The sequence below is a fragment of the Xenopus laevis genome, chromosome 7L (genome assembly GCF_017654675.1).
Source record: "Xenopus laevis strain J_2021 chromosome 7L, Xenopus_laevis_v10.1, whole genome shotgun sequence".
In the NCBI taxonomy this organism is placed as follows: domain Eukaryota; kingdom Metazoa; phylum Chordata; class Amphibia; order Anura; family Pipidae; genus Xenopus; species Xenopus laevis.
Genome location: NC_054383.1, coordinates 90,329,521 through 90,473,699, shown reverse-complemented (window position 1 = coordinate 90,473,699; position 144,179 = coordinate 90,329,521). Strand labels below are relative to the sequence as shown.

Genomic DNA, 144,179 nt, shown 5'->3' with positions numbered 1-144,179 from the left:
GCTTACAGACAGCATGCAGGAACTACATAACCCACAATGCATTGCACTGTGATATTCTGTTCCTTATTGAAATCAAATGTGCAGGGAATTGTGGGGTATGGAGGATACAGGCTGGCGACAGATGACTCTTGATACAAATTAACAGTAGTCAGCCAGCTCAGCAAAGTACGGTAGTCAGACATATTAGCAGGAGAGCAGGGGGCTAGGCCTAGGCAACTTTTTCAACCCATTAAAAATCATGAAAAGTCTGCATATATTGTAATTGATGTATATTGCAAAGTTGCTTGAAATTATGTTTACTTTTTGAAAAGCTTGTTATGTTTGTGTGGAGTTCCCCTTTAAATATTAATATCAGCTTATCATGTTTACTGCAGTTTTAACGTGTTCATTAAAAAACGAATAATATGTTTCTGAGATAAAATATGCTGCGTTTGCAATCTTTAAATTTTATACTTTTATCCCCCAACCATCGTTTTTTATTGGCCAATTTCATTTCTGTGCTCAAAGTTAGTTAGCACTGTGTTATTTTATCACATAAGAGTGGCCATCTGGCTGGATATCTTGCTTTAACCTGCTGATTTATTGCTCTCTTGGGAAGGCTGCAGAGCACAGGCAAAATAAATTGAGAATAAGAGTTGCCAGTTATGGATACAGCAAGAAAATAGCACCATAAATTAACATGATTCAAGTAAGAACTGCACGGGGCTTCAGGCCCACTTGCTGACTTCGGCTGTTGAAACAATACCCGTCCTCCTCAGACTCCCTCCTTATCTTTTTTGAACTTCTGGAAATTCTGCTCTTAAAGTTTCCAGAGGAGATATGGTCCCTCCTGAGTCAAAGCCAGCTTAGAGGGATGCAGATTTAATACTTTCATTAAATGGGTTCTCACTGTTAAAGAAATGTAGATCATAATAATATCAATGCTACCCCCAAATGCTATTCTGCAAAGCTGCCCGATTCCCTTATTTGATTGGACAATACGGTTAAAATGAGCCGTTCTGCCTGAGCAAATCTACCCATGTATATCAGATGTATTGGCAGCTGTACCATGATATATAAAGGTCAGCATTATCAGTGGGATTGTATAACAGGAATTTTATTTCACTGTGATTCCGAAGCAGGAAAATAATATTAAAGATTAAACGACCTTTTGCATATTTGTATGTAATGTTATAATGTAACCTAAAGAAGATATACTGGATACACGATACAATATTCCATGCTGTGACACGTTACAGGTCATTGAGACGTTAGTTTACCCTAGTTCCAATCGAAATTGTTTGAGTGGTTCTGAGCATTGGTGCCTACTCGTGTTGCTTCATGTCATGACAAGTTTGCATGATGCCTGCCATGTTCTGGGCATCTGCAACACAGGGGATTTCCCTTAATCACGCCACAAACTGACACGCATGCCACTAATATAACTCACTTTCTGTATAATGAACAGTAGCCACGGCACTACCAATGGCCAAACTTTTTTAGGGGGTGCTAACAGTTAGAAAGGGTTAAAGGTTTTAGAGCCCTGGTTTATGTATGTTATTCCTGTCCTGTGGCCCTTCTCCAATATCAGCCCTGAAATGATATAGAGCAATAATAAAGTCCATAATGTCATTTTATTTCTTTTCTTTTAATGTTTTCTTCTTCAGATTCAGAGTATTAGCATTTCATTTGCAAATATAGCTTGTGTTTGGCAAGTTTATAGATGACCTAGTCTAACAGAGACTAACGGGGGAATGTAATAATAGTCAGTAACGGAAAAACTATTTGCACTGCGAAAAGTTTTGCCTTTGTGCGAACAAATTTTGCTTTGTGTGAATTTAATATAGCTTTTGCGAACCCGAAAACTGCTTAGCGACCTCTTCCGACAGTTGAATTTGTTGGAGTTTGTAAATTTAATAGTTTGCGCCAATGCGCAGTAATGTAATAAAACTTCTTACTGAAAAAGTCGTTGTTTGCTCCAAAAGATTACGACACCTTCAAGCACTTTTTAAGAGTGCGCAATTAAAATCCAACAATGCAATAACAGTTTAAGGAACAATATTACATTGCGAGATGTGGATTTTTATTCCTATTGGTGCAAATTGTTGTTCTCTTTGTGACTTTTATTACATTTCCCCCTAAGGAGGTTATTTATCAAAGTCCAAATGCCAAAAAATGCCAAAAACTTGAAACATTTGAGGGTTTTTTTATGCTAAAAAATCCGAATTTTCAGTGGATAAAATTTATTTTAATTTATTAAACCCCAAGGGGGTTAAATGTCCATATAAACAAGTACTCCAACTCAGTTCATGTAGAAGTCAAGGGGAGAAATCCAGAAAATATCCTGATCTGCGCTGGGTTACAGCAATAATCTGAAGATTTTGTGGTTTTCGGGGAAAAAATTGATAAAATCGGAGTTTTCAGCTGCTAAAATCTGAAAAATTTGTATAATCTAATTTCTTTTTAGGATTTTTTCCCCACGCAGGAAATTTTCAGAAAAATGAATTGATAGATAAGGGGGAAAAATCTGTGCGAATTTAGCTAACTATTTTAGCGAAAATTTTCAGATTTTGATAAATAACCCCCCCCCCAAGTTAATGTTGTAGTGTGCTTTTCATTCAATAAGCAAATGTGTTAACTACATTAAGGAAGCAGGCCCTTGATGAACAGTACTGTCAATCCACATGCAGATCCGGGAGAGAATATAAATGGGTTCTCCAGATATCCCTTTAGATATACTGCAGTTTCTTTCTATATAGTGAATGTCTCTGTTCATGTTCTCCACTGCCGCCTGATTCCTTTGATGGTCTTCAAATAGAGGTTTTATTATTATCCACCTGCCCTTGTTACATGCTGAATAAACATAAAGGGATAAGAGGGAAAAAAGGTTATGTCAAAGCTCTCTGCATATATTAAAGCTCTTATTAATCTCAGGCCGCTTTATTATTACACAGTAAGTACAGATTTTAATAATGAACGTAGCACTGTCATTTCTTTGGTCTGTCTCTTTGAAATGCAGCACTTTTACATCACCCTCACATTTCTGGCTAATAAAGGAATGCGCTTATTATATATTGATCTGAACTTTTTTCTTTTTCTTCTGCTGGCAGGTGGAATAGAGAAGCTGAGTATGTCATACAAGCTGCCCAAAGCATACAGCACGGGTTTCATTGGCTGCATGAAGGATGTTCTAGTGGACCAACAAGAGCTGCACTTAGAGGAAGATGCATTGAATAAACCACCCATATTATACTGCTCAGCCAAATAATTGGGGACCTGTTACCCTTTCTCCTTCTCGCCTACCCCCCTTTCCCTCCTCTCCCCGCCCATTCACTGCTGTAATTATTTTCTATTTTTGTAAACTTATTGCTTTTTATATTTTGCGTGTGGGGGGGAGGAAGGAGAAGGCAGTGTGTGTATGTTCATGCGTGTGGGTGCTTCAATCATGCAACCAGACCAAAATCTCACCTAGGGGGTTATTTACCAAAATCCAAATTTAGCTCATTATTTTAAATCACATAGGTTATTTCCCCTTATTTATCAATACATTTTCCTGAAAAATTCCATTGCAGGGAAAAAACTCGAAAAAATCGTGAAAAACATACTAAAATTTGAACCGTCCGAAATCAGAAAACCACAAAATCTTTGGATTTTTTGCACGAAACCCAGCGCAGATCAGGATATCTTCGGCACTTTTCCGATTGATTCATATACAACCTCGGCAGGACTGAGATGCCGGATTTTCAGATTCTGAATTTTTCCATACTCGAGGTATAATTAATCACAATTGTTTAGACTGTTTGGCATTCGGACTTTAATAAATAACCCCCCTAGAGTTATGGATACAAAGGCATTTACGTTAGAGAGACATGACGCCATCCACAGGTACTGTCGATGGTAACCCAACAGGGAATACAAATCAGGGATTATCAGACATGTATTGAACATTCTGTGCAGAAGTTTTATTGTTTTCTAAGAAATAGGTAGCAGCATCTTTGCCCCCTATAGCGGTTGCACCTTCTATGTTGTGTGTGTGTGTGTGAGTGCATGCGTTTTACCCCTCGGCCTTTCTGACATGGAGCGTTGAGCCTAGGCCGTGCACTCTTCAATATTTCTTCAGACTGGGTATGAAGCCCTGCTGCCGGCTGCTTTGCATGTTGGAAATCTATTGGCTGTGCAAAGAGAAGGAGATAGGGATCCTGTTACTAAATTGTGGCCTTCTTGTTCTAATGAGCTTCTGTACTGGATCTTCCAAACCCATGTCCATTTGCCGACCTATCCGTCTTTGTATTCTAGTCTCTTCACTAGAACCCCTGAAGAGGTCTTCAATGCAAAGCCTTTTGTTTTTACATTCCTGTTCTGATCTCTAATGATTAATCAGAATCACCTTGTTTCGATAGAGAGAAAGGTAATGGGGTTTAGACCGATTAATGTAAATGGAAGGTAAAAGTTGGTTTATAATGATTCCAGTGAAGTCTTCTAGAAAATTCCTTGGTGCTCCTGAGATGTCTGGATCCAGGGAAAGACTTAATCCCTTCTAGGACAGGGTGTTTATTAAATGCTGGAAATAATGCTTTTTAAGTTTTCTTATGTTTTAGTTGTTTGCTGATTTAAAGCTGGGATTGTTCTTCCTAACCAGCTGCCTGCCAGCAAGGCTTACACTTGCTTAATAGACAGGTGCCCGGTGCTTGGTATATCCACTGCTGTTTACATTCTTTGAAAATCTAGATGTTTTACTTTATACTTGATGTCCACCAAGAGATCAGGGGAATAATAACTGGGGAAGCAAACCCTGCAACTGCAGCAGTCTGGAGATCCCAGTGGGGACTAATGAGCAGTTTCAGTATATATTTATATTTGTGCATAAATAAATCCTACCTGAAATAAATCTAGCCTTACAATAGTACAGTTGCCCCAGCGTAATGGTGGCCAGACTGCTTGAAACAAACAGGACCCAAAGGCCCATTTTGTTACCAGATCCAAAAACATACAAGGCAAATCTTATCTTATAAGGTGATCTTTTTTTTAAGGACTGCACATATGGGAATATTTATATGAAAGGTGCAATACTGCTTGCCAGAAATAAATAAACATCATCATATTAATCACCAGCTGACACAATGCCTTTGTCATAAATAATCAGAGAAGCCATTGTTTTGTTATGGCCTCATGCTATGCGAATTAGAGAACAAATTAAAGATAAACCCAGTTCTGATATCATTTCCACATATTGGTTTTTATTGGTCTCGACATTTAATGCATGCTTTATAATGGCCGCCTCCTTGTCTGCTAGCTGTGTCCTGGATCAGCTCACAGTGAATCTATTTAGTTAGAGAAGAAGAACCTGAAGCCAATTATTCTTTTGTACCCCAATGTGCTTCCGATAGTATAGGGCTCATTTACAAGTGCAATTTGCCATATTTTTTTTTTGTACTTATTCAGTGTTTTTTTCCCACAATTCAAGCATCATTGTGACCATGACAACCTTGGATTGCCACAGTTGTGTCTGATACATCGACATGAACACAACTGCAAGAGCCTTCGTTCAAGAATCAGGTGCAAGTTGCAGCTAAAATTTTCATAGCGGGGATGGCGTCCCTTTTGGTGTGTGCCATTAAAATTGTGTGTGCCGAAGGAACCCTGGGGATACCGCCTTGTTTAGGGTGGCGGGAGCAACCAGGGTTTCCAGTAGATGCGCTCGTGCACAATTCTTTGTAAGTGGTGGGCCGAACAGACTGCAACTATTCCGTTTTTATTCTTTAATGAAGGTCCACAATTCATGCAATGACTGCAGCCATCTTTACATGACCCCAACTGCAGTTGCGCTTTGTAAATGAGCCTTTATATGTTTAATCAGGTTCTATTATATTTGTGCTGGGGAAGTGAATAAGCCACCAGCTGTGTGAGAGCATAATGATTGTTGTAGTTGAGCAGTACAAGATGGATATCCTTGCTCTGGGCTCTTCAGCCTAAGACTGTGATGTTGACCTGTTCAGCTTTTGTTGAAAGCTTCCTTCGTCCGTATTCAGATGAAGGCGACACAATGTAGGAAACCCTGTGTTATTGCATTTGTAGACCACGAGAATGTGTTTTGCTTGCTGTTTGACCTTGTGCATGTGAAAATATATTACTGGGTCACAATCTGGTGATATGAGGTGTTGCCAACATGTTGACTAGAAGAAGAGTGTGTGTGCGGCACTGTCCCCCATCTCATTGGAGTCTAAGGCCGAGGTCATGTTGTAATGAAATCGATTCGCTGCTGTATATACACCTCTTTCTGTTTTCCTATGAAGAGGGGTGGGGTACTAGAATCTTGAGGTATGCATCTGTGTGTGTGTGCGACTTAATTGTGAGCCTGATCCTTCTCCCTGGTATGTCTGTAATTCTTACCCCCCAGTGACCCATTATGAAAATATATATATATTTATATGCAGTAAATTCCTCTTGTATGCACAGCATTTGAACTTTCTGGTGAAGACAGACTCTGCATACTTGCATTAATACACATTGTGTTTCTGATCTTCATTTTTTCCCCCTTTATTTCCCTACTGTGAAACTGTCTCTGTTTGATGCTCTGTGCGTAGAATGAATCGGATGGGCTACTAAAAGCAATAGCAAAGCACTGCGTCTCTCCAACCTTATGTTCTACTACATACATTTAGGATTCCTGTCTCCAAGCAGCTCTAGTCTGTGTCCTTATCACGGTGTCAGTATTGTCATAGTGGCTTGGGCTTTATCCTTCCATGCTTAGAACCTGTTGGTTCTTATTATTAAAGCTCAGAGGTAAAAAGGTCAGTCGGTGCTATTTATGTACATAAAATAGAGACCAAAACTATTTGAGGGTCCTGTGGAGAGGAGGTATAAGAGGACATTATAGCACAGACCAAATTCCATGGGGTGACAAGTACCCGTGTGCATACAAGTGGAATTGATTGTGTATGGAGGTAGTTTTTGTGTCCTGATGTGGACATTCCACTTTAGTCTAGGAATGGAGGGATGGGAGGGTTTCAGCTGTGTATTACTAAGGGCTTGGCTTATGTGAGGGTATCCTGGATGTGCCAGAGAACAAAATGGGGGCACGGTTGTGTCTCATCTTAATAGAGCATAGATTGTGCCCTTAAACACATGTCATTTTTAACAGTGCACACTTTGATTTCCCCATGTGACATCTTGGCAATTTTAATGGGCAGACTAGGCGGATCTCCTGGTTCTTTTTTTTATTAAAACTATATTTATCTTCCATTTTACAATCTCGGTCATTTATTTAGCTGTACAAATTAGAATCATTTTACTAATATTCACTCACCATCTTGTACTGGAGAAAGAAGGAGTTTAATCATTCACTACTGAACAGAAAGTATATGTGGTGTACAAGTCCTTAGAGCCATTTCATGGTATAACTGAGATTAGACACTGTTGGGTGTGGAGTTTTATATTCCCTGCCTGCTGACTACTGTAGCCTCCCTTCAGTATTATTATAGAGGTTTCCTCTCGCTCTTATAACCAGAGATCATGTTTTTCAGACAAATTTAGTTCATGTCTGCCCTGCCTTTCATGCAATTGGTCACCAACTGATCTGGCACATTCAAATGTTGTACACTTACATTTCAGCTTTATGGTTTGTACTAGCATTTATATTCACACTGTAAAACAAGAACAAACCTTTTTTCTATTTTAATTTATGTCTGTCATTACATCACAGTTTTAGGGTAGTAAATCCGCTGTGATCTGCTGTAGGAGTCTTGGAGGACTGTGCACAGTATACAGTACAGCATGTTATAACCATTACTAACTTTATTACTCGTCTTTTGTCCAATCACCACAAAATAAAGTCTGAATACTATTTAAAAGAACTGTTGTTTTGTTCTACTTGGGATCGTTTGTGCTTATCGTGGCTTAGTTCAAGGTAAATTGGAGCCAAAATTAAATAGGGAATATATGATTCTTTTTAATATTCACACGCACATGTAGTCCAGGTTGGTATAGCGCTCACCTTAGACATCACACCAGCATAAAATTTGGGTGATATCATTCAACTGAACTCTGGCTGAAAGCACAAAGAATTTAGCTAGTAATGGTTCTTCTGAACCAACAACACAGCCAACTTCCTGCTATGTACATAGATGAGTAAGGCTGTCTCACACAAGACATATCAGAAAGATCATCAGAGATTGGAAATGGATTATGAGCACATTAACCCCAAACATGGCAGTAAGATCACCGTAGAAAAGGACAATGAGCATATTAACCCAAGGCATGCCAGTGGGATCACTGTGTAAAGGACAATGAACTTTCTAACCTGGAGCTGGACTGGAGAAATGCAGAATGAGCATATTATCCCAAGACATGCCAGTATAACGACGGCAGAAATTGATTATGCGCACATGAATCCAAGGCATAACCGTTAGATCACTGCAAAAAATATACAATAAACACTTTAAAGGAAAGGTCAACCTATATGCAATGCTATTGAAAGCAGTGTTTGACTTTCCGTTTCAACTCTCTGCACTGGTTCATTTTTTTTGAAACCTTGACTCAACTCGTACCTGCTAACCACAATATGACCCACATGATCCTGCTACCCACGCTCGACACGTCACTAATCGGCCACTCACAGTTCATTTGCACGGCTACATGAACATCAGAAGGTAAGGCAAGAATTTTAAACACTGCTGCTGACTTCCTGCCCACAGAACCAGACCCTACCTGGGGGGCAGGGAGAATGGAGCATTTCACTGAAAAACCAAACCGCATTAAGGTGATGGTGCAACTTTCTGCCCACATTCCTGCCAGATGCCGGGCATTTCACAGGTACCTGACCTATTGAAGGACCTGGTGCTGGTGGTTTATACTATTGAATCAAGTTAAGACAAGCCAGCTGATTAACAGACTTCTGCAACATTGTTTAAAATAAACAAATGCTGCTTTCAATAGCAATGGTATATATAATAACTTTAAAAGCACTGAAAATTTTCAATTGGAAAGCTGCTCAGAATTATGTTGTTTTATTAGGCAAATATTTATTTTTGGGTTTACTTGCCCTTTAACTCTGAACATGCCAGTGAGATTAATGCAGAAAGGGGATAAATCAAAAACATTAACACCCACTCATGCACAAGAATTGTGAACACTGCACTGGCGCTGGGTGGGGGGTAAGGGCCCGGGCCCAGGGGGTTGGGTACAAGCCCTTGATGCTGCAGCCCAGATGGCACCCTCACTGCATTTCTGTTGCCTAATTATGTCCCAAGCTACTGGTAATATAAATACATAATACCTTACATAATAAAAATTATTATTAAGGATGCAGTGAATCCATAGTGTTTGGATTCAGCCACTTTCCAAACCCTCTTGGAAAAGTAGCGTAATATTGAACTCATTTGCATATTCCAGAAAATTGTCTTATCTGAAAGAAACAGTTGCATTTAGCATTCCAGCACTTTAAAGTCACATGACATTGATCATTCATTCTGGAGGAAGGTGCAGAGTTCGGCATCATCATCGCAGGGCAGCCATTTCCTTAATGCCAGTGTTTCCTAACTCTAAACTCTAAATCTGAATGACAAAGGTTAGGGGATGTGACACGATTCCTACAGTATGTGCCACTCCCCGTCTGCTCATCATGAATACAGCACTGCCAAACACAGACAGCACTGTATTCATTGGGGTAATGCAGGTCTTTGCTCAGTATTGGAGCATAGAAACCTCCAACAATATTTCTGTGTGTTTATTATACAGCACTGCAAAATTTTTTTGTTAATGTGTTAATATTAATATATCCTAGGTAAGGCAAAAAGGGCAAAATACATGGTACATTGAGCCCCTTTTCGGCACTTTGCACCCCCATAATTTAAAAACTAGCTTAGAGATTTACTCCTTGGTTTCAAGACTCCCCTTGGCACATACCTAGTTTACAAATAAATGAATGGAAAGATAATTGGTTAATCATTCCCCCTCCATGTCACTCGATTTTAATAGATCGCTATCACACCTCTTATGCCACACATGCTGATTCTTGGCTTGTGGATAAATGCAGGTCAAGAAATAGCCCTTCTGCTGGTATTTGCCTTCTCCTGTGACTTCCCCTGGAGCCAGTGCAACAGAATTTCAGCACAGAAATTCCTCCATTGGCCTGCACCAATAGACGCATTTTCTCCAGGGGCAGTAACAGGAGAAGGCTAATTCTAATTTATCCACAGGCCAGGAATTAGCCACGTCTGGCATTAACCTAAGGCCTATGCTGCACATACATTTGCTGACAGTAAAGTTTAGCCAGTGGAGAAATGTCCATACCTCTCCATGGCAACTGTCATTGAATGGAAAATGCCTGTCACTGTTCAGAACAGAGTGTTTTTGGGGCAAAACCCTTGTGTCAGTGTGGCACAGAGTGGTACTCCACCGGATAAAATGCATGCACTGTGAGCCATTGAACTAAAACAGGACCAACTGCATATTGTCTTAGAATACCATGTGTCACTGTATGCAACATGTGACATCATATAGAGCAGGTATCCACAACCTCTTTTACCCGTGAGCCACATTCAAATGTAAATAAATGTTGGAGAGCAACACAAAAATGCAAAAAGATCCTGCAGCTGCCAATTGTGGCCTGTGATTGGCTATTGTTGGCACCTATGTGGACTAGTAGCCTACAGGAGACTCTGTTCGGCAGTACAACTGGGTTTTATGCAACCAAAATTTGCCCCCAAGCCAGGAATTAAAAAATAAACTCCTGCTTTGAGGCCACTGGGAAAAACACCCATTGGTTAGTGAGCAACAGGTTGTTCACGAGCCACTGCTTGGGGATCACAGAGCAGAGTCCTATAAAACGTATTTTCTTCACAAGGAGAAACATGATTTTGGTAAACTTAACAATCCTTAAGGTGATTTAATAGTGATAAACAAAATTAGCTGCTGAACTCACCAGAGTCTTGATGAATAAAGGCTGCATAAGAGCAATTGTTCTCACCTTTCTGGGGTTTTATGTCCTTTACTGTAAAGTAATGTAATTGATAAACTTGAGGACATTTTTATAAGTTTGTGTATTTTTATGGTGGGTCACCACTAACTGAATTGCCTATGCACCATGTTCTTGGTTCTTATACACTTGCCCATCCTTGAAACCAGACCCAGTTTTCACAAGGACATCAGTTTCTAAAGGAAAACTTTACCCCTGATCAATATAGGTCTCTATTTTATAAAAAATCACAAAAAATTGCTCAACTGCTTCATCTAAATAATCTATTTTCATAAAAATATACCATTTTAGTAGTATGTGCCATTGGGTAATTCTAAACAGAAAATTGCCATTTTAAGTACTAAGGGTGGCCCCCCAGGGAACATACAATTCAGGGTGCACACAAACAAACCAAGGTCACACATACATGTGAGTTCACAGAAGCCAATCAATGGACACATTTCTGTCAATTGCTCCCACACTTCTTCCTGTTACAGACAGGCCCAGATCTGTGGCGCGGCCAAAAAGGCCCAGGCCTAGCGCGGCACAATATTAGGGGCAGCATGCCATCCAGATGCACAGCTCCCCGGCGATTCCGTCCTGGCACACATGTGCCTGAGTCAGTACCTGGGCCCACTGGGATTTTTTCCAGTATCCTGTAAAATCAGTCCATCCCCGCATAGACAAAGAGCACTGACTGCCCTGTGTGCAGCAATAAAACACTTACTTGTTTAGTAGGGTGCATTCAATTCCCCAACTGCCTCCAAGTCAAATTGCATCCAAACTATGTATAGGGAACACTGGCGTAACTAGGAATTACTGGGCCCCACAGCAAGTTATTTTTCAGGCCCCCAAAATGTCTACAGATTGACCTGTTTTATCAATATTTATTGAAATTGCATATAAATTAGGGCATCATGGGGCCCCTATACCTCCTGCCCCCCCTGCAGCCACAGGGTCTGCTTCCTCTATAGTTTAGCAGGGTGACAGCGAACTCAGATGGCCTTGGGAATGACTACATGATCTGTTGAGAGTAGTGGGAGGCCTATGTCAACAAAACTTGGGTGATCCACTGAGTATATTCACAATGTACAATACGTTGCCTGGGTCTAGTGACAGTTCCCAAGGTTGCACATCAGATTCCAGCTCCCTGCTATTACTATGAATTTTAAATACATGAGTAATTTAGGGACACAAACTCACCTGCCGGTGTCACTTGCAAGTGCATCCTATTGTTTAAACAAAAGTACATTGTGCCCATTGACGGAGGGTGCTGAGAAAACCTCGGAGCTACTGCCTGGTCCAGATGTGGCAGTAGCTCCAAGGTTAAGGAATCAGAAGAATCAGAAAATTCCATGTAATCTGCAGAGTGACCCACTCCCATGAGTGGGGCAGAACAAAGTGCTGAAGCAATACAATTAATTCATATTCTAACACCATGCCTTGATCACAAATTTGACAATGTCCAACAAACCATTAATACAACATTAAATGGAATACGGGATATCAGCCATTGCCTAAACGAGGCAGGACAGACATAGAAGAGCTAGCAGAAGGAAGAGCCGCATCAATGGGTAGTTCAGAAACCATTAAACAAACAGAATGATCTAAATACTTAGCAGTAGAAGCATGCCAAGCCCTGCTTCTCCAGCCTCTTCCATTATTAAAGAAAGAAAGTGCACATAGACCAGAAAGATAAAACTATGTCAAGAGACCTCCAACACTAATTGCCAAGTTTCTTACTCTTGACAGAAGGAACAAATGCTTCATAGAAAACAGAAAGAAAAAAATATAAATGCGCCAAAACTGTTAATCTTCCTCCTTTGCTAACTCAGAGGAGAGAATTCCTTACAGTCTGCAAATATCTTTGTGCACAAAATATAAGATTTGCATTACACTACCCAGTGAAATTATAAATCCCCTCATAGAACTCTTTGAAAAGCCCCAAGAGGCAAAAGTTAACTGAACTGAATTTGCATGATAGCTATGACAAATCAAACAAGACATGATCAATCTAATCATCCCATATGAGCCGCGTGGAATTTTGGTGGTTTTTGGTGACAATTTTGTACTTAAAGAAACATGGAGCCAATGGTAGATTTCTCATGCTAAATCATAAAGTAGATGGAGATATACTCTCCTAAATGTTTATGCACCTAATATTTCTAGTTATTCATTTTATGGTCAGCTTGTTTAATGGCCTTCTGACCATGCAATGGAATCTTTCAATGGTGTTCTTGACTTAAAGATAGTTAAATCATATATGGGACAAATCTATAGCAAACATTATATAGAAAGTGTCAATTATCTCTATTCACATTGGCCTCTAACTTATAAGGATATGTTACTCCATCCCACCACAAAGGACTACTGTCACGGACGGCTCCCTAAATTCAGAACAAGTTCTAAGATCCCAGTCATGGCTCGGTTCAAGGAATAGTGAGGCAGGCAAGGGTCAAAACCGGAATCAAACAAGACATCACCCAGATACTAACAAATTAGACCTAACAAAGGGCAATGAGTTTGAGCTCAAAGCCCCTTAAAATATTCTAATCTCGCACCACCCGGAGCAATGACGTCACACGCACGACACGTAAAACGCAGAAGTGCTCTCCATGCACACCATAGGAGAACCAGTGCTAAGAAGAGGAAGAAGCCTGAGGCGAGTGTCCCTGCCAGCCCACTGGACCACCAGGGTAAATCCTTACAACTATACATACATCTATCTTGTAATTAATACACATTATCATGATCTTGGGTTGTTCTGAGGAGCTTCCAAGGCAAGCATTGTGGGACAAATCATCTCCCACACATCCCTAAAATGGTGTAATTACTTGAAATATTATCATTATCTTTAAATAATCAAGCTACAACTTTGGTTCCAGCTCCAAATTTGGTTCCAGTACCATGTTTATGTCATAGACTTTCAATTAGTCCTCTGGTTCCCCTTAAAGGGGAATATTATTCTAAATCCTATATTATCACGTTAGTCAAAATAAACTTTAATTACACTATATAAATTATTTAAATCTTGTTTACTTCAGTCTGGGAATTCATAATTATAGCAAGCAGGCAGGAGCCATTTTGTGGACACTGTTATTAAGACAACCATTCATCTCAAAGTCTTGTTTGTGCATCAGAATGGGGGACCTGATGTCCATCCCCATGCCCTCGCTACACAATTAAATGGTGAAGAGAACGGGGGAATGTGGGGAGAGCAGTGATATCTAATAAGTGCTGAATGGAAAGTGAAAGTAATTGTGTAACGATCCGTTACCTGGGTTCCCGGAGGAGGACAGCTGGTCCTAGGCAGACAGATGGCAACTGGAATTCCTCTACGGCTCCGGTCTTCACCGACGCCCTTTTGGGGCCCCGGACTTTCTGCGGCGGAGTCAGCAAAGGAGCCAAGCGTGTTAGCCAAAAGCGAAGTATCCAGGGATCAGGCAAAGGCGTAGTCAATTACAGGCAGTGGTCGGTTTCAGGAAGCAGAGAAGCGAAGTACCAAGGGATAAGGCAAAAGCGTCGTCAGGTTCAAGCAGTGGTCGGTCCGGCAGCGAAGGTACAAGGTTGAATTAACAGGCCATGGGTCGAATAAACAGGAAAGCAGGCAAACAGGGCTTGAGCAGGAACTGTGGAAACAGAAGCCAGCTTGGGCAATGTGAGGAGGAAGAGGAAGGTATTTGAGGGGACAGGAGCAGGCTGAGGAAGACAGACAGATCAGGGACCAATAGGAAGCCAGGCGCCCAATTTAGAGGTCATAGCTCCTCAGTGTCAATTTTGGTGTGCACCGGTGTTTATGCGCCGGCGCCTAAGTTGACGCGCTCCAGCGTTTATGCGCTGGCACGCTGTCGGTCTTACAAATTGCCTGCCCTGCCTCTATGCCTAAGGCATAGAGGAGGGGCAGGCAATATTTGATTGACAACTGAGATTTTTAAATGAGCTTACAACAGCTATGAATGCTTTAATAAAAAAATAATCTGGATTTCAGGTTTAATTTGAAAAGGTCTCTTAGTATACAGCTTTTTATGTCTGGGTGACAGGTCTGCTTTAACAACAAAAAACTACCTCTACTCCAGGCTTATGACCATTAGATCCCCTTTCCAGACGGCCTTTAATAAATGGAAACTCTTGGTACCGATTCTGATGGCAAAAGACTGGGAGGAAAAGACCTACTCAAACTTGATATGAATAAGGGACAAACTGATACCTTAATATGATTAATATCTTTTATCAGATCAAGACTCCTGAAGTGTGCACTTAAGTACATCCTAATTTCCTTCAGACATTGCATTTAAATCACTAGGTGACAGCTGATAAAGTATAAATGATATATAATTGAAGTGTGTATAATTGTGGTCATATGGTTTGTGTTGTTTATATGTTATTTTTGAAAGAAAATCCTATAAATGTCCTATAAAAAAGTTAAAACCACCTATCAAAGGTCGAATATTAGAGTTTTTTATACCTCGAATGAACTTGAATGAACACAAATGGTTTCTTATTTGAGAAAAAAACAAATGAAAAAACTTGAATCAATGAGTTTGGGGTTAACAACCCGAAAACTCGAATTGATTGAGTTTTCGTTGAAAAAAAACCTCAAATCTCTTAAAGTGATTGATTTTTCGGTCAAAACCCTCCGGAAAGAACTCTAACATCATGAAGGGTAATAACATCGTCAAATGGTTCAAGGGTCCTCTGCCATTGACTCCTACGTGATCTCGACAGGTTTTAGATGTTATATTTTTGGATTCAAGCTATTTTCATTGTCGGGGTATAATAAATCTCAAAAAACTAGTTTTATTAAAAAATTTTTTGTAGAAAACAGAACTTGATTCTTAATAAATCTACCCCTGAATCTCTGCAATACCACAACACTGCATCAGAAAACAATTACAAAGCAGCACAGGAAGCTTTTTGGTCCATACATTTTTAAAGAATAAGTAAACCTTTAAAATAAGTAAATGTAACATTGATGATGGTGCTATTCTTAGCACTTTTGCAATGTACTTTCATTCATTATTTATTTATTTTTAATTCCAAGATATTAAGGGATACATGTACTGTTAATATGAATGAATTTTATTACAACAGCGCCACCTGCTGGTCATTTTCGGACCATTCTGACCACCAAGTAGTCAAGGAAGTTGCCAGGAGAAAGAAAGAGGTCTGATGTTCTTCTGGTTAGGAAAGATTTGGCAGAGGTTTCTACATTCACTTATATTAAAGGTTTACTTATACTTTAAAGCAAAAACAAATTATTTAGGTGGGCCGACAAGGCTGGTTGACGTCTGACAAAACTGGCTAAACCTGGAGGCCCTAAAAAATTCCTGGCTCTTATCGACTCATCCTACAGAACTACAACATCTCTTTTATAAATATTTTACTAAGATATATAACACAGCTCCTAACACACAAACACAAGCGTCTATTTACCTAAACAAAGCAAAACTTCCAAAACTCACTCATTAGCCAATTACAAAATCCACAAATTATGCAACAAGGGGTAAAGGATGTTTCCAAACATCTTCCTAATGCTAAATCTCCAGGAGTGTGAGGTTTCAGGAATGAATATTATAAAATGTTGATTATGCAAATTATGGCAATTTTAACTAATATAACAACAGTCAACAAGAGTCTACAATCCCCCCTCACTTTAACGTTGCTTTTTCTTTTCCAATTCATATTGACAGACCAATGAAAAATCCCCAAAATCTTACCTTCTGTAACCCCACTTTGTTTTTAAACTGCAACTGGCTAAAATTAAGGTACATTATCGTGCTGGAACTACTTACCAACATCAGCTAGGTCCTGGTCATGGTAGACATTCCATTAAAGGTTATAAACCAGCCATGGCAGCTACAACTGTAACAACATCTCTCCAAAACAGCAATTCCCAATCTTTTTTTTAACTGTGAGCCACATTCACATTTAAAAAGAGTTGGGGGGCAACACAAGTATGAAAAATGTTCCTGGTTGGTGCAAATAAGGACTGTGATTGGCTATTTGGTTGTCTCTATGTGGACTGGCAGCCTACAGGAGGTTCTGTTTGCCAATACACCTGGGTTTTATGCAATCAAAACTTGCCTCCAGCACAGAAATTGAAAAATACAGTAAGCACCTGGTTTGAGGCTATTATGAGCAACATCCAAGTGATTAGTGAGCAACATGTTACTCACGAGCCACTGGCTGGAAAGTCATCCTGACAACATTTTTCTGACAAAGTCCTCTGGTCAAATTAGTTCGGAAAATAGAGCATCGGAGAAGCGTTCTCAAAATATATAAAGGCCATATATACCAAACTACATACTAATCATCAATAACAATTATGTAACTGCTATTTTGAGTCAAGGTACATGTCAAGTATACCCTCCCCCCCCCCTTGCTGCCAATAGATAAACCCCTTAATTAGAATATTACAAGAAATGCTTCTTTTCCAAGGTGGGCAGACAGATGTGAAACTGGCTTCCTTTGCACATGATCTCCTCTTCTATATATCAAATCCAGAACAATCTCTTTTGAATATATTAGACATATTAAAACTCATCATGGATTAGGGTTGTCATCTGTCTGGTTTTCACCCGGACAGCCTGGTTTTTGAAAGGGCTGTCCAGTTGAAAACTGCCTGTCCAGATTTCCAAATTAGGAAATACGGACAGGACATTGAAGTTAAAGATATGGCGATCAGTCAATCCAGTGTGGGACTGGGCCAGCGGGACACCGGGAAAAAACCTGGTGGGCCTCGGCCCCCTTTCCCTGATCTCCGAGACCCCATATAAAATTAATTGCGGCGCTGTTAGCCAGCGCTCGCATATGCACGCCGGCGTCAGTGCTCGCATATGTGCATCGGCGCTCCCGTATGTGCAACGGCACTCGCGTATGTGTACCGGCGTCCTCGCTGACGTTCACACATGCACTCGGGGGGGGGCCCTGAGGATAGTTACCTGGTGGGCCCCCCCATGTCCAGTCCTATGCTGAGTCAATCGCTGATTGCCACTAAATCAGCCCCGCCCCGATGTCATCAGCTCGCCCCCAATTTTGCCAGCCCTCCCTCTGACATCACCAGCCATCCCACATCATCACCCTGCCCTGCTCTGACATCATCCGCCCCTCCCCCAATATAATCCGCCCCACTCCCTGCCCACATTAACCCAATTGAAAAGGTGGCAACTCTATCATGGATATATCTGGTCTTGCTATCAACCTAGCCAAATACAGTACATTGCTCTCCTCTAGGGATGGGAAAATTTGACCCGTTTCATTTTGCCAAAAATTCAACCAGGCAAAATGTCGCTGACGCCTATTAAAGTCTATGGGTGTCAAAAAAATGTTGTCGTGCGGCAAAATTTTTTTTGACGTGTGTCTTTTTTTTGGACTCACGACTCAATACAAGTCTATGGGTGTCATTTCCGTGGCAAAACAAGGTGTAAAAATTAGCCCATCCCTACTCTCCTTCTGAGCAATAACCAAATACTGAGCTGGAGCAAATCTTATCAATTAACCTAGTGTAGAGAATGTACAGGATACTGTATCAAGGGGTACATAACCCCTGAATATTTTATAAGCTTTATGACCTTAATATAAGACATACTATGTATATAGCAATTATCTCAGATGAACGTAAAAGCTGGAATCATCCCAACCTCTCCTACATACAGTAGGTAAGCAAATTCAATGAGAATGATAGCATTCCTTAAATGAATATACCCGCTACAAACCCTTCCATCCATGTTAAAACAAAACGACTTCAAAGAAATGATATCACTTTTCCATAACTTTATTTGGAATAACAAAAAGAAATCCTTGCATTAGCGTGATAAAACTGCACACAGGCCTGAACCTCCCGAACATGAAACAATATGACATAGCAGCACTAATGAGAATCCTGTTAGACTGGCTTCACTCCACATCACTCCAACACAACACAGGAAGTAAATGCATGCTTTATCTGTCCTTTACACTAAGGGGCCCATTTACTAACAATCCAATTTCGTTTTTTCCCACAAATCTTAAAAGATGTGTGGTTTTTCCTATTTTTTTTTTTAGAAAAGCTCTCAAATCTTTAGACATAAGTGTAAAAACCGCTAATACATAACTTTGCCAGGTAAAAGTTGTGGAGGTCCACAACTTTTATAGAAGACAATGGGAGCTGCACTGATCCTATTGGACCGTTTAAAATCAATTCAGACTTTTAGAGGTTTTTGGATTTTTTTTTCGGTAGGAATTGTCCGAAAAACTAGTAATTTTAGAAATTCATAGTTTTATAGTTTGTGAGTTTAGTAGTTTCAAAAACCTCTAAAACAACTAAATGATAAATAGGCCTTCACATATATGCACTTCATTTGCACAAACAGGAACTATCTTAGGATCTAAAAGGAAACCATTTAGGGGCACATTTATCAAGGGTCGAATTTCGAATTCATGTGAGTCGAATATTCAACTATTTATTAATAAAATCCAATATGTCAAACTCTGACTAATTTTACCGACTTGAAAATGACAAAACTCGATTTGAATTTTTTTCTTTGAAAAAAACTTGAATGTCAGGAAGGCTACCAACAACTCCAAATTGGTCACTGCATCTCTCCCATTGACTTGTACAGTAATTCGACAGGTGTAAGGTGGTGCATAGTCGAATTAGAATATGAAAAATCTCAAAATTTGAATAAAACTCGAATTGCGTTTGGATAATTCACAATTCGAATTTGAGAGTTTTGACCATAAAAAAAAAATCAAAAATTTGAATTTTCAATTCAACCCTTAAAGGAAAACTATACCCCCAAAATGAATACTTAAGCAACAGATAGTTTATATCAAATTGAATGACATATTAAAGAATCTTACCAAACTGGAATATATATTTACATAAATATTCCCCTTTTACATCTCTTGCCTTGAACCACCATTTCGTGACTCTATCTGTGCTGCCTCAGAGATCACCTGACCAGAAATACTACAACTCTAACTGTAACAGGAAGAAGTGTTGAAGCAAAAGGCAGAACTCTGTCTGTTAATTGGCTCATGTGACCTTACATGTGGTTTGTATGTGTGCACAGTGAATCTTACGATCTCAGGGGGCGGCCCTTATTTTTTAAAATGGCAATTTTCTATTTATGATTATCCAATGGCACATACTACTAAAAAGTATATTATTATGATAATGGTTCATTTACATGAAGCAGGGTTTTACACATGAGCTGTTTTACTCAGTATCTTTTAATAGAGACCTACATTGTTTTGGGGGTATAGTTTTCCTTTAATAAATCTGCCCTTTAATAATGCCCTCATGGCAAATATGGCAAATCTTACTATCAAAATATAACTTTTTTTATTCAATGAACGTAACTTTTTGAAAAAATGGAAATTGTCAGAAAGGCCAGGACAGTTATCCGTTTGCAAGATAGAAAGCTGAAGGTCTTGCAGCCATAAAACATACAGTTCATATTCAATTAAAGAGACCTTTCTGTAAGGGAAAGTTCCCAACACTTAGGGGCCGATTCACTAACTTCGAGTGAAGGATTCGAAGGTAAAAAACGTCAATTTTTTTTTTGGGCTACTTCGACCATCGAATGGTCTACTTCGACCTTCGACTACGACTACGACTTTGAATCGAAGGATTCGTAGTAAAAATCGTTCGACTATTCGGTAGTCGAAGTACTGTCTCTTTAAAAAAAACTTCGACCCCCTAGTTCGCCATCTAAAAGCTACCAAACTCAATGTTAGCCTATGGGGAAGGTCCCCATAGGCTTGGCTAACTTTTTTTTGATCGAAGTATATTCCTTCGATCGTTAGATTAAAATCATTCGATTCGAAGGATTTTATCGTTCGATTGAAGGAATTATCCTTCAATCGTTCCATCGAACTATCGAAGTCGAAGGATTTTAATTCCTAGTCGAATATCGAGGGTTAATTAACCCTCGATATTCGACCCTTAGTGAATCGGCCCCTTACCCTATAGGGCCAATTTACTAATGTTCCAATTTTTTTGTTTTTGTTTCCCAGATTCAACATTTTTAGGTCTAAAAATCCTGTATTTAACTAATTACACTAAACCATGAAAATTTTGATTTTTATTAAGTGTAAAAACCATGAAATACACTAATAAAAAAGTTCAACTAAAAGCTTCAGTCTCTTTGACACAAGCATGTAATCATGGTGCATGTGATTTGCTCTTTAAGGACACTGAGTTTCTCTGTTTGATGCATGGTGACATCCATGACATGTGAGACCTGCTTTGTATCTGATTATATGCAGCTGACTTTCTGCCTGACTTCTGACCCTTGAAACTCTGACCCTGTCTAAATGTGAAATGGCTTTTGTTGCTGATTTTATACCAGGTTTTTGGATTCTGTATGGCAGGCGCTATCAAAACATAATGCTCCTGCCACATATACTCTCAGTTCCTCCTCAACCTCAGGAGCTGTTCCTTGTGTGTGTGTGTAGGTAAGGTTGCCACAGTGTCGGACTGGCCCACAGGGATACCAGGAAAACTTCTGGTGGGCCCAGGGGTCAGTGGGCCTCTTGCTTCTAACCATTTGTCCAATTTCATGGTCATTCCCTATTTCTTAGGCTTAATAATGGAAGAATAAAGTATAGTAAGTAGATATAAAAGACTAGGAGAATATAAAGAGGTTATATGAGGAGAGGAGAAATAATAGTTTGAAAAGTGGGCCCTCAGCCTTGGGTTTTCTGGTGGGACCCTGGCATCCCAGTCCGACACTGGTTTGCCAACTGGCCAGTGTTTGATCAGCCTTTGCCAGCTAGGGCTGGGGCAATGTTCCCTCTAATTCATACTCGATTATGTGCGCACATTTTGAACTTGTGCGAGCGCTTTTAAAAACTGTGTGCCCAGGTCAGAGTAAATGCAAAATTTTGTGTTTTCTTTGTGCGTGCCACAATTTGTTGTGTGCGCTGGCCTCACAGTTTGTGTGCGTGTGCACAGCTTAGAGGGAAAATTGGTCTGGGACCAGAATTACACATTAACCGGCTAGGGATGGGTGAATTTAACCCGTTTCGCTGCCCCCAAAATTTGCCCCCTGCGAAAATTCACTGAAATGCATTACAGTCTATGAGCGACAAATTTATTTTGATGCGCAACATTTTTTTCTCCCAGAGAAGTCTATGAGCGGCATTTCCGAGGTAAAACCCGATGAAACAATGCGCTCATCCCTACAGCGGCAACGTACTTGCTGGTAAATTTGTAATACCCCACAAATCCCTCCCTTTACTGCCCCTCTTGTTGCCAGATTACTTCTTATAAGGAGAGGACCACATATGATCCACTTCTTTATTCCTCCCAGCCTGCCCATCCCATTCCCCCAACCCCGCCCCTTTCTCTGCCCACCCCACCCCCGAGTGACATCACCAACACCCCCAACCTTTTGTGTCAAAAAAAAGGGTGGCAACCCTAGAGAGGCTACACTTCAAATCCTGTGGTAGATAGACAGATCCTGTAAACAAAATACTCTGTGTTTTATGCATTTATAAAGCTTCCAGCAGTATGGTAATCCCACAAAAACACAGACAAAGCATCATAAATATAAATACCAAGGGCCTTCTAAATACTTTGATACCACATGTGCATATTATTACTAGGGATGCACTGAATCCCAGATTTTGTTCAGGGTTTGGCTGAAACCAGTCACTTTTTTTAAGATTTGGTCAGATTCGGGAAGGCCCATGTACTAAAGGTCAAATTTGAGTGGTATTGGAGGTTTTTGAAACCATGATTAAACTTGTGGAAAATTCTCTTAAATGACGAATGTCATGAAAGTTATTAAAAGCTCTGAATATAAAAAGCACAAGCTGAAAAAATGCTAAATGATCCAAAAAATGAATTTCTCTAAAACCTCTAAAATTTTTATTTTTTTGGATAATTACAAGCGGAAAAAAATATCTGAAAACAAAAAGTCTGAACAGCTAAAAAAATGTCCAGTAGGATCAGCGCAGCTCCCATTTACTTCTATGGGATCTTAACTGCTTTTATGTGGAGAGATTTTGTATTACAGTTTATCCTGGTTTTGAGTTTTAGGGGCAAATTTACTTAAGGTCGAATATCGAGGGTTAATTAACCCTTGATATTCGACTGTCGAAGTTAAATCCTTCGACTTTGAATATCGAAGTCGAAGGATTTAGCGTTATTCGTTTGATCGAATTAAAAAACCTTCCCCATAGGCTAACATTGACTTCGGTAGCTTTTAGGTGGCAAATTAGGGGGTCGAAGTTTTTTCTTAAAGAGACAGTACTTCGACTATCGAATAGTCGAACGATTTTTAGTTAGAATTGTTTGATTCGAAGTCGAAGGTCGAAGTAGCCCATTCAATGGTCGAAGTAGCCAAAAAAAACATTCGAAATTCGAAGTTTTTTTTCCTCTATTCCTTCACTTGAGTAAATGGGCCCCTTAGAGAAATTTTAAAAACCACTGATTTTTTTTTTTTAGAAAAAATACAATTTGTGAAAAAAAAGGAAATACAAATGTTAGTAAATAGGTCTCCTCGTTTTTATCTGAACTGAATCCGAACCCTTAAAGTCACATGACTATAAAACTCTGCACGACACAGGATGTCAATTTATTGTCAAAAGCTTATGTAAATATACAACTGGTTTTATTTTTAATATGCAAATAAGGGTTTGGATCTGGTAGGGTGTATTGCGAAAGTATTCTGAAACAATTAAGTATATCGAATGATTATCCAAACTAATTGTGAGACCCTAAGATATGAATAATACATATGAATTTTAATGGATTCAATTTTGGCCCCTGAAAACAAAAATGTTGCCTTTGTTTTTTAGTGTGCTAAAAGCCCATATATGCCATATAAGTACTTACCCCTATTTTCCTATCTCAGCTTTAGGGGGCAAATTTACTTAATAGCGAAGTGACTAATGCTGGCGAAAATCCACCAGCGTGACGTCATTTCGGTACTTTGTCGATTTACTAACGGTTGCTGGCGTAACTTCGCTAGTGAAGGAGATAGACTCTAGTGGTACTTTGCACCCTAACGCCTGACGAATTTGCACTCTGGCGAATGGACATAACTACGCAAATTCACTAAGATGAGGATTTTACTAAACGTTACCTCTTGCACCAGACTTGCCTTCGCCACCTCAGACCAGCGAAGTGCAATAGAGTAGATAGGAGTTCCTAAAAAAAATAGTTGAAAAATTTTCCAAGTCCCAAAAAACGCTAGCGTCTTTTCCTTTTTCAGGGTGATAGACTGAAAAATAGTGTAAATTTTTGTTGGGGTAACCGGCTTCCTCCCTACATTTCCTAACATATGGCACATAAACTATACAGTGGGCTCATGTGTAGGGCAATATAACAACTGTATTTTATTTTATTAAAGGGATACTGTCATGGGAAAAAAAATGTTTTCAAAATGAATCAGTTAATAGTGCTGCTCCAGCAGAATTCTGAATTGAAATCCATTTCTCAAAAGAGCAAACAGATTTTTTTTATATTCGATTTTGAAATCTGACATGGGGCTAGACATATTGTCAATTTTCCCGCTGCCCCAAGTCATGTGATTTATGCTCTGATAAACTTCAATCACTCTTTACTGCTGTACTGCAAGTTAGAGTGATATCACCCCCCTCCCTTTTCCCCCCAGCAGCCAAACAAAAGAACAATGGGAAGGTAACCAGATAGCAGCTCCCTAACACAAGGTAACAGCTGCCTGGTAGATCTAAGAACAGCACTCAATAGTAAAAACCCATGTCCCACTGAGACACATTCAGTTACATTGAGAAGGAAAAACAGCAGCCTGCCAGAAAGCATTTCTCTCCTAAAGTGCAGGCACAAGTCACATGACTGGGGGCAGCTGGGAAATTGACAAAATCTCTAGCCCCGTGTCAGATTTCAAAATTGAATATAAAAAAATCTATTTGCTCTTTTGAGAAATGGATTTCAGTGCAGAATTCTGCTGTAGTAGCACTATTAACTGATGCGTTTTGAAAAAAACATGTTTTCCAGATGACAGGATCCCTTTAAGGTTTCCCGGGCTTGTGTAGTGTAATGTATTGGCTGCAACATATACGTCCAATGTACTTTAACTTCCCGCCATATGCAAATTAGGCAACGTTAGTGCAACTTTGCTTCGGCGCCCTGGACGCAACTAAGGATTTTAGTGAATTAGCGTTGTCCTGGCAGATCTACACCTGGCGAAGTATTGCGCTGTGAATGAAGCCATCGCTGGCGAATTTTTGGAGGTTAGTGAATTTGCCACTAGGTTAATTAATTTCAAATTTTCATTTTCTACTGCTACTGAATGAAGGCTGGAATCTCTAAAATATTAGCAAGTATGGATTTAAAACATATTTCCTTTTTTTAAAGACAATATTGATAAAAAGTCCTCATTGTTGGAGTTAATGTGGAAACATATATGGAGGGATTTCAAAGAAAACACCAATAAGGAGTCATTATATCTTAGCTGGAATCAAGTACAATGTACTGTTTTATTACTATAGAGAAAAAGGAATCATGATTTGAAAGATTTTAAATTATTTGCTTGAAATAGAGTCTATGGGAGACGGCGTTCCCATAATTCGGAGCTTTGAGGATAATGGGTTTCTGGATAATGGATACCATACATGAAATAATATATATTTCTCTTAAACCCCATATTTTTCACTCAGTGCTTTTTTATAGAATAGTGTTGCTCTCTATTCAGATATTTATCTCCCAATACATTGTTAAAAAAAAGCCCATAATGCCACTGACACACAAGGTTTACTTGCCTTTTAATTAATCTCCTCTAGTCCAGGCAACTAATCTCCTCTAAATGCTTTCCATTTGCAATAATGTTAATTGCAGGTGGGAAAACATACTAGTCGCTTCAGGTTCCTGAAGTTGCCCAAAGTTTCATTAGTGTCAAGCCACACAGGGAGTTTTGGTCGCCTGGCGACTAATCGCCTTGTTTTCGCGCGACCAATATCCCCAAACGCCTTCCCTGAATATGCGCTGGCTAATCACACGTGGCAGTTCGTTTTCCGAAGTTGCCTCATGAGGAAACTTCGGAAAATGAATCGCCGCGTGTGATTAGTGCCGGCGGTTTTTCATTTTAGCCGACGCATATTCAGGGAAGGTGTTTGGGGAGATTGGTCGCCGCAAAAACGAGGCGATTAGTCGCCAGGCGACCAAATCTCCCCCAAAACGCCCTGTGTGGCCTGACCCTAAGGAAACTTTGGGCAACTTCAGGAACCTAAAGCGACTCGTATGTTTCTCCCCAAAACTCCCTGTGTGGACTTACCCTTAGGGCAGAGACACCTTCAGGTAACTTTGGAAAACACAGCGCTCTGATTGCCATCCTGCCGGCGATTTAGATTCTAGCCGGCAGGAAGGCAGTTCGAGGAGAATAGTCACCCGAAGAAGAGGTGATTTGTTACCGGGCGACTTAATCACCCCGAATCTCCACTTATGTCTCTGTCCTTATGAGGAAATGGAGCCACATTAAAAACAAAATCTAATCACCATTCACATTAGTCTTTGACTGCGAAGCAATTAGTTTCTCATTTTTTATTGTTACTTTCTTGGTGGGCAACATGGGGTAACCATTTTATCAAATTTCGAGATTGAGAAAAAAAAGTGATTGTGGAAATAAACCCCCCCAAAGCTTTTTTTAATACTTTTTAAAAATTCGAGCAGTAGCATTTTTTTTGTTGCAAAGTAAAATGCATCCATGCATGCAGCCGAAAATCACATTGCACCATTAATTTTAAATTATTTTAGAATTTTTTATATTTTAATAAATTGGAATATAAATCAAGATGTTTGAGGCTCATTGACTGCTATAGAAGCTTTCAATTTTAACTTGGCAAGTTTATGCTTGTTCTTTTTTATGTTTTTTTCTTTGCTAAATATTGACTACAGTAGAAGTGCTTTTACTTTTCTCAAGAAACTGAGCAAAATTAACTTAAAATCCATGAATAAACAGACGAAGCATACAAACACGGCCTGCAAATAAATGGTAAATAATCCAGGAAATCCTAAATTTGGAGTAAGAAAAATCTGGTTTCTACTGTTCTTGAGTTTCCGAAGAATTTTCTTGACTATACATGCATTCATGTTTTTTCTTGAATTGACAATAAATTCAAACTTGAATTTTGATAAATCGGCCCATTTGTGGTGCAGGTATATTTGTTTCTTTAAACCAAGGGGCATATTTATTAAAGTTTGAATGGTAAATTTGAACTCAAATTCAAAATTCGGAATTTTTTTTAAAGCACCAACTTGAATGTAAATTCGAGTGAGAAATTTATCACACCTTTACCATGGAAAGAGTTCTAATTCAAATACTCGCCACCTAAAAACTGCCAAGTTCAATGGCAGAGGTCTGTTGAACTATTTGAATATGTTAATTGCCTTCCTGGCATTCAAGTTTTTTTTTCAGAGGAAAACTCGATTCAAATTTGATTCATATTTTCTGGTCGGGACTATTCGATCGAATATAAGACATTCAAGTGTTTTTTTTCTAAAATAACCTCCCAGTCGAGTTGTGAGTAAAAACAATTCACATAAATTCGACCTTTGATAAATAATTTGAAATTCAACCTTTGATAAATAACTCCTAAAGTGTCTGTCGCCTTCGACTTACCACATGACCATATGATGCTTTTTATTAAGGGAATAAATTGTAAACAGGAATTATTTAATAATATTTCATTAATACTTTGGCCAGGGTAGAACAGGTAGAAAGATTTCTTTCTGGAGCAAGGGGATATTGTTTCAACATTACAATCATGAATAAGTCATTTCAGTGCATGGGGGTTACTGAAAAGACAAATATGATAAATAAAGCATAAGACAACTAAATCATAAGGCCTAATGGCAAAATAATCTATCATATGTTGACACAAGTCATTAGTCTGAAACATTTCAACAAAATGAATGTAAACAAATCTCCAAGGGCTAATGGAATGCAGTCTACATATCAGCTCTGTTACACTTCCCACTGGACGAACCGGTACTGACAATGGTGGATCAGGCCATTTGTTGGTGTGGATTATTGTGCTCGGGGCAAATTGTGGCCATTGCTAGTGATGGGCATGGATTCGCGGCAGTCCTGATTCTGCCAGGGGCGGCAAAACGAAGGCCGTCTCGGGAGGCAAAATGGGCACATAGTTTCACAAATTTCTCGGCGAACCAAAACAGGACAGATTTGCCCATCAATAGCCATTGACTAAAATGTGCTAATACAGTACATAATGTGGACATGAGATATAATATCTGGATGCTGATTTTGACTCCTGATGAATTCAGTCTGTATCCAGCAATATAAGCTGGGACAACTGCTTGGCCCCATCTCATAATAATGTGCGTAATGCTTGACTCCTACACATTTGTTATTGGAATCAGCAGAAGGAACTTGGATCTATGTAAGATGTTGTTTCTAATAACTTAATACTAATATAACGGGTGTGGGGGATTCAGATGATATCCCTTGTTTAATACAGCTGCTTACCAGTAGAACACTGTCACCTTACGAACATCTTTCTCAGCCAGGCCTGGATTTGTGATGCGGCACAAAGGCCTGGGCTTCGGGTGGCAAATTTTAGGGGAGGCATGCTGCCCAGCTGCATCCCTTAAGCTAGCCATAGACGCAAAGATCCGATCGTACGAATCGTGGATTCGTATGATATTCGGACCATGTGTGGAGATTCCCGACATTTTTCGTCCGTCGGAGATCGGTCGTTTGGTCGATCGGACAGGTTAGAAAATTTCTGTCGCCTGCCGATAATATCTCTCCGTGTATTGCCGATCGTACGATTTTCAGTGGGAGACTGTCACTAGTTTTGTCAGACATAAGTATCGTACGATTGCTGTCAGGGGCAGAACATTGGGTGATCTGTTCTTATTTGATCGGAATGGTAAAGACTTTGATCTGAATGGTTAGTGGAGGGTCGGGAGATGGGAAAGTCCGATTGTACGTTGATTCGTACGATCGGATCTTTGCGTCTATGGCCAGTTTAAGGAGCACTGGGGACTCAGAGCTCCCCAGTACTCCGCTGCTCAAAATCTCACGAGCGCACAGGGGGAAATTTCTGCCCCCTAAAAGCTGGCACTAGAACCATGTGGGCACAGGGGCGGGGGTGCGCACATTCACATTATGTGGACGTTTCAACTAAGCAGGAGGCAGAGCCGGGCAATCACCATGAGATCAATAAGAAAGAAGAAATGTTAATGACATTAATCCAAGTAATGCTTTCAATCTATCCATTATCGGCAGTGATCTTACTGTCTTGTCTGGAGTTAATGCGCTTATCATCCATTTTGTGCTGTAATCTTACTGGCAAGTCTGGATGGTTTTAATATGTTCGTAATCCATTTCTGCAGTGATCTTGCTGTCATGTTTGATGTTAATATGTTCATTATTCATTCTGTTGTAATCTTACTGCCAATGCAAATTAGGATTCGGTTCGGTATTCGGCTGAATCTTTCACTAAGGAATCCAAAAATAGTGGAATCCAAAATAGTGGATTCGGTGCATCCCTATCCGAAATGGAATATAAGCACACCCTAAGGCTGTCCCACTGGTACAAAATGCCTCATATAGTCTCTGCTCCAGGATTTCACTATGGTTGTTGGGCTCAAAGTTTGATATTGGGGTCTTATACTCCAGGCTCCCAGCACATCCACCCCTAGTTCTACATGGAGACCAAAGAAAGTGAAACATATATATAAATGTACTTATATAAATGAGGGGCAGTAATGGGTCACACTACCTCTGGGCCAATTGGGAAATCTCATTTGACAGAGAACAGGCCAATACGTTAACGTCCTTAGTTCATTCAAGTTCTCATCCATTTTTTATTTGGGATCACCGTCCATTGTCAGCGCATCATTATCACTGTCACCTTCATCTGCACTTTTTGCTGTCAGTATGATCACATTGTGAGGTTTATTTGGACAACTGATTTAATTGGTGCTTGCAAAGACTTTTATGATTTTTCAAATATTCAAATCATATGTGAATAGGCAAAAAAACCATTTTTGGCAAATACTGACAAATGGTTACTTTAGTAGACAAATACGACTTTCTGCGTAATGACCCATTTACTCACAGATCATTAATTAAGGCAAGTTAAATGTTTATAAAGGATAATAAAACTTTCCCGGATAAATATTTGTTTGCCACACTTCGGCAGGTGAAAATTCGCCAGGACAACGCTAATTCACTAAAATGCAAAATTACGATTTTTTGCAGCCTATCGCCCTCAAAAACTGAAAAGTCGCCAGCGTTTTTTGGGACTTAGAAAAATGTTAAAATGTTTTTTGAGGAACTCCTTTCTACTCTATTGCATTTCGCCTGGTCTGAGGTGTCATAGGGAAGTCTGGCGCAAGAGGTAACGTTCATTAAAAATCCGCTTCTTAGTGAATTTACGCCAGCACCTGTTAGTAAATCGGCGAAGTCCCGAAATGACGACACTCTGGCGAATTTTTGCCAGTGTTAGTCACTTCGCCCTTTAGTAAATTTACCCCCATGAATTTTAGCAAGGCTGCTGGTTTGGTCCCTGGTCAGTGAGAGCTACAGATCTTTACCTAAAGTCTTCAATATGGGGGTTGTTCACCTTCAAATTAACTTTTATCATGATGTAAACAGGGTAATTCGGAGACAATCTTCAATGGGTCTTTTTTGTATTATAAGTATTTTTTCAGTTATTTAGCTTTTAGTTCAACAGCTCCCCAGTGTGTAATTTCAGCAGCAATCTGGTTTCTAGGGGTCTTGTTTACCTTAGCAACCAGGCAGTGGTTTGAATGAGAGACTGGCATATGGATAGAAGAGGGTCTGACTAGAATCACTCGAAGAGTGATTGTGTTTTAGCTGCCGGGGTCAGTGACCCCCCATCAGGTCTGGACTGAGAATTAAAATAGGCCCTCCCATTTCAGGTACTCAGAGGACCAATCAGCCCACACAGAGGCCCAAACAGCCCTCACCAGCCCACTAAATACTGACTTTCTATGGGACTTTATAGGAGCCCCTCTGGCATTTTCCAGAACCCACAGATTGCCAGTCCGGGCCTGCCCCCCATTTAAAAGCTGGAATGATGTAGACGAGGAAGGCAAATAATTCATAAACGACAAGAAAGAAATAATGAAGACCAGTTGCAAAGTTGCTACAAATAGGTCATTCTATAACATAATAAAAGTTAACAACCACCTTCCTTGAAGGCCAAGAGAAGTCTGGAAAGCAGTCACTTAGAAGACACATTGTGGGTCCTAACACTGGGGTTATAATTCCTGCTCTATCCCTACAACAAGCAAGACTTTACCCAGAGAGTATTCAAGTCACGGTTTCAATGCAAAACAATAAAGCAGGAACCAGCAGGCTAATAATCCCATTATCTATTAGCTCTAATAATTGTCTATTAGAGCTCAGTCACATTACTCCGGGAACTACACAGGTGAAAATTCCAGTGGCCCTTTAACTGCCTCTCCCTTCAGGGACCGTGACTCCTGAGGGGGCGGGCACATGTCAGCATGACGTCAGGTGAGCGCTTTACCCAATAAATAGGCAGCGTTTTATAGCTGCAAGTCAGTCAGCGCTGCGATTGGTTAACCTGTCAGGGAAAGTCTTTTCTAGGAGGCGCCTTAGGCCGCAAATTGTGAAGCTGCCGTTTTGCTAGGAATGGTGGAAGTTGCAGTTCAGCAGCAAAAAGCGAGACAGAAGAGCCAGGTGTCTAATATTAACCTGTACTGGGCGCTGCGGTAATTATGGAATAGATGGGCGGACACCACGGCGCTATGTGGTCATTGTGGGCGTGTCGGTGGGCGTGCCCGGAGAATGTGAGCTGCAGGCGCACACAGGGGGTGACCGGATCTGTATGAAGCCGCGCTGCTTGGAGCCGGGAGTATCGGGAACAGCTGCTGGGAAACACCGACAGGGCAGCGGCTTCTCGCTGGACTCATTGGAGGCATCTCTCCCTCTGAAGAACGCGCATAGGCCTGACAGCTGACATGACGTCCCGCAGGTAAGAGCAGCGCGGCTCACACTCCGGCTTCTCCCGTCTTTAGGGGGCGGGAAGTGTCTCAGCCCCTCGCGCGGGTACAGCACCTTCAGCCCATTCATTTGTCTCCTACTGCCCATCTGAACTTGTGCCCCACTCCCACTTCTACTTCATCCCTTTGTGCCTCTACTTCTGCCCCTCACCCCATGCCAACTACTCATCAGGGCTACCCGCCTGTGCCATTAGCACTGTCTATTTACTGTGCCAGTCACTACCCACTAGTGTTTGTACCCACCAGTGTTTGTACCCACAGTCACTACCCACCAGTCTTTATACCCACCAGTCTTTATACCCACCAGTCTTTATACCCACAGTCACTACCCACCAGTGCTTATAACCACCAGTCACTTACCACCAACTAACATACCAGTCCTTCCTCCTGTGCCAGTGCTTCAAAACAGTGTCCTCCTCTTGTGCCAATTCTTTTGCTCATTATCCCCCCTCCTGTGCCAGAACTTCTACCCATCATTGTCCCCTTTTGTACCAAAGCTACAGACTATTAAATTTCAGCTCTTGCGGCAATACTTTTACCAACCATTCCCCCATCCTGTGCCAGTGCCTAAGTCCACCAGAGACCCCTTAGGTGCAAGTGCTTCATCCTATCAATGTCTGCCTCTTCTGACAATTATTTATCTCTCCAGTGCCCACTAATTTGCTAGTGCTTCAACCCATCAGTGCCCTTCTTGTGTGCAAATTTCTCAACTTATCTTGTGCCAATACTTTAACCCCCTTCTCCTGTGCTAGTGAATCTGTCAACCAGAGACCACTTATATGCCAATGCATTAATTGATTAAATGTTCACCTACACCAATGGTTTAACTAATCAGTGCCCTCCGGTGCCATTGCTTCATCTCATTCATGTCCCATTGCGGGTTAGTATCCTGTCTAATCCCTATACTTTGCCAATGCCTCAACTCAACAATTTTCTTTCCTGAACCAGGGCCTCAACCTATAAGTGTCCCCCTGATGTGCCAATGATTTAATGATTTTGTCAATGTCCCACGTTTCTAATGTTTCAACATCCATTGTCCCCTTAGGGTAGGACTACACGGACGTTTTCGGCGCGATCTGACGCGATGCGGCAAAATGCCTGCGTCAAATCGCATGCGACGGAAATAATGTAAGTGAATGCATTGTCGGATAAAGTCACAGCGTTGATCCTATGCTGCACGCTGCGTCTGCATCCGACAGTCGCGTCGGATCAACGCTGCAACTTCATCCAACAGTGCATTCACTTACTTTATTTCCGTCGCATGCATTTTGTCGCAGCACGTCGGATCGCACCGAAAACATCCGTGTAGTCCTACCCTTACATGTGGTGCCAGCATTTCAGAAGTGTTTCCCTGCAAATGATACATCAGTGTCTCCCGCCAGTCCTAGTGCTTTGGTAAATTTACTTCTGTTCATGTTTCAACTCTTGAATCTGCTTTATTTTGTACTGCCAGTAGACCATCTTTATTACCTTGTGGTATACCTTTAACTTACTTGGCCCCTTAGAAACATCTACTTTACACCTCCAAGTACCTTGGAGAAGCTTTTTTTTTTGCGGTTACCCCACACCAGACATCACATGCTGCATTATTTACATAAATAATTTATTTGCATTAACATTTGCTTTAAAAAATTGTTTGTATTGGTTGCCAAGGGCCCTTGTGCTGCAACACTTACTACACAGACTATATGGGGCCGATTCATCAAGCTCGAGTGAAGGATTCGAAGTAAAAAAACTTCGAATTTCGAAGTGTTTTTTGGGTTACTTCGACCTTCGACTACGACTACGAATCGAAGGATTCGAACTAAAAATCGTTCGACTATTCGACCATTCGATAGTCGGAGTACTGTCTCTTTAAAAAAAACTTCGACCCCCTAGTTCGGCAGCTAAAAGCTACCAAAGTCAATGTTAGTCTATGGGGAAGGTCCCCATAGGCTTGCCTAAGTTTTTTTTGATCGAAGGATATTCCTTCGATCGTTGGATTAAAATCCTTCGAATCGTTCGATTCGAAGGATTTAATCGTTCGATCGAAGGAATAATCCTTTGATCGTTCGATCGAAGGAATAATCCTTTGATCGTTCGATCGAATTTTCTGCGCTAAATCCTTCGACTTCGATATTCGAAGTGGAAGGATTTTAGTTCCTAGTCGAATATCGAGGGTTAATTAACCCTCGATATTCGACCCTTGATGAATCGGCCCCTATATGTCTCCCAATGGTTGTCGCCCTTTTCCTTGCTGTTAATTTTTTCCCCATTAATACTATTGCTGTACTATTGCTGTCGAGTATCATTTTGACCAGCCAGATTGAAACCAACTGTTTTGATGAGTATATATTCAAATTTCACATCAGCCTGGACCCGTCTGGGCTGATTCTCTAGTGTTATGTCTGTTCTTGCCTTGGATTGTGCTTGGTTTGTTTCTTGATGTCATGCATTATCTCCTTACAATATTTCTAGTCTTTCTTTCCTTTGTAATTCCTGTCACTGTGTCCTTTTTTATTTCCTCTTGATGCCCATTTTATTATGTGCTTGTACCCCTTTGTGTCTTTTTTTTTTCTTCCATGCCTCACCTTTCATTCCCTTTCTGTGCCTTATCCTTTTCACTGGGTCATTTGTTCTCTTTTCTCATTTTCCATTTTGATCTCTCTCTGTTGCTCCTCTATATTTGGGTCACCGTGTTCCTTATCCCTTTTACTTTTTAAGTTCATAGGTTCCTAGCCCTTCCTTTAAATCCATATATTTCTCATCTGTCCCTTTTCGAGACCTCTATGGTTCTCTTTTTGCTGCACATTCCTCCTCCCATGCTTTACACTCTTTGCTAGTACATCTCATCCCTTCCTCCTCCACTTAGGTTCCTGTGTGCAAATTTTGCCTCTTCCTGTGCCCCCTCTCTGCTTCCTCATGATAATACATTTCCTCTTCCTGTGAACCTTTGGGCTCCATCCCTGTCCACTGTATTTTCAGGCATCTATATAAAGACCTATGTATTGCTACGTGGTTTGATTTTACATATGACTAAATTGTCTGAGAGCACAAAACGCGTAAGGCAATAGAGATGTTCTTCAAATAAAGGTGGCCATAGATGCAAAGATCCGCTTGTTTGGCGATGTTGCCAAACGAGCGGATCTTTCCCCGATATGCCATTAACAGGCATGGCTATATCGGGGGTAATCTGATTGTTCGGCCATATGGCCGAACGATCAGATTACGATGTGCCATGAGCTCCGGCGGGATCGGTCGGGTCAAAATCAAATCTGACTGATCGACCAAACGACGATCTCCGCCGGGCGAAAGATGACGGCACACGCCACACACGATCCGAAAATCGTACAAATCCTCGATTCGTACGATCGGATCTGTGTGTCTATGGCCACCTTTAGGTTGTTCTTAACTTATTTTTTGGTGACCTTCATGGTTTTGAGTGCCTGAATCCCCATTTTGTGGTTGAAGTGTACTATGGTCATTGACCCTAGCAACAACGACATTAAAAGGAGAGGTTGAATCTGCTTTCTTGTATTTATTGGCTGTGGCAATCGAATAGCATTTTTAATTTAAAGGACATGGAAAGCTTTATTCACTGTGGGAGTTCCAAAACTGAATTCTTTAAGGGAAAAAAGCACACAGGTCTGCGAATGCTTTTGCCATGTATCTTACCATGCATCTTACATTTCCAGGAGTCCATTGCCAAGTCTTTTTTGTGCATCAGCAAGTATAAATTGTTGTTTCTGACCAGGTACACCTGGGTAAGGTAAGAAAGGTGGCAAAGTGGCATTTCTGTAGTAACGTCCAAAAAAAGAGCACTGGTCCAGGAAAAAACGTAATTTCAAATTCTCCCTTGAAAATCCATGTCACTTTAATAGGAAGGAAGTATAATTCCTGTAAAAAAAAAAATGATAACCGATCCCATACTGTCAAAGCTTATGATGCTTGTTCTTTTCAGGATAAGCATTTTAATTTTACATTGTCAGCAATTATCACCCATGAATCCCTCTGTTTTTTTTCCCAAGGAGGAACTGTCTTTTCAAGGGTCCCAAATACTGACGCAGTTTGCAGAGTTAAAATTCTGTTTCCTGCTCTGTTATCTGGCCCCGCAGTAATAATTAACAAGGGTTTTTGCTGGGTGAGCCCAGTCAGCCTGCTTCTATTGTGTCAGAGCCAGGAACTGAAGAGTCCTGCAGCTAAACACCAAGGGACCTATTTAACAGAGCAACATATTTCTGCAACATAGAATTTCTGCTAACTTCTCATATTTATGACCTGAAAAATGCTTAAACCCCAGAGTACTCTATGTGTGTGTATGTATGTGTGTGTGTGTATGTATGTGTGTATATATATATATATATATATATATATATATATATATCTCTATATATATATATATATATATATATATATATATATATATATATATCTCTATATATATCTCTATATATATATATATATATATATATGTATATGTGTGTGTGTATATGTGTATATATATATATATATATATGTATATATATGTGTATATATATATGTGTGTATATATATGTGTATATATATATGTGTATATATATATGTGTATATATATATATATATATGTATATATGTATATATATATATATATATATGTATATATATATATATATGTATATATATATATATATATATATATATATATATATATATATATATATATATATATATATATATATATATATATATATATATACTAGTTCTTGTGGACGCACACCTTCAGCCAGATCAGAACCCGGGTGCTAGTCAAGGTAGGTTAAATGTAGGTAAGCAAATAGACAGCACTCCAAGGAATATATTATATATACTATAATCTATTATTCCATCTATTTAGCCACTTTGTTCTCATTGAAATAGGGAATATCCATGAAATAGGCCAAATGTCTAGCAGCTCCCTGCACTCATAGGTCTTTTGTGATGAAAAAATGGGTTATTCAACGTTTCGGCTCTTAGACTCGAGCAGTAATATATTAGAACCCAAATTTTAAATTTTTCAGGGGACCAGAAAAAAATGATGTAAAACCCAGGAAAATGTAAAATCAGGGAAATGTATTATGCATAATATATAGGTGGGGCCACAAAACAACAATGTAAAATGAGGGAAAACGTAAAATCAGGGGATGTAAAATTGAGGTTCCACTGTATTTATATGTATATGTGCTATTTTGATTTGTGTTTTATTTTTATTATTAAGAGGGGTGTATTTTGTGGGGATGTGTGAGAGGATGTTTCAAGCATTGGACAGGTGGGAAAACAAAGGAAGGTTTTAGAGTGTGAGTTGGGGTAAAGGCTTATTTGTATGATTTGTGACTCTTTATGACTATGAATTAAATGTAAAACCAAGAAGTGTGAAAACTACTGGTCTAGAAAAAAATATTTATTTTGTTTGCATGTTCAGTGTAAGACCTATTTGGTGCATCCGGAACTTGTTCTACTTATGACGGGGAGTATGTGCTACTCGTACCTCCTCCCGATTGTCAGAAAAACCACTTCTAAAGAAGTATCACCTTAAGGGCAAAAGGAAATGTGGGCGTTTATTATGATGAGTTTTTGAAGCAAAATATCCAAAATCACCCTTCATTGGCTTCTCTGAGAATCAGAGGACAAAGGAAGTTGATCTGGAGGGGTTTGGCCTTTCTCTTTGCAACTAAAATACACAATGGGGAAAACACTTGTACTCTCCCTGTGTGCCAATGACCTAAACATTTTTTGGATTAACTGTGTTAATGGTATTTTTAGATGACCTCCAATTTGTTTTAACATCAGGATATTAAAATGTCCTAAAATTCTTACATATACTTACATATAATACTTCAGTCAGCAAAGAAATACTCAGGCTGGCTCTGTTCTCTGCTATTGACTTCAGTGCTTGCCTCCAGACACTGTCTATACTGGGTCTGAAAAAAGTGCCATGTATAATTTATGTTATGTATTGGTCAATAGAACACAGTAGACAGAGTGGAACTTTGTTCAGACACCAGATAAAAGGTAGCTGATGGCTAATATCAATTGTAATACAAAGCAGGATTTATTCTCTAAGAAAAGATTTTTACATGTACAGGCTAGAAATTAAAAGCATTTCTGGATAAATTCATAATATTCATTTTGTGAATGATTCATGAAGCACAGAATAAATTACGCATACTAATATAAGACCATTTGCTAAGTTATTTTTTTTCATGTGACTCCAACATACTGTAAGGTGAAAGTCCCCTTTAAACTATATTTATTTGTTCTTTTCAATTCCCATTCTTTTATCCAGTTTTAGACGCTTAAATTTGTCCGTGTTATTTCCAGGAGTCTGAGGTCAGTCACTAGAGTGTCTGTGACACAGCAGAATGCAGCTTTCTCTGGCAGGTCCATATATGGCAGTTGACCTTACCCCATGCATATGGCACTGGAAAATGGGCCAAATACTGAACCTGAACTATTCTGGGTAAAAGGAAGCCTTGTACGAATTGTCTATAGTAGCATAAATGTGTTTATTTATACAGTCTGTTTGGGAGAAAATCTATTGATCTATCGATCTGTTTGTCTATCTATCTATATCTGGGGAGAGAGAGCATTTGGGTGTATATTTAAAGTGGTGTTCTTTTAATTAGCTGTTAGTATGATGCAGACATTTATTATAAGACTATTTTCAATAGGTTTTCATTTGTTATTTTATGTGTTTTTTGTTTCATCATTTAGCTTTTTTGATCAGCAGCTCTGCGGTATGAAATTTCAGCAGGTATCTAGTTGCTAAGATCCAGTTACCTTAGTGACCAGGTAGTGGCTTAAATGAGAGACTAGAATATGAATAGTAGAGGGCCTGAATAGAAAGATAAGTAATAAAGACTAGCACTAACCGCAAAACAGCCTCACAGAGCAATCGTTTTTTGGCTGCTGGGATCAGTGACCCCCTTTGAACAGCTGGAAAGGGTTTGAAGATGAAGGCAACTCATTAAAATAACTATTAAAAATGACCAAATAAACAAATTTTAGATAGTAAAATCAAAAATAATAACACTTTTCTGTTGGTTTTCCTTTTTGAATGTTTTTGTAATTTAAGTTTAATTTTCATCTTTTCATGTCTCACTAAAGCAGCTGTTAGTCATGGCGGGGAAGCTCTATAAAATGTTCTAATTTGATACATTCGTTACATTGGTTGTTACATTTCTTTTATTTAGTCTTAAAGACCAAAATCCCTGAGTTTTATGGAAGTCATCAAATATAATTGATACAATAGTTGCCAGCATTTTACATGCCTTACTTATGTACCAACTAATGTAGCAAAATTGTAACAGTTTAGAGTCTGCGCCGGGATTACTGAGCTGCCAGGCTGAAACACCAGACAGAGACAGCAATATTTAAGCTTCAGTTCTAGTACAATAGTCAAAAGCAAAAAGAAAGCATTTGGGAAAAGTCTTTAGTTTTGGTGTGCTGTCTGATAACAGATCTGCAAAAAATGTGCTTGGAAGGTGAATAACCCCTTCCAAACACTTTTTTCAATTCAGTTGTTTTTAGATTGTTCCCCAGAAATAAAGATTTTGTATTTGAATGTTTGTGTCTCTGGTGTTTGAGCTCATTAATTCAGGTGCAGACTCTGAACTGTTACAATTTTGTAACATTTAGTTGATACATTTCTCAGCATCATCTTCGGAGTATTAGCAACTATTGTATAAATTCTAATAGCTGCCTGTAATGAAACCCAGAGATTCTGCTCAGCAGGGACAAAGATAAGAAATGTATCGACTAAATGTATCCATTTAGAATAGTTTACAGGGTCGGCGACCCCCTTTCCAGGGCTGCTTCAGAAGGTGCAAAAAGACACTTGAATTGGAAAAAGACATTATTTCTGGTGATCTATCTGAAAACAACTAGTTGAAGGTGAACCACCCATTTAAAGGATTAAGATTAGTGATGAGTTTCGCCATGAAAATGACACCCATAAGGGGTAAAAAAAAATGTGTTGCCCATAGACTTCAATGCATTTCGGCAAATTTTTTCCGTTTCATGAATTTTTGGTGAAGCAAAACGGGTCAGATTCGCCCATCACTAATTAAGATATATTGCTTCAAACAGATTAAAAAGAATAGGTATGTAGAATCCTGGTTACTATGATTATGAGCAAGCAAAAGAATCACTTATACCTCCCAATTGTTCCTCTTTTGGCAGGGCAGTGCCAGTCTAAATACCCGGAAGGGATGGGGATTGTTAAGGTGTCGATCACATCAATAGGGTTTAGGGGCATAATGTGGGCTGACTAAGGCTGAACAGGTAAAACATCTCTTTTTCAGTTCTGAAATGCTGGAAAATATGTTTAATGTGCATGGAACCTCCATAATTGAATGGTTTAAAAGGAATAAAAACCCTCCCAAAGAAGTTTAGTATGTATGTAAAATGTATTTGCAATTTACTTTACATTTTTCTAAAACTACTTGTTTTTTTGTTTTTTTTACACTGACAGCTGCTAAAGAGATTGAAGATCTCTGCAAGGCCATTGGTTCAGTGGTTAAATCCCAATGCTGAACGATACTCGTGACATAGGGTACCCTTTATCACTCTGCTGTCCTGTCACTGTTCTGGGTCCTAGAGGGAATCCACAGCTGCTAGTATTGCATCCCATTGAATTTACAATATGTGTAATAAGGAATATACGTAATATAGCCCCTGAGCAGCAGGACCCAGCTGTGGGATGAAGATGGAATGACTTATTAGAAGCTGATGAATGTCTTTATTATGTTAGATATTTTCATTAGATAAACCATATACAGTATACAGTCTATTTGCCTTTTCTGTAAAATTATTACTGCACCAGCCACAGTTTTAGGGCATCGGCACACAAGGCAAATTCAGGAGCTTTGACACCCACAATTAATAGGAGCTCAGGAGTCTGTTTCAGATTGGCCCACTCCATTTTCCAACACTCTCCAACAATTCCCCAAAAGCCATAGCAGAAATTGGAGATCATTTTGGGAACTTTGGTGCTGTCTCCTGTATCCATGTGCTATTTCCCTTCAGTTCATGGCCTAATTGTGCTGCCTATAATGGAAATCCACTTGGGGCACAGGAATATTTTCACCGAAAATACTCAATGAGAAATGTTTGTGTCAAAATCCATGTGTTGGGTATACTACGATTATAGTCAAGGACCAGTGGGGTGGCCAGTTTCAGGACTTTTTTCCGTTGCCTGAAAAACAGTAGCTGAGAAAATGGCATATTTGCCATATGCTGATAATAGCTGCCAACGTCACCTCTCCAGTCCAAACTGGCTGCTTAGCAGCCCATGTATTTGGCCAAACCAATATCGGACTAGTTATTGAGCCATTGAAAAAATTCCATATGGGAAAAAACGCTTTGGACTGCATATGATATTCTCCTGAATGGCCACCATAATCCCATTGGGGCCAAATTATTGTCTCAGCCTAATATTACCTCTGAGAAGTATCCACTGCTACACATGTTTCAAGAGTCAGAACCGGGAGTGAATGCAGAGAACAGAAAGGGATAAACAACTACTGCTGTAGCAAGTATAGCCATACATCATTTGCCTTGTTCAATATAACAGCCCTCAGTTTCTTGATCTGTCAGCAAAATGCTTTGCTTTTTTTTCATTGGGAATATGACTTAATGGAAGAAGAGAGAGCTATTTAGTGTCTGTATAATTGCAAATATTGATATGTATTTTAGTGGCTATTTATAGATATGAATTATGGAAGCAAATTCAGCTTTGTAATATAATTTATAATGGACTTTTCTTGTAACACCCTATTAAAATCATTTGTTTGTTGAAACCTATATATGCCTGGGTTAGAATTAAAATGCTAATGCATTGACAGGTTCTGTCTCAGTAAAACTGTATAAACAATCAAAGTATAATTTAAATCTTTATGCATCCACATTTTAGCTGACTCAGGGTATTTCAGTTGGTAAATTCATATAGCTTTCTTCCTCCCTGAAATGCCAGTGCAAATATAGTGGATATTTTTGTGCAAGAACGTGTGATCAAGATAAAGGGCTGGCAGGCTTTGTTGTTTTAATAACACAATAATCTGTACCATCCCTAAATGATACAGTGCATTTAAAGAAAGATTTAATTTTATGCATAATCCACTGTTCTTAATTCTTTCACATGTTGGTGAGGAGAGAAGACATTTAGGGGAATAGCATGATTGACACCAAAGGATGATGTTTTTTGAGCAGGTTTCATATGTAACAAAACTGGCTGCAGTATTTGGTATCATCTGCCAGAACTGTTTTTCTTTTCCTGGAAATCCCCAGTAAACTGCAGGACTTTTATTCTTTGAGAGCGGCAAAGGCACAGACTGAACTGAAAGATACCTTTAGAGCATTTGGGTGCTATTTGGCTTGTGTCTTGGATTAAAGAAGGAAACTGTGACCATAGTGAATACTAAATGTGTATATATTTATATAAAGTGCTACTGCTCCCAAATAATTCTCGTGTGGCTAGAGTTGCAGAAACTCCAAATGCTCTTCTCAATTTTCAGAGCATGCAGCCGTCCTGCTGTTGGCATGATGGTGCCAACTCCATCTCTGAGTATCTCTGTTTTATCTGGGTTCAGTTTCAGCCACCTGGTCTTTATTCACATATATATTATTAGTAGTGGAGGATGCTTGTTGCTTGCGTTCACTGGAGAAGTGCCTGAGGATCATCAAACTAGCTCTGATATAGCAGCATTGCTAAGTACTAAAAGGTTCAGTGCACGGATTCTTGCCAAATAATTCATTATTAAACCCAAAACTCCGCAAACAACTGCTGCTAACATTTTATTGGAGGGGTATTGCCAACCTATTCATTTAAAGTAATGCTGATATTTGCAGGGAAATCCACCCCAGTCCACTCTTTGCTTCCTGTTGAAAAGAAAGGGACTGCTTGCAAATGCTCAACCCCCAAAAAAAATCCTCTGTTTAGTCATCGAACTAGCTTCATAACCCAAATATGTTTTTATATGCCTTGTTTAATGGCTATTTTCTATTGCTGGGGGAAATTTCAGTGTGTCCAGGGAGATCTTGGAGACTCACCTTAATCAGAATAGAGACCCACAGGTTGTAAACTAAAAGATTTTGTAAAGGCAATGGACATTTCCAAGCCTCCCTCTCTCTGCTAAGACAAATAGAATGGCAGCCGCTTATCTGTTTAATGCAGACATACAGAGAATCAGTTTTCTCTACACACAATAAACCATGCCCCGATACGTTACCAACAACCAAAAGAGTATTAAATGTATTCTGAAACTAATAATTAAGGTTTGTTTCCCTTCAGGCTGAGTTATATTTTGGTATCCGTGCCAATTTGCACACACTTTTTCTTGCGTGTCTTTTTAATTGCTAGTTTTTGTTCAACTTGCAATAGGAGAAGCTGTTTATCTTCTTGTACACCATCATATGAAATGAGAAAACATTTTTTAACAGATGTATGTGAAGAAAAGAGCAATAATTTTACATTTCCAGTATTGCATTAGCTGTGTTTTTGCTAAACTGGCATCATATTTGTAGAAGGCATCTGAAAAGCAATTGAGTTAAAACTAGCGAGTGTTGCTAAGTGGACGTGACCTATATCTCCTTACAGGCACGTGTCCGCTCCATAACGAATTTAGATAACCTTCATCATCCTTCCAGTTAAACATTGATAGAATTGACACATTAATCTGAAAAATGTCTGGATTTGGGTTAACATTTACTGTATGCAGTGCAATTTGTGCAAAATGGCTAATATGTTGGTGATTAAACCCCCAAGCTACTTAGAAAGCAATGTTTTTTTTATATTAAATAAGGACCTTTTCCAGTTGCATCCTGTGTATGCTGTCCAGCAAGCATTCAACCACTAGGAAGTCCTCCTCCTTGTTCTAAATGCTTGTGCCAATTATTATTGACTTGCTCTTTGCTCATTTGGGCATTTCTTGATCATCAGTGAGTAGTTGCCTTTCCTTCAGTGTTCCACACAGTTTCTGCTGATTAATCTAAGAAAGGGGAGGTTACTATGTTTTTTCACAGATGATTACTTGGGTGGGAATGAACTTACCTTATATGACCAATCAGTGTCCTGCCCTGCACACATGTGGTAGGGTAAGCTAGTAATTAAGTTACAGCTGTTTGATTGTTGTCTCCATCGATTTATCCTCTGTTGATATTTTTGTATGTGCATTTTTATCTTACACTAATACACTTGCATTAATCATTGCTTAATTCTTACGTTTTATACACATTGTATTTTAATGTTTGTGTAAAATATTTAACTTCCCATGTTTTAAACACATTGAATTTTAATGAGATATATGGTTCATTTACCCTTTAAATGAAGGAGGTAACTGTTGCTATTTGACACTTATGATGCACACCAATCACAATTCGATATGTTAATCGAACACACTCACCTGTGTATTTAAATGCATTTTTTGCACACTTTCGTATGCTTGACAAAGGGGTATTGTTCCCCGAAACGTTGCATTGCACTCCGCTTGCACAATAAAATAATTGGAAGATTTCACCAGTCCTGTGTGCTATTGGTTCCTTTTCTACTAAGAAGTCTGTGAGGTTGCCGAGCCTCTACCTTTGTGCACCAGGCATCTCTGTTTGAATTGAAGGGTGTGCGTAGTCCTACATTGTTGTATCGAGGTTACTATGTGACCATAGTGGTTACATTTGTGCTTTCTGAAGGAGACTCTTGACACATTCCACCTTGGGGAGGCAGGACAAGCACAAGATATAGCAAGGAATTTTGTACTTTTTATTCTAAAGTCAGACATGCAGGGTATGGAGGAGGCCTCTATGTAGCCTGAATATTTGTTACTTGGCATAGAGAGGGCTGATGGGAAACGGCGTAGAGAAAAGTGATGCTTGCTGATCACTTCAAAACACTATGGTTGAACCAGAAGAACTGAGGCAGGGTTGATCCAATAGAAACTGCAGACCCAGTGGCTACTTGGCGTAGTATAGTGGATGTCCTAAATAATATACAATAATATACTAGTGTTTAAGAGGGGGGTTTGCAGATAACTTGAAAAAGGCAAGAACGTACATTTATGAAACTTATTTTGTTCTGGGCAAAATACAGCAAGTATCTTTTATTTGTTCCTTCCTCAGGCTTATTACCAGCAGTCAAATTTTTATGACTCTGTTACATAGCGCCGCTGAGTTTTAACTTTATAGCTCATTTGTATTTGAAAGGTTCATTAAACGAGTGATGAACTTTCAATTAATGCATTTACTTTTTGTCACTGTTTGAGTGTTTGAAAGACTACAAGGTCTAGATTCCTAGTGGTTAGGCTTGGAATGTGCTTTATGCCTGACGTCCAGGTTTCCTGCCCAAGTGGTCACTTATACAATGTTGTGGAGTAATTCAAAGATTGTTTTAATTTACAAGTAAAATATTACAGAAAAGAAAAAGAAGTGGTTCAACAATTTTTGTTTGTGCACAAGGAATGGTATTTTTTGGCTGTTTTTACTTCCTTTTCAAGAACATTGTTTTTTTGTACTTTACTGACCGCAAATGTCACACCCAGATTGGTCAGGCAGAACAGGTATGGGACCTGTTATCCAGAATGCTTGGATAAACCTTATGTCTACTAAAAATATAATTTAAACATTAAATAGAGGATTATTTTGCTTCCAATAAGGATTAATTATATCTTGGCTGGAATCAAGTGCAAAGTACTGATTTATTATTGCAGAGAAAATGGAAATAATTGTTTTCAAATTTTAATTTAAAATGCAGTCTATGGGAGAAGTCCATCCCATAGTTCAAAACTTTCTGGATAATGGGTTTCCAGATAACTAATTTCTATATGCTGACCATCAGAGCAAACATGTAACCCTCAGGGGGGGTTCATACATTCGTGAATGTTATTTTGTACCTTGTTTTTAAACGATTTTATATAAAATAGTTTATTATTGGGTATGTTTTAAAATGTTTATTTGGAGGTTCCACAGTGGTAGACAACATCATGGTCTGTTTATTATAACAATGTTAAGACGTCATTGTGAATGCTGCCTTTTTCTCAGCGAAAATGCAGATTTAAGGCATGGACATTGTTGTATTAGTATTTTGAGAAAGGCCGGGTTGGGCCGAAACGTCGGACTATAGTTCTAAAATAAAACATATTCTTTATTTATAAGTCCTGTGAGTGCAAATTCTTCCGGCGATATGGATATATATATATATATATATATATATATATATATATATATATATATATATATATATATATATATATATATATATATATATATATATATATATATATATATTACTGTATATTTACTGTTCTATGCTCTTTTCAGCAAATTTTTTCTGTAACAGAGCTTTTAAATAGACCTTTAAATAAGCTAGGGACAGCTATGCAACAGGAATTGTTATGCAGTGATCTTTAAAAGATCAACTAAACAAGAAAGCATTTGCCTAGCAATGCAGTGGTTAATGTATAGGGATTACAGACTTGCAGCTCAGATAATCCCTAGTGTTGGTGACACTACACATAATAAGTATGCTCTGGGGTGCTGTATGTTTACTGCACATATTTAAATGCACAACCTAGAAATGTCATTAAAGGGATGACTCACCTTAAATTATTTTTTAATTACTGTATTTCTACTCAATTTTCTATTTGGGATCTTTTTTCTAATACAAGTGTAAAATTGAATTTTCACATTTTTATGTGTTTCTAAAGTAGCTCTGGAAGTGGGGTCACTGACTATGTAACTGTTCTAAATTGATACATGAGCAGAATCCCTGAGTTTCATTAATGGGGTGGTTCACCTTTAAATTATCTTTTTAGTATGTTATAGAATGGCCAGTTCTAAGCAACATTTCAAGTGGTCTTCATTATTTATTTTTTTATAGGTTTTGTATTATTTGCCTTTCCAGCTAATTTTGAAATCTGATATAGGGCTAGACATATTGACAGTTTCCCAGCTGCCCCCAGTCATGTGACTTGGGCTCTAATAAACTTCAGTCACTCTTTACTGCAGTACTGCCAGTTGGAGTGATATCACCCCCCTCTACCACCCCCCAGCAGCCTATCAGCAGAACAATTGGAATGTAACCAGATAACAGCTCCCTAACACAAGATAACAGCTCCCTGGTAGATCTAAGAACAGCACTCAATAGTAAAATCCAGGTCCCACAGCATCACATTCAGTTACATTGAGTAGGTGAAACAACTGCCTGCCAGAAAGCAGTTCCATCCTAAAGTGCTGGCTCTTTCTGAAACCACATGACCAGGCAAAATGACTTGAGATGGCTGCCTACATACCAATATTACAACTAAAAAATTCAAACTTGCTGGTTCAGAAATGAAATTTTACATGGTGGAGTTAGTTAATTGCAGTGTAAACAGTGTAATTTAGAAATAAATCTACACCATAAAAATCATGACCGAATCCCTTTAAAGGGCAACTAAAGTCTAAAATAGAATAATGTTAGAAATGCTGTATTATGTATACTAAATATAAACATGAACTTACTGCACCAGCAGCCTAATAAGACAAATGATTTATGCTTTCAAAGTTGGCGCAGGGAGCTGTCATCTTGTAACTTTGTTAGACATTTCTGCAATATCAAGACTCGCACATGCTCAGTGTGGTCTGGGCTTCAGTTGGGAGGTTAAGCTTAGGGATCGTCATAAATTATCAAAACAGCACAAGTCAACTAATATTTGCCATAGAAGCCAATACAGCAAGGCTGATTAATAATCATAATATAGAGACTGCACTGCGTCTCTGGATACAAATCTCTACAGGGAATCCAACAATGCTGCTCGAGTTCTGGGAAGTAAGGTGGGGGGGCTCCCCCTGCCATTTGAAAGTATGATCGTTTACCTGCACAGCAGTTGGGGACCATCTGACAATTCCTATCCACAGCAGTAAAAGAAGGGGGAATTGCACTGCATACAGTCAGGTTTATGATAAAAACTGTAGACATCTTTTAATTAAAGTATATTGGAGATAGATTTCTTTTTCATTAAAGAAAGTAAAAATGGGATTTTATATTTTTGCCTTTACATGCCCTTTAAGGAAGCACTGCATTTATTTGCATGATATGACTATTGAGTATTCGGAAGTCCTAAGACATACCAAGTGATATTTAGTACTTTAATTTTTGAAAGCTATTGATTTTGTAACCCAACAGTTCAAAGATCCAAGTAATCATTACCTGCCCTTTCATTCTGTGTTTTAAGAAAAGGAAATTAGTATTTCTGTAACAGCATCTTTCAGGCAATGACAGTTAATATTGTGAGCTTTGGCCCAGTTATTGATCGAAATGTATTGAAGTAACTCTTTGTGGGTAGATTGATTACATTTAGATCAGTTCTGAATAAATCTTTCTGTATCCAACTAAGTGATTGGATACAATATCGGAGATGGTAAATTACAAATCCACTATGAATCGACTAGAAACCATCAATCCATAATGATTTTTCATAAATTAGCCACAGTCGGATATATAATATAGCTGCCATCCCAGACCTGCTCAGCAACGACTGTTAGGGTTTTTTTTTACTAAAACTCGAATTTATCTCATATTTTTATTAAACCAAGTTCGACCAAACTCCCATCCACAATTTTATCTTATTTATCATTCAAATAACTCAAAAAAGTCGGGTTGGGAAAAAACTTGATAAAATCGAGTGAAAACAGGAATTTTTTTGTCTTAACTCCCGAAACCCCAAATTTTTTGGATTATTGGATGAAATCCAGCTCAAACCACAATATCTTCAAAATGTAAAAGGGACATCTCCGATTGATTTCTACATGACCTAGGCATGTGTGAGATGGAGGATTTTCGGATTTTTTTTAGCTTCGGGCTATAATGAATCTCGAAAAATTCTAATTTTTTCCCCATGAAAATTTCCAGCTATTGCCCAATAAACCCCCAAATAGAAAAAAAACATGGTTTAGTAAATAACCTCCTTAAAAGAGAAGTAAACCTTATCAGAAAGGTCCACCTAAATATACCAGTAAACCCTCAAAGTAATGCTGCTCTGAGTCCCCTGTAAAAAGAAACACTGCATTTCTTTTCTTCTATTGTGTACACATGGGCTTCTGTATCATGCTTCCTGCCTTCATCTTAAACCTCCTTGCCCTGGTCGTGAGCATGCTCAGTTTGTTCCTCTTCCCCTCCCCTTCTCTGCTGTAATCTGAGCCCAGAGCTATAAGTGAGCAGGGAGAGACTCAGGCAGGAAGTGATGTCACATCAAGCTAATACTGCAGCTGCTATCCTAAACAAACAGAGCTTCTAGAGCTTTTTACTTCGGTATGGTAAAACATTCTACAGAATAAATATAGCATTCTAGCTTGCACTAATGCAGCTAATCTATTGGCAATAAAATGCCTCTGTAGCTTTCCTTCTCCTTTAAACTTGTTCATACTCCCTGTGTCTCCTGATTTGAAACTCCCATCATCTGGAAACAGCAGTAGAATATAGTGTTATTTGCACTTTAACAGAAAGCAAAGTGTTATAATTCACAGTGAAACAATGTGTTCATTTATTCTCTCTCACCTGCTTGTCTGATTTCCCAATACTTTGCTATGGTTGCATGTAGTTTTATCTACTGCTACAATAAAGCACCGGCACTGGCAGGGAATTAATGCTTCTCTTGTGTTAGAGTAACCCACAAACTTGCCACCTGATTACCTAATTCACAGCTACACCACAGGTGAAGAGTTGCCTCCTCTCTTCATGAGAAATAAGTAATTTGCCAGTGCATAATTTGTACATTGTGGCCTTCTTTTGATTGGCGGTGAAACAGTATAACCACTATCACATAAGCCTTATGGGATCACATGACATTTTAAAGGGCCCCCAACTCAGAGCAACTTCCACAAATGCAAACCATCCATTTATTCATTTGTTTCCTTGTAAAAAAACGACTTTTACAAAACAGACAGTTAGTTGTACATAGTCCTCACTGCCCGAGGCCACTCGGGTAAAAACAGCCTCCTGCAACACTGGGACATTATAGGCCATAGTTTAAATACATATATCTGGAAACGATAAAGTGTGGATAAAGGTTGTAGCTGAAACCGGTTTGGTTGGTTTACCTGGCAATCTAATTGTTCAAATATAGAAATAACATCTTTGTTCTTTTTATGTGTGTGCGAGTGAATGTTTTTCTTTTCTTTTTTTTTTTGCAGCTGGTAAAAGATTGACGGAGAGATGTCTGGAAGGAGAGAGAGAGAGTGTTTATTATTTATATAGGAGAGTTAATAGGGCTAGTTTTGCAGATTTTGGGGTCCTGCCGTTGATTATTGTATTTCAGACCTCACTAGAAAATATGGTAGATAAACCCTGGAGTAGCCTGTGCACCCTTATAAATGGAAAACAACTGTTGCCACTGGTGTAGATGGTTTTCACCCTAAAAATGCATTTAGGGCCCAATACCACCAGCACCAGGAGAATATAAAAAAAAATTGATTCCCAGAGTTTCTATCGCATGCGCATGGGCGAGTTGGTGCTTGTGTGCTCAGCCGGCGCAGCGACCAGCCTGGTTGCCTAGGGTGCCTCTCAAAATATACAATACATATAGAATATAAATGTCACAATATAAGGCTGATTAGTAATTAATAATACAGGTAATAACTACATGGCAGCACAGAAACCAGTGCAATTAGCATCAGAATTTAATAATCAGCCCTGTAGCATCCGCTTATATTACAGGTCAACCTCAGTTTTTTGCTTGATAATTTGTGATGACCGCTAAACTCAGCTACTCAACAGCTGCTCAGAGCCCACTGAACATGTGAGTGTAGCAGACACTTTCCAAGATGGTGACCCCCTGGGACAAGTTTGAAGTCCTGGATCATTGCTGCTATTGAGAAGCTGGTGCAATAAGTGCAGTATATAAAATACAGCATTTTTGGCCATATTCATGTTTAGTTCTCCTTTAAAGGAACAGTTCAGTGTGAAAATAAAAACTGTGTAAATAGATAGGATGTGCAAAATAAAAAATGTTTCTAATATAGTTAGTTAGCCAAAAATGTAATGTATAAAGGCTGGAGTGACTGGATGTCTAACATAATAGCCAGAACACTACTTGTCAGCTCTATAACTCTGAGTTAGTCAGCGACTTGGAGGGGGGCAACATGGTACATATCTGTTCAGTGAGTTTGTAATTGATCCTCAGCATTCAGCTCAGATTCAAAAGCAACAGATATGACCCATGTGGCGCCCCCTCAAGTCTCTGATTGGTTACTGCCTAGCAACCGGTCAGTGTAAACCAAGAGAGCTGCAAAGTCAGGAAGTAGTGTTCTGGCTATTATGTTAGACATCCAGTCACTTCAGCCTTTATACATTACATTCTAAATATATTAGAAACATTTTTTATTTTGCACAGCCTATCTATTTAACCACTTTTTATTTTTACACTGAACAATTTTGGCCTAGATATTCTTGCAACTATGGATGAATAACGGAGTCTCTAATATTTTCATATACAGGTATGGGACCTGTTATCCAGGATGCTCGGGACCTGGGGTTGTATGGGTAGGGATCTATCTGTAATTTGGATCTTCATATCTTAAGTCTACTAGAGTTTCATGTAAACATTAAATGAACCGAATAGGCTGGTTTTGCTTCCAGTAAGGATTATTTATATCTTAGGTTGGATCAAGTACAAGGTACTGTTTTATTATTACAGAGAAAAAGGAAATCAATTAAAAAAAATCTGGATTAATTTATTATAATAGAGCCTATGGGAGATGGCCTTTCCATAATTCAGAGCTTTCTGGATAACGGATTTCCGGATAACGGATCCCATACCTGTATCTCTAAACATGTTATGTGCTAAGAGGGCAAATCTGAAAACCAATGACTGTATCAATTGTATCAAGTGGCTTTGAGGGGTTGTTCATCTTTAAATTAACTTTTAGTTTGATGTAGAGTCCTATTCCAAGACAATCTGCAACTGATTTAAATTTCTTATTACCGTAATTGTGTTTTCTGAGTTATTTAGCAGCTCTCCGGTTTGCAATTTCAGCAATCTAGTTGCTAGGGCCCAAATTATACAAGCAGCCATGCATTAATTTGTATAACAGATTGGAATATGAATAGGAGAGGCCTGAATAGAAAGATGAGTAATAAAAATTAACATTACAATTGTACAGAGCATTTGTTTTTTTTAGACAGTGCAAGTGACCCCCATTTGAAAGCTGGAAAAAATAATAATTTGGAAACCATAAAAAAAGAATAAATGAAGGCCATTTGAAAAGTTGCTTAGAATTAATGCTCATGGAATATGTAGGAATGACTTTAAAAAATAAACCATTATCAAATTGTGAGCTCCTGGGAAGCATGTGATTAGTGATGAGCGAATTTGCGCTGTTTCGCCGAAAACTTTGCGAAAATGCGCTGGCGTCCAAAAAATGGACGCTGGCATCCATTTTTATTACGCTGGCGAATTTTTGCGGCTGTTTCGCGAATTTATTTGCCTGCGGCAAATCGCACATATTTGCGCCTGGCAAATAAATTCGCTTATCACTACATGTGATGGCTATAAATGAAACTTCAGTCTTCGGAAATAAAAAGATAGAAAACATTAGAGAGAAACTATTTCTGATGAATATTGTAGTTTAAAATAAATGTAGTTAATAATTAATTCTAAACTGGTTCTTTGGACTTTCAAACCAAGTCCCTAAGAAAAAGTGAATAAAATTCGGATCTAAAGATTTGTAATAGGAGCATATTTTAATCATATGGCCACCTTACTTGCTATGTGGCAGGGGATTCTATATATGGTCTGTGGATCAGTGGTTGCACTACTGGCCTGCTAAACTCGGGCCCTGTGTTTGTGATTGTATGTTCTTTTTACATCTATGTGAGTTTCCTCCAGGTACTCTGCCCCCCCCCCCACACACTAATTCCAAAAACAAACAGGCAAATTCATTGGCTTCTGGTGAAATTGTCCTTAGTGTGTGCTGTATGAATGGAATAGGGAACTTTGTATGCCACTGAGGTAGGAACTAATGATGTGCAAGATGTAGAAGGCAGGCAGCTATTCCCAAAAAGAGGAAAAGTATCCAAAAAGTGGAAGGAAACTTGCCTGGAAAAAAAAAAAAAAAAAGAAGGCATAATATAAATAAAAGATGATAATACTATGTGCTCAGGAACACAGCTACAGTCCCACAAGATGAAGTGCTTTCCATAACTATTTATCTTCTTAGATGGTGTATCTGCCTTCAGCATTTTTTAGCTGGTGGAGAAGCATCTGCACCAAAATGATCAGCCTGTCTGCTGCTTTATTGGAACCACGTGTCTTTGCTGATGCCACGTGGATTTTGGTCTGAAAATGCTCTCTCACTAGCAGTGACAAACAATCTCCATAATGCCATGCAAATGACAGGCTGCTTGATCAGTCTCTTTGCAGCCTGAGAAATACCGATGGACAACACCCAGTCGATGAGGAAGTGAAGATGAGCTCCATAGAACAATAGAAAGATGGCCATGTCAAGCATAGGCACTTGTACTGCATACATTGTGGAAAATACACTGCATTATTACCACCTTTTTAATGGAGTCATCTATTTTTAAATGTACATATTTTTTGCCCTTGATTCATTTTTAATGAATCCCTGTGGAAGGCTACTTTATAAGAGCTATAGATGCATCAGCAAGATGCTTCAGCAATATCCCTGCAATGAGCACTACGTAATCCGGGCACTATACAGCTTTGGCAGGCCCACCAGCATTGAAACACACACACATACTTTTTCCAGTAAAAGTTTTAGCTTCCTGTAGCCCTTTTTATTGGACTGAGACAATACAAGGGTGGGAGCTGGGGGAAGAAGCCTGTGAACAGGATGTCCCTCCCAGTTACAGAGGAAAGAGGCCGCAGCCATGAATCTTCTAAAAATATATTGGAAGGGAAATGTCGAATGCCAGCTCCCGTGGCAACCAACACGTTTACCTACGGATCACTTTCCCTTTTTATTTTTCAAAATAACCTCAGGACACAAGTGAATGTGCAGAGTTCTGGGTGCGGCTCAAAATTTAACTCCCTGATAGAACCATTTGGCATAAGGGAGAAGCAGTAAGGTTTAAACACAGCGTTTATATCAGGGAAAGTCAACCCTTGGCACTTCTTGCATGGCTTGCTGGGAGATGTAGTTCTATAACAGCTATACTGTTTAGATTTGTAGTTTTATAATATATTGGCTATTTTTATGATATAATGAATACATATATTATTTTAGGTTTTTAATTGATAATATGTATATCTTAATATGGCTACTCTAGATGCTACAAAGCTCCTACTTGGAGCATGCAACACAACATTGCTTACCACTTCCCTTAGTGATTAACCATGATTTTATTATCATATAATCAAACTCCTTATCATATACTCAAACTCCTTACAGCAGACAGGTTTCGGCTCCCGAGCATGGTTTTCATTCGGAATAAATTGCAAACTGAAAAGCAGCCTGCAACGTGCAATATATAACTGGGCAGTGTAAGATCTAGAGAAAATAAAAGCTCTGTATAGGGAAATACCATTTCATACAGTCTCCTAGTTAAACAATCACTTCTCCATATTTTACCGCTTTGTTTTTTTCCCTGTAATAATAAAACAGTAGCTTTGCACTCGACTTGCAAAAATGTTCTAGATATTAGGAGTTTATTTATTAAAGGTTGAGTTTGAGAGGTTTTTCCTACCTCGAGTAAACCCACAACTCGAATGTTTGCTTATTTATGGAAAAACCCGGATATAAATACTCAAGTTGATCGTTATTGGCGCAAAAAAGCTCAAATTGATCGATTTTTCGAGCAAACCACTGAAAAACCACAGAAAAAAGGCTGAAAACATCTTCAAATAGTTCAATACTAAAATAAATCTTTTTTTTTTTTTATCCCGGAAAACTAGAGTTTTTACTGAATCTACCTTTCAAAAAACTGTAATTTATCGGGAACAACACAACTTGACCTTTGATAAATAACCCCCTTAATGTTTTAAATTCAGAAAATCACAGGTCCTAAGCATCATGTATAATTAATCTTATACCTGTTCTAACATGTTTTAAGCCATAAACATCAGAGAGTCGTGTTGCGTGACCGATTGCATTTATCCACCATGGTTGTTGTATTATGTTTGTTGTTAGAAGACACTGTACTTTTGATGCTGTTTTCCAAATTAAACACTACTATAAATAGGGCATGCGCTGCCTCACCTTTAAAAGTAGGCTGGGAACACCCTTAACAGGTTTTTGAGGTGACTGACAACATTTAGTTATTTGAGAGTGAAATATTTATTGTGTAGGTGAGTGTGATCGATGGGGGAGATGTTTGGGTTATTTGGAGAAGTGTTGCTACCCTGCTTTTGAGACCCTAGGGTGACTGGATCCTGCTGGTGCTTGAACTTGAAAAATTAGATACCTTAAATAAAGGAAGCAAACCGGTATAATAATCAATTACTTTTTTTTGTAGAAAACCAAGATTGTATAATTAAAGTGTTTATTATCACATTGCATCCTTTATTTTGTATCCGTAAACAGAAAGACATGCAGGTGTGATGACTTGTACACAAGGTATCAATTTTCTTTATACGAAGGAAATTGGACACATATTATAGGTATATTTCTAAGCCTGCTTTGTATATAGGAAAGGCAGAATATTACATTTGCAGCAGTATTGTGTATGCACAATTAATTCTCTGTAGAAGGGTGGCCTTGCACCAATACGGTACTATCAACATTTGTTACATTGGCAAACAAATTCTTCTTTATTTTTCTGGAGCTTTGCCCTCTCTATTTTTAATTCACTATGCGACTGTTGACCAAACAGTTTGTCAACTGAATTTTAAGTGGTCTAGAAGGCTAATTTTATTTCTAGTCCAGAGAGTTTGTGGTGCACAATTGGAGGGATGGCAGCAGTAGTAGGGATTACAATAATGTCTTGCTCTCGCAGTGAATCTGATGTACAGAAATCTGTATGTTGTTGAAGAAAATAGCAAAAGGATCACCATGCACTGTAGTTGTGGAATTGACTCTGTTAAAATTTAAAGTACAACTGGCAATAAAAGGAAATAAGGCCAGTGCTACTTCTATAAATATTTGGCTGTGTTCAGTGATACAACACAGTATGAGATAGATGTTGTTTCTTCTCATTTAGAGGGGGAACTAGATGTCCGCTATTATTCCTGTGGTATAGCAAGTTAATCAGTTATGTACACATTTCCTTTTTTTTTTTTTTTTTGTGGATTTGGCAGCTCCCAAACATATTTAATGAGTGACTGATGAAAGTATAACTGGTACGGTTCACAAAATGCATTGTTTTCAGCTACGGTTACCATATTTAAACGTTAAATGCTGCCATTTTTTTAGAGCCCCTACTGAGAAATCTCCCTGATAAAGTTATTGGTAAACTTTAGGGCTCATTTATGGATGCAGCCACAATTGCAATCACACAAGAATGGACCCAATTGTTGCACATATTGATACAATTCATTAAAGGTACTTGCAACGAAACATGCTTCTCGCACTTGAGCATATTTGCACCATTGCACCTGCCAAGTCTGCTCTGATGAATTGTGTACAAGTGCATTTATTGATGTAAGGGAACCCTGGAGCTGCCCTCACCTTGAAGTTAACACTGATTATAGGGTTCCCACTGCAGGTTGTGTCACTAAGCATAGTAGACTCGCACCCAAGGAATTATGTGCAGGTCCCCTATAACATAGTGCTCCAGAAATTACACAATCCCCACTGCAACAATTTTGATTGCATTTATGAAACTCAAATTGTGGAGGGGAAACTACGCTATGGGTAAAAAGAACAGAAATTGCACTTTGCACACTGCGCTTGGGTTCATGAATAAACCCTATAGTGTTTTGGTGCTGGCATATTTAAGAGCAACTTACAAAAGTCATTATTTCTGATATACTATGTAAAAATGATATGTATTGTTCCTCTGGACAGTTGCATCTGTTATATGTAAAAGATACAAAAAAAGTATTTTAGAGAATATCTAAGAAAATTAAAAAAAAAAACAGCTGGATCCTATATTTATTCATATACTTTTTTAGCCCTGGAACTGCCTCTGTGTTTTTTACACACTGTCCAGCTGCAAAGAAGTATTTGGGAGAAGTTTTCCACATGTTCATTGGGACAGAGGGCCAAAGCTGCTGAAACCGTTACACATAAATTTATAAATTCAGTTCATTGCAACATACATATCTTTATATAACAGACTGTCTCCAGGGATTAGGCACATGGCTTGTGCTTTGCTTGTGTCCATCACCTGCAGTTCGGATAGTTTGCAAAAAAAAAAAGGAAAGTAAAATCGAGTGAGGGAAAGGCAAGTGGGCACCTTCAACAGGTTACTAGCGTAATCCCAAATTGAGGGGTTGAGGTCTGTAGTGTAGAGGTCCTTTTGCCAAGGCAAACATAAAGCAATCCCCATGTATATGATTCTAATGCAAATATCCAGATTTGTATTGCTTTGTGCACAAAGAGACTGTGTGTGTGTGTACTTTATTGGCTATGTATGGGGAAAGTCAGTGGATCATCAAAGGAACATTACTTTTTAAATTAATCTGTGATTCTCAGTCACTCATTAATGATTATGTTCTTTTTATTAGTTGTAGTAGTGGATGTGTTGCCTGGCTAACAAATTCAACTATACAGACAGGCAACTACAGCCATTACTTTGTCTGCAATAAAAGTTAATCAGTCTTGTAGTTTGAGCGGTTGTACCACCATTTAAAAGAAAAGTAATGTCTCCTGCTGGTAACTGTGTCCTGGGTATGACATTGTGATTTTGATACAGTACTGACAGTATCTCTTTAACCATACGGAGTGTATAGATTTAAATCGTTGAAATGTACAGGCGGTATTGCTGCAAGGTGTGCATTCTCTTCCCGTGCATTATATAGAAGTACAGGGAAAGGAAGCATTACACAGCGCTGGTTTCAGTACTCCCTCCTACACAGTCTCCTTTGAATTGCTGCATAAGTGCTTAAGTCAGCATAGAAACCTCAACAATTGCAAGTAAACAATGGAGGAAAACAGGTAACACAAACTGACTGAGAGTTATACTGTTTTAACTTTTCCCAAAGCATAGTACAGCAGTGTACTGTACAGAGCACACAGTACAGTGTTTGTTGTCCGATTTTCTCTTTTGAAAGATGTTTGAGCACAAGGGCCTTCCTAGAGTTCCTCAAAGCTGGCACTGGACCGGATAACGAAGTTTAAGATCCTGAAGGCAGCCCACTGAATCCACAGCTCCCAGGGTGCACCCGAATGTTCACAGCTGCGGAAATGCTAAATGCAGTGCACACAGGTTTTATTTCTGCCTCATTTTCTCTGATCTGCAGCCGCAGAAAATAACCCTGGCAAAGCATCAAAGATGTCTGAGTCCCATCAAGGGCTAATTTCTGCCCTGTCACACTGCCTGCACCCAGAATAGCCTGGTGTTAATTAGCCATGGTGTTATATCATCTTGGAGAGTTCAGCAGAGTTGGCAGGCTCTCAAGTCTGGAGCATGACACAGTTAGCATGATGTGACTTGGATTTTCAGCTATCTAACTTAGATTCCTCTGGACAGTGGCTGCTTTGGGGGAGAACATTGGCCCTTTATTGTCCCTGCTGCTGCATTAATGTAGAAAACAGCCATTAGTGTCCAACACATCCCACAATGGGACACCAAGGTATTCGTCACCACTTTTATTTTGGCCAAGTGTGCCAAGATGTATGTTATTTAACTTGTTGCAATAATGACTTCTGTACTGGACACTACAGTCTTCATATGCCCAGGTGTAAAACTGGAATAAAAATGGTAAAACTGAATATATAATAAACTAATATCACTCAATAGTCTAAAAAATATGAAAATTCCATTATGAAATTGTTATAAGAAACTTGAGTGATGGGCTTTCTTTAGTTTTATAAATATAAACGTTATTTACAAGTTGTACCTTTCAAGCGCCCTGTCTGTACTATCCAGATTAAAGCAAACACATGGCAATAATAAATTCCTACCTTATCCCAAAATGGCAATTAGATTTTTCCATGGATCAGTGCCAGTGAATGAATAACCTTGGACGCCATATTCGCTTAGTTATCTAATAACCTATGTAAAGAATCAATCATTACTAGCTCTACAGTCAAGTCTTTTTCTCGACACATCTACGATTAGTAGGGGTCATTTATGATCTCCAAAACAGTGTGCAAAGGCCTTTTTTTTCACGTTGCTCAATGCCTCCTTCGATTGCAGAATTGTTGACCTGCACCTGCCCCAATGAATACAACCCTGCCTGCATTTAGCAGTGTTATGTCTATATGAGGGGCGGGAGGGAGAAAGAATGTTGTTTCCCCCTTTCCTCCCTGACACTGGGCTGTGCACTTCATGCCAGATTTTTCTATCCAGCCTGACATGCACAGTGCAGCCGTTACCCCAGATACTGATGTATCAAATTTGGACAATTCAGAGAATCAGTGACCCCTTCCCAGAGATGCTCCAGGGACACATGAGAAGATGAAAAATTAAACTTAAATATTAGAAAACCGGTCTAAATTAAATTAGACAGCAGTTATAGTCTTTATTTCTGGTGTCACATCTGAAACCAACTGAATGAAGGGTTTAGAAGCATAGTTTAGTGATGGCTCAGCTTTACTGTGCATACTGTTGGGATATTCATTTATATTGTTTTTCTATTCTAGTCTCATTTATCTGCAAGATCTTAAAATTGCAAGTCATCCAGTAAAAACCCAGTACTGATATAGAATTACCTTACTTAGTATGTACTTCTCAGGTATTGTAGGACCAGGTACAGCCAGCTGCAAATGCAATATATCTGTTTTCCCAGAACATGGCAGATTTCTGCAGTTGGCCTACTTCATTATATGTTTCCCCTTCAGCGACCTGGCAGAATCAGTGAGAGGTATAAACCTGACTCACAGCAGCGTGCTTATCTGTTGATAACACAACAGGGTGGCGGTAAGATAACTACCAGTTTGAGGCTGTGGCTGCTAGAACTAGCTGAGCTTAGAGAGTTTCACTTGCTGACACGAAGGAGAAAGGTTGAGGCATGTTCTTTTTTAAAGGAACATGTACGCTTAGTTTTAGTCTTTGTTGTAGTATATTTACCCATTGCTTTAGAGGTTCTATACCTGTGGGACTGACTCGTCTAGTGGGAGCCCAAAGTAACATTTGAGACTATGTAGCCTGGGTGCCAACCAAGGCAAGATTTTGTCCAATTGCTTTTTCTGCTGTTTTCAGTAATTACTGTACACATATACAGCTTAACTTTTCTACAGAAATATTTAAATGTAGTTGTGTCATTTGCAAGGCTATTGAATTCTTCCACAAACTTGTCTGTATATGACTGCTGCATTTTATTTCCCCTGTGTTATTTGGCTCTATCTATGACATTGCAAGTACCTAGGGTGAGTGTACACTTTGCAATAGTTAAGAGAGACACGGTGCTTCAGAATAATTTATAAATAGCTCACCAAATAGTAAATGTGAGCAGTACAGCAAAGGATAAGTAGAAGCAGAGACAACCAGCACTGAAACAGATCATGCCCATGACTAAGTGCCCTAAGTGTGTGCGAAAATGGAGATGATACATATTTTTTAACTTTGTATAAATAAAATTATTTTTCAACTAATCCTCTCCGGTCCTGTGGATAAGTTTGAGTGCCGGTTGGCTCTGCTTCTACTTATCCTTGAATGTATGTACACTTGCCATATGATACAGCTAGCTGGCAATAACAGGGAGAATACACTCAGAAACCCGTGGATACTGAAGAGCTACAACTTGCCCAGACTTCAGTACCTGGACAATTGTACAACTTGCCTAGCATCAGAAAGTGTTTTTCTAGTGATCTTTTTAATCTTAAATTGTATATGGTCTGCACATTTTTTTTCCTTTTATGGGGGTGGGGGGCAGGCCCGGACTGGCAATCTGTGGGTTCTGGCAAATGCCAGAGGGGCTGCTATAAAGTGCCATAGTAAGTCAGTATTTAGTGGGCTGGTGGGGGCTGTTTGGGCCTCTGTGTGGGCTGATTGGGCCTCTGTGTACCAGAAATGCCAGGGCCTATTTTAATTCTCAGTCCGGACCTGGTGGGGGGAATATAAATAAATGATATACAGGTATTTGACCTGTTATCCAGAATGCTTGGGATCTGAGGTTTTCTGGATAACGGTTCTTTTGTAATTTGGATCTGCATACCTTAATACTAGAAAATCTGGTAAACATTAAATAAACCCAAGAGGCTGCTTTTGCTTCCAATAATTATATCTTAGTTTGGATCAAGTACAAGGTACTGTTTTAATAATACAGAGAAAAAGGAAATCATTTTAAAAATGTATATACTTGCACCCATAGACTGAGGTGATCTGTGAGTACTCTCTCTCTCACAATTTGTTTTTGACTTCTAATATTCTCATGTTTTACAGCAAGGGAGACATGAATACAATGCACAAGTTTCAGCAATTCATGTGACAGCAATAATATCACTAAGCACAAATTAAAGACAATTCCACGACAAAGCCATGTTTATATAGTGAATAAAGTACCCCCTCCTCTATAATATAAATATATTATAAGTTACAGAGTTGACTAAAATCTTCATATATTGCAACAGGAGGTACTTTATTTATTATAATACACACGTTTCAGTGAGTCATGTGACAGAAATGACATCTCTAATCTCCGATTATAACCGATGACATCACTAAGAACAATTTATAAGGCTATAACACACAAAAGCAATGAATATCCTGTAAATTATATCCTTATAAACGGTGAGTTCTGATGTCATCAGTTATAAACAGTGAGTTCTGATGTCATTTCTGTCACATGACTCATTGAAACTTGTGTATTATAATAAATAATGAGGATATTAGTAGTTGCCTTCGGCCTTGTGTTTTTATATGGTCATAAAACTGCGGTAACTTATAATATCCTTATAATTTACAAGAGGGGGTACTTTATTCACTATATAATTTGCCGTATATTCATGGTTCTTTTGTATACACAAGAGACATGAACATCCTGTAAATCTCAGTTTGTCCAATAGGGAATTCTGCAGACTGTAGATTAGAATAATATATTTGAAGTTATTCATGGCTTTGACCTACTGTAGATACAGCAGAAGAAATATATGAAAGTGCTGATCTTCCTCTAGAAGGTAGGTCTGATTTGAAACAGGTCAGTGCAAACAAATGTTCCCAGCTTATTTAAAGACAACCAAATAGTGGCATATAGATACGTGACCGGTATATAGGAAACGTTATAATGAGCACTTTCCAAATATCTCCAGCCTTATTATGTCACAAGACTATATTGCTGAAGCTGAAGCAATTTTATTTTGTATTGCTAAATCCTGAAAAAAGATGTCGGTAAATGAACATGGGAAACTGTTACAGGACAGAATAGACAGTACCTGCAACCTACATTTTCAGACTGTTCTGTGTCTTTCTTTATGAGCAGGCTTCCTACCCCAGTCTCCCCTGTATACCTATCTATTGCCAATAACCAGAGCAGGAAATAGAGTGGTATGTTCAAATAGGCTGCTGCTCATTACAGGATTAGGGCAATATTGCCCTAACCTTGGCTTTGCTAACTGTTTATGTAGTGGGTTTCTCTTCTAGTCTATGCCTCTCAGCTGGCCATAGATGTAAAGATTTTTAAAAGATCTTTTCGTTACCGTGAGACCACGATTATCTCGAAGCGATCGTTTAAAAGTACGATTTTCCATTAACTATAAAGACCATTTCAGCCTATGTTGCCAGCAAAACTGAGCCTGCTTGGCTTGGCCCTGCAAACATAGATAGATTGCACTGGGACCGATCCATTTTTTTTTAACCTGGCCAATAAATTTTCTGACAGATGTCAAACAAAAAATCGTAAGATGCACAATCGTTCGATCCCACTAACTTCACGATAATTTGACAGATTGGTCGGATTGCACTGAAATCGATCGTTCACCAACTAAATATCTTTGCGTCTATGGGGGGCCTTCAGGTCAATGCCACATGACGATTGCCACTCCCTCCCTTTAACTTAATATGTGGGGGGGCATGCATTTTAATTTAACCTTATTATGTCTAAACCGTTGTATCATTTGACATGTTCTATCGTGTTTCATTTTTTGCAGGGAATATATTTATAATTTTTTCTTTTGTGGCTCTAAATTTAGACATTTAAACTGTTATCTCTTTTCTACAGACGGTGGTCAGAATGACAGAGTGAAAGATAAATTGGGAAAGCCCTCATTAAGGGAAAAAATGCTAATAATAAAACATTTAGGGGGTTATTTATCAAGTTTGTGAGGCTTTTTCTACCTTGAATAAACTCACAACCCAAATGTTTGCTTATTTATGAAAAAACTTGAATGAATGCAATCAGGGAAAAAACTTGAATACTAGAATTGATCGAGTTACCGGCGAAAAAAACTTGAATACCTTGAATGGATTGATTTTTGGAGTGCAAATCACCAAAAAAAAACTAAAAATTCATGAAGGCACAAAACACCTTCAAATGATTCAAGGAACCTCTGCCATTGACTTCTACATGAACTCGACAGGTTTTAGTTGGAGTATTTCAGATTCTGGCTTTTTGAAGCCTTAGGGCAGTGATCCCCAACCAGTAGCTCATGAGCAACATGTTGCTCTCCAACCCCTTGGATGTTGCTCTCAGGGTTCTCAAAGCAGGTGCTTATTTTTGAATTCCAAGCTTGAAAGCTAGTTTTAGTTGCATAAAAACTAAGTATAGTGCCAAACAGAGCCAGTCCACATAGGGGTTACCAAATAGCCAACCACAGCCCTTATTTCGCATCCCAAGGGACTTTTTCATGCTTGTGTTGCTCCCCAACTCTTTTTACATTTGAATGTGGCTTTTATCCTAAAAATTCGAGTTTTTACTACCCTCGAAAAACTCCCAATTTTTTTTTTCCAGGAAAAATAAATAATATAAATAATAATAATTAATAAATAACCCCCTTAATCTTATGCTTTCTGTTGCTCTGTTCACTGACCTTCAAGAACAGTATGTTTTAAATTGCAGGTTAGGGTTAGGCAGAGTGAAAATGAAAGCATGAATTAGGGCTAGTTTCTAAATTTAATTCTTTTATCTGAAATGCTAAATGGTAATTTTAAGTTGAACAATGGTTGGGAATCTTCTCTAGAGAAATGGCTTAACTCTTTTGATGTTTCCTCCTATGGAGTCTCATCATATCTTTAATGCATTGAGTTTTCTTTAGAACTTCATCAAATGCTTTCTCTTACAGTAGCTTAATGCAGAACCCATGCAGCAGAGATGACATATATCTGGGAGATGGCTCATTAAACATTGCTCTAGTTCAGATCAGAGCTTTGTAGTCTCATTGCAAATCTCAGTGCCAGCCATAGGTATATGAAAGTGTCTGCCAAATATAACACTGCGTGTGCACTGACAATTAGAAATACAGCATAGACGATGTACCCCTTATTGAAAAGAATATTCAAATTTATTATTACCTGATAAAGGTATGGTGGCGGGGGGAGATGTTTGGGTCTCTGTGTACTTGAAATGCCATTTTTAGAAGCTACGGGGGGAAATTAGAGTTCACCATTTGATAAATAAATTTTTTCGTGGACACACTGTAATCTAACATTTTGATAAGTCTTGCCCCTTATTGTAAAATATAAGAGTTCAGTATATTAAATATCGCATGAGACAATATAAACAACACCATTATTCAGAGTCTTGTGTATTACATGTGTGTGTGTATATATATATATATATATATATATATATATATATATATATATATATATATATATATATATATATATATATATATATAGATATATATATAGATATATATACACACAGGTATACAGGTATGGTATCCGTCACCTAGAAACCCGTTATCCAAAAAGCACCAAATTTAAAATGATTTCCTTTTTCTCTAATAATAACAGTGCCTTGTACTTGATCCAAACTAAGATATAATTCACTCTTATTGGAGACAAAACCAACAAACTATAGGTGCACTCAGAAAACAATGGAAATGCCTAGGTGCTGGAACATATATCAATATCAATGTATAAGTTCAAAACGGAGGACAAAAGGACAATATGCAGGATAACTGCCAATGTGCAATTTTATTGCTATCCACACGACATGTTTCGGGTGTCACAGGCCTTTTCTCAAGTGTCTCAAGAATTCTATTGCTTCATTATATTAGTCCCTTTGTAAAATGTATAATGAAGCAATAGAATTCTTAAAGGACATGTTAACCCCCCAAATGAAAATCTTATCAGTGAAAGGTCTCACTGCATTCTTGAAATACTTGCCACTCCGGTCCGCTGAAGAGTAAACAGGGAAGCTGCTTCATTTCCTTGTTCTCTCTGCATATCAGCAGCTCACACAAGTCCCTCTCCCCCTCCCTTCAGAATTCTCCTTGGCGCTTGGCGTGGGGAGAATGCGCACTTTGAGTCAGTTGAGTACAGCAGAGGAAAGATATGTCTGCTTAGAGAGATCAGACGGCAGGGGCTATGCACACATGCGCATTAAGAAAAGGGAGAAGGGAAAAGATGACGTCAGGTCGGGGAAATGGCCACTGGGTGGAACTCTTAACGTAGTGATAAAGGAGACAGCAGTACAGGACATAGGAGTGGAATTGGGGCACGAAAATAATGCGGTTTAGGTGGGAGTAAGGCACCCTATGCTGACACCATGTAAACTGAAATAGGGTTGACATTTCCTTTAATGAATCAGATGAAAATTAAGCGTAGGACTGGCCAGATATGGGACGACTTTGACGTAGTTGGCCAGCTTAAATATATTGTAATGTATGGACAAGCAATCTCTGTTTTGTTTAAAGGGTAAGGCATTTTTCAGTAGCAGTATGCATAATGGGTTGATAATGGGTTGAGTGCAGAGGACTCATGGGATGGGAAGCCCATCTCCTATAGACTCCATTTTATCCAAATAATCCAGATCTCTATAAAAAACTTTGCCACCTTAAACCTGCCGAATTGCTATGTTAGCCTATGGGGACCTCCTAGAACCTATAGCCAGTATTTGGCTAAGTTTTGAGAAGATTTTGTAAAATCGTACAATTAGAAGTACAATTGTACGATCTTAAAAACCCTTCGACTTCGAATGTCAGACTACCCTATTCGAAGTTCGAAGTTTTTTTCACTGTGAAATTCGACCCTTGATAAATCTGCCGCTAAATGTATGTCGATCCAAATTACAGGTAGAACCCCTTTCCGGAATACCCCAGGTCCCGAACATTCTGGATAACCGATCTCATACCTGTAATTATTAGTAAAGGTTAGTGTCCTTTGTGTTGATGCCCAGATTCTAAATCTCAAAAGTTGCATATTATTTATCCAGGGAATAGCAAAAACTTTTTCAATCATCTCAACAAATTCTCTGTCTCGTGATAATCCCCTTTGACGTTAATGGTGTGCGTTTGAATGGAAACCTCCATTTCCAGTGTTAGAGGTACTGTAGTTGTGCCTGCTATACATCCGCTATGTCTCACATCACAATTTACATCTGTCATTTCTGAGCATTTCATGCATAACCTCAACATCATACACGCATAGCCCTTATAGACATCTGGCCAGATTTGCAAAGATAGATTCTCTGTTCCCAATAGCAACCCATCAGCAATTAATTTTTATCTGACTGCTACAAGTTAGAAAACACAAGCAAGATCTACTAACTTAATGAGTATATTCATGCTGCTATGCTGCTGACTATTGCAATCTGCTTTCAGTGATATCACAGAGCATTCCGTTATCAGAAAAACCATACACACACGAGAGAAAAAATATTTCAGCTTAACCTATAATGGAATTTTTTTGTTCTCTTTCGTGTACTTAAAGAAAATCTGGGGTAACTGGTTCACTTTCATTTATAAGTATGGGAAATTCTTTAACACAAAGCACTCTGAATCTTAGCATTTTCCCTATAGCAACATTTTTTTTCTGACTGAGTCTGTTGTCCTCAAAACGTTGAATTTGTTTCATGGAGCTGAGAAGTTTAAAATATTCCTTACACGTGTGTTTATACATTTTAGTTTTGACTAACATTTTTTTCCAAAGTGAACTACGCAAACAAGAAGGTCTGCCATCTGTGTTTGTCTATTGTGACAAGCAAAATCCATACCAACTTCATCTTGGTGGGTCCTTGTAACCTCTTCACTTCTGCAAATGTTCTGAAGAGCGTTTCTGTGTAATGGGCTGCAAAGCAATGATAAGTTCTATGATATATACCCCCATATGTAATAAAAGGCTCTACGTTTGCCCAGGGGCAGTAATAAAACCAACCAAACAGGTGGCCAGTAAATTCTACTTGCTGATTTGTTACTGGGCAAACTTGTGCCTTTTTTACATAATGTTTGGCTGGGACAGGTCCAGATTTGATTCCAAATCTGTTCCAAACCATTGTACTCCTTGTGTACAATGGTTTTTTACAGTATAGCCACAGAGGACTCTGAAATAATAAAAACCCATTTGTTGTTACAGAGAAGCACTTGGAACAATAGGCGTTGAATCTTTTCATTATCAGGTGTGTCTTGTTTCATCATATAGACTGCACAGGTATTTAAAATAGGAGCAGAATTCTGTTTCCAGTGCTTGAAGTTATGCCTGAAATGTGAAATGTAACCATGGATGGAAAAATGCTGTGTACCTAAATGGAATTAAACAAAGACCTGGATTAGCTGATACGCTACACCATTTGGGTTCTGCATGATATTCAGCATTCTAATGGTTCCACATTTCTCTTCCATTTTATAAAAATGCAAGAACAAGAATGTAGGGTTAATTCTTCCTTTCCTCTATCTTTTTTTTGTGATAGCAGAGTAACATGGTATCATCTAATACCATTCTATTCACATATAATTGCAGATACATTTATTCATACATTTCATCTTCTTTCTTGATTTGATCATGTCTTAGTATCTGCACTCAAGTCAGGGAGATAACATTCAATGACTAATTTAAATTGTACCTCTTAGTTTTATTTAAACTTAAGCCACAGTGCGGGACTATTGGTGGCAACATACCAGGGGCCTTATAAAACATGTATAAGAGAGAGTCAAAGCATACCCAAAGGCAGCATACTGGGCACGTACCTCTTCTCTTTACCTACCCCTTGATTCAGCCCATTTGTAAGTCCACAAGTGCAGCGAGCAGAATGCATGGGTGTGTGGAGAAGTTGAGAATTCCTTGAGCATTGCCAATGGAGTTGGGGAGTAGGTCGATTGTTACTGAGCAAATGTGGGGAATGTTTGGGGGGTGGGGTGTGCCTTTAGTGCCCATACTTGCACTTGTACTGATGGTTTGACCCCAGCTCTTGGTCTAATAGAAAACATGGCAGGCAAATTGCCTGAAATCACCCAGTGTCCCTTAATCTTGCAGTTCACATATCTGGGTGATTAAAGTCACATGGATGGGCTGCTTCTGATCACAAGAATAGAGGACTAGTCTAGACTAGGGGACTGTATAGCTAATTAACCAGCATTAATTAACTAACAGTATTATTTTCCCACCTTTGTTACAGGATGACAGAAATATAAAAGGTGACGATAGTTGCTAAAGGCTGAGATTTTGTTAGATTTTGTCCTTGGATTATCTGATCACATCCTACAAGACATATTCAGTTGTATGTGGCTTAGAAAAATGTAACTGATATTAAAATCCGATCTGTAAACTCATGAAATATTTGCCATCTAACATGACATGACTTTCGGCAGGGAATGCAGCATTCTACATTCTCATTTGACAAGATCAGGGGTCGCCGACCTTTTTTACCCGTGACCCTCATTCAAATGTAAAAAGAGTTGGGGAACAACACAAGCATGAAAAAGTCCCTTGGGGTGCCAGATAGGGGCTGTGATCGGCTATTTGGTAGCCCCTATGTGGACTGGCAGCCTACAAGAGGCTGTACTTAACATACACATAAACATAACATAAACATTAACAGCATTGGGAATTGTAATTTATATAACTGCACAACTGACTGATTGTGGTTTGAAATCATAATGGAACTCTAAATCATAAGGTCTAATATATAATTTAGATATTATATTTGACTTGTGCAATGCATTATTTCATACATCTCTGGTATAAGGATGTACACACCCAGTATGGAACTGTAAGAATCTCACTGGAAGTGCCTGGGTGTAAGTTAAGGCTCACATATGTATATTCATTCTTCTTCATTTTAGATGGTTTCATCCAAATATCAGTGGACAAGAAGCAGAGACTTTACTTCTGACCAATGGAGGACATGGGAGTTTCCTGGCCCGTCCTAGCAAGAGCAATCCTGGGGACTTCACTCTTTCTGTTAGGTAAGTGTCACTTGATTTTACATTTTTTTTACGAGAAAAGTACAAAGTACAGCTATAATTATAGCGAAGTACGTTCATCTAAATTATCCAACCATCTATCTGTGTTTGGAGCTGTCCAGTCTCCAGTCATTTGCCCATTTCCCATCCAATGTATTTTTAAAATGCTATTATTTCAATTGTCTCAACACAGCTTTAAGGCATATTGCATGTTTTTGAAACATTAGCAGTAATAATTTTGCTTGGGAATTCCATAGATTAATGAAGGGTACAGTCATTATATAGTTTGGTCAACCCTTCCACCTGGAGTGCATCAGGTGATTACATTGGAGAATAATAAAACATTTGGGGACTGTACATGTGCTAGAAAAGGTCATAGACTAGACATTTTGGGTAGAGTTTGTTTCAACCACAGTGGATCAGTGTTGGGTTGCTGTGGAAGTGTTGGTATTTGTAGTATATAAAGAGAAAGGGCAAAGGTCCTGCTGGCGAATATTCTCAAAATGTTGAATCAGTTGCTGTTTCTTAATTGAGTGCTATTCATCATAGGTTTTGGTCCTGACTGACCATAAACATATCAGATGGTTAGGGACATGGTCACTTGCCCATTCCTTGAGTCCTTATATTTAATCAGTTGGCTCCAGGAATGTTGCTAGGTTGCCAGTAGGCTAGAGCCACAAGAGTACAGTGAAAGCGATGCACTTAAAGGAACAGAATGAAAGTGTTTTAAAGTAATACAAATATAATTCAGTTTTGTCCTACACTGGTAAAACTGGTGTGTTTGCTTCAGAAACACTTCTATAATTTATATAAATAAGCTGCTGTGTAGCCATGGCGGCAGCCATTCATAGGAGAAAAGGCTCAGGTTACACAGCAGATAGCGGATAAGATCTGTAGAACATAATCGTGTTATCTGTTATCCACTATTTAACCTGAGCCATATAGACTTTTTTCAATTTCCATTGCTACTCAGCAGCTTGTTTATATGAACTATAGTAGTGTTTCTGAAGCAAACAGATCAGTTTTATAAGTGCAGAGCAACACTAAATGATATTTTTATTACTTTAAAAAAATTTTTTGGTGTTACTGTTCCTTTTAATTTGATAGAGCTTGGCCCCCAAGTACAGTATTGTTATAACCAATACTCATTGCTGCTCACTGAAAGGCAATGTAGATAAGTGTAGCCAGCCTAAAAATTCTATTTTTTTAAAAATTTTAGGTGGTTAATAAGATCTGGGGTACTGGTGTATCAATTTGGGGTAGCCTTTTCTACATCATCCAGTTTATTCTGTCTTTACTGTTTTCCTATTTATGTTTTTTACTAGGTTGATATTATGGGGTATATTTACTAAAGAGTAAAGTTAAAGACGGCTGCTAGAGTGAATTTCTACCACTCTTAATTTATTTCTATGGGATTTTGAAAGGCGTATTTATCAAAGGGTGAATTTTCACTTTCACCCATTGATAATCCTATAGAAATGAATGGAGAGCTGCAGAATTTCACTCTAGCGGACTGCAGCCACCTCTAACTTAAAGGAGAAGGAAACATAAATAAAGCTGAATGAGAAGTCTGTTAGACTAATCACTTACAGAGTGTAGTAAATTTTGTGTCCCGTGTGTCTAGCAGTAGGAGCCGCGCTCGTCTGAGAATGCAGCGTAGGACTCCGGTGACGTCATAGATTTTTCAGGCAGCTTCCTCCCTGGTGCTCGAAGCAGCCTTGAGTCGCGTTGGGCCAAATTACTTACTATTGCGCATGCTTGAGAGTTGCTTCATGCTTCAGAGGATAAGGGGAATTTTCTTTCCCCAATTCAGAGCAAAAGGAAGCGTGTAAATCCTTTACCAAGATGGCGGCCACATTTTACCAAAGTACAGCTAAACTCAATGCATGATTTTCTGGTTTTATATACACATAGGTGAGCCAAAAATACAGCGATTAAGTGCATATGTATGAGAACTTTAGGGGGAGGTTGTGCATAAATTTTGCCTTTCCTTCTCCTTTAACTCTTTGATAAATCTACTCCTATGAATTTTTAAGATTTTTGAATGTTTTTGAAAATCAAGTGTAGGCTTTAATTTAAATCCTATGTATAGTTAGAACAAATAATTATTTAATGTGTAACTAGAATTTCATTTATTGAATAACAAATTCAGCCACATTTAGAGGCCTATTTATGAATATTATGATTTTAATGGTTATAGAGGTTTTAGAAACAACAAAAAACTATTTTTTTTCTAATACCAAGAATGGCAAGTAATTTATTAAAACAGCCTAAAATCAAAAGCTTGAATGAATAAAAATGCAGAATGCAAAATGCAGAAAGGACAAATCTCCATTTTCTTCTATATGACCTCAACAGCTTTTAGATGACAACGTTTTGTATTTGTGTGTTTCATGGTTTCTTGTTTGCTACATTCTGAATTTTTAGTGGTGTAGAGTAATTAGTATAATGCACAATTTTAAGCTCTAAAAAATTCAATTCAGGAAAAAAAAATACGAACGTTCGTAAATAATCCCCTTAGACTGCAAACTTAGCTTCTGATGTGCTACAGAATAAGGGGCCCTGACTTTTTTGTGCTTAGCATGTTAATAAATATACAAGGTGTTTATACATATTTTCTATTAGTTTACATTTTCACTTACAAAGTCTGTTAATAGGGAACTTCCTCTACCACCCACACAGGAAGTAGCCTGCTGATTTATTATCAACCTGCTGTCACTGATTCCACACTCGGCCCATCTGTTCAGGGCACCGAAAGCTCTTCAGAATGTTCAAATTGTAAACCAAATGGCACATGATTTCAAGTCACATGATTCATGCAGTCTGCACTGAACCAAAAAAACAATTTTTTGTACATAGTGGGTGTTAAAAGTTCTCATTTTGGGTTCTTCAAAAAATATACATTTTATAGAAATATTGTGTCGGTCTTGTGGACAGATGCACCAATTAAAAGACTGATAATTAACTGATGGCTTTTGAAGAACAAATGTGCCCAAGGAAAACATATAAATATATATACTGTATATAAATGTCAGGGGGCCTATCGACTCCCAGCGGGAGTTGTCAGGACCAAGGAGGAAGCTTCTAGGTCAAAGTCCAAGTTCAAGAATGAAGCAAAGTCAAAATCCAGGCAGAAGTCAAAAGGCAGGCAGAAAGTATCAATGTCACAGTTCAGGCAGGGTCAAAGGGGCACGTTTACTAACATTGGAGATACATATCTGGAGAGATTTCTAGAGATGTTACCCAAAAGTTAAGGGATAATAAGACACAACGCCAGGCGGTCATGACAATAATCTACAGTTTGGTCACTTCTCTATGGCACATGCCACTGCTGCTGTCTCCAATAATCTCTTCCTTCACCCTGACCTCCAGCATTTCATTACTTCACACTATGTGCTCACTCTCTCCCCTGTCTCACTGCCTCTCAGACATAACTCTTTCTTTCCCATAGGTTTTGCTGTCCTTCCCTCTCCATTTCAGCTCCCCCTCTGTCTCAAGTCTCTCTTCCCATCAAGATAGTGTCTTGCACTCTCTCTGAGGTCTTCTTCCCTCTGCCATACCCTCCCTGGTCCTGCTCTCCCTGTCCGCTGTCTCCCAGTCCAGGGACGTAACTACCGGGGGGAGCAGGGGGTGCAAATGGGCCAGGGCCCGCACCCCCGCAGGGGCCCCCCCCGGAAGATCGTGCACGCTGCAGCCGGCTGGAGTCGGCTGCAGGCGCAAAGAAAAATCACGCAGACGAGGGTGGGGGCGGGCCCTTCTGCACGGCCCGCACCAGGGCCTGCCCCCACCAAGTTTCGTCAAATTCTGTAACTCTCAGGTCCTTCTTGTATCTTGTGTCTTTCGTCCCTTCCATTCCAATCATGCTGGAGTTCTGAAGTCTCTGCCCCCTCCCCATCCTCTCTGGTATAGGTCTAGCTTCTTCCCTCACCTCCCCCATCAGCTCTCTTCAACCTGCAGCAACATTTCATTAATAAGATGCTACACCTCGTGCTTTTATATGGTCACATAACTCCCCAGTGACTTATAATATCTTTATAAATTACAGTAGGGGGGTACATTATCCACTGACTATAGAATACTCTAGAGCCTAGAACTCCTCAATGACGCCTCAAAACATATTTTTTGTTATGTTTTAAAAGGGGGGGTCACATTATTCACTATATATATATATATATCAGAGCTTTTCTGGAACTTGGCTAAAATAGGAAGGAGAAGCCTGAAGAACAAGAAATGAGGTTTAGAGTGAATGCTAAGTTACGTCTTCAATATTCTCTAGTAAAGTTTCAATAAAAAACATAAAAACCCAACTATTTATGAGCTAAATGGGGTCTTTATTGGCAATCAGAGCTTTCAGCCAGTGTGCGGAAAACAAAATTTTCATTTAAAAGTTCTCCACAATCCCTTCCCATCATAATATATATATACACACACACACATCTTAGACCGACCGACCGAAACGTCAACCTGCTTTTTAAATGTATTTAATAAAGAATATCATTTTTTAAATTTTTCTAAAAATCCTTGTGTGCATCCTCTTCCTTTTGGATTTTTCTAAATACAGCTGCAATGGATAGCACCAAGGTAATCTAGTTGGGATTATTTAGCTATGTTTTTGGTTTGCTGAACTACTCTGTATTTTATATATATATATGCACACATACATACAGTGACAAAGTATGACCAAAACCATTGAATACCCGGTGAAGTGAAAATGAAATCAAAATATGCTGATGTTGCCAAGTTTTTCGAGTGACCTGCACTGCTGCATAAAGACTGTGAAACTAACTAAAGTAAGGCAGACTGTATTGTTGTGAGACACAACAATGCAGAAAAGGAAGCATCGTTGCTGAAGAGAAAAAAACTACCTGTAGTAACTTGAGGTCTATAAAGGGCTCACTCACCCACTGGACAAAAAGTTGCTAAAAATGAGCTTACAACAGCAATTTGAAAATATAGCAGAAGCTGACTGGGGCACAATAATGTGTCCCTGTGGATCAGAAAAATGCATATTGCTGTGATGTTTACTATCGAAGGGAAAGATTATGCCCTCAAGCTCCTCTGTATAAGCCATAATAAGATATAAATTAAGTTAGGCCCTTAAATCTGTGGACAAACAACCTTTTTTCTAATTTTGGTTCAGTACATTACCACAATGAATTTTAAATGAAACAACAACAATTCAACTGCAGACTTTCAGCTTTAATTCAGAGGGTTGAAAAAAAAAATTGCATAAAAATGTGAGGAACTAAAGCATTTTTTAACGCAATCACTTCATTTCAGGGGCTCAAAAGCAATTGGACAATTGACTCAAAGGCTATTTCATGGGCAGGTGTGTACAATTCCTTTATTATGTCATTATCAATGAAGCAGATAAAAGCCCTGAAGTTGATTTGAGGGGGGGGTGCTTGTATGTGGAAGATTTTGCTGTGAACAGACAACATGCGGTGATAGGAGCTTTCCATACAGGTGAAACAAGCCACCCTTAAGCTGCAAAAACAGAAAAAAAACATCAGAGAAATTGCTACAATGTTAGAAGTGGCATAATTTACAGTTTGGTACATCCTGAGAAAGAAAGAAATCACTGGTGAACTCAGCAACGCAAAAAGACCGGGACGTCCACTGAAGACAACAGTGATGGATGATCGCAGAATCATTTCCATGGTGAAGAGAAACACCTTCACAACAGCCAAACAATTGAACAACACTCTCCAGGAGGTAGGTGTATTATTATCCAAGTCTACCATAAAGAGAAGACTGCATGAAAGTAATACAGAGGGTGCACTGCAAGGTGCAAGCCACTCATAAGCCTCAAGAATAGAAAGGCTAAATTGGACTTTGCTAAAAAAAAAATCTAAAAAAGCCAGCACAGTTCTGTTTTTTGGACAGAAAAAAATCAAGATCAACCTCTACCAGAATGATGGCAAGAAAAAAGTATGGAGAACGCGTGGAATAGCTTATGATCCAAAGCATACTACATCTCTATAAAACATGGTGGAGGCAGTGTGATGGCTTGGGTGTGCATGGCTGCCAGTGGCACTGGGACACTAGTGTTTATCCATGATGTGACACAGAACAGAAGCAGCCGAATAAATTCTGAGGTGTTCAGAGACACTGTCTGCTCAAATCCAGCTAAGTGCAGTCAAATTGATTGGGAGGCATTTCACAATACAGATGGATAGTGAGCCAAAACATAGAGCCAAAGCAACCCAGGAGTTTATTAAAGCAAAGAAGTGGAATATTCTTGAATGGCCAAGTCATTCACTTGATCCGAACCCAATTGAGCATGCATTTCACTTGTTAAAGACTAAACTTCGAATGCAATTTTTGTAGTCCGCACTTATCCACCTCTTAATTGTTTTGGTGGTGCACGTGTCCAGTGGCCCACAGTCCAACCGGCTTCATAAATACTCCAATATATGACACCGCTCCGTTTAGATCTGCAACAACATGACGTTTTGGGCTCACTTAAATAAGGGCTGCAAGTGAGCCCAAAACACCATGTTGTTGCAGATCTAAAAGCCACATGCTAATAAAGGCATTTAAAATCAATATCTTGAACGGAGCTGTGTCATATATTGGAGTATTTATGAAGACTAAACTTTGGACAGAAAGGTCCACAAACAAATAGCAATTGAAAGCCGCTGCAGTAAAAGCCTGGCAGAGCATCAAAAAGGAGGAAACCCAATATCTGGTGATGTCCATGTGAGTTCAAGACTTCAGGCTGTCGTTACCAGCAAAGGGGTTTCAGAAACTTTTTGAACAGCACCAACAAACTCTTCTTGTAGTTAACAAGCCTTTATTAATGCTTTTATGGGCATCACAGCAACATTCAGGCCAGGCAACCTTTTATATTCAAGCTTGATAAAAGATTGCATGGCCTGAAATGTTGCTGTGATGCCCACAAAAGCATTAATAAAGGCTTTTTAACTACAAGAAGAGTTTGTTGGTGCTGTTCAAAAAGTTTCTATTACACAGTATTGCCAATGGAAAGTGGCCATTGCAGAACGTGCACCATTTCTACATAAAAGTGAGAATCGATGTGCTGACTACTCCTCCATCGCAGAAAAGGGTTTTCAACCAAGTATTAGAAATGAACATTTTATTTTCAGTTTTTTAATTTGTCCAATTACTTTTGAGCCCTTGAAATGAAATGATTGTGTTAAAAAAGGCTTTAGTTCCTCACATTTTTTTGCAATCTTTTTTGTTCAACCCACTGAATTAAAGTTGAAAGTCTGCAGCTTAACTGCATCAGAGTTGTTTTATTTAAATTTCATTGTGGTAATGTACAGAACCAAAAGTAGAAAAAAGTTGTCTCTGTCCAAAGATTTATGGACCAAGCTGTACAAGTGACTCTAAATACACTAAATATTTCAGTCTATCTTGTATACTGTTATCCATTTATCACTTAACCTTGTTTGTGAAGGCCAATTTATGGAAGAAAACACTATTTACAAAGATACAAAGGTAGAATTAGGATCCATCTATTTCATGGTTTCAGTGGCAAGTCTGTGACAAGCACTAGACACCATATAAGGGGCATACAGCTAATATGAAATGTATATTTTACCTCTTGAAGTGTAGATTTTCAGCTTTAATTCAATCACATATTGGTTACTTCATTTCAAATCCATTGTGGTGTCATACATAGACACATTGGGGCAAATTCACTAAGCCGCGAAGCGCCGACCGCTAGCGTTAATTCGCTAGCGTTTGGCATTTTCGCTACTGCTCAAATTCACTAACGAACGCTGGCGTAGTTTCGCTAGTTTTACTTCGCAACCTTACGCCAGGCTAAGTTTCGCTAGCGACGAAACTACGCAAATTCACTAACTTGTGCAGTGTACTGAACGCTACCTTTTACGCTAGACTTCCTTCGCCACCTCAGACCTGCCGAAGCGCAATAGAGTAGATAGGGATTGTTTAAAAAAAAAAAGTCAATTTTTTTTCTAAGTCCCAAAAAACGCTGGAGTGTTTTCTACATGATGGCTGATAGGCTGAAAAAGATCGAAAATTTTTTGGGGCTCCCCTTCCTCCCCCCTACATTTCCTGACTAGACAGTGGGCACATGTGTAGGGCAAAATAAAATTTTTATTTGCAGATTTGAAGGTTTTCTAGGCATTTGTAGTGTAGATACGTGTTCCTCCATTGAAATTTGAATTTCGCGCCGTATGCAAATTAGCCTTCGCTAGCGTAACTTCGCTTTATATAGCGAATCAACGCTAGCGCAACTCCGCAACCTTACGCTACCCCTGTGCGCAACTTCGGATTTTAGTGAATTTGCGGAGCCCTGGCGAAACTACGCCTGGCCAAGTTGCGCCTGGCGCAACTTCGCATCTTAGTGAATTTGCCCCATTGTGTGAACATTGTGGTAACTGTTCAAATATCTCTGCAGCTAAGTGTATGAAATGACTGGTGGGGGGCCTAGCAATAAATAAGTGTCCCTGGAGGGTAAATACTCAGACACTAATATCTAGATCTATTTAATTAGTGCTGCTGCAGTTTAAAATCATATAGCAGCCCTATGCATTCTGACCAATCCCGGTTCAGTGTTTTTTTTCAATCATTACTTGACCTTAATTGTTTTACAGTTAAGTTATTTGCTTTCCAGTAGAATGTTGGCCTGCAGTTGGTCTGCAGTTAGTCTTTCTGTGGTAGTCTGGAATGTTCCTAGGTATGTTAATAAGAGTTGGAAATAAAAAGCCACCTTCCTTTTCTTTCAACCAGAAATAACTTTACGCTGACTATTTTGCATTGTAAGCATAAAGCTGCGTATATTCTGGGACACGGAGAATAACATGTGATATTGCTGATTTTAGCATCTTGCATTTCTCTTCAGTCTCTTTAAAGGGCCCTGTATGTTAAATAGAAGTAGGGTACATTGTGACAATGGCAGGTTCTCCTACCTTTGCAGTGTTTAAGAGAGACTGGTCACTGAATCTGCAACATATGAAAAATTAGAGGAATGAGTAGGACACAAAGTATCCGCACAGATCCCATCTTCCAAGGATTAATGCCTGACAATTAGTGATGTGCGGGTCAGACAGGTTTGGGTTGACCTCGACACACCATTTACAACCTTACACTGCTAGCTTCCTGTTTTATTGGCACACATTCACCCTGCCCCTTTTGTGACATCATCGGCAGGACTGGTCGGCTCTATAAATAGGGGGGAAAGTGTCGGGTTTGGATCACGTGCTAGTTTTTCAACCTTCTATTCTTCCATTATTAAGACTCTTTATTCCCATAAAGAAATAGGGAATGACCATGAAATAGGCCAAATGGTTAGAAGCAAGAGACCCACTGACACCTGGGCCCATCGGGAGTTTTCCTGGTATCCCGGTGGGCCAGTCCGACACTGAACATGGCATTAAAAGAAAACTATAACCCTGAACAATGTAGGTCTATTTAAAAATACTGTATATTGCATAAAACAGCTCATGTGTAAACCCTGCATCATCTAAATGAACCCTTTTCATAAATAATTTACAGTGCACGCAAGCATAAGCCAATTAAATTCTAACCGGTATTTCTGGTCAGCTGATCTCTGAGGGAGCACAGACAATATTCTAAAATGGGGGCTCAAGGGAAGCCATAGCAGGGAAATGATTAAAAGGCCAGTAATATCTCATAGTGAAAATATTTAAAGGTTATATATGTTTATCCGGTACCTACAAATAAAAGATTGCTGGCCATTTAATGAGGTTTTCATACAACAGGCATGTGACGACCGTGTATCTGACCCCTGTGTACAAGAAACCGCTAATCGTTTATGTGCTGGGCAAATGAGCACCTGTCTCTGTGGGAAAGTCAGGGAAAGTGCACAAGGGGTGATTCTAAGCATTTTGTTACCTGTTGTTTTGTAACGTCTTGTCTGGGGCTTCTCATTGTAACCAGTCACTTGAAGGGTGATTAAATAAAGCTTTCAGGCCAGTTATTGTCGCCAAAAAACACATCGGTCAGCGTTTCCAAGTAATATTACGTGTCAACAATGTGCAACCACCCTCAATTGTTCTCTAACCACACAGCCTGAGTGGCAGCCCCATGGTTACTAGTAACCTATACTGAGCTTCCTACATGCCACAAAGTTTAAACATTGCAGGGTAATAATATGTAATATTATATACTGATTTATTTTTTTTATGTTACTAGCCCTTTAACAGTTTTTAGTCTTGGAACTAAAATCTTCATTCGGTTACACAAACATGTTCACCTCCACCAGTGGTGCATGTAAATCGTGGGTGGTTTTACTGTATACGTTACTGCACTAACAATGGAAACCTTTAACACTTTTACTGCCAGAATTTCTTAAGTGACCTAAAAACAAAGTTGTATTCATCTATTTAGCAATGAAGAAGCATTTGTAATAGGCAAATATATATACTTATATGTGTATATATAGATACTTCTATAGCTTAGCTTATTACCATGTAGCTTTTAGAAATTAATGAAGGTTTCCGTTATGAACACAAATGAAGTGTTACTGTGCTGCCATGTAGTAAATATCCATATTAATAACTAATCTGCCTTATACTGTGATTGTGACTGTGATTTATATTCTATGTGTACTGTATATTTTGAGTCAGTCCCTAAGCTCAGTATGTGACAGCAGCACAGACCATGTGCAGTGAATCAGCAGAACAAAAGATGGGGAGCTACTGGGCATCTTTGGAGACACAGATCTTTACTGCTAAAGGCCTGTGGTTGCCTGGGGTTGGTATAGAAGCCCAAAACAGAACATACAACATTTCTAGCCTACTTCTTTAGTTTAACTTTCCTTCCTTTAATTCCAGTGGGAGGGGATGTCACTGATTGAGTTGCACACGATACATTAATTAAAATGTGCCAATTGCACTTGCACTTTGTGGCAAATTGGGCACGATTGAAAAATTAAGTAGAATTTGCATAATTTCTGTCATTTTAGCATCAAAATGAAATCTGCAGGTGATTCTTTATTTACAAGCACACTGCCCCTGGATGTTGTGGGAACCCTATACCTCAGGTTTCACAGCAGATAACAAATACGCTCTGTAGAATAAAATGGGTTTAGTTCTTCTACAGGAGGATGAACAGATGTCAAAATTCGTTCATGGCCCCCTATAGGCAATAGAATCTATAGAACATATTGTTGCCAAGAAATAGTTTATATGTTGGTTTTGGATCAACAAATTCATTCACTGGTTGATTACTGGTTCTTAGATGTATTATTTAATCTATCAAAGTTAAATAGTTTAGAAATGTAGCATCCCTGCTACTTTGCATTTTAAGGACAACCTACTTAACTTCTTGCAAAAGCTGAAATTGGCACGGGCAACTTGTAGCCCTCCAGTAGATATTAATATCCCATTAAATATATTGTGGTGAAGGCATACCTACCAACATTCGAATTCACCATAATGGTAAAAATAAGCCTCACTACCAGCCTACCACTGACACCACCTAGTTTCCATCAAGTTCTGTCCCTTTTTGTGATTCAGGACTATTCCAGGAAAAACAGGAACATTGGGCAACATGCCTTCATACAGATCATGGGATGCCAGTGTAACTTAATAGACACATTGGCGTCATAATGAGTAACTCACTAAGCACCCCATATAACTGATGGCATCACTGAATACCATATACACTAATATTCTTCCTTCATCTCGCTTTAGTCATGAAAATAAAACATCTCAGAAATTTACCACCACTTAAACACCTCTCCCACTACTGTGTGTGCTGTATTTATGGCAGGCTCCCTGTAAGTACATGCTTAGATCAATTTTGAGGGGGAATGCTGTATTTCGTTATGAATAATACTTTAGCTCCCAGTGGAATTAGTATGTGCAGTACAGCTGAGGTTTTAGCATTAAAGGATTTAATGACAGGTATTTAGGATTATGTTGATATATTGTTAATTATCATACTTTGGAAATCTCTGGATTTGTGCAAATACCCTGTCATTGAGAGTGCTGTGTGTAGACTGACACACTTTCAGTGTATTTATAGCTCCTTGGAATTAATTAAACAAAAATGCAACTCTGACCTGCATGTTAAGTCATTTACAGTGACAATTAAAAGGGATTCATTTAGTTTACTTAGGAAAAATATAGAATTTTTTTACTGGACAACATTTTAAGCCTTATGCATTTCATGCTGAAAGGTTTTAGTCATAGGTTCCATCTTAAACGGATTGATGACAGTGGGATTCTGTCATGATTTTTATGCTGTTATTTTTATTTCTAAATTACACTGTTTACACTGCAAATACGTCACTCTACCATATAAAATTTAATTCCTGAACCACCAAGTGTATTTTTTTTTAGTTGTAATATCGGTGTGTAGGCAGCCATCTCAGGTCATTTTGCCTGGTCATGTGCTTTCAAAAAAGAGCCAGTGCTGCACTATGGAACTGCTTTCGGACAGGCTGTCATTTCTCCTACTTAATGTAATGAATGGGGTCGCAATGGGACATGGATTTTTATTATTGAGTGCTGTTCTTTGTACCAGGGAGCTGTTATATGGTTACCTTCCCATTATTCTGCTGATGGACTCCAACTTGCAGTGCAGTAGTAAAGAGTGGCTGAATTTTATTAGAGCACAAGTCACATGACTGGGGGCACCTGGGAAACTGACAATATGTCTAGTCTAGCCACATGTCCGATTTCAAAATTAGGTAAATAAAAAAAAATCTGTTAGCTCATCTGAAAAATTAATTTTAGTTCAAAAACCTACTGGAACAGCACTATTAACTGATGTGTTTTGAAAAGAATATGTTTTCGCATGGCAGTATCCCTTTAACGCACATCTAAATGATGTTCCTCCTATAGAGGAAGGAGACCCTGCAGGGGCCCAGGAGGTATAGGGGCCCCATGAGGTCTTAATTAATGAGCAATTTCAACATATATTGGTAAAACAGGACAACCTATGTATATGTTGGAGGCCCTAAAATGTATTTGCTGTGGGGCCCAAACTCTGGCCCTTTTAAAATTTGAATCAATTTTAAAAGTCTTGATAATGGATTTCTGGATAGTGGATCCCATATACTGATATAATGAATTTGAAACAACTGCACCACCTGCTGCAATGTCAGCTGACTCTTCTCACTTTTACTTCATTTTATGAGCAGTGAAACATCTTTTCTCGCTAACTTAGTTTTCTGCTGATTGTGTCAGGGCAGGCAAAACAAACAACATGTGTGCTGTTGTCATTACATTAGTTGGGTAAAAACTCCTAATATTTTGAAAACTAGAAAGTAATTTACGGTGCTGAACGTCAAGGGTTTCTTTTTAAACAGCTTTCGATTTATGGCCGTGGGCATTTATAGTTATCATATCATGAGAGTATTTCATGTTTTTAAGTGATATTGAAATAAAGAAAGTAAGGTCATGTAGTCACCAAGAATGTTTTTTTTTTTTGCAATCTGAAAAAGTTATAGAACAGAAATCTAAATGTCTGCAGTTATGGATTTTAAAGATTATTCATCTTTTTTTCTTTTTGTGTGCGGAATTAGAGGTTTTTCCAGACACACCATAATGTCATATTGTAGCACATCTGCTGTGTGCCCTGTTTGATGGAATAGTGACTGCACTTATTGCAGATCACGGACTCTTTTTGAGGTCATTGCTCTGTGCATGCATTGCCTTCGGGTACAAACATGAAGAGAATCTCTCTTTGTGCCTAGACAAAAGCAACAATTGTGAAGAGCTCTGTCATGCTCAGACTGTTGCTTTGGAGATGAAAAAGTTAAAGGGGGGGAAAAGCCAAAACAGAAAAGTCTTGTAGGAGCTTTCATGTTAGAAGCAAGCATGGTGCTTGGACCAAAGAACTTACCATAAAAGCAGGCTGTATGCATTGGCTCAGGTAACTCCCTGCGCACCAGCATAAATACATGCATAGTGACCCAGTTGGCTGAAATTGGATTTCTAAATTTAATTCTCACCGTTCGCTGATCTTATCTTTAATGTGTGGCTTGGCTGTTTGTTATACTTCATCATTCTTATGCAGTGTATAATCAAGGAGAAGAAATCCACTGTGCTTGCAGCCAGGAGAGATTGTATTCATTTCCTGCGCTTTATATAATGCCAACACATTTCAGCAGCTCTTTACGGACGTAATATATCATTTATATCAGTTCCTGCCGCAGTGGAGCTTACAATCTAAGGTGGAACAGGGCTGTCTGGCACTCAAACTAATCCACAGGACCAGAAAAGTTTAAGTTAAAAAATATATCTTTATTTTACAAAGTAAAAAATGTATATTTGCATCTCCATCCACCCTACGCGTTTCGTACCCACCAGGGCACTTAATCATGAGCTATGGGCTATATGCTATATGATCATGATTAAGTGCCCTGGTGGGTACGAAATGCTTAGGGCGGATAGTGATGCAAGTATACATTTTTAACTTTATAAAATAAAGATTTATTTTTTAATAAAAATCCTGTGGATCCGTTTGAGTGCCAGACAGCCCTGTTCTTTCTTCGATTTCTCTGGCGTGCCGCTCCCTAAAGCTGGGGGTCTGGGGCTGGTGCACCCGGACCACATCTACTACTTGGTGAGATATTTACAATATATTCTGGGGCACCTTGTCTCTCTAAACATTGCATTACAATCTAATGTCCCTATCACATTCGCACACAGGTGTTTAACCTACATGTATGTATTTGGAAAGTGGGAGGAAAGTGGAATATCCGGAGGAATCCCACACAGACATGGGGTGAACATACACACTCCCTGCAGATACAGTTAAGGGATCTGTTTTTTGGAAACCTGTTATCCAGAAAGCTCCAAATCACAGGAGGGTCATCTCCCATAGACTCTATTTTAGTGAAATAATTTTAATGTTTAAAAATGATTTTCATTTTCTCTGTAATAATAAAACAGTGCCTTGTACTTGATCCCAACTAAAATATACTCAATCCTTGTTGAGGGCAAAACAATCCCATTGGATTAATTAATGTTTAAATTAGTTTTTTTTGTAGATTTTAATGTGTAGAGATCCCAATTATGGAAAGACCCCTTATCTGGAAAACCCCAGGTTCTGAACATTCTGGAAAACAGGTCCCATTAGCCTGTAATGCCCTGGGGGAATTGAACTCAGGACCCCAGCGCTGCAATGCTAACCACTCAGCCCCCTTGCTGCTCAATAAATACATCAAGTAAGACAATGTGAGGAGTTCTCACAATGCGTTTGTGAAACATGATGATTTTATTTTGGCTTGCAACAACAGTTGCCCCATATGTTATAGTTTTTATAATGTTGTTTTATAGCTTGTATTGCAGCTGAAGTGTCTCGAAGGATTCTTAAAGGGAGGTTCACCTTTTGGACAATAGAGCTAATTTAACAGCTCATTTCATTTTTTTTTTTTTTTGTAATTTAACGTTATTACCTAAAATGTTTACTTTTAGAGATACATACCACAGAAGCTATGCATCATCTCTGCACACACTTTCTTCTCTGTTATGGGATGGCCGACACACTCTGTGTAAGACACGCATATCCAAAGTACGGCCCGTTTTCAAATTTACACCGGCCCTCAGCCCCCATCATGAAATTAATAATAATGAGCACAGTGCGATCAAGAATCCTATAGCGGTAATATTTTGGCACATTAGTGAAATGATCTGCCACTTGGTCTATACTGCTGGACTATAGAGATGCGCCACTCTCACATACTTCTTTAGGGCTGAAGGTGTCAATAGACGTACTGACGTGCCAGTACAGTAAACTAAAGAAGTATGGCGTCACTACGTTCCACTATGTGTCTATTACTAACACCTTCAGCACACAGGCAACAGTATAGACCAAATGCCAGATCATTTCACTAATGTACCCAAATATTACTGCTACGATTACTCGATTCCTGTAATTTAATGTTAATGGTTCAAAGAATGTCGGGCTGAATGGTCGGCCCCCACACATTTTCACCTCACCAAATCTGGCCCTTGTTGCAAAAAGTTTTGGCACCCCTGGTGTACGAGATGCAGGCTGCCAAATAAGGAAGTTCAAACCCCGAATCTGCATTGCGCATGCCCTCTCTCTCCTGCTTCATTTGCATATCTTCAATTCCGTTGGCTGGCAAGCCAATCAGATCAAAGATATGCAAATGAAGCAGGAGAGAGAGCGCATGCGCAATGCAGATTCAGTCCTGAACTTCCTTATTTGGCAGCCTGCATCTCTTACACAGAGTGTGTCCCAGGATCACTTAACAGCGGAGAGAACGAGTTTTTGCAGAGATGTCCCACAGCTTCTATGGTGTGTATCTCTGAATGCAAACATTTTAGGTATTAAAGATAAATCACAAAAATGTTTTTTATGACATGGGCTGTTAAATTAGCTCTATTGTCCAAAAAGGTGAACCTCCCCTTTAAGTTCTAGATTCCAAGCAATAAAAGGAATTCCCATTTAAGATGACATGAATGGCCCTTCAGATGAACAGCTCAAGTTGGAATATTCCTTTTGTGTCACATTACCATCTGAAATAGTTACAGGATACACATTATTATTCTGTACCCAACTGTTGTAATTGTTTTGTTATAAACTGTTATGTTACATAAATAAGGATGATAATGACGATGATCAGTTAACTTTTTTCGTTCAATTGCTTTCAGATAGTTCACCAAAACTTTTTTCTACTCAATTTTCTATTTGGGACCGTTGTTCTAATATAAGTGTAAAATTTCATGTTCACCTTCTTATTTCTTTCTGAAGCAGCTCTGGGAGATAAGGTCACTGACTGTAACTGTTCTAAACTGATACATTAGTTGAAACATTTCTTATCTTTGGCCCTGCTGAGCTGAATCCCTGAGTTTCATTAAGGCTAAGGCCACACTAGGCGATAGCGCCGCGATTTGACTCGCGGCGACTTTTCGCCGCGACTTTTAAGCCGTAATCGCTGGGGAAACTTTTGCGCTGGCGTCTATGGGGAATCGCGAAAAATCGCCAGCGTAAAAACACACGCGGCGATCTTTTCTCTACTGTCGCTCGAAATTGCCTCGCTAGGCGAAATCCCGCTCATTACTAACATACAATATACTGCTGAGAAATCTATCAACTAATGTGGCAAATTGTAACAGTTCAGACTCTGCGCCTGGATTACTAAACTGCCAGACTGAAACACCAGAGACAGGAAAACTAAAATGTAAACTTCAATTTTGAAAACATGGTCAAAAATAAAACATGGAAAACAGTCCTTATTTCTGGTGAACAATCTAAAGACAACTGAACGGTAAAAAAAAAGTGTTAGGAATAAATTGAATCTGCAAGAAGTGAAGTGGAGCTGCCACCTCAAATGGCTTTCTCATCTGACTGCCCACCATGCACCCACTGACAATTTGCCGCAGCACTTTGTGCAGTCTGGTCAGATCGTTCAGTTTGAGGGAAGTCTGTTGAAACAAAACCTAAGCTGACATACACTGTCTGACCACATAGCAGAATATGTGGCTGGTTTAGAAGTAACGAAAGAGAACATCACCATGTGTAAGGCTTTGCTGGGTTTCCCACTAGCACCCTCACACTAGAGTTACATCTCTGCTGCAAGCAGAAACTTGTGCTGTTTGAATCTTCACCACAACTTCAATGTGCCCCCGAGAGCTCTGTCAAATGTTTATACATGCAAGTGGTCCCTCTTATAAAATGCACATGTTGCGGGAGGGCCAGCATAGGACTGTCGTTTCTATAGAAGTAAGTTAATTTTTAATATGATCTAGAATAGCTAGTTCTAAGCAACTTCTCAGCTGGTCTTCATTATTTATTTTTTTTATAGTTTTTGCTTTCTTCTTCTGAGTCTTTCCAGCTTTCAAATGGAGGTCACGGACCCCATCTAAAAAACAAATTAATTGTTATTGCTACTTCTGATTCTCATTTTTCTACTCAGGCCTTCTTCTATTCATATTCCAGCATCTTATTCAAATCAATGCACGGTTGCTAGGGTAGGGACCCTAGCAGCCAAATCGATGTAATGGCAAACTGGAGAGCTGCCAAATAAAAACCTAAGTAATTCAAAAACTACAAATAATAAAAAAATAAAACCAATTGCAGATTGTCTCTGAAGATCACCCTCTACATCATACTAAAAGTTAGCTTAAAGGTAAATAACCCCTTTAACATCATAGAGTACAGTATGTTGTTTAAAACAAGAATGTGTGAATACACTAATAATACTAGTCACATACAGCGGTCAAAAATGAAGCGCACGTGCCTGAATGTTGGACTTGCTTTGGCATGGGATCACACCACATTGGGAGAGGTGTTCCATGTTGGCAGAAGGACCGGGAGAACAGAGTTTATGTGGTTGCCAGTTATAGTAAGTGTCGAAACCCCCAAGCGCTGCGCACATAAGCACTTTTTTGGCAGCCTGACAGCAAGCAGGATTTCTTATTAGGGAAGTATGTGCGTATACACACACACACACACACACACACACACACACACACACACACACACACACACACACACACACACACACACACACACACACACACACACACACACACACACACACACACACACACACACACACACACACACACACACACACACACACACACACACACACCACACACACACACACACACACACACACGCAGCAAATTTTTTGGCCACACCCCCTAATTACCATGTTTGTTTTACAAAATTTGGCAGGTTATGAAAGTTTGAAAATATTTCTCCTTATCTAAACTGTGTTTTTGTGTCTCAAAATTGTTACAAAGTATCTTATTTGCACCTGTTAACTGTTCTGTGCTCTCTGCTAAAAGCCAATTAAGTGAGAAACTTTGTTTCTTTTTCTGGCTGTTAGTGCAGAGAAAAGAGGGACTTTCCAGTACAAATGAGGGACTGCGGGTTGAGCAGTCAAAAGAGGGACTGTCCCTCCGAAAAAGGGACAGTTGGGAGGTATGATATATATATATCCTTACTCCAAAGAGTATAGTTGTCTATATTGTATAGTTGTCTATATTAAAGCAGGTTTCCTGGGTCTGAGGCTTCACACAAATGCTCTGCTTTCCCCATTAGCTCTATTGCTGGAGGCTCTACAGCCAGATGTTGCTCAGAGGGGATTTAGACAGGCTGATTGAAACTGTTCTAAAGTTCTTATTATATGACATCATTTTTTTTTTAACAAGTAGGATCTCATCCACCAGATGGGGCGACTAAAATGTTGTGCTCTATTCTGATAAATGCAAACAGAATAATGTGTTTATTGTTGCACTGAGCAGACTTTCCTTGTGTATGGGATGGTGTGAATGGGTTGGCAGATTAGTGAGCGATTTAACACTGGCCAATCCGTTTTGAAGAAATAAGACATTCTGCTATTCTGTCGTTTCTGGGGAGAGTTTGTTTATAAGCCGTTTCACTACAATTATCGATGTTATACGTATATGTTCAGCCCCATTATCAATAAATAAATAAATATATATATATATATATATATATATATATATATATATATATATATATATATATATATAATAATTATTATTGCCATACAAACTAATTTTGTGGTGCCTACTAACAGTAAGTGATCCTTCAGTTTAATCAGCTAGAGGGGCTCTACAGCATCTGTGCATTAAGAAAATATTTATGCTAGGTGTCCTCATAAGAGGCAACACAACCACTAAAATAAGTACCATTAGTATGAATCTGCCTCAGCAGACAATATAATGTTACCTTATCCATATATGTTTAGACAAGGGACAGAAACCAGTTTCATAAAACGTTAAAAGGAGTAAAATATAGACAATTACAAAAAATGAGACATTTAGACGAGACCCGCAACTCGACCCGCAGGCCCGTGGGTATACCCGCACCTAAAAATCCTCCCCTCATTCCGCAGGGTGCCTGCTTTTTTTGCGGGTACCCGACCGGGTGCAGGACTCTAACTTGGAGGCTGTTTCCATTTCTTTGCCGTTCAGAACTATGACCCAAAGGGCAACAACCAGTAAGAATTGCAATAAATCTGACAATTAAAACTTAAAACATCAGAATTTCTACTGAAATCTAATGGACAAAATTCCATGCATCCCATAATAAGCTTTACACACTGTATTCTGATAAATGTTTGGGCAGCCAGCACTTTTGGGCTTTCATAAGATTCTTATTGCTACTGTGACTCAGCTCACACAGTGGGTTTCCCCTTGGGTTTTCTGCACAAGAATAAGGTTTCTTTGTGACTGAAGCTGCACGTAAGCTCCCCTAACCCAAGAATCCATTTCTTCCTGCAGGAGACACAATGAAGTCACGCACATCAAAATCCAGAACACCGGGGATTATTATGACCTTTATGGAGGAGAGACATTTGCTACACTGGCGGAACTGGTGCAGTATTACACAGAGCAGCAAGGGCTTTTGCGTGAGAAGAATGGGGATGTCATAGAGCTCAAGTACCCTCTGAACTCCCAGGATCCCACATCAGAGAGGTGAGTGCACAGAGAATGAAACTCCTTCTCAGGACATGCCATAATGTACAGGTATAGGATCTATTATCCAGAATGCTTGGGACCTGGCGTTTTCTGGATAAGGCAGGGATCCCCAACTTTTTTTTTTACCCATAAGCCACAAATGTAAAAAGAGTTGGGGAGCAACACAAGCATTAAAAAAGTTAATGGCTGGTACCAAATAAGGGCTGTGATTGGCTAATTAGTAGCCCCTTTTTGAACTGGCAGTCTAAAGGAGGCTCTGTTTGGCAGTACACCTGTTTTTTATGCAACCAAAACTTGCCTTCAAGTCAGGAATTCAAAAATAAGCACCTGCTTTGAGGCCACTGAAATCACCATCCAAGAGGTTGGCGAAAACATGTTGCTCAAGAGCCACTGGTTGGAAATCACTGGGATAAGGGTTTTTTTCTGTAATCTGGATCACCATACCTTAAATCTAAAAATCATTTAAACATTAATTAAACCTAATAGGATTGCCACTGTCGGTAAAGTCACATTTTTAATCTGGCTGCAAAAGCTCATTTATTGAAGTTGCACCTTAGTCAGGGCCTCCAATGTCTATTGGGCCAGCTGCCTCTGGGTCTGCTGTATCTATTTATATACCCCTGGAGATGCTGTTATATATCCCAAGGCCAAGTAACCTGGTTGTGTGTAATATGGTTATTTATACAAGAAATAAAAGAAATGTGGAGAAGTCCATTCATGTCATGGACCTACTTGGAATGCCTTTGTTTGACACTGCCAACCCCCCAAACTGTTTTTGATCACCCACAATTGCTAAAGAGCTATTAGTTGCCAGAAATTGTGCTTTGTAGACCACTGTAGTTGTGGAGTTCAGTTACCGGCTGCATTGACTCTTTAGGGGTGGCCAAACACTTCTGCAAATAATAATGACTATATCGAATGAGCCTTACTCACTAATAATTTCTGTCCCTTCATAAAATTTTGGTCAAGTGATTTAATTTCAGGACTCCTACGGGTCATTGTGCAAAAAAGAGATTTGATTGGAGCAGGTGAAAAGTGTTGCAATTTATAATGACAGCAGAATTAGAAGGATGATTGACATTCTACTACAGGAAATTCTTAGCCTTGTGCGTATAGTCTGTGGTGCAGATTATCTCACTGTAATGATCGTTCCCTCCCCTGGCATACCCTTGATACATCACAGAAAAGTACAAAGACAGTCCACATCATTATTTCTTCTGGGAAAGTTCATAGTTCATTTAGCAATCTAACGCAATCATGAAGCGAAAAGCCAAACGTTCCTATTTTCTGGTGACATCTAGTGGTCCGAAAACAAATTGCAGATCTTTATCTTTCAGGGAAATATGTAGTTCATTATCAACAAGCTAGAAATGTACATTTAAAGGTCCAGGAGCATTAAAGGGGGAATGAAGCCAACTTGTTCCATATTAGAATTTAAAAAAAATGCACATTGTGAAATCATGTTTTTTGCCTTTTTGGTGCTATTTGTGATAATGAATTGACCCAATAAGAAATTTACTATTGATTTTCTCTTTTTATCCCCTTCTATTTCTTGTTTAGTCACTCCAAGCAAACAGAATATTATTACAAGTTTTATATATACCACCTCTTTTCACTGCCATGCATTGTATGTAAATAAAAATTTTCTTTATAGCCAGAGCCATCTTTTGTATAATATCCTGCAGTAATCGGCATGGGTTGCAGAGTGATTATCTTCTAAGAAGTGGTGTATACTCAGTTATGGTCAGGGGGCTCAGAAGTTTCCTCTATTGTCCCTCAAATAATATTAAAATAATATTGAATTATCCACACCATTTGGCTAAGTGTACAAGTATAGTACCTGTTATCCAGAAAGCTCAGGACCTGGGGGTATTCAGATAAGGGGTCTTTCCATAATTTGGGTCCCATACCTTTAGTCTACTAAAATAAATCATTTAAACATTAAATAAACCCAGTAGGATTGTTTTGACTTCCATAAGGTACTGTTTTATTATAACAGAGAAAATGGAAATCAGTTTTAACATTTTTAGTTATTTGATCAAAATGGGGTCTATGGGAGACGGCCCGTAATTCAAAACTTTCTGGATAATGGGTTTCCAGGTAACGGATCCTTTACCTGAGCTCTAGAATGCCTTAATCTACATCTGTTGCTGTTTAACTGTCTCCTATTTATAAGCAGAGGGTTTACATACAACGTTTACATCTTTACGTCTTTGCAGTTTTGCGTTTATACAAGAGAGCTGCCAGACTGCTTGCTCCTCCTTTGGATCGTGTTAATTATAGCAACATCTATTTATAATAACCATAGAAGTCTGGTTTGAGTAATGTCTGTGTAAAGGTTACAATACCCTTAAATATACCTGCTCGGTTGTGCTTGGTATAGGACAGGTGCACCTGAATGAGGAAGTTTGGCTGTATAAATATTTTGTCAATATACTATATTCATATGTGCTTCCCTGATATAGACGATAGACTAGTCTGTATGCAAGCATATAAAAACAATAGGGTAATGCTATATCATTAGCCATCAAACACTTTTACCTGCAATTGTGCCTTGCTAGCTTTTTGCAACACAACTGGAGGAGATGATAATAAGGAAGACTGTCTCCAGCGTGAGCCATGGACTGTGTTGAAAAGCTAAGACCGTAAAAGGAGTTTGCAACACCAAAAAGGGTAATCATAATACATGCAGTGCTCCATATGTTCAGTACAGTTATGGGATGCATTATCTGGAAACCTATTATCCAGAAAGCTCCAAATTACAGAAAGGCCATCTCCCATAGACTCTTTTATAATCAAATAATTAAAATGTTTAAAAATTATATCCTTTTTCTCTGTAATAATAAAACAGTACCTTGTACTTGATCCAAACTAAGATATAATTAATCCTTACTGGAAGCAAAATCAGCCTATTGGGTTTATTTAATGCTTGCATGATTTTCTAGTAGACTTACGGTATGAAGATCCAAATTACGGAAAGATCCATTATTTGGAAACCCCCAGGTCCCAAGCATTCTGGATAATAGGTCGTCCCGTACCTGTAGAAGAATACAAAGGGATGATAAATAAGATCTTATAGAGCCAACCTGCACTTAACATACCAAGGCACAGTGAAAACAGAGGTTAACTGGTTTTCAGCCTTTTAGGTACCAGACTCTTAATGCTGTACAACGGGAGTGAATCATTTAGAACACCAGCTAGCTTTGATACTTGGAAGTAATGTTTATCCAGCTAGAGTCTGAGATTTAAAAAAGTTAAATATTAAATCTAAATCAGTGTGTGAATATATGAATTGGCATAAAACACTGACCTGTTTGGGAAACCCGTGAGGAAGCATTTGGCTGGCTGTGGTTTGTTTCCACGTTGCTGTGCAACGGCCCAGGCGCAAGTATGCCGGAATGCCAAGCCTCTGCCACCCTCTGTCTCCGCACCCAAGTTATCATGTTACAGTGCTGTGAGAGCATGGCCCAGACTTGTCACTGCCAGGCTTATGTATATGCATGAAAATTCCTCTGACATAAGAGGCCAGTATTCTAAGACTGTGTACAGTAATAGGCAGAATTATTTCCTTTGATAAGATTCGAGTAACAGTGGAAAGACCGCTCCAGATATTAAATGCTTTTGGTAGGCAAGAGCTGTAACAAGCACTGCTCCTTTAAACCACATGCCCTGTTATACTGTTACTTCCACTATATTCATTACTTTTCTTCAAGGTCCATTTGGCCATTAAGAGTTAAGCTGTCATATAGCAGCATAGGAAGAATCTATTTCTTTTCTGAAGTGTCTTCAGCAGCCATTTCTGTAAAGGTATGGGATCTGTTATCCAGAGCTCCGAATAACGAGAAAGCTTTATCCCATAGCCTCCATTATAAGCAAATAAATCTAATTTTGAAAAAATGATTTCCCTTTTCTGTGTGATGATAAAACAGTACATTGTACTTGGTCCAAACTAAGATATAATTAATCCTAACTGGGGGCAAAACAATCCTATTGGGTTAATTATTTTTTAGTAGATTTAATGGATGGAGTCTTGGAGATCCAGATTTCAGAAAGATCCGGAAACCCCCCAAGTCTCATGTATTCTGGATAACCAGTCCCATACGTGTATTTGGACATAAGTTGGAAAAGGTTTAGCATGTTCATTTAAAGGAATGGTACAGCTGGAAACCAAGCTGCCACTGCACCTACATACTATATGGAGATTGATATCTTTTCTTTCTTTCTTTCTTTCTTTCTTTCTTTCTTTCTTTCTTTCTTTCTTTCTTTCTTTCTTTCTTTCTTTCTTTCTTTCTTTCTTTCTTTCTTTCTTTCTTTCTTTCTTTCTTTCTTTCTTTCTTTCTTTCTTTCTTTCTTTCTTTCTTTCTTTCTCATCTATCCATCCATGCCTTATCTACTTTTCTATAACAAAGTGTTTCCAGACCTTTTTTGAGTAAGTTTGAGATAGCATCAAATGGCTGCTAGAAATCAAACAAGGACATATACAAGGAGACAATGAAAGAAAAGCCACCTTTTCCAAAAAATCTTTAATGTAAGCATGCACAGTGTTTTCAGGAAAAGCAAAAACCTTTATTTTTAATAGTCATATCCTTTTACTAGACTTAGAAATATCAGGTAACTGTCATAGAAAGACATCTGGTACACTAGACAAAACACTTTGAATCACCTTCTATTAACTTGAATGCAGTTGTCTCAAATTGTGGTTTTACTTAAAGGTTCAGCCATTATGTGTCAGAAATAAGGCATTTCCCTGACAGGTGACTAAGCTGCACAGGAACCCATGGGTCCAGGGGACAATTTTTTTTAATAAATAGAGGGAATTTGAATGGCTTGTCTGCACGAGTGGCAAATTGCTTGGATTACCCCCGTCTTACGCTTCCTTAAGGTCTGTGAGCCTTTATTTTGCTATGGCTTAAGCAATCTTTTTTGATGCGTTACACGATTGCTTTGCTTATGGATCATACAGGTGATAACTGCTGGGCATCTGAAATGTAAACATATTTCACTGTTCACGGAGATGGCAGTTTAGCTGTAGCGTGAGCACAAGTATATTCTATGATAACATGACCTCATATATTATTACATGGATATTATCACCCTTTCCTGTTTTCCTTTCATGGTAGCTTTAGTTTTTTTTCCTTTGTGCACACGGACATAAATTTTTAGGGTAAAGGCATCTAGTATTTCTGCTCTTTTCTGTGGTTTGTTTGCTGTGCCTTAGTTTTTACGTCACAGTTAAATCTGTTTTAGGCTTGTACAGCCAATAGTGCTATAAATACAAACGAGCCTTTCAGATAACACAGGACTGTCCTTTCCAGGAGCCTTAAGAGGGTCCTTATCTGGAATGCCAGTTATCAAACATAAACTCCTGTGCAAGCAAAAACGCTATAGTAAATAACTGGCCATTCTTTTGCGCAGTCTTGCATATAAAGCAATGGATTAATGTAGGGCAGGTTTCTGAACACACAAAAAATGAGCCTTGTACCCCAATAAGGAAGATTCATCATATAAACTGTATTAAAGTATGTTTTGGGATTGTAGAAAAGAAGCAAGTCTAGCGGGAGTACCTCCATTGCACAAGGCAGCGGTGCAGAATTAATAATGACAGAGCCAGCCATCTTGTTACTAAGTCATTTCAAAAGTCCCCTTCAATTTATCTCCCGTATCCCAATGAAGCAGTTTATACTGTGTTGTGTACTGACTGCTTGATAAAGTAAGATTAATTTGCCTCTCTTACGAAATAGCTGCCAACCTGTCCCTTTCAGCTAGGGGAGGATATACTGGCACTGGCTGCTAATCCAGGCAAAAGCTGCTCGTGTATCGGAGGCAGCAGACGGGAATCCAAGTGGGATCACAAAGGCTGTGTGGAGCTCTCTAGCTCTCTACACTGTGTACATGATTATCTGTTGCAATAAACTCTACTGAGAAAACACTGAGTGCTCTGCATGTATGTTTATATATCGTCAGTAGAGTGAATAGTGGCAGCATTTATACATTGTGGCATTTGCAGTGTCCTCAGCACATTGCACTTTGCTTCATTCATCTGTTAACGTTATTAGATTCGATCAAAGTCGTTTCAAGCATACAATATCAAGAGCCGTGAACGCTTGGGCAGCTGCACAGGAGGGAGAATGTTATTGATTAAACAAGGCACAGATGGGGAATAGATTTAACCACTATACAGAACATTTAAAATATACCACCTTTTAGAAGTCTGGCTGAGGATGCTGGGAGATGAAGTGCTTTGTAGTCGGAGGGTTGCAAGTTTGACATCCCTTTGTTAAACTATTGTCACTGCTTTTTTTTTTTTTCTTCTTTAACCCTGATTCAACAATCACGTTGCTGGAAATATGGAACAGGCATAAATATTGCATCGCTGTGGCCTTTATTATATTTTCAACCCAGCAAAGTCCTTGACAGATATGGTTATATATTCTCTGCTGCTGTACTTTACAAAAAGGTAAACTAGCCTATTTATATATAATAACATTTTATGCCCTGAAATTGTGTCTAAAAGGTTTCCTTTTTATTCTGTTATCAGAAAGGGGACACATGGGGACAGTTCTTGGTGAATTTGCCAACCGTGCACTCAGTAATACACCGCTGCCAGAGATGAGATGTATATTGATTATGAATGGAATAATGGACAGTCCTATTCTCAGAAAAAAATCCTGCTGTGACATTTACAAAGCACAGAGGTTTCTGCATAAAATGACACAACGATTTAAATACAGATGACTAGAGACATTTATTATCTAGTCAATGTACCTTTCATTGGGTCTTATTGTGGCAAGCTCCATCACCATAAATGTTTTTGATTGAACAAGTAATAGGAAATAAGCTTCCTAACACAAGTAGAAAGGTGGCACAGCTAAAAAACGAGAATCTAAATGTGCTCATACAGGCAAATATTGACTGGCAACTTGACCAAGTGTCAGCCTGTTGGTTCTATGGGCCGATAACATTCCTCTCCCTGATATATAGTTGATAGCAAGATATGGGCAGCCCTAGTCAAAATACATATTTAGTAAATATTGTGACAAGTAGTAAACAACTACTAAAGGCATCTGAGTGGTAAAAAAAACCACAACATAATTGCAAATGGGACACCTGGTGGCCCCCGTATGCCCTCCGCTGTCAATCTCCCTTTCTTCCCCCAGTCAAGGCAAAAGTATTTATAACGTGGGCTGCTGGTGGGGTGGGTTGGGGCCCCTGGGGTAGAAACTCCCGTGGGCCTTGCACACCCCAATCCGACCCTGGGTGTCGTGTTGCATTGCTAAATATCATCACATTTTGGATGTCAATGTAAAAAGTCAGCAAAGACTTGAAAATGAGTTCTGGCTCTTGCAATAAGACAATGATCTTAAACATACCTGAAAAGCCACCTCGTCTGTGAGGTCTACATCCTCTATAATTGTTAGAAATCCCACCTCCCCATACGCTACCTACCGGTTTTAGAGGGTGGGATTGGGGGGTGCGGGTAGTAGTTGCTGAGTGTGCCGGGCCCCTCTGAAGATTTTTTGCAGTGGGCCCTGGTGTGTTGTAGTTGCACTAATGCTTGAAAGTGTTTATGGACTTCCAGTTTGAGACAGCTGGAGGGCCAAAAGGTTGTCATCTCTAATATGCACTCTTTTGCCATTATTGTTACTGAAATAGGAACACATCTCTGTGTAAGTGCAGGATGAAAACCTACATTGGTTGGGTTTTTAGGTACCTGCAAGATCCGCCCAAAAAGAAGTCTCTTGAAGCTTGTGGTCCTGTAAGCCTTAAGTTTATGGATCTCACTGGATAACCTAAATAATTCATTATTCTCCGTATGGTTATAAACCAGAGTATAAATGTAAGGAAATGAAGTTCTTTTGATTTTGAAGTAGTGAATTAAATGGCATTTTATTCTTTCTACCTGTGACTTAAGATGGTACCATGGGCATCTGTCTGGAAAAGAAGCCGAGAAGCTTCTACTGGAAAAAGGAAAGCCTGGTAGTTTCCTGGTGAGAGAAAGCCAGAGCAAACCTGGGGACTTTGTGCTGTCCGTCCTGACTAGTGAAGAGAAGCTGGAGAATGGAGAGAGGAAATCCCGCGTCACGCATGTAATGATCCGATTCCAGGTAAATCATTGATATACCGTTATAGAGCTTAATCGGACGTTTTCATATTTGCTTTAGCCAACTTAAGGTCATCTATCCTTCATATCAGCCAGATGGAAAATATGACGTAGGTGGAGGGGAACGCTTTGATACACTGACAGACCTTCTGGAGCACTACAAGAAAAATCCAATGGTCGAAAAGTCTGGAGCTGTTGTGCACCTTAAACAGGTAATTTGTTGATGTTGAACACATGCAAATATGTGTGCATGTAAAAAAAAAAAATAATTAAAAAAAAAATGTGTACACACACACACACACACAAACACACAAACACACAAACACACAAACACACAAACACACAAACACACAAACACACAAACACACAAACACACAAACACACAAACACACAAACACACAAACACACAAACACACAAACACACAAACACACAAACACACAAACACACAAACACACAAACACACACACAAACACACAAACACACACACAAACACACAAACACACAAACACACAAACACACAAACACACAAACACACAAACACACACACAAACACACAAACACACACACACACACGTGTTTCACATAATAACAATAGGACATGTATAACTTGCAGGACTTGTACAATCAGCTTGTTGTATGAGCCATTCATCCTGACAAATGTCTTACAAATCCTGCCGAATGGCATGTTCCATTTTTCCCTTTGTTTTAGTTCAGTGGCAATCTCTTCATTTACATTATACTAACTCTGGGGGAATTTGCACCTGGGCAGTAACCCATGACAACCAATTGCATTTTTGTTTTCATTATTCTTCCTACCGCTGACAGAACAGACGTAATTACGGCTTAGTTGCTATAGGATACTGCCCAGGTGCAGATCTGACCAGTTTTAATAAATATTTCACGTCACCACTTAAACTTTTTATAGCAGAGTTACTAATCCAGCTGCATTCTGCATCTACCTGTCTAGCTCATCATGCACAGAATGCTGGGAAACGACCCTTTCCTGCTCTTTGGAAAGGAAGCAAGTTGGGTTTATCAATGTGCTGGCTGTCTGTTAAAGCAAAACGATACCCCTTAAACAACGTAGGTCTCTCTAAAAAGATATTGCATAAAACAGCTCATATGTAAAACCCTCCTTCATGTAAATAAACCATTTTCATAATAATATATATTTTTAGTAGTATGTGCCATGTGGTAATCCTAAATAGAAAATTGTCATTTTAAGGCTGCCCCTGGGATCCTATGCACAAACGAACCAAACAAACCTTACATGTTAGGTCACATGAGCCAATTAACAGACAAAGTTCTTTTGCTTCCAGAGCTGATTTCTTAGGCAGCACAGAGAATATCATAAATTGGGGCCTCAAGCTAAAAGGTGTAAAAGGGCAATATTTACTTAAATATATATATTCCAGTTTGTTAAGATTCTTTAATAGAATACTTAATATTATGTAAACCATCTGTTGCTTAAGAATTCATTTTGTGGGTTTAGTTTTCCTTTAAGTGAATGTATAAAACCATGTAGCAGCAATATGTATAACATCATACAGGAAAATGTGACACATGATGTCATATATGTTTCATTGTGTTCATTCCTAGATACATTATGGTGTGCGCCACATCATGACCTTCAAAATAAAAGCTATTTCTAATCATTTTATTTTAAACATAGACATTGGTCAAATTTAAAAGTCTAAAAGAACATGAGAACATCAGACATGATCTCTCACTAAACTGACTACTATAACCAAAGCTATAAGGCCAGGAGAGGGCTTCTGTTTCTTTTGGCAGAACATTGACAGAAAAGAAGACATGGCCACATGAATGAAATACCCTGGTCTAGTGAAGTACAGAACGGACTGTATTTTTCACCTGTTTCTCTGCCATATTAAATATTACACATTAGTTTTAGATTTCTGGTTGCAAGTGCTGTGAATGCTAATATGTGCAAAAATACTTCCATCAGTGAAGTAACACTTACACCTAGGGAAGCTGCAGGGTGCCTTTATGAGTGTTGTGCCTTTGGGTGCATCCAGTGCAAAGTGCAGAGCACAGTGATCTATGTGCAAGGTCAGTGTTGTGTTACACACAGGGTCTAGGATGTATCTTGTGGCACAAATACTGTGAATGATGTACATGTAAGGGACATCCAGGGAGATTCACATATGGCATGGTGCATTGTGGGCAAAAAACATAGTACTTCTTGCCTGTTTTTGCACTTTGCTTCTTGCTTTGTTTTTTGCTTAAGTAAATAAGCCCTTATATTTTCATGGTAGTGCCTTATGCATATCCCCAATTACTTTTCCATGTAGAATCAGCAATTGCATTGGACATGCACATTTTCTTTAATGGGGTATAATGTGGGCTTTGCTTTTGCAGCCATTCAATGCTACTCGGATCAACGCAGCCAGTATTGGGACCCGAGTACGGGAGCTAAACAAAACTGCTGACAACACCGAGAAGGCCAAGCAGGGATTCTGGGAAGAGTTTGAGGTGAGTCCATATTGTGCAGGATTCATCCAATATTTAACTGCACTAAGACAAAGAGTATTCCTGGCAATTATAATGAAAGCTATGAGTGAATTGCTATTTCGCGGGCTATAGCTTTCCTTGTGGCAAAACAGGGCTCAATTACCAAGAGGAAAAATGTTCTAGCAATAAAAACACTAGAAATACAGCGTGAAGTGTACCTGCTGCATAATCGAGAATGCGTCCATCTTGCTATAAAGCGTGAAATTGAAGGTGCAAGATATGTTCCGTGGGTGGCAGGGAACAGAGATTAATGGCCGAGGGGTTTTCGCAGCTTCTAAATGTGAAAGTTCCACAAGCTCCTCTTGTCCTGCTGCGCCTGCAGTTTGCCATTATGTGTGTATTGGTGTTCATCACCGCTAATTACTTTGCTATCGCGCCTCAATCTGTTCTCCCTGCTAATCTCTCACTGCCTGTTCTGCTTTCCTCTGCAGATGCTGCAGCAGCAGGAGTGCAAACTGCTTTATCCCAGAAAGGAGGGACAGCGACTGGAGAACAAAAGTAAAAATAGATACAAGAACATCCTTCCTTGTAAGTGCTGCTCATTTCTGCGTCCGCCAAACAATGGTGCTTCTGTAAAGAAAATAAAATGCATGCGATGGCATAATTAAGTATGTCACAGCAGGGAGTCTACATTATGCATTTTACTTATGTTTTTCCAATCATGTTCTTGGCGTTTGGGAGGAGAAGGGTTTTTTGTATTCTTGTATAATAAACTCTTCTCTGCTAGTCCAAATGAAGTCTTACTAGGCTAGCATTCACCCTGTTCCAAAACTACAACACTTAGATGCCCTGCAAAAGGGGTGTGTGTGAGTTGTAATGTGGAGTGTGGAAGTTAGACACTTGCCAAAGAAAAGTCTGCTGCTTTTGTGGAAATTAAACTGTGACATGTTGAGCAAAACAATAAAAGATATGGTATGATAGAGAAAGTACATGTAGAATAATAGCATTTCCATTTGTGGTGAGTTATAAAGAGGATCCCCCAGCTCCAGGAAAAAGGTTTAATAGAAATACTGCTTTTCTTTCTTGCATTTTCACAGTTGACACCACGAGAGTGACTTTGCGAGACACTGATGAGAGCATAGCAGGATCAGACTACATCAATGCCAATTACATCAAGGTAAAGACGACAAAGCTCCTTAGTTACAGGCCAGCCAATGTGTCCTATGAATGGTGATGTCAGTAGGGGCTTAGGCACTTCCTGAATGATCAATGAGCTCCCACCTCCTGTAGAACAAGAACATGTGCTTGAGTGTTGCAAAGCATGACCTGCCCTTCATCTCTGCCCATCTATGTGTGAGAAGGGTACATTACCTATGGTGGGCAATGCTTCTATTTATAGGACTAATACGAGTGCAAGTTATATTTAGCAACTGTATATTCGGTGTATCACAGGGTTTAAGGGCTCTCTCTATAAGCAGTGTTTGCACCGTTTTGGGAGATTTGACAAACAGATGATGTTTGCCCAATTTGGCCACAGGGGGTGGTGGCCTTATTAGAGTGATCTGATCTTGGTCCCGTACCAACAACGAGATCACATTAGGATCTTATCTAGTCGAGAGACCTCTGCTAATGGGGTTTTTCATGAGAACATACAAACCACTGAACTTTTCAAATAAATGCACACCCACATTTATCTATATGAAATCCCAATTTTTGTCTATTTTTTTTGCTGTAGAATACCCTAGATGAAGTGCATGGGTCCCAATATTGCAAAGTATACATTGCTACTCAGGGCTGCCTGCAGAACAGCGTGTGTGACTTCTGGGCCATGGTTTACCAAGAAAACACTCATGTCATTGTTATGACTACCAAAGAGGTGGAGCGTTCCAGGGTAAGCCGCATACCACTCCTTTAATTAACAGAACCCTTCTTATGTTATAAATAAAAAGCTTAATAGTTGCCAAATGAGTTCTACCATAACAGACAGATGGAGACTGTGATGTCAGTTTTTTGTGGTCTTGAACAGGACACTGTACTTCATTATGTTGTACTTGCCAAAACTTGGTCTAGAAACAGGGGCAAAAGTTCGGGCTTTGCAGTTTTATCCCGGTGTCCAAAGTTTCCTTTGTATCTGTTGAACCTGGGCATATGTACAGTAATGACATTAGAAGTAGACATTTCTAGTAGTTTTATAGGCATTCTGCTCACTGAATGGCACAGAGGATTCCTTGGACCCCAGAACACTATAGTGGTACAGAGTTCACAGGAAAAGTACCATGGGTTTTTTTGGGTTTTTTTGAGGAAGAGGAGAACTGATCTGGGATGGAAGTAAGTGGGAAAAGTAAGGAAACGATACATAACATTTACATATACACTTCTTCTGAAATGAGTCCCATGCAATTATTGTCACATATGGTGTGATTATTCACTCTCTGTGGTAGTACAGCAGTGACTTCTCCTGTGAGAATCAAGTGGGTGGTGTTTTCTTAGTCATTGTTGTAAGTTTGCACCGCTAGAAATGTGACTTGTGAAGTGCTGACGTGCAATTCACGCCACTGCTATAAAATTAATTCTTGATCCACTTTTATTGCTAGAACATTTTTAGGAAATGTCTTAAAGGGATACTGTCATGGCAAAATATTTTTTTTTCAAAATGAATCAGTTAATAGTGCTGCTCCAGCAGAATTCTGCACTGAAATCCATTTCTCAAAAGAGCAAACAGATTTTTTTATATTCAATTTTGAAATCTGACATGGGGCTAGACATATTGTCAATTTCCCAGCTGCCCCAAGTCATGTGACTTGTGCTCTGATAAACTTCAATCACTCTTTACTGCTGTACTGCAAGTTGGAGTGATATCACCCCTCCCTTTCCCCCCCCCAACACCCAAACAAAAGAACAATTGGAAGGTAACAGATAGCAGCTCCCTAACACAAGATAACAACTGCCTGGTAGATCTAAGAACACCACTCAATAGTAAAAACCCATGTCCCACTGAGATGCATTCAGTTACATTGAGAAGGAAAAACAGCAGCCTGCCAGAAAGCATTTCTCTCCTGAAGTGCAGGCACAAGTCACATGACCAGGGGCAGCTGGGAAATTGACAAAATGTCTAGCTCCATGTCAGATTTCAAAATTAAATATAAAAAAATCTGTTTGCTCTTTTGAGAAATGAATTTCAGTGCAGAATTCTGCTGGAGTAGCACTATTAACTGATGCGTTTTGAAAAAAACATGTTTTCTGATGACAGGATCCCTTTAACTACCCTTGCCACTGTACTTGCCAAAACTTGGTTTAGAAACAGGGGCAAAAGTTTGGCCATATGCAGAAAGCTATTGCAGCATAATCATCACACTAAATTAAGGGATTTTGTTGGAATCCCTAAAAATAAGTACATTTGAAATGTATGTTAATTATTTTGTTCTTACCAATGGTAAAGATGCAGACTCTGTCTCCTTCTTCTGCCTCAGTGGCACCATCTATACTCATTTCTTATTGGCGCCAGCTTCACTTAGAAGACATTCTGGCCAGAAACCACACTTTCTGAGTTTAAATCACCAATGGAAACCGGTGCCTTTGTCTTTATAACCTTAAATAATAAAATCATGAATATATTATACTAACTATCTTATTTTTAGGGATTATAACAGAATGATTCCCCCCCCCCCAACTTGCAACACATCATTAAAAAGTGACTGAAGTTTATCAGAGCACAAGTCACATGGCTGGGGGCACCTGGAAAGCTAATGACATGTCTAGCTCCATGTCAGATTTCAACATTAAATCTAAAAAAAGAAATCTGTTCTTTTAAAGAAATTATTTTTGCTGGAGGAGGGCTATTAACGCACTAATAACTGATGCATTTTGTAAAATATATGTTTTCCTGTGACAGAATCTCTTTAAATTGATAACTCTATTTTCTAAATCCGTTTATGAAATTTTATCCACCAGAAAAAATGTTTTCGCTATTGGCCAGATGAGAATTGCTCCAAAGACTATGGCTGCATCCGAGTGGAGAGTCTAAAAATGCGCCAGAAAAAGAACTATATCTTAAGGGAGCTGCATATAAGTCGCTTGGACAAGGTAAGGCCTGTCTAATTCTCACATGTGTGCTGTGATGTGAAAGTCATTGCAATGTATGCTGCATTGAGGTTATGTATGATCTCAATTTCTTTCATTAACACCACTGCTGTTTACAACATTGTGGGATGGTTTACTTGGACCCGGGGCTACCTTGCATCAGGGGTACAATTAGGGGTAGATTTATCAAGGGTCGAATTGAAAATTAGAATTTTCGAGGTTTTTTTTTGGTCAAAACGGTCAAATTAGACTAGGGAGTTATTCAACTTTGATTACAATTTTTCAAAAAATTAGAATTCGATTTTAGAGATTTATTATTACGAACTCGGATTCGACTATTCGCCACCTAAAACCTGCTGAAATGCTGTTTAAGTCAATGGAAGACGTCCAGTGATCAATTTGTAGTTGGTTGCAGCCCTCCTGACATTTGAGAAAATTCTAATTGAATTCGATTCGAGTTTTTGGGTCGATCCTATTCAACCGAGCGTGCAGCGGAGCTCACGGGCGCCATCTTCTTCTCTTCGGGCTCATGAGCAGGTGGAACAATCTTCCGATTAGCGACAACTACGCATGCGCCGAAAGAGACGGAAATTGCTGAAGGGAGAAGAAGGCATGAAGATTACTGAAGAGAAGAAGATGGCGCCCGTGAGCTCCTCTGCGCTCACTCTGCATTTTCTGCTATTTCTAGAGGGGAAAGAATTCAGGGGTAAGACTGTGTAGGGGGGCCAGCGGAGGGGGACCAATGGAGACTTATAACAATGGGGGAATTTATAGTTCTTCTTTGTAGGAATGCTTCACCTTTAAGTTAACTTTTAGTATGTTATGGCTAATTCGAAGAAACTTTTGAATTGCCCTTCACTTTTTCTTTTTTATAGTTTTATATAGAATTATTTGCATTCTTCTTTCCAGCTTTCAGATGGAGGTCACTGATCCCATCTAAAAAACAAATGCTCTGTAAGGCTACAATTGTATTGTTATTGCTACTTTATATTACTCATCTTTCTATTCAGGCCTCTCCTATTCATATTCCAGTCTCTTATTTATATTAATCCATGGTTGCTAGGGTAAATTGGACCCTAGCAACCAGATTGCTGGATACAAAGCTAACGCAAAAATCACTAGTAATAAAAAATGAAAACCAATTGCAAATTGTCACAGAATCTCACTCTCTACTTCATACTAAAGGTTCATTTAAAGGTGAACAACCCATTTAAGAGGCATTCTAAAGATTCTAAAGCAGGGGTTCCAAAACTGACAGATATAGTAAAATATGAGCCTATGTGCTCTTCTAGAGACTCTAGAAACCCAACATTAAGGTCACTTTGAGTGACATGCAGAGGCATACACAGATTTGGAATAGAATAACAGAATAGGGGGAGCCCGGCCAAATGTTAGGCCACTCCAGTTGGGCTCTGAAACCAAAATAAAACGACATATATGGATTTTTATCTTCAGGGCCTGTAAGAAATAATCTTGCACTACAAGAACATGTGCCAAGACAGGTTTTTATTACAACTGATGCACCCAGAAGTGATGTGCTTGAAATGCTAATGACTGCTCTTCATACCGGCGATGACTTTGTGCTGAATACCCTGACACAGTGACTAAACCTGACTTGCTTTAATAAATATTAGATGTGACATAAACACAGAAATGGCACGGTGCTGAATTAGACCATAAAGAAGTCACCGACACTCACAAAAAGAGTGACAGGCTGTTATAAGCTTAAAATGTAGGAAGGGAATGACGGCCTTTCTGCCATAGTAATTGTAGGATGATATTTCTCTGTGAGAGGAACAGAAAACACTGGCAATAAAATTTGCGTTTTAAAGGTACCGGATTTCATTACAGTGTTGTGACATTTTCTCCGACCTTCGGCACTCGCTATTTGTCATGTCTTAGGGAAATCACAGTTGCCCTGTCCCACAGCTCACCCGTATGTAATTGGATAATAAACGGATCATTGACCATTCCTCATCTTTTTAGGGGCTGTCATGCAGATCAGAGTGCCAGAAATTGTCTCCTTAGTTTACATCCCGGAGGCTTTTCAGTAATTACCTCTGAAGCATAATAATATGCTCCAACTTGATGCACAGTGCCAAGGAGTATAAGTATCATATGAGCACGTTACTACTATATGGCATCAAGCATCCTCTGAGTGCGCTCGCTCTATATATAGTCAATTTTTCTCTTATAATATGCTTCCCTGATTTTTTTATCCTAATAATCCTAATATTTAACTTGCCATCTTCAGACGGAGTCTCCTCGTCCTATTTGGCACTACCAGTATCTCAGCTGGCCAGACCATGGGGTTCCAATTGAGCCTGGTGGAGTGCTCAGTTTTCTAGAGGAGATTAATGCAGCCCAGAAATATATTCCGCATTCCGGGCCTATAGTGGTGCACTGCAGGTACAGTAATGTTTGGGTCCCAAAGCCCTCTTTTAAAAACTCAGATGTTTAAGCCTGTTTTTATATACACTTATGACTTTTCTTTCCACTTGCAGTGCAGGTATTGGGCGCACTGGAACAATAATAGTAATAGATATGCTGGTGGATATTATTAATAGACAAGGTAAAATGCATATTCTGTTGTCTCCTTCTCTATCTCTGTCCTTCGTACTCCAAATGTCAGGATAGTTATCCTCTCTATTACCTTTCCTCCATTCCACCTTTGCACACCCCTATACTATCTCTTAATTCTACCTCTGCACACTCCTGTACTATCTCTTCATTCTACCTCTACACACCCCTGTATCATCTCTTCATTCTACCTCTGCACATCCCTTTACTATCTCTTCATTCCACCTCTACACACCCCTGTATCATCTCTTCATTCTACCTCTGCACATCCCTGTACTATCTCTTCATTCTACCTCTGCACACCTTTGTACTATCTCTCCATTCCACCTCTGCACACCCCTGTACTATATTTCCATACCATCTCTGCACATTGCACACCCCTGCAGTGTCCTTCTATTCCATATCTACATACTCTTGCCCTGCCCCTCTACTCCATCTCTACATACTCTTGCCCTGTCCCTCTAATCAAACTCTACATACTCCTGCCCCTCCTGTCCTGTCTCTCTTCTTCCAACTCTTCTTCCCCCCTGTGCTACCCCTGTATTCATCTCTACTCTACCCTGCACTGTTCCTCGTTTCCACCTCTACACACCCCTGTATTGCCCTCTATTCCAACTCTACACAACCCTGCCCTGTCCCTCTTTCCCATCTCTACATATCCTTTACTATCCCTCCATTCCTTCTCAACACACATCTGTGCTGATCCTGTTTTTCCATCTCTATATCTCTATCCATCTCTATATATCCCCAGTACTATCTATGCACACATGTACTGCCCCTCCATTCAGTCTCTGCACACACCTATACTATCCTTTCATTCCACCTCTGTACATACTTGTACAATCCCTTCATTCAGTCTCTGCACATACAGCTGTGCTATCTCTCTCCTTTCAGCCTTTGCATTTTTCTGCACTGGTCCCCCGTGTCATCCCTACTGCAGCTGTACCTCTTCTTCACTTTCTTCTGTCCATTTAATTTGTGCCATTTGCATGAATAATGGTAGGTGGCCAGACTATGTGTGGACCCCCCCCGTTGACCTCTATCTGGTTGGGGCCATAATTCTGATTGGCCTGGCCACCTTTATACTATCTGTCTGTTCATACTTTTCCTGAACAACTCCACCTTTCTGACTCCCTCGATTTCTGCATGCCCCTCTCTGTTTTCTCTTACACTGTCTTTTCTTATTCATACCTTCCGTGCATTCCATGTCTGCTCTATCCATCTATTCTACACACACTCATTCAATGTCTATATATTTACCTGTTCTTCCACCTACTCCATCCCTCCACTCTGCCACTGTCTTTCCTGCATTACATCTCTGCAAACTCCTATCCATGCATTGTGCCTCTGCACGCCCCTGCAATACCCACAATGCCGAGCTTTATTTACACTTTCTGTTTGTGCATGATGCATCCTTTTTTCTTTCACTGTGACTCACAGGTTTGGATTGTGATATTGATATTCCAAAAACAATTCAGATGGTAAGGCAGCAGCGCTCGGGCATGGTGCAGACAGAGGCTCAATATAAATTCATTTACATGGCTGTGCAGAAATATATTGAGGTCAGGAAGAGACCTTTGGAGGAAGAACAGGTGAGCAGCTGTGTGCAGATTTTTATTCTTTTTGTTTTGGCGTTAATCTTGGTGATGGCGAACCATTTTATTTATATTGCTAAATTAGCTTTGTAGACTGGTCTCCGAATCAAAAACTTAAAATCATTTTGCTTTTTATTTTTAACAGATGGGAAAGCTGAAGGAGCACGAGTATACCAACATTCAGTATTCAGCGGGGGAGAGGGCAAGAACCAAAGCACAAGCAGCTGCGGCCCCAAGCCAGCATAGGTAATGTACAGGAGTAGGAGGATTAAAGCTATTACTGCCTTAACTGAGCTGGACTATTTGCTGTCGGAGAACAGACTGGGACACATTTTAGTATTGCTCTTTATATCGAATTCTATATAAGTTTGAGGCAAAAAATGTCGGTTCTGGATCACATCTAGTTTGGCACAACCCTGCCTACAGTGTTTCCTCACACAATACCCCAAGCTTCAGTGCTGCAACTACTATAAGATCATTAACCGCCATCAGATGGGCCCAGATTTGGCAGATTTGAGAACTGCTGCTACAAAGTGGACATTACTGTTTCTACATGAGCAACAAATGATTATTTTGTTGTTGTTTTTGTTTTTCCAGGGTTAGTGATGATGCTGCCTGCGTCTATGAAAACCTGAACATTAGAAGCACACACATGTCAAGTACAAGTAATGCTGGCAGATAGAGCTTGGCTGCTGAAGAAACCCTCCGACATGGGAAAGAGTAAGGCTTTACCTTCCATGGGCACTTGTGAAATGCAAAATAGAATGTCCGTTCACCACTCCAGGCAGAAAAATATAATATACGATCGAATTATAAGATATTTAGTACAAAATACTAATTAAAATGCCCCCCTTGCTTGGAACAAAACAGGGATCATTTGTCCATATATTACGATATAGATCAGTCACCCTTGCCTGACCAGTCCTACACTCACTTTCATCTATTTCATTTAGAATCCCAGTATTTCACTGTACATTTTCTTTTAAGCCTTAAAGGGATACTGTCATGGGAAAACATGTTTTTTTTTCAAAATGAATCAGTTAATAGTGCTGCTCCAGCAGAATTCTGCACTGAAATCCATTTCAGCAAACAGATTTTTTTATATTCAATTTCGAAATCTGACATGGGGCTAGACATTTTGTCAATTTCCCAGCTGCCCCTGGTCATGTGACTTGTGCCTGCACTTTAGGAGAGAAATGCTTTCTGGCAGGCTGCTGTTTTTCCTTCTCAATGTAACTGAATGTGTCTCAGTGGGACATGGGTTTTTACTGTTGAGTGTTGTTCTTAGATCTACCAGGCAGCTGTTATCTTGTGTTAGGGAGCTGTTATCTGGTTACCTTCCCATTGTTCTTTTGTTTGGCTGCTGGGGGGGGAAAGGGAGGGAGGGGGTGATATCACTCCAACTTGCAGTACAGCAGTAAAGAGTGACTGAAGACAGAGAACAAGTCACATGACTTGGGGCAGCTGGGAAATTGACAAAATGTCTAGCCCCATGTCAGATTTCAAAATTAAATATAAATCTGTTTGCTCTTTTGAGAAATGGATTTCAGTGCAGAATTCTGCTGGAGCAGCACTATTAACTGATTCATTTTGAAAAAAATTTTTTTTTTCCCATGACAGTATCCCTTTAAACCTTCCAGTTAAAAAAAAGTCCCTTGGTACAATAGTTAGCACAGATGCCTTTGAACATTTTATAGGCAGAGAGTGTGGTTATTTTCAAGGCCAGATTCAGAGATAGGCACAATAGTGTCCCTTGAGCAGTCCAGGCCCCAACTTTGTCTTATGGTTTTTTTTACTGTTAGATCGATATTCTCTGCCTACAGTTTATAAATTTGAAAGTCATGGGAACAAGGTAGGGTAATGGGAGGAAAGGAAGAAGTAACACAAAATTTGAAACCTCATTACAACAGTGAAATTTTGACTTACTGGATTAATATGGTCCAAGAAAATTGCTTATAGGCTGTTAGAGAATGAAGAACCAGGGTAGACTTTGTCAGTATTTGTCCCCTGACACTAGTTAAGACAGTTTTGATTTTTATGTCTCAAATAACTTACACTTGCAGGACGTTATGTTTGGTCTCCACTTTCTGGCCACAGCTGTTTGGAGTTGCCCCCCAGTTCTGCAGCTTACCCCTGCCTAGCCCCCCGTGCCAGCTCCAGCAGAGGAGGCACAAGAGCGTGAGGAGGAGCGAATGTGCAATGAGGGAGAGCACACCTACAGTAACTTATTATGGAAGAACAATCTTTTCTTTGTTGCCTCAGTGTTTTGGCAAAGTATTTATTTTAAGTGCCTCGAAGAGTCCACTGAGTTTTCAGTCTTTTTATTTGTATTGTTTTACTCTTTGTTTTGTAGAAATGGATAATAAAAATCTTTGTCTGTACAACACAAAGGGGAATTCTGGTTATTGCTTGAATGAGTGAAAGCAGGCTGTCTGAATTCTCTATAGATTTTTAATTGAAACTGTAGTTGGGCCATGATGAAGTTCCATACACACCCTTTGTTTGCTTAGAAGAAGCCTTATTTTTATTTCAGATATAGATGATCTGCACCAGAGGTACATACCCTGTTTTTTCATTTCCGTTGTATAGTAAAGCATGAGAGCACAGCTTATTGTATGATCAGATGTTTTCTGTACAACTGCCAAATTGTAGCCATATTCTTAAAGGAAAACTATACCCCCATAATTAATATTTCAGCAACAGTTTATATCATATTAAGTGACATATTAAAGAATCTTACTAAACTGGTATATCTATTTAAGTAAATGTTTTCCTTTTACATCTCTTGCTTTGAACCTCCATTTCGTGATGGTCTCTGTGCTGCCTCAGAGATCACCTGACCAGAAATACTAAAACTCTAACTGTAACAGGAAGAAGTGTTGAAGCAAAAGACACAACTCTGTCTGTTAATTGGCTCATGTGACCTAACAAGTATAGTTTGTTTGGTATGTTTGTGTGCACAGTGAATCGTACGATCCCAGGGGGCAGCCCTTATTTTTTAAAATGGCAATTTTTTATTTATGATTACCCAATGGCACATACTACTAGAAAAGTATATTATGAAAATGGTTTATTTACATGAAGCAGGGTTTTACATATGAGCTGTTTTATGCAATGTATTTTTCTAGAGACCTACATTGTTCATGGTATAATTTTCCTTTAAGCAACATTTATATTTCCTTAAACCCAAAAAAAGTACAAAGACCTAGGTTGTTATGTAAGTATGACTCCTGCATCAGTCCGTAATTAAATCCAATACTTGTGTGTCCAGCAACTGATGATTATCTGTAGTGTGAGCAAGGCCGGATCCTCATTGTAGTCAACCTTTTTGAGTTGTTTGTCTCAATCTCAGTTTTAGAATGTAAAAACCATAGGTGAAGCTTTCTAACTCCCCCCCCCATAGCATCTCCAAGGGCAACTTCACACCACATAATCTGAGATGCTTTCAGAGCTGTGTTTTTAAAGCATAAGTACACCTAAACCTTAAAATAAGTGAATGTAAAATTGATGAGGGTGCTATTCTAAGAACTTTTGCAATGTACAGTCATTATTTATGTTTTTTAATTCCAAAATATTAAAGGATAGAGAAAGAGGGCTGGTCTGATGTTAGGAGAGATTTCAGAAAGGTTTCTATTTTTTTTCCTAAACAGAAGAACATCAGACCAGCCCTCTTTCTTTCTCCTGGTCAGAACGGTTGGAAAATGAACAGCAGGTGGCGCTGTTGTAACAAAATTGATTTCTATTAAAAGTGTATGTATCCTTTAGTATCTTGGAATTAAAAAATAAATAAATAATGCAAAATTGCTTGAATAGCACCCTCGTCAGCTTTTACAATCACTTATTTTAAAGGTTTACTTATCCTTTAAGTAGCCAAAAACATGGTTTTCATGTGGGGGGTGTTTAAACACTTCATCTTAAAGGAGAACTAAAGCTTAACTATAGAAGTAGCTAGAAATGTTTTACTTTATGTTTTGGGCTTCTGTACCAGCCCAAGGCAACCACAACCTTTTAGCAGGGAAGATCTATGCCTTCAAAGATGTCCCAGTAGCTCCCCCATCTTCGTTTCTGCTGATTCACTGTATCAAGTACAAGCTAATGTTTTATTATAAAAGAGAAAAGGGAAATCCATTTTAAAAGTCTATTGCTCCTTTTAAATTTCACTTAACCTTTGCACTGCTGGGCGTATTTGAATATTTTTAATATAAAGGACATGCATTGGGACATTTAGGGGATTATTTACTAAACCTTGCATTTTTCTGGTCGGTCTTTTTGGGGCAAAAAAAAATTTTAATGGGAAAAAAAAACTTGAATTTCTCAAGATTATTATACTCCGATGCTAGAGCCCAGATCTGAAAATCCACCATCTCTTAGACCTGTTTAGACCCTGTATAAGTCATTGGGAAAGGCACCTATCTCAATTTATTTTTGTGGTCTGCGCTGCTGAGTTTCTTATTAGTAAATAAGCTAAAATCAGGGATGGGAGTTTGGCCGTGTTTTTTTTAAATAAAATAAGACATAAATAACCCCCTTAAAGGGGGAAGGTCAATATAAGAACTTTTTTATCTGTATTGTATAGTCAGATTGCACAGTTTACGGCACACTGGTCCTCAGACTACGTCCAGACAGGGTGTTGGCTCCACTGCTCTCAGTCTGCGGATTTTTTTCAGGCTGAGAGAAGCGGATCTGCTCCGTGCCCCACCTCCACTGATTTAAATTAAATCTGCTTGCGTGCTGTCACACACAGCAGAGGTCAACCTAAATACGCAAAAATAAGATCTTATTCAAATCAGTACAGATGGGGCATGGCGTGAATCCACTTCTCTCATTTCATTTTTCAATAATTTCTAATTGCCATTTATAATAAACCACAAAATATCAAATAAGAATAGCATAAACATGGATGATCTTACTCTCATTTTCTGAGAGAAGCAGGGTCAGTGCTCCGTCTGCCCATGGCCTTAAAGGGATAATGCTGCTAAATTGCTCAACCCCTCCATTTTCTACCTGGTAGTAAACGGATTAAAACTAATTGCTGCTTGGTTGCTATGGGAAACTGTTCTTGTGCAATTTAAGTTCTCGCTTTGTAAATCAGCGTGTTTATTTCTGCCTGAAAACATTATGTAAAGTAGTGTCACTTCAGAGGAAAGAGTCTTAATTTAAAAGTAATTGTCACATTTCATGCATTGGGGTGCTGGTGCCCATGTGACTATTTCTATTTTTTTTTCTGGCAAACCACAGCATGCCTGTCTTGCTTTATGGCAAGGATTCTTGGAAGAAATACCCTTTATCTTAACAGCTCATTAGCATTTACTGTACACTGCTTAAAGAATGAGTCTGTAAAGGAGAAGGAGGATTCACTGAGACACACTAAACGAATGCTTTCAATTAGGAACAATAGAAATACATGAAATTGGAACTTCTTATGTTTGTGTAAACCATTGAATTGTACTCTTATAATAATGTGCTGACCGTATCCATTTCCATATCCATTTAGTTCCTTATTCTTGGGTAACAGTAGAATTACACACAGGTGGTGGCTCTGGGAATATATTTCCATGCACTTTGGGTACAGATATCAATGTTATCGGTTCAGGCAAATCTACTTGCAAATTAAAATTCTGTAGGTTCTCTCAGCCCTGTTGTGCCCCTCCCTGCATTCCGAAATGATACAGTCAATGTCTTTTCTTATTGTAAAACTGAAACATTTTTATTGAAAGGTCAGAGCCATTCTGTTGTATGTTTGGAACAGAAAACTGGATTTTTACTCTACATATTGACTCACAACCCACAGCCAACAGGTTTTACTAGAACATGACATCACTGTAATATTAATAATAATAATGCTGGGCACATGGATTTCTAGAAATCCCACATAGAGATACAGGTATGTGTAATAGTTTAAGGGATTCTGTCATGGGAAAATGTTTTTTTCAAAGCCATCGGTTAAAAGTGCTGCTCCAGTAGACTTCTGCACTGAAATCCACAGATTGTTTTATATTTCATTTTGGCATGGGGCTAGACATGTTCTTAGTTTCCCAGGTGTCCCCTGTCATGTGACTTGTGCTCTGATAAACCTGGCATGGGGCTAAACATGTTCTTAGTTTCCCAGGTGTCCACTGTCATGTGGCTTGTGCTCTGATAAACTTCAGTCACTCTTTACTGCTGTAATGTGATATCAACCCCTCCCTTTCCCCCCAGCAGCCTAACAGCAGAACAATGGGAAGATATAGTGAACAAAGTACCCCCTATTGTACAATAGAAAGGATATTATAAATCACCGAGGAGTTCCATGACCATATACTGTAAATGCACAAAGCTGAAGGTTATAGAACTCCGAGGTTACTTTTAATATCCTCATATATTCCAACAAGGGGTACTTTATTTATTATAATACACAAGTTTTAGCGAGTGAGATGACCAAAATGACAACTCTACTCTCCGTTTATAACTGATGACATATAAGGATACAATTTACAAGATATTCATGGCTTTTGTGTATTATACCCAGATAACAGCTCCCTGATACAAGATAATAGCTCCCTGGTAGATATAAGAACAACACTCAATAGTAAAAATCCAAGTCCCACTGTGGCTCCTTTAGTTACTTTGAGTTGGAGAAACAATAGCCTGTCAGAAAGCAGTTCCATCATGAAGTGCTGGCTCTTTTTGAAAGAACAGCATCCGGCAAGATGGCTGCCTACACACCATTATTACAGCTAAAAAAATTCACTTGTTAGTTCAGTTCAGGAATTATATTTTATATGGTAGAGTGAATTATTTGCTAAACAATATAATTTAGAAATAAAAACAACACCATAAAAACCACGACAAACAGAATCCCTTTAAGCTTTGGAAATCTTTCTATAAAATATCATGTACATCTAGGGACTCTCCCATGAGCTCATGTTGCAGAAATCCCATATATTCCATGTACACCATAACATACTGTATGTAGCACATACTGGTACACTTAAACAATAGGTTTCCAAAAAGTTCCTAATTTTATTTGCAATTTAAATACCATGTTTACAAAAATAGAACCACTCCCCTATTCTTAATTGGAAATCTAAGGCTTAGCATTAGAGGTTTTTTTTTAGAGAGGAGTAGATACACGTTTTTTCCTTAACATATTCCTGTTTTATATGTGAAAGGTTTTCAGTTCAGTAGAGAACCCTGAGTAAAATAGTGTCTCTATTATCTACTATGTAAACGTGTGCCCTATAGTCCTGAGTTGGAATAGCTGTGCCCATGGCTACACAGCATTTTATTTCTATGAATTAGAGTTGAGCATTGCTCTAGTAAAGATTTAGAAAAATTGCTCTCAATGTTTCAGTAATAGATGAAAAGTAAAAAAATGAAAATGACGGTAGATGGCATAATAAATAGTTTAATATATAAAGAACTGTATTGTTCTGCCTCATAAATAACAATGAGGAAGCCGTTTGCTTGTGCGTGAGCATCGTTCTCCTCCAGCGTGCTCCGTGAGCTGGGGATAAAATGAAACCCCAGCTCTGATTCATACATACATCACTGAAAAGTCTCATGCTTTGAGGTTCCACCAGTAACGCTGATGGTAAAACATTCCCTGTTCTGTGGCCCTGGGCACACGATTCTGTACTAGGCCTTCCAGTTCATCCCGTAGCCGCTCGGATTGGGCAAACCACTGTTTTGTGCTTATTGTCTCTGCCCACATATGGGATAAACTCCAAGGATATTTAGTTCCTTTCCCTTTTGCAGACATTCATAGCAAATAGTCTTGTCCCCCCCCCCTAATACAGGCATTAAAGGAAATATAATGACCTCAGGATGCATGTTTCTAGTTGTTAAGGTAAACTTGAAAGTGTCATGTCAGCCTGTGCTCCACTGGAATAAGCCCAGTTTGTTTCTCATACTCCATGGGTCACCACCGCAGGAATGATTGGCATCTTAGTAGGAACAGGCTCTGCCGTGCATCGTAGGCTCCCAGTCTTCAGTATACACTCAACTGGCCAAAGGAGAATACAAAACAGAACAGCTACAATAAATGCTATGAGTAAAAGCCTCTTCCAGTCACTGCAGCCATTGAAAAAGCCCCGGCGTTGCCTTGGTTCAGAGGTGCTGTCCTTTTTACTCAGTCCAATGTCCACACAAATGCACAAATCCTGCTGGTCTGGGTTTGTCTCAGGTGGCTGCTTGTAACAGAGCTTGTTCCCTTCAATCCAGACTGGTTCTTCATGCTGAAGGTGAGCTGGCAAATTGGACAGCAGTTCTTGGCTTGTCTGTAAGGCTGGGGCCCCCTCGTCTGGGATGTGTGTCGGCTGTCGACAAAATGGGCACAAGACATCCTCTGCTTGCTTTTCAGGGGGGAGGGCAGCCACCAGCCTTGCCACACACTCCAGGCACAAAGTATGTGAGCACTGCAGTAACTTTGGGGTTTTAAAGATGTTGTCATATTTGGTGAAGCAGATGGAGCACTCTAGCATGGAATCAGGATCCTCTGCTGTATCTCTCTGAGTGTGCCAAATTTCAATGGGTACCTCCATGATAGACCTGGATTGGAAAACAAGACAGCGGCTATAGATTAGTGACTAGAAAAGCAGAAACCTTAGGTAACAAATTATCCCCCCAGGATACAGAGTAGATAGATCAGTTCTGAAGAATCCCATTGTATATTACATAGCTGATCTGTTATCTGTTGTGTATCCTGTACCTTTTCTCCTTTTTCAGCTTTTGAATGGCTGCCACCATGGCTACACAGCAGCTTGTTTATATAAACTATAGTAGTGCTTCTGAAACAAACACAGCTAACTTAGTTGTGCAGGGCACCACTATATTATATTTTCATTACTTTAAACCACTTTCATTTTTGATGTTACTGTGAAGGTAATCAATTACCTTTAAAGTAATTAATTAGAACTTCTAATTGATACAAATTAAAGCAAGATTCTTAATCCGGAAAAACCAGGGCTCATTAACTAGGGTTCATTGACTAACCAGGTGTTGTATTATACTGTAGTGGGGTTATGGAGGACCCCGATAGAACAGTGGTCTTTTAGTTTGGTGGCAGACCACATAACTGGATAATTATTGAATTCCTTTGATTTAACACTATAATAATTTAGCCCTAATTTATGCACAGCCTCTTTGACCCACATTATCTTGTACCTTATCTGCAGATCCCCTCGTAAATGATTTTAACACCTTACACATAGATTGATATGTTGGTCATTTGACCTATGAGCTGAATGTTGTATATATACCAGAGAACACCACTGCTTCATTGTAATCAGCTTGAAAAAGGAACTAAAATGTTCTGAAAGCTTGCTATGATTATATTAGTTAGCCATGAAGGTATCACCTTTATACCACTTTTGTTATTTTTTTTTATTTCAAAAGGGTTGCCCTGAAACATGGATAATTTGGATAATAGGTCCCTGGCAACTTTAAATCTCTCTTTATTTCATTAAGAAGAGGCTGAGGATGCAATTCCTGCCTGCAAATGTTATCATATTGGTGGGGTTAAATAAAATGTTGGTTAAAAATGAAAGAATAAATCAACGAAAGCAACAACAACAAGTATTTTTTTTACAATAAATGAGCCCTGTATGAATGCAATACCCCCAAATCAAAACCCCTTATTGTCCCCATCTACTCTCAGATTGAGTTATCTACCTACCTGGATGGCAGCTGTCTCACAATAGACTGGATATATAGAGTGCACTCTCTCTCCGCACTGCTGGCTAAGTGCAATCTAAATACAGATCTGCTCCACTTTTCACTTAAATCACCACAAGTGAATAGATTATCTCTACTGATATAAGTGAGATAATATTTAGCCAAGGTTTTCTGGAAAGTTTGCTGGATGTTCCAGTGATAGCAGATCTGTTCCTGCATCCCACACTCACTCATAAGGTACAGAAATAGACAATACGCCTTGTCACGCTTACACTGGCACCAACAGGTATTTTCCCTGAAGCCTTTTTCCTTGTTAGACCCTGGTGTTGAAACAACCCCTCTCTGTGTATGGAGGAAACATCTTATGTCATACAGGGAAATTATTTGTATTTCATTCCTTCACCATTTATTGTAGGCTTAAATAGCATTGTATAAAGTTATTGCCTTGTCTGCTATTTTTCTTTTTATTACCGGATCACTTCTGAATATGTGGGTCTGTAATGTAGCACCTTTATGATACTGATTAGTTAACACTAAAATAGTTGGTCATTTGCAAGGGATATGTTGGGGCAGACCAGCTATCCCTTCCCCAGACATGCCATCCCTCTGCGTGGAGTTGCAGTTGGTCTTGCCTAATCAAACATCCCAGCTGTTATTGGCAGGCACTTTTTATCTGCTGGGGTTTCACCTGTCACATTCATTTACATACTTTTATTTTGCTTCATTATATTGTATAGGGCGTGACAGGCTGATTGGTCATGTATATAACCTATATTAGCTCATGGGCAGTTTAAAGTTGCAGTAACAGTTTCTGGACATTCAGTGCACTTTATGGAGTGGGGTTATTAAAGGTATTACAGGTATACTGTTGCCAGGCACAATAGAAATAGCACACACTACATTCCCCCATGCCATCAACACCCTTATAATAAAACGACTACCCCTCCGCTCGTTTATGCACAGATGTCTGGCATTGCTACCCCCTTGTGCTTTAAGTGCCCCCAAAATATATGATGGGCCACCAGAGCTCCTGTGGACATAACCAAAGCATACAGTGTTATTAGGAGGAATCGGTATAAAAACAAAGTTATTATATCCTCTGGTTCAAATGTACAGGACCCTCCACTGATGCTATTTATATAAGTGAATGAATTAAAAGCACTGAAACCTACAGCATTTATATACTGAATCTCTAGACTGTGTTAGGAATGACTTACAAAACATAAACATGACTATGTCACAACAAAACAATTACAAATTAGAAAACTGCACCAGGCTTGTTTTTTTTAAATTAATACCAGTTTTACCTGGTTCAGTCCAATCTGGTAACATCAGTTTCAGACTGGCCCGGTCTAGTAAGTAGATATAAAAGACTAGGAGAATAAAGAGGTTATGTGAGGAGAGGAGAAATAATAGTTTGGAAAGTGGGCCCATGGTCTAAGGTTTTCTGTTGGGCCCCTGGCATCCCAGTCCGACACTGGGTAACATTCAAAATCTGAGACTTGGAAAATGTGTAAATTCATGAGCTGTGGGGGCACCAAGGGTTCTGTGATGCATCTCTTGAGGCTAAGGGTAGAATGGGAGGGCATCAGTTGGGGAGTGTATGGAGTTATTTTATTATTTTTATAATCATTTTATTCTAAATGAATGTTATTGCAATTCTAAAATGATCTCATATTTTTATATTGTTTGCTTTAGGAAACACATAGTTGAAGGAGCCTGTGTCACTGAAGTGACTGGTACACATAGATATTTGTGCCCTTGTGTTTTTTTCAATCTTATCATCTTTCAACAGAACCTCATCACAAGCAGCTTGGGACAGAAATCTGTATGGCCCCAGACACTGACCTCCTCCTTCTACATATACTATATCTGATCCCCTGCCAGCAGCAGAGCCTGTTTATGTTGATAGGCCTGCCATATAGGTTACATTCACTTGCATTTTAACATTGGCTGACTAATTATGAAAATATCAAAGGGTCATAGGTTTCAAGCCACAGTAGGCTGATCTAATATGTGGGATGTATATTAATGGAAGGACACAGATTTCCCAAATGAATTAGCTGTAGCTTTCCCAGAGGTGCTGCAGCAATGGCTCTAGGGCAAGTGTCTGTTTAGATCTGTTGTTTCTGTAGGAAATTTACAGGTAGGTTAAATCCCTTCTTTTAAGTTCACTGGAGGCCCCCAATTTCTCTGTAACCATCATCGGGTTCGTTACATATAGTGCTGTAGAAAAGTGGAACCGTCGTCATGCCAGCCCACAACATAGCTAAAATCCCAGAGCATTGATTAGATCAATGCTGTTGGGTTAAGAGAAAAATTATCTTCAAGTGGTGTTTGTTGTGCATTGCACCAGACAGGTGGCGTGCACAATATTATCACAAGAATTCTGTATCTACACATGCAATTTGTCAATTATTCAATTTATGTGTGTGAAGGGTGACTCTGGCCAAACAGGCTCCACCCAGAAAAAAGGAGGCAATTACCCCACAAGCAAAACATTGTAATATGTTTGGAGTTATTCATCATTATAAGAAAAGACAATATTTGTTTTTGATTAAAGCCAAAATGTTGTTCTTCAAAGAGTCACATATTTAGCCACATACCTTACAGTTCCCCAAATACTGTAGATGGCAAGTCAGTGTGACTGCCATGAGACCAATAACACCTACCAAATTGTTGAAGTTAGACTATAAGTTCACCCCATTTCTCTTTTCATTTGGCTACTTATTATTATTATGTTGCATTTGCTATTGTCCAACTGAACCTTTTCCAACAACCCTCACCACTCTCACACTCATGTTGCTCAAGATACCATCTGCAAAGCTTTCCAGATATTTTCTGAAAGAGGTATCAGTAACTGATGGTTCACTCGGTCAGCCTTGCTGTATGCAGTTCATATCATTTTAAAATGGGAGCCATGGGAAGGAAAGTATCATCTAAAGATGAAGCCCATTTCTGTGAAGTCCCCTTGTGGGGAAAGCCTGTATATCCATTGATCACTACGAGGCTTGTTTTATTACCCACAATGTCTAAAATATTAGGACTGCCACTACTCCATACAAGCCCCACCCCATTGATGCAAACTTTATTTCTTTAATTACCCAGTCTCTGTCTACTTATAGACAACTGGATCTTGCTTGTCACTGAGAGAAGTATTTTTTCACAGCCACAGTTATGGAGAGACAATGTGATTACCAGGAGGTTATACAGGTATGGGACCTATTATCCACAATTCTTGGGACCTGGAGCTTTCTGGATAACGGTTCTTTCCATAATTTGGATCTTCACACCTTAAGTCTACTAGAAGATCAAGTAAACATTAAGAAAACCCAATAGGCTGTTTTTGCTTCCAATAACAATAACCTATTATCCACAATACTTGGGACCTGGGGCTTTCTGGATAACAGGTCTTTCCATAATTCGGATCTTCCCACCTTAAGTCTACTAGAAGATCAAGTAAACATTAAGAAAACCCAAAAGGCTGTTTTTGCTTCCAATAAGGATTAATTCTATCTTAGTTGGGATCAAGTACAAGCTACTGTTTTATTATTACAGAGAGAAAGGAAATCATTTTTAAAATTTTGGATTATTTGATTATTATGGCGTCTATGGGAGACTACCTTTCCATAATTCGGAACTTTCTGGATAATAGGTTTCCGGATAACGGATCCCATACCTGTAAAACATCTCAAATAGAAAGAGCATTGCTGTAACACTGATGTTGTCTATTTTCCACTACTCTATATCTTCTGATTATCATCTTCGGAGTACATCAGATGTGATCAGATGATGTGCAAACTATTTTTCGTATGACAAGAATAAATAGTCGTGTCATATTTGCATCCTGTATCAGTGATGAATATCCTTGTAAGGACTGAAAGACTGCAGGCTATGTACTTTAGGTCACAGTATGAGGATAAAGCCCTAAGCTGGCCATTCATGCTGACGTTTGATCAGGCAGCTTGGTGATTTTGAGCTATTTTGAACCATTTACGATAGTATGGTCAAGAAAGTCCTGCAGCCAAATCAGGTCACAGATTATTATATGTACTTAATGCGCTATGTCTTTACTTCCTACAGAACAATAGAAGTTACCAATTACCACTTAGCCCACCCCTGTATGGCCTCCCCAGGAATCTATTTCTAATCTGTATGTTCACATTTAGCTGCAACTGCCAAAATGCATCATCTCTAAACAAAAATGTGTCACCTTCAGGAGTCCAGGTTTTGCATGTGCTTCTGCTGAATCAGTATCTTCAAAAAGGGCTGAATCCTGGATTTGATGTATCCTTACTGTTTGTACGTCTAAGGCATGCTGGTGCAGTGCATTCCTAGAGCAGAAGAACTATGAAGCAATGGTAGCTTTAATTATAGGTTTGTAGGAAAAGAAGCGATCATGCCGAGTTTCCCTGGCAGGGATTTGCAGCCAAGTAGACCAACCAGTGTTTAACTGAAATGAATGTTTCTTATTTAATCCACAGTAAACTAGATGCAGAAATGCTTGGCAGCATTCCATGCAGTGATTAAACAATGATATAATGTAGCCTTTAAAATCAAGAAACTATTTTGGTAATTACAGGCTTCAGCAGATAATTTTCGTGTTTTCATTTGGTCCCACAAAGCCTGCCCAAAAACAGCGGTAATAAATAGGCTATTTGGCTTCTGATCTGAAACTGGCACAGACTTGGATCAAGGGGAACAGCAAATTGGAAGGATGCAGGTGCAGTACATGAGACCTTTCAAATAACAAACACAAAGACCTTAAAGTTACACAACATATCTTTACAGGAATTTGTGTCTTTTTAAAATGCTTCCTGGGACTATTCCAATGTTGCAAAATTAAGCTTTTAACAAACATTGAATGTCAGTGGCACTTTAAAGGCCCTGAGCATAAGAATAATGCATATGTCTGACCTTTACAGGGCACTTTAGTAAATAACCTTTAAGGGGGTTATTTACAAAACTCTGAATGCAAAAATCACGAAAAATTCGTGATTTTCTTTTTATAAAATCTAACATTTCTCGGAATTTATTAATCCCCGAGAATGGAAAAGTCAAAATCTGAAAATCCGGCATCTCAGACCTGTCGAGGTTGCATATAAGGCAATGGGAGAAGTCCAAATGATTTTTTAAAGTGCGCTGGGTTTAAGGCAATACCCCGAAGTTTTTGGGTGAAAATTACGAAAAAAAATCGTAAAAATCAGATTTTTCCAGCATAGCAAATTTTCAGGAAAATGTGATAATAAATTTGCGTAAAAAAACCTGAGTGGATTTGAACGGAGTTTGTAGCAGAAAATATTGAGATTAATTCGGATTTAGATAAATAACCCCCTAAATGCCAGGTTGGGACTGAAATTAGGGAAATACCTGGTTTCATCATACTTGCATGGTACGCTATGCATGGAACTAATACATGCAAATGACATATACTATAAATATATATATATACACCAAGCTTGACATGGTACACTAACTGCACCTGGAAAACCAGTAAAACAAATATCTGGAAGTTCTCCTGAATGCTTTCATTATAATATAGGATTTGACTCATGAACTGGAGATAGGGATATTAATGCACCCTTTGTGTTTCACTTATAGCCCATTCCCTGCCATAGTCAGTATTGTATTATTATTATTACATTTATTACAAAGTCCCAGCTAAATTGAAACTCATTCAAGCCACGTTATGTATAAAGGCCCTGCTTACAAGGTTTACTACATTACCTATTATCTAGTATGCATAATCCCTGCATAAATTATATGTCTGGTTCAGTCCTGTATCATTTCTTTAGGATTACATTAAAACCCTCCATACGGTGAAAAACAACAACATTCTACAGCCCTGCATAGGAGCTAACAAAATAATGAAGGCAAAATATACCTACTCTGGAAATAGGAGTAACTGTTATATTAAAACAGTTTGATATGAGAACAAATACTATTGTGTGTTCCTGGTATTGCTGCTGTGAATATTTGCATTTATGCAAATTAAAAGGAGCTGCCATAGAGTTTGCCTTAGTCAACAGATTCTACAAATACAATATCTTGTATTTCCTGAATTCAGTGAAAAATAGCAACCATGGTGATCAGTTCACAGTAAATACAAAGGTTAAAAAAAAATGCGACCAATTGGAAAATTACACTGATGAACCCTGCCAATTAAATAACAAATGCATTTTCCCTCCACCTGGGATTCCCAGATATTTTAAAAACCAGGACATCTGTGTCGCATGAACTTTGCTCAGTCTATAAAAGCCAGCATTCATTTTTCCTGGGCTCCAATGCTAACATCCACTTTATATCTGATTCCTGTTTGGTAATATAAATGAGTAAGAAACTTGAATGCTTGGGAAATGGTGATTCTATCTCATGTGTAAACAGATGCAAATTGTAAGCACTTTTTCCCCCTTGCCACACCCTTCATCTGCTACTAAGCAGAAATAGAGAGAGAAAAACAAATTATCCTGTATATTAAGAAGCTATCCAGCCCCTGGCCAGTAAATCATTTGTCCCGCTACTTTTCTTGATGGCCACTGTAATAAATCAATTTAAGTCTGTAAATGACATGGACCTGGGCTATGGCTGCTTTGTACAGAATTAGTTATTACAGAGATACAAAAGGCTTTTAGATGTAATGGAGTTAAGTTTTGTAAACCTCAATGACTCCTGGCATAAGCACTCTAAATTAGTATATCACTGGAGACAACTTGTACTTCAACATAAACATGTAAAACTCCACTTTTAAAGGGGTTGATCACCTTTGGGTTTTCATTTTTTATAATTTGTGGCTTTTGAGTTATTTAGCTTTTTATTCAGCAACTCTCCAGTTTGCAATTTTAGCCATCTGGTTGCTAGGGTCCAAATTACCCTAGAAACCATGCATTGAAGAGACTAGAATATGAATAGGAGAGGCCTGAATAGAAAGATGAGTATTAAAAAGTAGCACTAACAATAAATTGTAGCGTTACAGAGCATTTGTTATTTAGATGGGATCAGTCACCCCCATTTGAAAGCTGGAAAGAGTCAGAGGAAGGAGGCAAATAATTTATAATCTATAAAAGAAATAAAAATAATGAAGAACAATTGAAAAGTTGCTTAGAATTTGTCATTCTATAAAATACTAAAAGTTAACCTAAAGGTGAACCACCCCAGAAACAAAATCAAAGCAACCCTGTGAATTAAACAATCCCCCAGCTTTTCCCAACAGTTTAGCATACAAGGAAAGATTAATTAAAAATAGGGAAAAAAGATCCGGAGACTACTGGGGTTTCCACGAGGACCCTAACTGATGAGTAATATAGGTTTTGGGGATTCTAAAATAATTGTGCTGTCGTTCCCCATAACTTTTGATCATGCCACTAAAGATGTTCTGGCTTTGTTTTTAAATGGAACAAAAGCCAGAAAGACTTTTCAATTAGAAGTTACTGGCGCCATTCTGTTCCTCCTCACACATATGTGCAAGTCTAATGCTGGCCACCCATGGGTCCAACTTGCTGTTATTTCAGCTGTACAATAGCCCAATTTTGTCATTAGCATGGATGGCCATGTCGCACCGATACAGCTGGGCCTATTAATAAGATCACAGAACCGTGGGACACAGTAGTCAACTCATCATCAGTTGGACCAGTTTTTCATTTGGTCAGTCAATATTTTCTTAAAAGTCAGCTGGTGAAATTGATCATTTTGGGGAGTAACAGTTTAATATTAATATTATAATATAAATATCTATCAGTGTGTGTGTGTGTGGTGGACAGTGTTAGGGTGCTTTGATATCTGTGGCTTTTACCAGTAACCGAGCACATACAAATAATTGTAGAATAGATAATCATCCCCTGTTCCTCAAGTATTGTGAATTCCTGCAAAATATGTTCACAGTTCAGGCTGGGAACTACTCCTGTTGATACCTATTGCAGTGCCCAATTTTAGGGCATTTTAAATGAGCACTTTTGAGTGTGCCACTCCCTGTGCCCCAAGATGCCCAGCCTCCTGAAGGGGAGCTTTTCGCAGGAGCCAGGAGAGAACCCGGGCCCGCAGGTGCTTAGGTACAGCACTGACCAACGTTAAATGAACAGACACTCAGATCTCAAGATAAAGAGTCTAGTATATTTCAGTTACATACACATAACAACACCATATAAAAAGCAAAATGATACAAGTCCTCAAACCAGCTCTTTACTGTCCAAAGACACACACACAATCTCACACGCATCTCCCAGGGCTAGAAAAGCAACTTCAAAGCTCCCCAAGAAATCAAATGAAAGCATCAAGTCCATGTTATAACTGTATTGAAAATTATAAAAGAGCTTTATGCCTATATCTACTGGTTGTGGGATCACTGCTATTATCAGATAGCTTACAATAGGTCAGCATTACACCAATCTCCCCCGCTACACAGAACAAGGAGACTGTGTAATAAGCAGCTACTAACACGCTATATTAATTGGATAAAGGAAAAACATTGGTAATGCTCGAGACCTGGAGAATTCCGAATTCGGAAATCTGAAGCCATTCGTATGCTATCCCGCCGGTAATTCGTATTCTTGTCAGAGGGATAGCATACGAATCGCTTCAGATTTCCAAATTCGGAAATCTCCAGGTCTCGAGCATTACCTATGTTTTTTCAGAGAGATTAGTCGCCCACAATAAAGAAGATTTGTCGCTGGGCGACTAGTGTCCCCTATTAAACATTGATTAAACCAAATAGGCTGTTTCTGCCACCAATAAGGATTAATGATATCTTAGTTAAGATTGCAAGGTACTGTTTTATTATTAGCAAGAAAAAGGAAATCCCATACAGATCCCATACCTGTATATGATTAAAACTCTGAAGGGCTGACTTTCTAGGTGGCAGGTAACTTTATACATTTTACTCACTGTACATGAATGATTTAACGCCAGCTTTGAATAAAGGAGGTAGATCTGAAACCTTGCAGTAAAAAAAAAAACATAGGACAATCATGTGCTCTTTTGCACAAACCAGTAGCAACATCTACTGGCAGCTAGAAAATAAAGACACCTGCCTAGCTGGCTGCTGCACTGCAACTCACTGGGACCCATGTGATCCCCATAGAAAGCCCTAGTTGATAGAACGCACACCAAAAAAAACAGGACAAAAAAAATTTTTTTTAGATGATATTGTGTTTTGCTGAAACCCAACCACCAATACAATTTTATTCATTTTATTGGCTGCACCACAATAAGCAGGGCTAGTAGATAAGCAACTTGCACATTGCCTAATGAGATCCATTAATCAGCAAGCAATCTGCTAAATCAAAACCAAATAATAATGCTTTGTGTGTTATATTCACACTTACCAGCACTAAAGTATTAGTCCCTTGGTTCCTTGTCTCAGTACAATACTAAAGTGATTGAAAGCTGGTACCAGTAACGTTCTGCTTCGCTGCTGTACTTCCCCTTTATAGTCCTGCTGTGCACCTGGATGGTTGGACTGTAGTAAAGCTGTGGCTTTTCCACTTGCTACTGATTATATAGCTTCATTGTTATTTACAGGTGAGTCACAGAGGGTGTTCCTCTCCTACCTGTCAGAGGGATGGCTTGTGAAGTCACCAGGAACCAGTAATTTGCTGAGTGAATGGAATTCTGCTTTGGTACCGCATATTCACAAGAACTTGTTTTCAGGAAGTCGTTCTCTATTTCATTTATACCCCAGGCACAGATGCATATGAAGCACAAGCAGGCGGTAAATAAATATTAGTGTATGTTAAATGTAATCAATTTGCAGTCAGTGTTAGATAATAAGTATTATACAAATCTCCAGGGGTGCCTTCATCTAGGGCACCTTTTGTGTATATTTATTATGTTATGCAGTAAAAGACGTTTTAAAACAAAAGCTATACTCATGCTTGATGCTATGCACATCATTTGAGACAATGGGACTTATTTAGGAACTTTGGGTTTGGGTTATCCACACAACCAAATGTAGTCTTAAGGTGCCCATACACTGAGAGATCCGCTCGTTTGGCAATGTCGCCAAACGAGCGGATCTCCCTCCGATATGCCCACCTTGAGGTGGGCAATATCGGGCTGATCCGATCGTGGGCCCTAGGGCCCAACAATCAGATCCTAACGATGCCTAAACGGGCGGTCGGACGGGATTTTTTGTCCCATCTGATCGAGATCTGGCCGACTTTCGGCCAGATCTCGATCGGTGAAGCCTGTCGGGGGGCCCCATACACGGGCCAATAAGCTGCCGACACAGTCTGTCGGCAGCTTTTATCGGCCCGCGTATGGCCACCTTTAAACAATCTGTGGTTGCTATGGGTTAGTGCACTTTTGCACAGTGTTAGTAAACAAGCTGCATTAATATAACCTATATATTAGCACACAACTTTGCCATGAGACCATAATGCCCAGAGTACTAATACTACAGAATTTTAATGTTATGTGATACTATTCCATAAGAATCAAACATTCACATAATTCAAAGTGCTTTATTGGTGCCTTGTCATGTGCCTGCTTTCTTAATTGTGTGCATCGCCTATGGAGTGTGCTTAAACTGACACTGTACCATATACTGGATACAGTAGAACCCCCATTTTACGTTTTTCAGAGGACCAGAAAATAATGGTGTCAAATCAGGGAAATGTATTATACATAATATATAGGTGGGACCACAAAACAACAATATAAAATGAGGGAAAACTTAAAATCAGGGGATGTAAAATTAAGGTTCTACTGTATATTGCATGTCACAGTCCAATGTATTTATGAGTACATGTATGGGATCTACTTTATCCTTTGGGATGCTTGGAACCTGGACTTTTCTGGCTAAGTAAGGGGTCTTCCCATAATGGGGAGCACCAAATATTTAAAAATATAAAACATTTAGAAATACATGCATATCAGTCAGGACTGTTTTGCAACTAATGTGGATTTATGCAACTGTTTAATTATTACAGAGCAAATCAAATCACTTAAAAATGAAGAACTATTTGTTTAAATATAAGCTCTATGGGATCACCAGGGGTGCTTCGCCAAGTTGAGGCTGTCGCCTCAGGCGGCAGCACCCCAGTAGGTACCAGGGGGCAGCAAACATGCTGCTCCTGGTACTTTAAGAGCGAATTTCCAGGGGAGGGGGGGGCAGCAGCAACTGTTGCTGCCTCAGGCGGCAGAGGGGCCAGGATCGCCCCTGTGGATCACGCATCTGTACTGCATTGGACTGGAGGGTCTGAAGTGAAGCCCACTATAGGGGCCCCAGCCAGAACCCCCCCCTAGTTGCAGTCATGATCAGGGAAGATGGAGATCAGGGGGCAGTGCTGGCAGTTGACGGATGCGGATCTGGGTTCGGGAGCCCCCCCAGATTTTTACCCAGTGTACCTGTATCACGCTAGAGAGACATACAGACAGGAAGGCAGGCAATATCTATTGATCGGCTGGAATTAAGGCAATGAAAGAATGGTAATTTTGTTGAATATGTTTTGGGAATCTGTACCAAACCCAAGAAAACCACAGCCCAATAGCAGGGAAGATCTGTGCCTCTGAATATGCCCCTGTAGCTCCCCATCTTCCTTTCTGATGATTCACTGCACATCCTCTGTGCTGCTGTCACTTACTGAGCTTAGGGACTGATTAACAATATACTGTATATATAGAGCAACAATGCAAGGTCAATTAGCAATTAATTTGACTTCTTATTAGATGGCAGCTCAGAAAAGACTGCAATTTTTATCAGAATGGTACCATACTTGTAGTATCAGCTTTGATGTGAACTGCTTGATCATTTGCAACTACCCTGAAGCTTAGTCTCCCAGAGCACAACTGAGCATGTGCAGTGTCACGGACATCCTAACAAAATCCAAGGCCTGAATTCATTACTGTTGCTGAGATTCTAAAACTTTAGTTCAGTAAGTTCAGTATATGCAACACAGCATTTCTGCCTGTATTTGTCTTTAGAGTTTAGATTTGTGTGGCTTAAGAGACCATCCCGACCCATTCCATAGAAAGAGTCACTCAGTGCAAACATGAGCATCTGCAAATTTACAGCCATATGACTTCTATCTGTATCTGCCTAATGTCTAGTGCAGCCAGAGGGTCTGAGTCACAAACTGAAAACACTCTCATGTAATACATACTCCACCCCAAGTAGTGGTTAAACAGGGAATATACACAGTTTAGAAGTTGGGGATATTTTCGTTTATGTTGTATTAAATATAGATACAAGTGCAGAACACTTAACGATGGTGTGCCCACAGGGGTTAAAGGGTTTATAGCCCCACCAGGGACCTATAAACACTAAATATTAGATCTGGCAACAGAACAACAAAAGCCGGCAGTGTGAGAGCAAGACCCCCAAAATGCCTTGCCATTGCCTGCAATGAAAACTGCAAGGGTAAAGCTGGCCATACATGTACCAATATTATTATACAAAATGATTATTTGTACCTGTATTGTGCCTTGCATAGCCTGAGCAATATGTTCAGTGGATATTGCTTGGTTCTGGAGTTGGGCAAACATAGAAAATTTGATTTGCTGAAGTCCCATTTATGATTGGAACAATAGGACAGTAACAATATGTGTGTCCCTGACTTTTCTTCTTGTGGGCTGATTGGATACAGAAGCCAGGTACATGGTCAGCCCAAGTATAGTCACTTTAAATCATTCAAATCATGTACAGGTATGGGATCTGTTATCTGGAAACCAAATTACGAGAAGGCCATCTCCCATAGACTCTATTGTATCAATCAAAGATTTTAAAAATGATTTCCTTTTTCTCTGTAATAATAAAACAGTTCATTGTACTTGACCCCAACAAACATATAATTAATCCTTATTGGACCCAGAACAATCATATTGGGTTAAAGGACCAGTAACCGAATATTCTTTGTAGCAGGCACTCAATGAAGGAAAACTTCCACCAGGCAATTTGTTCAAAGTGAAAAAAGAGTTTATTGTGTCCACAGCGTTTCATGTTACAAACACTTAATCATAGGCAGTAACATAAAAATCAAAGGACCAGTAACAACAAAATGTATTTAAAAAAATTCGTTAGTATACCACAAAATAAACACCAAGACTAATTAAACTTTAAATTTGCACAGCCTTTATTAAGAAATAACTTACCGAAACTCTGCTTGCGCTCCTCTTCAGAAAAGGCAACCCGGTGACGATCATCGTGTGGCGCTCGATTTCTCCTCCCTTGCTATCTCCTATTAGGAAGTTAGGGAGGAGAAATCGCGCGTCACGCGATGGATCGCCGGATCACCTTTTCTGAAGAGGAGCGCAAGCAGAGTTTCGGTAAGTTATTTCTTAATAAAAGCTGTGCGATTTTAAAGTTTTAATTCGTCTTGGTGTTTTTTTTTTCGTGGTATACTACGAATTTGTTTTTACATTTTTTTTGTTACTGGTCCTTAAAATGATTCCTTAGTAGACATAGGGGCAGATTTATCAAGAGTCGAATTTCGAAGTGCAAAAAACTTTGAAATTCGACCATCGAATAGGCTAGTTCGACATTATAAGTCGAATTCGTAGGATTTTTTATATTTTACGATCGTACTTCGAATGGAACGATTCGAACGATTTAAGCTGACCATACATACAAAGATCCGATCGTACAAATCATCGTACGATCGGACTTCCCCATCTTCCGACCTGCCACTAACCATTCAGATCAAAGTCTTACCAGTCAGATCAAATAAAGTAGTAAAAGAACAGATCAGCCAATGTTCTGCCCCTGACAGCAATCGTACGAAAGTTATGTCTGACAAAACTAGTGACAGTCTCCCACTGAAAACTGTACAATCTGCAATACACGCAGAGATATTATCAGTCCGTACTCTCCACACACGGTCCAAAAATCGTACGAATCCTCAATTCGTATGATCAGATCTTTGCGTCTATGGCCAGCTCAAATCATATGATCGTACGATTTCACTTATCGAATGGTCGAGTTGAAGTCGAATTTGGCCTATTCGATGGTCCCCAAAAATTACTTCGAAATTCAACGTTTTTGAATTCGAATATTCACTTTGAATTCACTTCGACCCTTAGTAAATGTGCTCCTAAAAGTATGGAGATCCAGACTACAGAAAGACCCCCTTATCCAGAAAACCCCAAGTCCCAAGCATTCTGGATATCAGGTCCCATACCTGTATCTTGCAAAAATGCATCTTCAAGGAATTGCAGGCATTTTGTTTTGATTTAATACTAAACGCTCATGTATCATTGATTTAATTTAAAACGCTCATGTATCATTGCCCTAAAAGGTTCTAAGGACTATCCCACCTGCAGGGGTTACGAGGCAGTTATAGGAAACAGATGATGATTGGAAGCATTAGGCACACACAAGCCAGTCTAGGACCCAAACAAATTTACTGGTTGTTTCAGGGAATGCAGGAGACACAGGGCTCCCAGCATGGGTCATCATGTTTAATAATTTCCGTCTGATCATCAACTGCCATTAATACATAACTTGCAAATAAATATGGGAGTGCCTCCACACTGTTGCATTGCATGACTCATTTCCTTGATAACAAACTTCAACTACAACTCTCAGCATCCCTCCCCTAAGCTTAGCTATTGTGGCCCTGATAAGGAAAGTTGCAGGTATAGGCTAGATCTGGAGCTATGCAGGAAACGCCCCCTTCTGACATTGTTTTATTTGGGCCTGGTCAGCATATGCTGCCTGAAGTGCTCCTTTGAGCCAACTCCACGCCTGCTGAGTTCTGAAGAATAAACACAAGGAAAATTATGACACTAAGGCATTTCCTGTGTAAAGTCTTATCACATTTATTTGATAAACGACTTGCATTTTGATTTTGCTCTCAGGCAGACTGTCAGGCTCTTGGCAAAATTCTGTTTTTTTTTGTTATTGCAGTGCGTGACTAATTTATGGGTGCCTTATGGGGTGATGAGGCACAAGCTAATGATCCGTGTGGCACTGTTTTCAGGCAGCAGTTGGATCAGTAAACTTTACAAGTTCACTTTCAGCTTGTGACCCTGGGAGGCAAACACAAGTGGGACAGGAAATGAAGAAGGAACAACTTCAAATGTTAAGTTGCAGCATAAATGAATTCACACACACACGTAAAGCACAGACACAATTTCAATAAAAATGATGGCCACGCAATAAGAACAGCAAAAGGCTAGGAAGATAAAAAGATTTCCCAGATAAAGGATCTTTCCATAATTTGGATCGCCATACCTTAAGTCTCCTTGAAAATCATGTAAACATGAAATAAATCCGATAGCCGGCTTCCAATAAGGATTAATTATATCTTAGCTGGGTTAAAGTACAAGGTGCTGTTTTATTATTACAGAGAAAAGGGAAATCATTTTTAAAAATCTGGATTACTTGGATAAAAGGGAGTCTATGGGAGAAGGCCATTCTTTAATTCAAAGCTGTATGGATAACGGGTTTCCGGATAACGGATCCCATACCTGTATGCATAAAACACACAGCCAGAGAGGCTGGGTTTTTGCCCATGGAATGTCTCTCAAACCCAGGGCTGCTTTGTGGGCAGCAGGTCACACAGGAAAAAGTATACAGGAAAAAAATACCACTGCAGCACCTCTTATTACTCTTATTAGGTCAAACAACCAGGGGTTCGGGCTTACTCTTGCCCTTTCTCAGCCTTGAGTAAGCCCGAAACATTGCCTGGTTGTTTGACCTAATAAATTCGTGTTTTCGCTTTTTGCAGCAAAGAGGTGCTGCAGCGGTATTTATTTCCTGTATGTCTATGCAAACCCCTGGCACGAGTTTTCGGATGACTTTGCACCCAACCTACATGGTTAAACAAGGTGGTTGAAGTGCACACAGTATTGTCTATTTTGCACACATGAAAAAGTATGTGTTATAATTCAAGTTGCATGTGGTTAAAAGGGAGATATTCCAAGACATGCTACATAAACCCGCTGGCATGGTGGGAAATTGCTTGCACTTTGCTGGAACACTTTGCGCTCTGTTTTTAAATAAACCCCCTTGTACTGTATTTAGTAATATTATTATTAAATATTTATAAAGCGCTAACATATTCCTCAGAGCTGTGAAATATGCATTTTTTATAAGTTTTATACAGCCCAGTCTGCTCTGCCTTATTCATTCAGTATCATGTCAGGTTGAACATTCTAAAGGCCGACCTTGGGTATACATGACAGCTGAGCTACCTACAGTTGTGGCTCTACCTCACACCAGATCATGTTCTCCATTAGGCTGAATGGTCCCTCTTTCTTTGTTTACCACAAACAGGAATATCAGTCCACACCCTTTGCCTGTTCCAACTGGCTTATAATGAGACATATTATTTTTATCTCATCTGGCATTCAGGTTAGTGCCAGTGTGTAATAAAAAGCTGGTGGATCCATAAACTTAATACATTATCCCCCCATGGCCTTAATATTAATTTTAACCTTAGGGATTTTTTTGTCAGAAATAGGATGTATTTTGTGCAACAATGTTTATGGAATGTACAGTATCTGTTTATGGGGATCTTTGCAAAGGATAGATGCTTTTCTGTGGACAATAAAGATTTCTGGACTTTGAATATGGTGGGTAAAAGAAGCGATTGTTTGGAAGTGAGACTATCGCTCATTTGGATGAAGCCATTCGGCAAAACGCGTCAGCGATAGGACGAGAGTGTGGAAGCGGCAGCCTGGTGACCCGAGGAAACTACACTGGACTAAGGTGAACGCCTGGACGGTTCAGTTATGCAAAGGACTCAATTGTTATGCAAAGGAACAATTGACCGGAATGCCACATTGTTTTTAAAGTGCTTTTATTGGAGGAATGCTTGTGAGTGCAATTTTGAATTATTTATTAAAATTATTATAACGCTTCCACACATGTTCCTTCCTTTTTACCCACTAAAGTTTTAAGAAGAATGAAAGCGGACTGAGACGCTCAAATTACATATGCCTGTATCAACTTACTTCTTGTAAGTATAAACACCTGCCAGACACACTAGGATCGGAGTGTGGGCTTCTGTGCAACTGTAACTCTAAACATCACGGGTGTCAAAACTTGGATATATAAATAAGGACTATAGCCGAAATACCTCTAGCACCACTTAAATTACTTTTACACTGGTTAAATATTAACCCCTGATGGTGGTGCATGATTTTTTATTCACATGCGGTTATATTCGAACATAGCAAGTTCACTAAAAATATCATAATTTTTTTTGAAATACTGCACTATATATATTTTATCTGTTTTATTCCCCCTCAAAACCTTGCGGTTTTTGAATACAGAAATCTCTTGTGGAAAGTGTAATAAAAAGCTGGCCTGATTATTTATAGCATATGTATTATATTGACTCATATAAACATGCTTGTCCTTATTTCAGGTTTACAGATAAGTAATAACTTCTTGCTCTGTGGCTGATGACACTCAGCATAGTGACTACTGCAATATTAGGGGGGTGGCACATGCTGCTACTTGGGGAGATTAGTCGCCCGGCGGCAAATCGCCTCTTCTTCCGGCTACTAATGTCCCCGAAATGCCTTTCCACTGGCTAGAATGCAAATCGCCAATGGGATGGCACTCTGAACACTTTGTTTCCCGAAGTCATCCGAAGTTGCCTCACAAGGAAACCTCGAGCGACTTCGGAAAGCCAAAACAATCCGAGTGCCATCCTGCCGGTGATTTAAATTCTAGCCGGCAGGAAGGCATTTCAGGGAGATCAGTCACCCGAAGAAGAGGCGATTTGTTGCCCCCAATCTCCCCAAGTAGCAGCATGTGCCACCACCCTTAAGTCACAAAACAGCTGTGGTCAAATCCCATATCTGCCTATCAGCGCTTTTCATTTTGACTTCCATTAGCGCATGACTGAAATACTTTGAATTTTATCAGGACAAGGTTGATATATAGCAGTTTTTCCAGCTTTGCCATATTAATTATCAAGTATTCTTCTCTCGCCAGTGGAACCTTTGGCTTTCCAGCTGTTGCTGAATTTCTTCCAGATGGAAATTTTCATCTAATACTGGAACAATGACAACTATTAATCTCTTTTCAGTCTGGTCGTTGACTACCTGTTCTCCAGGATACTTTTAGAAACACATCTTTCTGGCTGCGTTATGAAATCAAGCTCAACACAATTCCAGGTAAAAAACATTATCTTAACTCCTTCGGGCTCTATAAATGATGCATTCCATATTCTCCTGCAGAGTTTTAGTCATTTATGTCTGATAACTAGGCCATGCTCTCAGTGTTTCTGTAACCTTATTACATTTTATTTAAGGTTTCATCAATAGCTGAAGCTGTTTTGACAAAACATTTCCCATGTACCCAGTACAAAAGGCAATAAAGTTGACTTGACAAAAGAATGACAGTAGGATTTAGCCCTTAGCCATTATTTCTAATGTGAGTTTTGCTCTCTATAATATGCTTGAGAGATTTCAGCCATAACAACAAGGGAATTAGACATCAATATACCTGCAATGACCTGAAAAGGAGAGCTACAGTGAGAAATAATCTGGGAGTGAAGCTAATTTATAGGATGTGATAAATTAGTTAAAATGAGAAGGGATGTTAATTAGAAAAGAAGACAAGGTAATGAAATGAAGGGAGTAGGATAAGAGTCAAGGTACAGCTCCAGGATCTATTATCCAAAATGCTTGAGGCCTGGGGTATGGGATAAAGGATCTTTATACCTTAAGTCTGCTAAAAATCATTTCAATATTAAATAAACCCAATAGGATTGGTTTGTCACTAATATGGATTCATGCTGCTTAGTTACCATCAAGTACAATATAATGCTTCTTACTATTTAAAAAAAAACGATTTATTTGCTTAAAAACGACTTAATTGGGAGATGGTCTTCCTATCATTTGAGGCTTTCTGGATAACAGGTTTCTGAATAAGGTATCCCATACCTATATTTGGAAATGGATGGAATATGAAAAGGATGCTGCTGGTCTGCTGCGTGAATTATGCCAAGTCTGCAATTTCCCTATGAATTATTTATATATCTAAACTTTATATATGCTTTCTATTGGTCATCAATTTTAATTTTTAGTCATTTTTGATCTGTCTACCTCTTCTGCATCATTCCAGTTTTCAGATGGGGGTTACTACCCCGGCTGCAAAAAACTATTCCTCCATGAGGCTACAATATCTTTTTGTTCATTTTTATTACAGCCATGGATCTGTTATCCAGAATGCTGGGGACCTGGAGTATACCGGATAAGGGGGTCTTTCCATAATTTAGATCTCCATACCTTAAGTCTGCTTAAAAATAATCTAAACATTAAATAAACCCAACAAGGATTGTTTTTCCTTCAGTAAAGATGAATTGTATCTTAATTGTGATCAGGTACAACGTACTGTTTCTTTATTACAGAGGAAAAACAAAATATTTTCTTAAATTTTAATTATGTAGTCTATGGGAGATGGCCTTCCCATAATTCAGAGTTTTCTGTCTGCCATGTCTGGTCACTCGCATGCGCATAATGAAAATATGCCCCGAATGGCTCATTATGCTCATGATGTTACATGCACGTTACGCGCATATGAGTGACACAACATGGCTGCTCGCACTGGGAGCTCCCTCCCGGTGAGGGTTGCGTATCGCTGGAGGAAGGCATTAAAAAAAAAACAAAAACTACTATTATCCCAAACCGAAATGAGTGCTCTATTAGTCCGCACCTTTGGTTGGGGATAACATTTTTACGCAACAGGTACCCTTTAAGGTAAAAGTAGGTTTTATTTTTAATTTTATTTTTAATTTTTAATATTAATTATAATTTCTTTAATGATTTTATTTCCTAAGACGATGATATGAAGCTCGACAATTAATTAAATACACAGCAATGCATTCTTGTATTCTTATTTTGTTATGCCTTCTAAAACATAACACCCAAAATTTTACTTGAGAAGGGGAATGACGGTGCCCATTCCATTTGGAAACAAATTAATATGCACTGGGGGAACGCATGCTATAAAAGAGGGGACCCAAACTTTTTTACCATGATCTACATTTAATTATGAGTTGGGAGCAACACAAACATGAAAAAATTACTAGGGGGCAGCCCTATATGGACTAGCTAACTACAGATTTGTTCATTCCTTATTTCTTTATGGGGAAACATAATAAGCTTAAAGGAAAACTATACCCCCAAAATGAATACGTAAGCCACAGATAGTTTATATCAAATTGAATGACATATTAAAGAATCTTACCAAACTGTAATATATATTTACATAAATATTGCCCTTTTACATCTCTTGCCTTGAACCACCATTTCGTGACTCTATCTGTGCTGCCTCAGAGATCACCTGACCAGAAATACTACAACACTAACTGTAACAGGAAGAAGTGAGGAAGCAAAAGGCAGAACTCTGTCTGTTAATTGGCTCATGTGACCTTACATGTGGTTTGTATGTGTACACAGTGAATCATATGATCTCCGGGGGCGGCCCTTATTTTTTAAAATGGCAATTTTCTATTTATGATTACCCAATGGCACATACTACTAAAAAAGTATATTATTATGATAATGGTTCATTTACATGAAGCAGGGTTTTACACATGAGCTGTTTTATTCAGTATCTTTTAATAGAGACCTACATTGTTTGGGGGGTATAGTTTTCCTTTAATAATGGAAGAATAGAGTAAGTAAATATAAAAGACTGTGAGTATAAAGAGTTTGAGTGAGGAGAGGAGGAATAATAGTTTGGAAAGTGGGCCCACAGTCTAAGGTTTTCTGGTGGGCCCCTGGCATCCCAGTCTGATACTGGTGTGAAAGACTTCACAGAACCAGGCTCTCTCTCTGTAACAATCCTTTTTTATGCAGATTTTCATTCAGACCAACAAACAAAGGGGAGGAGCATTAGTTGGTGAATCAACATAGTCATCAAAACATGGCATACCTGTATTTTTTTAAACCAAGCAACACCCTGAGACAGTAGTTTTTTTTTTATTGAAAACAGTAATTGGTACACCTAAAAGACCCAACACCAAAGCACATGAAAAGTAACGTGATCTATGCTGTCCAGTGTAGTGAAGAATGCTCGGATCTATACATTGTGGATCGCTCGTTAAGAGAATTAAGAGGAGGACCAACTCCTCAGGACACGACTCAGCAGTCTATTTACATGTGAAATAAAAAGGTCACTCATTTGAAGACTGCAATTTGAATATTTGATGGTTTGAAAGAGGTATGATGGAGGCCCTTTATGACAAACTGGAAAAACTGGAGGGGGGCCCTCACTTGTCATCAACATACAATGCCGCTTTGACATCCTTACTCTGTTGGTTTCACAGCAATCCACACTTCCAGTCATGTATATAATGGAAAATGAACACCTGCCTCAATGAGGGTCATCGATTCGTACCATTGGGACTGGATTACACTTTCATATCTGAAAGTTTCGGCTAACACCAGCTGAATAAATTCAATCCTTTTTATAATCAACATACCAATAAAATAGAGCATATAAATAGAAAATGTACACAAGAATATAATACTATCACACCCACTCCTTATAATAGCAACAGCACGATAAATATGGAACAGGCAATTATAACAACACCAGATACTCAACAAGATTCCAGCTAAAAGTGTAGCTCTCACCCCAGCACTACTATAGCCATCATTATATAACAAACAGAACTGTTAACCCCCAATAATAAAGTTATTACCACAGTTGCTTGTAGCTTGAAACAGGGCCAGACAGGGCCATCTGGGGCCTACCAGGACTCGACCGAAGTGCCCTCTTCTAGGTGCCCGGTGTTCAAATTATAATTCAACCCCTCCAGAACAAGTAAATGGCTTATCAATTTATGTATGGTGATCCATATCAGACCAATATCTGGTTGAAAATCAAGCAAAAATATATTTGGCACATTCTCACAGACCCAGGTGCAGCTGGACTCAGTATAAATAAAAATAAATGTTACAAGTTTAGGAAGAATTTAAAAAAATGCTAGATGGGTCCCTGATCACACTCTTCCCATAGGCTATAGCCTAGTTAAGCCTGTGCACGAATCCGCCCCTAAGGCTCAGTATATGGCTGGTTAAATCAAGCAGAGGTCTACTCATTTGGCAACCTCCCTGAAAGAGTAGAACTGACTGTGCTCACATTCTCATGGTCAGCTTTAGCTGCCCCTGTGGTCCTGCCCATGAAAGGGGAATAGATATTACCTAAAACATGACAACAAAAATAACACAGCACAGGTAAAATTCAAGTTATAATAAAAATTAGGATAATAATGCGATAACACAAACAGCTCTAGATATATAATAAAGCACTTGCTGTTTTGCCATTCACTTTATAATGACACTCTGTCAAATAGTTTTAGAATTAGTCCCCATTGTATCACTTGGCTGCCTGTTTTTCTTTTTTTTTAATTTTGTAAATAGGTAACTACAACAGTAACATTAATTTACAACAAAAACAGAAAATGCATGCAAATCCATGCAATGATTAATAAGGTAAATAAATATATAAAGTTTCTAGTACACAAAAAGTAAAAGACAATGCTATAGTGAGATTGAATATTGTAGGACTATTGTGTAAAATATAGTACTGATTTAAATTTTGTTATTTTCATAAAAGTACAAGCTAGTGCCATATTATATGAATCCCATGGAACTATGGTGAATATAGATTTGAGTCCAACTTAGTTCTATCATTTTGATAAAGGTTGATCAGGAAGATCAACCTCTGTTATCAGATACATTATCAGATATGTTATCGGTCCTCTTTTATTTAGTTGATATTAAATTTGTAATTTACAGATAGTAAATGTTCATAACATTTAGGCTGAAGAATATGATGGGATGATTTCATTGAGTCATCAGAGAGATTTAATAGGGCACCTTTTGGGGTTAGTTTATATTTAGAACACAGTTCATTATTCAGATGATTCTCTAAATCTTGCCAGAATCTTTTGATATAAGAACAGTCCCATAACAGATGGAATGTGTTGGGTAAAAGACTGTTGCATTTAGGGCATTTGTTATGTAAAATTGTGTTCTTTGCGTTGAAGTTAAAACCTTTATAAGCTAAATGAATGAGTCTGTGCTCATTAATTTGTCAAAGCAATTTATAGAGTTGGTTTACATTTCCGGGGAGACTTCCATTTGTAGGTAAATCAACTATTTGTTTGCTATCATTTCCATCGTATGGGCTTTAAGATTAGAATTAAAGATATTAAAGATTGCATCATACTGATGTTATTATGAATTTAAGAAGTCATAAGACTATTAAGAGCAGATGTGAGCTGGCTATTATAAGTAGTTAAGAAATAAGATTGCTTCACTTATTTAAACCAATGTGACAATTGGAAATAATATATTTTTTCTTTGTCTGGAATTTGAAATCTATCTCTGAAATCCCTCCAATCGAACATCTTTCCGGTAGATGGAGAAGTAAAATCCCTAATATATTGTACCCCTTTTTGTTTCCAACTGGTAGTGAAAGGAGAATGAACTAGGCAGTGAAGAATTCTTTATTACAGGTAAGTATGAAGTCAAATTATTTATGCGTAGGCCAGGTAACAGTTCAAGTGATAAATTGAACCGCAAGGGAGAAAGAGGACAACCCTGTCTGGTTCCTCTCATTAAATGTATTGGTTTTGAGTAGTCACGGTTGAATATAGCAATTGAATTAAATAAGTGAAAGGGCCTTTGAAACCAAACACTTTATTGTCGAATGCTTTGTCTGCATCAATTCCTATTAATAAGGTTGGGATATTGTTTATTTTTGCTGAGTAAATAGCATTGATTATGGTTCTAAGATTCTTTGTACCTGATCTTGCCTTGATGAATCCACTTTGTTCAGTGGAGATGAGATTTGGAAGAACTTTGGATAGCCAATTCGCTATTGTTTTTGTCAGTATTTTTACATCTTGGTTGATTAGAGTGATAGTGCCTGTGTTTTTCTATAATATAACAAATTCTATCATCCTTATACAGGTCTGGACTGATAATCTGTCTGTTCAGGCAAATGCCAGTGAGCCGCACCATTTATGGTAAAGTGGTCAGGAGCTGCAGAATGGGAGCTGCTGAAGCTCCTTCCTAATATGCTGCCATGTTCCACCAAGTCACGCCGGGCACTATTGACTATTTCCAAGTTAATCCCACACCCCTGGCCCAGAACCTGCCAGCACCAAAGAGAACCTGTGTGGAAGGTCCCAGACAACCTGAAAAACAATGGCACTTACAAATGAAGGGTGCAGCTGGCTTGCACTGATTGCCTACTAATGGTATCTAGGCTGACATACCACAAGGGGCGTATTTTGTGCTGGCATATTGCAGATACTGTGCTGGCATACAGCCTTGTATAGCTGCAGAGAGGGAGAAAGGCTGCAGGATAGGAATGGTTGTTACCTCACAATAAATTGACACTCTTATACTGCTAAATGAAATAGGTTCCCTGCCAAAGGCTACAATCAGAAATCACAAGGTTAGCAGCACCCACCCTCCCTGGGGGGCTTGGGTTATTAGTCCACTGCCAGCATGAGCCCTGGCAACTAAGCAGAAGCAGGCCCAAATAGAATATGCCTGAAAACGCTCCACCCATGTACTCTGCACACAAATAAAGGTGGCCATACACGGGCCGATAAAAGCTGCCGACAGACCGAGTCGGCAGCTTATTGGCCCGTGTATGGGGGCCCCCGACGGGCTTCCCTGAAAGTCGGCCAGATCTCGATCGGATGGGACTAAAAATCCCGTCGGATCGCGGCCACATCTGTTCGTTGATGCGGTCCCGCGATCCGACCGCCCGTACGCGTTCGCTAGGATCCGATCGTTGGGCCCTAGGGCTCACGATCAGATCAGTCCGATATTGCCCACCTCAAGGTGGGCATATCGGAGGGAGATCCGCTTGTTTGGCGACATCGCCAAACGAGCGGATCTCTCCATGTATGGCCACCTTAAGTTTTTTTTTTAACTTGGGGGCTGGCCACCAATGGTTTTTAACGTGAGGGGACCCTGACCAACAATGTTTTTTTTTAGTTTTATGGGGTGGCCTTGACCACTAATGTTTTTTTTTGTAGGGGGTGGGGGCACGTCCGCCAAAGTCACAGATTTAAATGTGGGCTCCTTTAATTTTTTTGCCAGGGCTGCTTTTACTTCCAATCTGGCCCTGGCCTTACAAATAACTCTATAGATAATATGCTGATTCCAGCCTGTCATAAAGGAAGCCTGGGGCTGCGGAGAGCAAAGCTTCTCATGTGAAATATGTCACAAATTTCTGCATTGCAATGATCAAACAGATATATCTGTGCTTTATCGTAAACGGAATCTCAGCATCTTTCAACCATTTTTATTAGATTTGCTTAATATCATAAAAGAAACATCAAATAACCTTTATCTCAATGATGTGTTCACACCAACTTTGGTTCTTGACTTGCCTGTATGTTCTGGTATCAATCAGTGGTGGATATGAGATATTACTGGACCCCACAGCAAATTATTTTACAGGCCGCCAAAATGCTTAGAAGTTGACTTGTTTTACCAATGTTTATTAAAACTATGTATGAATTAGGGCCTCATGGGCCCCCTATACCTCCTGAGCCCCCCTGCAGTCGCAGGGTCTGCTTCCTCTATAGTTACGCCCCTGGTATCAATGTACATATGTCAAAGCTGTGGATAATGTGTTGATAATGGTGATTGGAAATATGTTGCAATCAAGCTCAGGTACAGGCACGACAATACAAACATAGATGGTGATAAGTCCCTATCTGACTCAGATACAGGTATTTGGCTGAAGCAACATTCAACCCTATATTTCTACATAACTCTATCCGGTTGATACTGGGTGTTACTGGAACTATTATGTTAACCGCAGGCAGCAACAGCCACGTGTACATACCATAATGTGATATATGAGACGGGGGGGGGGGCACTTTTTGTTTAGGAAGTAATATCTCCATGTTCTCATGTATTCATTTGTTACAGTTCCAATGTAAAGTTCCTTTGGGAGCTATTCTATTAGACCATCATATGTTGATAGTATAATAACTAGCAGCACACATTCAATTGCAATAAACAACTAATGAAGAATCAGAGGATAAATAGCATAATAATAATAATAATAATAATAAATGCAGGTGCACAGACCTTCCTGTGCATACCAGGCCCAGTGATATCACCCTCCATTAAGGA

The 144,179-nt window shown here is 39.0% G+C and overlaps 3 protein-coding genes across 11 annotated transcripts in view; 2 read left to right on the top strand and 1 right to left on the bottom strand.

Moving 5' to 3' along the window:
* LOC108696525 (agrin) overlaps positions 1–3,571 on the top strand; it is a 291,780-nt gene extending 288,209 nt beyond the window's left edge. For all 8 annotated transcript variants that reach the window (XM_041569323.1, XM_041569326.1, XM_041569324.1 and 5 more), the window contains one exon: positions 3,090–3,571. In XM_041569323.1, coding sequence (XP_041425257.1) covers positions 3,090–3,247 — 158 coding nt within the window. In that variant the 3' untranslated portion in view covers positions 3,248–3,571. The remainder of the gene's footprint in view (positions 1–3,089) is intronic.
* Positions 3,572–31,779: 28,208 nt separating this feature from the next.
* On the top strand, positions 31,780–110,841 carry ptpn11b.L (protein tyrosine phosphatase, non-receptor type 11, b L homeolog). The gene is made up of 16 exons (NM_001092297.1): positions 31,780–31,897; positions 69,111–69,233; positions 89,429–89,623; positions 97,539–97,731; positions 97,820–97,939; positions 100,108–100,221; positions 100,692–100,788; positions 101,298–101,377; positions 101,936–102,091; positions 104,152–104,283; positions 106,535–106,689; positions 106,785–106,852; positions 108,301–108,452; positions 108,601–108,701; positions 109,053–109,175; positions 110,519–110,841. The coding sequence occupies exons 1-15, from the start codon at positions 31,884–31,886 to the stop codon at positions 109,135–109,137; spliced, it is 1,785 nt and encodes a 594-aa protein (NP_001085766.1). The 5' UTR covers positions 31,780–31,883; the 3' UTR covers positions 109,138–109,175; positions 110,519–110,841.
* A 4,596-nt stretch (positions 110,842–115,437) lies between these two features.
* On the bottom strand, positions 115,438–127,577 carry rnf223.L (ring finger protein 223 L homeolog). Of its 2 annotated transcripts, none has more exons than XM_018225967.2 (2): positions 127,427–127,577; positions 115,438–116,984 (listed from the first exon to the last, which is right to left on the bottom strand). In XM_018225967.2, the coding sequence occupies exon 2, from the start codon at positions 116,975–116,977 to the stop codon at positions 116,342–116,344; it is 636 nt and encodes a 211-aa protein (XP_018081456.1). In that variant the 5' UTR covers positions 116,978–116,984; positions 127,427–127,577; the 3' UTR covers positions 115,438–116,341. The 2 variants fall into 2 exon arrangements, with proteins under 2 accessions (XP_018081456.1, XP_041425256.1); XM_041569322.1 differs by lacking the exon at positions 127,427–127,577 and adding an exon at positions 122,323–123,197.
* Positions 127,578–144,179: the final 16,602 nt, after the last annotated feature.

Excerpts from the sequence above, each read along its gene's own strand:
- ptpn11b.L (NM_001092297.1), top strand. Across the intron at positions 69,234-89,428 it reads GACTTCACTCTTTCTGTTAG|GAGACACAATGAAGTCACGC; the intron begins GTAAGTGTCACT and ends TTCTTCCTGCAG. Across the intron at positions 102,092-104,151 it reads AAGAGGTGGAGCGTTCCAGG|AAAAAATGTTTTCGCTATTG; the intron begins GTAAGCCGCATA and ends TTTATCCACCAG.
- rnf223.L (XM_018225967.2), bottom strand. The coding sequence starts at position 116,977 with ATGGAGGTACCCATTGAAATTTGGCACACTCAGAGAGATACAGCAGAG.